The sequence below is a fragment of the Pinus tabuliformis genome, chromosome 3_1, assembly GCF_031772625.1.
Source record: "Pinus tabuliformis cultivar Carrire ecotype Pingquan chromosome 3_1, CPIR1, whole genome shotgun sequence".
NCBI classification, from domain to species: Eukaryota; Viridiplantae; Streptophyta; class Pinopsida; order Pinales; family Pinaceae; genus Pinus; species Pinus tabuliformis.
In genome coordinates this window covers 617006826-617151004 of record NC_142301.1, presented here as the reverse complement: position 1 = coordinate 617151004, position 144179 = coordinate 617006826, and the positions used below count along the sequence as shown (strand labels likewise).

Below are 144179 nucleotides of genomic sequence, written 5' to 3'. Positions count from 1 at the left end.
CCCATCTACTATCTAAAATAGGATAGATAAAGTCTGTAGCCAATAACTTTTGCAATTCATCTTTGACGATTTCTTTCAAGGTTGGGTTCTGTTGAAGCCCCGAAAATCGGGTCTACAACAAGGGGATACCCACCCAGTCCGGACCTTGGTTAGCAACTCCTTTTCCATTTGGTATGGTGGGTCCGACTGGGGATATGGAACCAGTTTCCCAATTTAGGTGTGTGTGTGTTGGGCTGATATTTCTGTTTCTAACAGTTTCTAAATGGAATACTTCTATTCTAATTCTAATCTAATAATAAAGAAATTGTATTCTAATAAGCAGAAATATCTAAATCTACACTAACCCGGGGTGTAATCTTTCTTTTCTGCGATCTAAAATGATTTCAAATAACAACTGGTAATAAAGATCACTCAATTGTTATGAGAAAAGAATTCAATAAAGATGAACCACTTCGTATAAAAAGTTATACGAAACAGTTGTGAAAAACATATCGCATAATAAGCTATTCATACACTAAGCATAAATAAATAGTTATCACCGTACAAAAGTGCCAAATGATAACTCAGGCATTCATACATCAATATATAAATAACTGAACATGAAAATCACTCTAACACAAGGGCAGAAATAACTAAAAGATAAAAATACCATTTATAAGTATTCCTACTCATGAGCTTCAAGCGATAACGATTTATCTCTTCTTGATCAAACATCTACTAAGAGTACAAAAGTGCAACATCAGTAGCAGATATCAAATGCAAACATCAATAAATCATGTTCCATTCATTCATCAAAACCTCCTTAGAGGGTACAGAAGTGCATGTTTTGGGGATAAGTTTTTGATAATTTTCAGGACCCTTCTCTAAATGCATGAGAAGGGTTTAAATACTACTAACTACATCTAAAAATAAATTATTACAAAAATGTAGGATGTGGTTTAAATGACCATCCTCATTTCAGGAAAATAAAACAAAATTAAAACTAAAATTGAATCTAAAATTAAAACTACTTCTGTATTTGGTCCTTGAAATCACACGCATGCAGCATCTGTTTGAGAAGATTCGGTTGGCCGACTTCCGATTTTAGCTGAGCTGAGAAAACAGAATCGACAAGAGTTGGTGCCATCTTTTCGGCCGAATTGATGATACACTTAAGAGTCATCCACTGGCTATGTGGCTTTACCAAGTATGCCCAGTAATAATCCCAGTTCAACTTGGTTAACCCTTGGATTGCTTCTGCCTTTTCTTGGGCTTTCTGCTTCCAATCTGTCTGTAGTTACTGTGCGTTAGGTAAATACCCTGGAGTGGTCTCTATGATCAAATTTTCCCTGTGCAAATTTTCATTTACACAATCAATAATACTGCTTGCTGTCGTGGCTGCTCCTTCTGCTGCTTGCTCTGCCTCCCTGATTTGCTCGTCCCATTTGTTAAAGAGCATTTATTTATGATTTTCATTGATCCTTGGTGCACCTGCTCTTTTTCCCTCGTCTGTTTCTTACCAAGTCAAATATTCAGTAACCCGTTTATCAACTAAATCATAGTCACTTCGTAAATCTACAACTTGATTAGTGGTTTTATCACTTATTTCACAATAATAGTTCCACTGCGATATTTTGTGGCCCAACGTTTCTTGCTGCTGTAGTAATTGTTCATTCAAGGAAATGGATTCCGTGATGAATTTTGTAAGTTTAGGATTGTCTTTGTGCATCTCCTGTAAATCCTGTAACTTCTTTCCTTTCTCATCCAAACTTTTCTGGTAGCCTATCTGCATTTGCTGGAAGTACTGTTGTAACCTTTCAAGTTGTTTCTGTGCTTCATTGTTAGCGTTGGCTTGTTGCAACTATTGTTGCAAAACTTGTATCTGGTCTTCCTTTTCTTTTAGCAATTGTCGTACCTCAGATGCTTTATCAATATTCGCAGAGGCATATGCTCCTGTGATCTGAGATAGTTTGGGGAGATTCTCAGTGGGATTGCTAGTGGGATCTTGCCATAGGATGTCTAATTGTTCTGCGTCTTGAGAGAGCACGTTTTCTAATTTCCTTTTCTTCATCTGTCTTCTCACTACTGCTTTGTGCTGTGGGCTATAAAATATATCAAGAGGAGGAATTTCTTCTATTTTGAGCATAAGCTCAGAGGATGGGGCAATAGGAATATGATCCATATCTGAGACATTGCTGACTGTTCTTGTGACTACTTCTTTTATTACATGTACATTTCTCACAGGCGTTTTTATGGTTTGTTCTTCAAGATTGATCAAGTCATTGAAGGTTTCTCATTCTTTATCTAGTTTGGTTGTGACTGATGGCTGCTGAACGACGAGAGGGGGTGGATCTCTTTGCGGGGAGGTAAAAACTTATTGTTGTAGAAGTTCCATTGACTGGGCAGTATCTTTTATTGACCCTTCGCTCTTATCCTGTTCACTTTCGAATATTTTAGAATGTTCAGATGTTTCTTTTCCAGACTTGGATTTAGATCCATTTGTGCCTGAAATTCCACTAAGACTAACACTTGGAGTTGGTTCCCTTGCGGGTTTTAGGCGTAGTTTCTCCAAAGGAATACTGGCTAACCTTCTTTCCCTATATATTTTGAACTGTTGGAATTCTTCTGGAGAAAATTGCATTTGGGCTGCATGCAAAATTTCTTCAAGTGTGCTTTTATGTTGGAATATGTCATCGAATAAATCATCTTCTCCAGAAAACACTTTTATCTTGACTACAATATTGAAATTCTTAACAACATCACGAGGGTTGAATGGTCTTCCTGAAAATTTGAATAACTGTAAACACGTTATATTTTTTACTTCTATGAATGCATGGACTACATCAAATAGCGGAAAGGCCCCACAGACTACAGGAAACTGCAGCCAGATAGCCTTCTTTTTTTCTTTCAAATATTTAGTCAGACCTCCTTCTCCACAGGTTTGATAAGCAATTTCTCAAGCTAAGAGTTTATCAAGGACATACAAAGTTAGGACATGAGGGGAAGTAGAACTTCCAAATACCCTGACATAAGTAAACAATTCCTCTCCGAACCATCTCGCGATGGGGAGGATGTCTACCTCTGCTTCAGAAGAGCATCTCGGAGCATCTTTATCATACAACATTCTATACAAGGGCAGCATAATTCCATGACAAATCTGGTAGAAGTGTGGAGTGAACTTAGAGTCCCACAATTCTTTATGATAGACATGAATGGGTAAGGGGTCTTGAGTTGTCCACTTCCAACCCATAACAGGAAACTTAGAAACATAACATATCGCATCCATTACATACGCAGATAGGTAAAAAGGGGGATAGATTCTTTGAGAGACAGTTCTTTTAGATCGGTAACTTACAATGGTCGTGACTAGGTTATCAGACAATATTTTAGCCCAATCTACAATAGTGGCATTCGTGGCGGCATCTAATAACGGTAGCCATTCTGATGAAAATTTGTTGATATCTGGCATTCCAAACAATCTACAGAGCATGGCAGTAGCAAAGCAATATGGGGAGGTGAGAGAACCAGTACTGTACATACTGTGTTTATCTTTCTTCAGCGGTTCATCCCTCCTAGACCAGTCTTTGGTGGTTTTTGCCAGGTCTTGATTTTCTTTTACAAATTTCTCCATAAACTACTTGTTATAAGTTGCCTGTGGCTTCGGTAAATGATACATGAGCTTTAAATCCTGTGCAGCGAATGAGCCGATAAGTCCTTGACCCTAAGTCTTAAACTGTCTATTTCCGATATCCACGCTGTCCAATATCCACTTAACCATGTCTGTGTATGGGAGAATTTTGGTCTTGCTGCTATCCAGTGTAAGAATGAGTAAGCTAGCTCTGTGATGGACACCTCAGAAGAACTATTTGAGCCCGCGGTAGTAGCAACTTCCATTACTCTGGGATTCTCCTCTTCAAGTAGATTATACGTGCCTTCCCACATAGAAATTCCTGCATCTCTGTTACAAGCCGTGTCTGTATACAAGGGCGCCATTTCTTTTTCTTCAGAGCTTGGAGCTTTGCTTTTCTTTCCCATTTTAACCTGTTTATTGCTTTGTATCGTTCTCTATTCTCCATTCCTGTAATTCACAAGTGAACTGAAAATAATGACAAGGAAGGGTGATGGGAAAGTTTTAAATGCAGAAGACACATCAAATATACCACCTTACGTGAGATGATTTTTCGATAAGCACGAAAATATATTCCATTAATAATTAGCAACTAACTCATTTATTAGCATTAAAGCACATAACCAGGTGTCAGCTTATGGAAAATACTTTTCTTGAATAACGAGCCCGAAAGATTTGCGATGAAGCGATTTTGTGATTTGCTTCGCAATATCGCAGAATCATAACGTTGCAGAATCGTAACATCGCAGAGTTGATTGCTCGTGATATCGCATTATTGCATTGTCGTTGTATCGCGAAATCGCAATATCGCAAATCGCGGAAACGTTATATATGACACTTTTTGTTAACCTGTTTTCTGTGAAATGCGATTTGTGATCGGCGTCATCGCATATCGGCAAATTAAAGTGTTTCCATGTAAATTGTGCTTGATGTATGTGATGCGATATTTGTTTATTATCGTGTATCGCGATCTCGCAATATTGGAATTCGGCTTGTAAGGTGGTCTTTTGTCATCTTTTTTGCGATGCGATATTCCTAAGGAAAGATTTTATCTTACCTTATCATAAAACTTAGATTTTTTTAGATTTTGCAAGGGGGTTTCCTAAGCTTATGATGGTAATTTTATTTGAAAAGGAAATTTAAGCGCTATTTTGATTTTTTAAATTTTTAACTAAGGGTCCCCACTTATTTAGTATTAGGAATAACACTAAATAAGAAGGGGGGTTGTTGCTGGCCACAACAGGTTCACATGTCTCTGTGGCCGCCGGATCGGTCTTATGTCCACATTGGTGTAGATTTGGTGGATGCATGTATCTGGGTGTATGCCTTTCATATCTAAATAGTCCCAGGCGAAATCTCCAAATTGTTCTTGAACCATTCTTAACAATTTCTGTTTTTGTTCTTCATTTAGTTCAATACCAATATACAAAAATTTTCCTTCACTAATTTCAACTGGTTCCATATTAAGTTCATTGTTGTCCTCTAGTGATTTGAATGAGGCGAATATAGCTAGATGACAAGCTTCTAAAACTCATTACTGAAAACATGTTAATAACCATTAAAAGAAATAGGGTAATCAATACAAGAACTATCAGATAAAAATTGCTGCAAAATATGATCTTTTAATTGTTCCTGGAGTCCTATATATTGATCTAATGATAATAAAGGAAAAATATAATCTTCATCTTCATAAGGACTCTCTAACCATAAGGGTACTTCATTAGCAGTTTGAGCAGGGGAGAAATTGACAAGGTTTGATTATATGAACCATTGGAAATGACCATTTCTCCATTTCGGCACCCTATCACAACATCAGCAGCAGCTAACGAAGGGTGTCCTAGGACTACACGGTGTCCTGGTTTTTTAGGAGAAATGACAATGAAATCAATGGGATAATGTCAGGAAGCAATGGTGACCACTATGTCTTCTAGAGTTCCCATGGGTTTAATAATGGATATATCTTCCAACTCTAAAATAATAGGTGTAGGTTTGATCCCTTGCAATTGTAAAGATTTCATGGTTTCAAAAGTCATAGCATTAATTGCCGCTCCTAAGTCTATAAGGGTGTTTGGCAAGAGTACTCCATTGATTTCGATGGTCACTATGGGATTCCCTGGGTCACTATATTTTAATGGCAAATATGAGATCATCTTGGACATTTCACTCATGATTTTCATGTTTTGGTTCTTATGTCCTTTTCTACCCGATTTCTTAATACAAATATCTTTAATGATTTTAGTATAGATAGGAATGTCCCTAATGGCTTGTAATAGTGGAATTTTAACACAAACATTCCTTAATTTTGATTCTTAATCATATTCGATTGGGATCTCCTCCTTCTTAACAAGTAATCTTTCTGGGTAAGGAGGTTCATTTGGTTCTTCTTTTTGTTTTTTTTCTTCTTGATGGTGATTTTCAGTTTGTTCTTGAGGGGCCTCTTCCTGGATAATGACAGTTGTTTTTTCCTTATTGACTGTTTTCCCATATTGTAGTTGAATCTCGTTTATTGGGACAGCAGTGATCATATAGGTGGGAAAAGGTTGTACTTCCACATTTTGTATAGGTTGAGGTTGTTTATTATGGTTGGGATTAGCTATGGTTTGTGCAGGCAAAAAAGTAGGACGAGACGGGTTAAATGGTGGTGGTGCCTGCGAGGATGATGGGTTGGACGGTGTAGGTAAAAACTAGTGTAAAGGAGGAAGAGGCAGCGAGGGTTGTTGATAATGATTTGGGTTGTACCCCTGCTAATAAGGTTTAATGTTTAGATTGTAGGACGTAGTAGGCATGTTTGAGTATGGGGGATAGGATTGGTTTTGGGGCCGAAAGGTGTTTCCATAGGGATTTCTCCTCCAATAATGATTCCAAGGAGTGTATTGTGATTGAGGATTAACCCAAGGAGGGTAAGATGGCTGGAAATTCCAAGGTCGATTTTGACAATAGCCTTGAAGACTAGGATCTTGAAACATGTTTTGATTTGGGCTTTTCCAAGAGGATTTCTCATTTGTTTGTGAAAAGTCATTTGTTTCAACATTTCCCTTATAGATATCCTGTAAACTGGGAAGAGATGGACACTTCTCAGTTGCATGTTATAAAGCAAAAATCCCACAAACCTCAATAACATTAATGGGACACTCCCTCTCAGCATGCCTACTTCTACATTTAGGACAAAAGATTGCCATGGCATCCATCTCATCTTCTTGTTTCTTTTTATTTTTATCGTGTCAAGCTGGTCACCAATGGTGTTTAGTGTTATCACTCCAAAATTTCTTGTAAGTTGTTCAGAAAAAGAAATGATAGAGGTAACCACAAACCAACTTTGGAGATCAGGATCTAGCATTCCTGATCTCAGAGAGGGCTCTCTCTTTATGATTTAACTTTGTTTTAGTTAATTGTTTTTAGGCTAGTTATGATTGTGTTGGGGTTTTTGATTTGAATTTGGGTGGTGGGATCACTTACTTAGATGAAAAAGGATTGTCTTTTACCATTGGGCTATGGGGTCGAATGTCAGACAAACTGGACTGTATCAAGCTTTAAAAATAGTGTCTACGGGGCAAGATAGGTGAGTTATTACAGATCTCAAAGGCTGGATGGTGAAATGGTTTCTAATCGGATCCAGGGAGCAATTAAGGGTTCCTTAGGCCAAATTATGAAGATAATGAAAGAGGTCAACCGGGATGGGAGAGAAATTAAGGGTTCTCGAACTCGGATATCAGAGGAAAACATATAAATGACTAACAATGCAAAACAGAGTGTACTTAAACAAATTTTGAGTTATATTTCCAGTTAATTCATTCAAATTTGAATAACATTTAAGTTTATGAAACACATAAGAAAGTAACAAAAGCATACAAAGAATATACTTCACAGCAAATATCTCATCTCATGAATCTTGTAGTGCAATCTTTTTATTACTTGCTCCAGACTATTGACTTGAAAATTGGTACAATCACCCTTAGGTTTAAGATAAAAATAAATTTACAAAATGTATAGCAATCCACCCTCAATACTTTGAATTATGAAGTATTTATACAAAAATAATTTACAATATATCTCAATCTGCATTGAGAACTAATCTAGGAAAAGGAAATATCTTCATGCAACAAGATAGAGAGAGCTATTGAACTATTGTTTGTTGTCCCTGTTATTTAGGTTCTGTTGTCTTTTAGTCTTTGATCTTTTTCCCTTTAAGTTGCTTGGTTGTTTGGTCTTCACACTGGATGTCATATTTACTTATGACCTTTCATGTGATACACTTTCATCTTATACTCTTTGACCTTGCTGACCTATCAATATCCTTTTACTGTGCTTTTTTACTTTTTAATGTACATTTATATTTTTATTGTGTTTTTCCTACAGTAAATCATTCAGCTTCTCCCATGTCTCAGCATCTGGTAATTAGATATTGAGCATTTTTTGGTATATCTCATCTGCCTCTGTGTATTTGGCAAAAGTAGGCTTATTGACAAAAAGGTGTTTTACCTCATGCCCGAGGTAAAACAAGTTTTCAAAAGTTTGGTATAATACTTTGCCTGTTGGTATGCCCTTCATGGAAGAAGTGTTTACCTGATCTTTGGCCACTTCCCAGATCTTCTTATTGTAATCTTCATGTGTCATTAGTTGATCATTTATAACTAAGGGATTTGGTAATCCCTTTTGCCTCAAAAGTTCGAACTTAACCATGAACATGTCGATGGCCAATTGCATGGTTTGACACTTATCCTCCAAGTTCAACATCAAATTTCTCTTAGTGAGGACTCTTTTGACTTCCAAAATTGTACCTGTCCTGTCAAGTATCTCTAGTTCTTGCAGCTCATACTTGTTCTTGGAGTTGAGGAAGTGGATGATTCTTGTAGCCTCCTCTGGCATATCTCCAAGTTATGCTTTAACTCTCTGAATGGCTTCTATAGCTTGCTTTATCAAATCAATCTAATCAAAAATAACCTGAATGGATGGCCAAATATCATTGACATAGTCAATGATATTGGCCCACAGTATTTCCTTAACCTGACCTAGAGTTTCATTCAGTGTCAGTTCTTTCTCCAAGCTTTTGATTTTTTCAATCATTCTTGTGGCCTTCTGTTGTTCTTCTTTATGCATGATTTGGGCCAATTTGTAATCTGTTTCCTGTTTAGTGACTTTTTCCTTAAGTCTGTTCATCTCCATGGTCTAAATGGACATTTCTTCCATTGCTTTGACCAGCCTATTTGCTTCATCACTTGTAGAGCCTGTTGTTGTCAATCCTGTTGTTGATGTAGTTGGTGTAGATGTCAGTAGTGTAGTGGCCATTGGAGCAGTGGGGGCTAAGGATGCTTCCAAATTAGAAGGTACAACAGTGCTAACTATTGGAATGATAGTTGCAAGAGCATCATCAAGACTAGCTTGTTTGAGTTGCATCAAGCTATCCAATTCTTTCTCCATCTCCTTCAGCTGATCATTCAATTGCAGCACTAGGTCCATCATCTCTTCATGATTGCTCTAACTTTCCAGGACTTGCTTTGTCTGTGGGTGTTGTGAATGAGGCAGCTTAAGCTGCTTTTTGAGAGCTGCTATGTCCTCATTCTTCTTCTTTATCAGTTGTTCAGTAACCTTAATGTCACTTGGATCATGGCCGAGTTCAATGACCAAGTCCTCCAATGATTTTATCCTGTTATCTTTGGCCTGTGAGGAGGCCTTTTCTAGTTTGTATTGGGCTGTCACATTATCCAATGAATCCTGCAGCTTGTGGGCAGCCATGGCCTTTCCTGTAAGGGTGGAGTAAATCATTTCTCCAGCCCACTTGTAGAACTCTATCTGATCAATGGGATGAACATCCCTGGCCAACACCTCAAAATTTGTCTTTTTATAGATAGCAAAGGTTTTTAGTTGCTGAACAGTGGGCTACAAAAATGACACTTGCATCTTGCATGCTTTGATGTCAATGGCTGACATCAATCTAGTCTGGTTTGGTGGTGTAAGCTTAAGGTATTGGGCATATGTCTCTGCCTTCAACTTTTCATTCATCATCATTATTTCTTTGAATATGTCTTTGATATCCTTTTCCTTGTCAGCTGGCCTGACAAAGGAAGAAACCTCCATACTCTATTGTCTCTTTGTCATCTGTGTGTTGGAGGTTGATGGTTGTTGGGTTTCACCTGATGCAACTGTTTCTTTACTTCTCTGCCCCATTGTCTTAGTGTCAGTTATTTCCTATGAAGCAATGTTTTCCTCCTATTCAAACATAAGATTCAACTTGGGCCTCTTTATTAGCTCAAAAATATCATCAGTAGTCTCCAAGGCAGAGTTGGATCCTTCTTCCCTGTTCCTCTTAGGATTCTTCTCCTCCTTGGCTGGGGTCTGTAACACAAGATGAACATTCATTAGTTTTCCTAGCTCTAGAACCTGCAGGAAAGAGTTCTAGTCAAATTTCTTTTGTAAATCAATCAGTGTGTTCTCAACATCCACAAATGTGATGTCCATATCAATCAATGTATTCTCCTCCCACTCAGATTAGTTAGCAAATTGTTCAATGTCATGTCTCGGGTGGTCGATGTATGGTCCCAACTTGACCTTAAGTCTCAACTTTTTTATGACCCCTTGAGAGTCATACTGCCATATTAAGCTACTTCTAAATTTCATCTGTTGTAGTAACCTGTCGACCTCTAGTCCAACCTCTCTATTGTTGCAAATGAATGAGCCCAATTGGTTTTTCACCTTGAAATAGGTTTTCTTCCTAGCAGGTAGGAGGTGGACCTCATCAAAATTTATGATTTGTCTAAAATATTCAAGCGCAAATATCCTCATAGGGAGGTATTTTGGCAATTTATAAGGGGCTAACTGGCAGCCATGAACTCTGATCTCAGTGTGGTTCTGGTAGAGGTACCAGTCTCCCACCTTGATATTCTTTTCTAATTGCAGCACTCTCTTGATGTCTTATCTGATTCCAGGCTGAGTATTAGAAGTCGGCATGTTCATGATTGGGTACACAAAGGAGTCTATGAAGTATTTGTAGGTGTTGTGTCTACCAGTTTCTGAGAAAATGGTGGCAGCATAGGGTCAGGTATCTGTATGATTATGGCGGTCTTCAATGATAAAATTCTGAAAATTTTTCTTGATTTTCACCTGGTCTAATGTGATGTACAAGTCCAATAGGTTCCCAATGGATAGAGGGGTCTAATTAGGGCTAGATTGGATTTGTAGCATTTGGTTGATTGACTCAGGTGTAATAGTGAATAACAATTGTTGATTTGGGGCAACAATAGCCATTTCGCTAGGGATATAAGAAGCATGAAAAAAATGTACAATATCTGTGAAAGGGTGAACTTCTGAGAATGTGTATTTGGGTAAGTTGGATTCCCAAAGGTTGATGTCCTCTGCATGGTTCAAAAATATGTCCTTACTGCAACTGTGGACCTTTAGAAGGTGGGCTGGAGTTGTAGTGTCTTTTATTTGGAAATCCCTGTCTACTAGGGCCAAATGGTCAATCTCCAGGTGGGGAATTGACACAGGTCTAACATCCAGAGAGGTCTGGGCAGCCATATTTAGGATAAAATGTTCGAATTAGGCTTATATAGCTTGTAGAAGTGAAGGTTTAATAACTCTCGTGGAGTGAAAGAGCAGTGTGTAGGTCGAAAAAGAGGGGATTGGGTATTCAATGAGGAAATACTCTCAATTTAGGGAAAATTAATTAAATTCAATCAATTTAACGTTTGAATTCACTGTATGTTTTTAAATTTGAGAGGGTCATTATGGTTTCTTGTCAAAAATACCTGGAAATGGTGGTATAGGCTACAAACTAGTTTCAATGGTAGTTGTTGATGGTACTCCAGCTTCAGCTGTGCACTGGATAGCTGAATTGAGCATCTGAAGCGTGTAGGGAGGTAATCAACGGTCAAATTTGGTTGCAGAGGCTCAGGGTGGTGCAGGAAGGCTTAGGAAGCTTTCACAATGCGAATGAGCAAAAAGGGTGAAAATGAGTGTCTTCGGCCTTTTAACCGGCAACGGTTAGAATTTGGCACGGAATTTCATAATGAATAGTGGGTGGTTTCGGCTTTTGGTGGGGAGGTGGTTTCGGGGGCCATCGCACCACTTTTGGCAGTCAGGCGGTATTTCCCCGAGAGCACGTGAGCTCACCTAGTGCTGCCACGTAACTGAAGAGGGCCCGAGCAAAACCGCGAATCTCGCGTGCTCTCGGGCGGGTAAAGTTAGGCAAGGGAATCAGTGTGATATGGATGCACGCCGTCAGATCTAGGGGTAGAAAATTGGACGGTTGTCGCATGGTGGAGCTGTACGAAGGGAACTCGAGTGGAGATTTGTGGGGCCTGGGGGGTTAATTACAAGTAATCGTAATTATTTAATGAATAAAGTGGGGATTAAACATATAATGAACGGATTAATGAAGTGGGACCAGGGTTAAATGTGGCGCGTTTTATTAACTACACTTGGGTGGTGGGTTAAAAGGTTTTATGTTGAGGAAAATGTGAATTTGTGGAGTTAACTAAATTAAGGGGGGGGAGGGGAGGAGACAAAACTTAGGATAAAGGGGTTTTATGGGTTTTTTAGGTGAAATATGGAAATTAATAAGGGGAAAATGATTTTTTCAAAGGGGAATGGGTTTCACACTAGGGAAATGGGTTTTGGGTTGGGCAATGACTTTGAGAAGGTAATTTGCTAGGGAAATGTGTGAAACCAAGGGGCAAGGGTGAAAATGAAGGGGAAAAGGGTATTTTAACTAGAAATGATGGGATAATTGGGGAAATTAGTAAGTATTTAGTGACAGATAAAATGAAATGAGGGGAAGTTAATTAAATCAGTTTGTGAACATCCTTTCACTTTCATAACTGCTCCTACACACTGAAACATTGGATTAAGCATGATAAATGTGCTTATGCTTCAATCAACTTTGTACTTCTGCAACCTTTCTTCTACTTACCCTTTACTTACCCTAACATTTTCTCTTCACTTTATTGGGTGCATTTAAGCTAGTAGACCCTTTCTTTCCCTTTTCTTTTGTGAAACAAACTATCTAATTCTAACCTTATATCTTCCAATGCCTCAGATTAAGCTTATGAGCACATTTTATTTCTCTACCTAACTACCGATCTGCCAAGATTAAACAGTTTGGCTAGATCTTTATTCTCTAACTATAAACATGAAATTTAAAGCATGAACTAGTCAAGATTAAACTATTTGACTATCATGGGTTGTGGAATTTATGAGAAGTTGTACACAACCATTATTTTGCACAGTAAAGTGAAAAGTAGTGGCACTTAGACTTGCACACTTCCATGATCTGTTTTTGTTTGGGGTTCATATATTTTCACTTTTTTGGTCTTTTCTTATTCTTTTTGTCCTTTGATATTTCTTTTAGGACATACCCTATTTACATTTTTTTATTTTTTAATATGGAAAACATTTTGCAGAAAGGAAAAGTATGTACAATATTAAAAGACTAACCATAGTCAATTCAAAATTATGAATCCTATTATTACAGGACCCCAATAGTGGCTCCACATGGGGATGGCATTTCCTATTGAAATGTCAAAAACTTTAGGATCAGTAGCCTTTGAACTGTGACTGAAGTTACCTTTTAAATTTTCCTTCTGTGATTCTGCTTTATTAATACTTATGATGGTGAACTGTTCAAAGCTCAGGGCCTTCTCTTCAGGCTTCAACTTCAAAATATTACCATCCAATCCAATCTACACTCTGCAATTTTATGTACAATGATGCAAAGTAAAGTGAATTATTTGTTAATCTGTGGAAAAATAATGCTTCAGCATTCTACTGTTGACAGGTCCTCCTGGTAGATCTGATCCATCTATCTCTCTCAAGAAAAATGCATTGTTACCCCTGTAATCATAAATGACATAAGGCCCTTGCAATAGGAAGTCAAATTTTCCATGTTTTTCTTTGTCTTCTCTTCTTTAATCCCACTTAAGAGCTTTATCGCCTATGTAAAAATCATCAACTTTGGTCTTTTTATCAAATATCCTTTTGATTTTTTCCTGGATTACCTGTGATTTTACATATACTTCTTCTCTGGTCTATTGCAAGTGTATGGACTAATTTATTCTTCTCTGGATATCATTTTGTTCTACCTGCAACTCCTGGATGATCTTCATCACTAGCACTCCCAACGAGGATGGAAAAACAACATCCATCCCATATACTAACTGATATGGAGATGTGCCAATGGACTTTTTTGTAGTTAGTCTATATTCCCATAAGGCATTGACCAACTTTTTTTTCCATGTCTTTTTGTTGTCTTCCAGTAATTTCTTAATGATATTGACCAGGCTTTTGTTAGAGGATTCTCCAAGTCCATTACCTTGAGGGTAATAAGCAGTGGAGTGGCCAAGGGTGAAGTGGTATTTGTTACAGAAGTCTATCATTCTCTTGGATTTAAAGGCAGCTGCATTATCAGTAATGAGCTTCTGGAGGCATCCAAATCTTGACAGGATATTATTTTCTAGGAATGAGATAATGATAGTGTCTATGGCTTGTCTAGAAGGGATCTCTTCTATCCATTTGGTAAAATAATCAGTGGCTGTCAAAATCCACTTATGTTGGGTTGAGGAAGTTGGGTGTATTTCTCCAATGAAGCCTAACCCCCATTGTTGAAATGGTATTTCTATGGAGATTGGTAAAAGTTTTCTCTTCCCCTCAAATATCTAGCACTTATGACAGGAGGTCACATGTTTTTTAACATCTGTGAAAAAGAGTGGGCCAGTAGAAACCAGCCCTCAGGATTTTGTCAGCAGTAGTTTTCCAATACAAGTGTCCTCCACAATGCCCTACATGAAATTCTTGCATAATTTTATCAGCTTCATATTTCAGTAAACAGTTCAAAAGAATACCACCAATGCCTTTCCAAAACAAAGCATTATATATGATACAATATTTTAATGACTTCATTTTCAAAAATATAGCTTTAGTTCTTGTCAAACCAGGAGGACCTTGTAAGTTTAGTAATACAAATATGATATCTGCATACCAAGGTGAATCTGTAAAAGGTTCACTGATCTGTGGAGTCACCATCTCTTCCTGATCATCAAGGGCACCAATGAAATTTATATCTAGGGCCAAACAATTCGATTCAGCCATGAGTTTGGCTAAACCTTGGCCTTTGATAACTTTAGTAGGCTTTATTTCTATGTCATATTCCAATATAGTGGAAATCCATTTGCCTCTCTTTCCTTCAGGCCCATTTTGTGTCAAAATTTCCTTAACTATTGAGTTTGGAACATAAGCAATGATGTGAGAATACAGTATATAGACTCTGAAATATTTGATGGTCTTTACTAAAGCTAATGCTTGTTTTTCCATAATATTGTATTTGAGTGTGGCATCTCTTAAGGATTTACTGAAAAATGCAATTGGTTGTTCATATATGTGGTCATTCTTTTGCAACAAGACTATTGCAATGGTGTGTTCTGAAGCAAAAGAAAAAATTATAAAATCTTTCTAAAAATCAGGACTTATAAGGATTAGAGTTTTGGTTAAGGCTTCCTTGATGGCTTCAAAGGATTGTTTGGCCTCCACTGTCCATTTAAGTGTTGAGTCCTTTCTTAACATGTTATTTAGTTCTCTAATAAATTCTGCTAAATTTGAAATGAATCTCCTAAGAAAATTTATCTTGCCTAAAAATGACTGTAACTCTTTAATGTTTCTAGGATGGACAATGGTCAAAATGACCTCTATTCTAGCAAGATCTATTATAATTCCATATTTGGATATTATATGTCACAATAGTTTACCCTCTTGTAAACCAAGGAATGCCTTTTTGGGATTTAAATAAATCCAAAATTTGCTACATTTGATGAAAACTCTTCTCAAGTGATCTAGGTGTTCATTATCAAATTTAGAAAACACAGTGATGTCATATTGGTATACCACTAGGAAGTCATGGATCTCTTTGGCAAAAGCTATATCCATAGCTCTTTGAAATGTTTCTCCTGCATTCATTAATCCAAAAGGCATCTTCAAATACATGAAGGTACCCCAAGAAGTAGTAAATACAGTTTTGGCTTGGTCTTTTGGTTGAACTAAGATCTGATTATATCCAGAAAATCCATCAAGAAATGAAATTCTAGATGAGACTACTACCCTCTGAAGGATATGATCCATTTTTGGTAGAGGATAGTTGTCTTTTAATGAGACCTTGTTTAAATTTCTAAAATCAACACAAATTCTGATTTCTCCAGTCTTTTTCCTAGTAGTGACTAAGTTTGAAATCCAATTTGAATATCTAATGGGAGCTATGATTTGGGAATTATACATTCTTTTAACTTCTTTCTCAATAGATGACATAACAATTGGATTAATTCTCCTAAGTTTCTATTTGAAAGGTTTATGATCTTCTTTGAGAGGTATTTTGTGTTGAATTATGTTGGTGTCATAAGACTTCAAGTCTTCATAACTCCAGGAAAAAACATCTTGGAATTCTTTAAATAGATTTATGTATTTAACCTTTTCCTCTGGAGGTAAGGCTTTTGATATTTTAATTAGTTTTTTTTTTCCTTAGTTCCTATGTTACATTCTTCTATATCTACTCTAAAAGGTTCCATTTTCAGTTTTCTAGCTACATCATTCGAGTCAAACAAATATTCTAATGGGACTAATCCCTTGAGAAAAAAAATATTTTTAAGGTTCAGAATTTTAGGATCATCATTCATTATCTCTTCTATCTCTACATTTTCTAAACTGTCTATATCTACTTTAGTGAATTTAGTGGGTTTCAAATATCTAAAATATTTACATCTATGCCACTATCTATGTCACTATCTATGTAATTTTCTACTGTACAATCTGTATCTATTTTACAATTCTGAAACTCACCTTCAACATTCATGAAGTTATAAATCTGAGAATCCTAGGAGAAAATTTGCCAATACTTCAAGTTTTCCAGTATAACAGTCCTATCTCTCACTTCTGCAGTGTATTGATGGTTGGGTTGAAAGGGGAATTTGCAAGTACTAGCAAAAGTGGTAAGACTATGGGTTTGCATATTTTGTTTTCTAGGAATGGTAGAAAAGTTTGTTTCCATGAGGTCTTTAATCAAATCTAGGACAGTCTCCCTGTATTGACTAAGTCTAGGATTTTTTACAAAGTATTCGCCGTTAATTTGTTTAATAATCAGTTTTGAGTCTCCCATTATAGAAACTCTCTTAGCTCCAAGTTTTCTAACCATTTGTAATCCTAAGATCAGAACTTCATACTCTGCCATGTTGTTTGTGCACTTGAAGTTTAATATGAATGAATGTCCCTCGAAATGATTATTCTCCATATTATGGATCCACGCTCCTGCACCAGCCCCTAACCTATTCACAGATCCATCAAAATCGAGATGCCATAGGGACTCATGAAAAATGTTCTCACCATCAGTTGTTTTGTATTTCAGTTCTTTAGCTATGATTCGATTATTGTCATGTTCTGAATTGTACAATATGAAAGATTCCATATCAGAATGCATGGAGTATATGGGAAAGTTTTGTGGCTTTTCAGCACTGCTCACCATGTACTTCATCAAGGTATCTCTATATAATTTCCTTTGTTGGCCAAAAATAGATATGGTGGCATAAGACATATCTAACTGCAAGGATCCTTGCAATTTTTCTCCCCATGAGTGAGATAACAACATTCCAGATTTGGGTGGGATGTCTGCAACTACTATGTCTATTACAATACTTTTTGTCGGGCATTGGACTAGAGTTACACATAAATCCTTGATCAAACCAAGGCATTTAACTTGGCTAGAGTCAAAGGAAAACAAGTCCTTATATGGTCTAGTGATGTCTAAGTTCAGTCTCTCCATGATTGATTTTGGCATCAAATTATGGGATGCCCCTGAGTCTAACATAGCATTATGTAATATTTTGTCATGAATGATTAGGCTAATGTAAAAAGGGGAGATTCTCCCTTGTTGATGAGTACCATTCACCTCAGGGCCAAATAATAATTCAGGTTGATCATCATTCAAATTGACAACATCTTCTCCCTCTCCTATATTTAAAGTTTCAGTTATATGTGATCTATAGGATTCATTTTTTACTAATTTGGTCAAAGGAATTGATATCTTTAGTTTTTCTATTTCAGTTTTGATGTTGAAAGGGAGTTGAGCTTTGTTTGTTTTGACGAGATCTTCCTTAACAAATGCAGTCTGTGTGTTTTTATCTTGTTTTTCAATACTAGGCATTTCAGTCTGTGTTTCAACTGTTTTGCCTTGATTTCTCTTGTTTGGATTGATTTCAGTAATTGTTTCAGTTTGAGTTTTAGTGGAGGTTATATCTACAATTTTTGGGGTAGAAGTCTCCGGTGTTCACCTAGGGAGGATTTGTAAGACTTTGGTAGCAGGAGCTTCTGTTATTTTCTTAGTCTAGGTCTGGATTGATCTCTTAATGGGAGCTTCATTGTTCTTTTTACTTCTTAAGCTATATTGTTTATGTACCTCATATATAGCTAACTCATATCCTTGTTTAAAGTCAAAGGATTCACCAGATTCTAATTGCAACTGTTGCAGCATGTACAACTCTTATTCTTCTTGAGTAAGAAAAACAGCATCTTCGTCTTTGATTTCTAGTAAGTTTATCTGGGTATCATCCTCTCCTTCTTGGTTCTGTGAACCCTCAGCATAGTTCTCTTGGAAGGGGAGCCTAATTTTTTGATCTGGTATAGCATTCTTTCCAATGTTAAGGTTCTTCCTAAAGTTGGGGTTTCTTATTTGGGGTGGTTGTTGATTCTCCCATTGAGTTTTCCTTTCTATGTTTTCTAATTGATCCATTATTCTCTCTAGAATCTTGGCTAAACTATCTATCTTTCAATCAAAAGTGGAAGTTTCCTCTTTAATTACAACTCTCTTTTCATTTCTCAATCTGGATTTCTTAGCTAATAGGTTGACCTCTACACTAACAGCATTGCTTTTCATTTGTTCCAATGTTTCAAAGTTTCTTTCCCTTAATTGGTATGACATGTCAGTGTCAAACCCATCAGAGAATTTAATTAATGCTAGGTCAGATAGAGGCTTAATACTCGCTGGGATTGCATTGTAGATATTATTGAACCTAGTACAATAATCTTGGACTGACTCATTAGGAGCTCTTCTAATGTTGCCATATTTAGAAAATATTTGCAGAGGATTTTTCTTTCTCTCCCATCTATCAATGAATAATCTATGAAAATTAGCTAAGTCTGCAATATGATGGGCAGGTAAAGCTTTGAACCATTTCTTGACATCCCAAGTTAATTTTTAGGAAAACAAACTCATTTGGACATCTGATTCATCTATCTCATGCAACTCAAAATAGTCAGTCATCTTGTTCACATGTTGGGCAGTGTACCGACCAGTAGCATCAAACAAAAATATTTTTTTCTGATAATCTTGGGGCATGGCATGGAGTTGTGCAGGTAAAACTAGAAGTGCCATGGCTGAGATTCTGATTTAACTAGGGGGTAAAGAAGTGGTGCTTGAGGAAGGGTTTGAACTTGATGGAGATGAACTAGATGATGATGAGGATGAGGATGGTTGATGAATTACAGTTTAGGGGAATGGGCTGTGGTGGATATTATTGGTGAGGTTGTGGTAAAAGAAGGTGTATTTACAGCGAGTGAAGATTGTGTAGAAATTTCAAAGGCAACAGCAGTGAGCGCAGCTAGTTCAACATATTGTTGAAGGTAAGCATTATCTATATTTCTTATCAATGTAGAGGTCAAAGCTTCTAACTTGTCAAAAGCGTCCAAGACAAATTTATCTAAATCTGGATGGATAATCACCCTTTTTTATTCAATGAGTTGAATAAACTCACGGTCTAACACTATTTCATGGATGACATTCTCAGATTTAGTTCTAAATAATGAGAGGTCAAATGACAAATCAAAAGGGATTTCCTCTAAAGTTGACAACTCCTCAAGGAGTGAATTTTCCTTAACTAACTAGCTACTACTTGCCTGAGTTTCTACCTTTTTAGGTTTTCTTAAAATTCTGTCTGGGTCATCAACTATAGTAGTAGGGTTTGGATCTAGATTTTCCCTGGTATAGTGAGTCTTCTTGGGAGCCAGAATTTTAACTTTTTTAACTATTTTTTATGAAACTTTTCAAGAACAACTTTCAAAAATGACCTTAAGGGGCTTAAGATTAAATTTAAGGTTTCCTTAAAGTTTTATAAGACTAAGGGTCGAAGTCCCCAGTATGGTCGCCAATGATGTTATCACTCCAAAATTTCTTGTAAGTTGTTCAGAAAAAGAAATGATAGAGGTAACCACAAACCAACTTTGGAGATCAGGATCTAGCCTTCCTAATCTCAAAGAGGGCTCTCTCTTTATGATTTAACTTTGTTTTAGTTAATTGTTTTTAGGCTAGTTATGATTGTGCTGGGGTTTTTTATTTGAATTTGGGTGGTGGGATCACTTACTTAGATGAAAAAGGATTGTCTTTTACCATTGGGCTATGGGGTCGAATGTCAAACAAACTGGACTAGATCAAGCTTTAAAAACAATGTCTACAGGGCAAGATAGGTGAGTTATTACAGATCTCAAAGGCTGGATGGTGAAATGGTTTCTAATTGGATCCAGGGAGAAATTAAGGGTTCCTTAGGCCGGATTATGAAGAGAATGAAAGAGGTCAACCGGGATGGGAGAGAAATTAAGGGTTCTCAAATCCGGATATCAGAGGAAAACATATAAATGACTAACTATGCAAAACAGAGTGTACTGCAAATATCTCATCTCATGAATCCTGTAGTGCAATCTTTTTATTACTTGCTCCAGTCTGTTGACTTGAAAATTGGTACAATCACCCTTAGGTTTAAGATCAAAATAACTTTACAAATGTATAGCAATCCACCCTCAATACTTTGAATTATGAAGTATTTATACAAAAAGAATTTACAAAATATCTCAAATTGCATTGAGAACTAATCTAGGAAAAGGAAATATCTTCATGCAAGAAGATAGAGACAGCTATTGAACTACTGTTTGTTGTCCCTGTTATTTAGGTTCTGTTGTCTTTTAGTCTTTGATCTTTTGCCCTTTAAGTTGCTTGGTTGTTTGGTCTTCACACTGGATGTCATATTTACTTATGACCTTTCATCTGATACACTTTCATCTGATACTCTTTGACCTTGCTGACCTGTCAATATCCTTTTACTATGCTCTTTTACTTTTTACTGTACATTTATAATTTTACTGTGTTTTTCCTATAGTAAATCATTCAGTTTTTCCCATGTCTCAGCATCTGGTAATTGGATATTGATCATTTTTTGGTATATCTCATCTGCCCCTGTGTATTTGGCAAAAGTAGGCTTATTGACAAAAAGGTGTTTTACCACATGCTCGAGGTAAAACAAGTTTTCAAAAGTTTGGTATAATACTTTTCCTATTGGTATGCCCTTCATGGATGAAGTGTTTACCTAATCTTTGGCCACTTCTCTAATCTTCTTATTGTAATATTCCTGTGTCATTAGATTATCATTTATAACTAAGGGATTTGGTAATCCCTTTTGCCTCAAAAGTTCAAACATAACCATGAACTTTTCGATGGCCAGTTGCATGGTTTGACACTTATCCTCCAAATTCAACATCAAATTTCTCTTAGTGAGGACACTTTTAAATTCCAAAATTGTACCTGTCCTGTCAGGTATCTCTAGTTCTTGCAATTCATACTTGTTCCTGGAGTTGAGGAAGTGGATGATTCTTGCAGCCTCCTCTAGCATATCTCCAAGTTCTGCTTTAACTCTCTAAATGGCTTCTATAGCTTGCTTTATCAAATCAATCTAATCAAAAATAACCTGAATGGATGGCAAAATATCATTGACATAGTCAATGATATTTGCCCACAGTTGTTCCTTAGCCTGACCTAGAGGTTCATTCAGTGTCAGTTCTTTCTCCAGGATTTTGATTCATTCAATCATTCTTGTGGCCTTCTGCTGGTCTTATTTGTGCATTATTTGGGCCAATTTGTAATCTGTTTCTAGGTTGGTGACTTTTTCCTTAAGTCTGTTCATCTTCGTGGTCTGAATGGACATTTCTTCCATTGCTTTGACCAAATTGTTTGCTTCATCACTTGTAGATCTTGTTACTGTCGATCTTGTTGCTGATTTAGTTGATGTAGATGTCGGTAGTGCAGTGGCCATTAGAGCAGTGGGAGTTACGGATGCTACCAAAGTAGAAGGTACATAAGTAGTAACTGTTCGAATGAAAGTTGCAGTAGCATCATAAAGACTAGCTTGTTTGAGTTGCATCAAGCTATCCAATTCTTTCTCCATCTCCTTCAATTGATCATTTAGTTGCAGCACTAGGTCCATCATCTCTTCATGATTGCTCTGACTTTCCAGGACCTGATTTGTCTATGGGTGTTGTGAATGAGGCAGCTTAAGACGTTTCTTAAGGGCTACTATGTCCTCATTCTTCTTCTTGATCAGTTGTTCAGTAGCCTTAATGTCACTTAGATCATGGACAAGTTCAATGACCAAGTCCTCCAATGATTTTATCCTGTTATCTTTGGCCTGTGAGGAGGCCTTTTCCAGTTTGTACTGGGTTGTCACATTATCCAATGAATCCTATAGCTTGTGGGCAGCCACGGCCTTTCTTGTAAGGGTGGAGTAAATCATTTCTCCAGCCTACTTGTGGAACTCTATCTGATCAATGGGATGAACATCCCTGGCCAAAACCTCAAAATTTTTCTTTTTATAGTCAGCAGAGGTTTTGGTTGTTGAACAGTGGGATGCAAAAATGACACCTGCATCTTGCCTACTTTGATATCAAAAGCTAACATCAATCTGGTCTGGGTTGGTGGTGTAAGCTTGAGGTATTGGGCATATGTCTATGCCTTCAACTTTTCATTCCTCATCTTTATTTCTTTGAATCTGTCTTTGATATCCTTTTACCTGTCAGCTAGCTTGACAAAGGAAGAAACCTCCATACTCTGTTGTCTCTCTATCATCTGTGTGTTGGAGGTTGATGGCTGCTGGGTTTCACCTAATGTAGTTGTTTCTTTACTTCTCTGCACCCTTGTCTCAGTGTCAGTTATTTCCTATGAAGCAAGGTTTCCCTCCTTTTCATACACAGGATTCAACTTAGGCCTCTTTCTTAGCTCAAAAATCTCATCAGTGGTCTCCAGGGCAGAGCTAGATCCTTCTTCCCTGTTCCTCTTAGGATTCTTCTCCTCATTGGCTTGGGTCTGTAACACAGGATGAACATGCATTGGTTCTCCTAATTTTGGAACCTGCAGGAAAGAGTTCTAGTCAAATTTCTTTTCTAAATCAATTAGTGTGTTCTCAACATCCACAACTGTGCTGTCCATATCAATCAATGTATTCTCCACCCACTCAGATTGGTTAGCAAACTATTCAATGTCAGGTCTCGGGTGGTCGATGTATGGTCCCAACTTGACCTTCAGTCTCAACTTTTTTATGACCCCCTGAGGGTCATACTGCCATAGGAAGTTGTTTTTGAATTTCATCTGTTGTAGTAACCTCTCGGCCTCTGGTCCAGCCTCTCTATTGTTGCAAATGAATGAGCCCAATTGGTTTTTCACCTTGAACTAGGTTTTCTTCTTAGCATATAGGAAGTGGACCTCATCAGAATTGATGATTTGTCTTAAATATTCAAGTGCAAATATCCTCATAGGGAGGTATTTTGGCAATTCATAAGGGGCTAACTTACAGCCATAAACTCTGATCTCAATGTGGTTCTCGTAGAGGTACCAGTCTCCCACCTTGCTATTCTTTGCCAATTGCAGCACTCTCTTGATGTCTTGGCTAATTCTAGGCTAAGTATTAGAATTCATCATGTTCATGACTGGGTACACAAAGGAGTCTATTACCAAGGGTGTCCAGTAGAGCACTGATCTCTCCTTTCCCTTGGTGTCCAACTTTTGGATGCTCACAGGGAACTTATCTGTCTGGTAATACAAAAACATATAAAACAACAATGAAGAGTATTTGAAAACTCTTTCAATGGGCGGTTTGGTGAATTGTTCATGCATTCTATCTGCAATGAACTGAGCATAATCATACATGATAGAAGGAGTCCTACCTAGAGTGAAAATGGACAGGAAGGCCAGGATGACCTCATCCACATGCTCATCTGATGTGTATCCTAGGATGCATGAGAGCATGGTGATTATGTGTCTGCCAGTTTCTGAGAAAATGGTGGCAGCATAGGGTGGGGTATCTGTAGGAGTATGGTGGTCTTCAATGATAAAATTTTGGAAAATTTGCTTGATTTTCACCTGGTCTAATGTGATGTACAAGTCCAATAGGTTTCCAATGGATAGAGGGGTCTTATTAGGGCTAGATTGGATTTGTAGCATTTGGTTGATTGACTCAGGTGTAATGTTCAATAACAACTACTGATTTTGGGCAACAATAGCCCTTTGGATAGGGATATAACAAGCATGACAAAAATGTACAATATTTGGGAAAGGGTGAACTTCTGAGAATGTGTATTTGGGTAAGTTGGATTCCCAAAGGTTGATGTCATCTGCATGGTTCAAAAATATGTCCTTACTCCAACAATGGAGCTTCAAAAGGTGGGCTGGAGTTGTAGTGTCTTTTATTTGGAAATCCCTATCTGCTAGGGCCAAATGGTCAATTTCTAGGTGGGGAGTTGACACAGGTCTGACATCTAGAGAGGTTGGGCAGCCATCTTTAGGATAAAATGTGGGAATCAGGCTTATACAGCTTGTAGAAGTGAAGCTTTGACAACTCTGGTGGAGTGAAAAGGTAGTTTGCAGGTAGGAAAAGAGGGGTTTGGGTATTCAGGGGGGAAATACTCTCAATTTAGGAAAAATTAATTAAATTCAATCAATTTAATGTTTGAATTCACTGTACATTTTTAAGTTTGAGAGGGTCGTTCTGGTTTCTTGTCAAAAATACCTGGAAATGGTGGTATATGCTACAAACTGGTTTCAATGGTAGCTGTAGAGGGTACTCCGGCTTCCCCTGTGCACTGGATAGCTGAATTGAGCGTCCAAAGCGTGTTCGGGAGGTAATCAACGGTCAAATTTGGTTGCAAAGGCTCAGGGTGGTGTAGGAAGGCTTAGGAAGCTTTCACAGAGCGAATGAGCAAAAAGGGTGAAAATGAGTGTCTTCAGCCTTTTAACCAGCAACAGTTAGAATTTGGTGCCAAATTTCATAATGAACAGTGGGTGGTTTCAGCTTTGGCAAGGAGGTGGTTTCGAGGGCCATCGCATCGCTTTTGGCAGTCAGGCGGTATTTCCCCGAGAGCGCGTGAGTTCACCTAGTGTTGCCATGTAACCGAAGAGGGCCTGAGAAAAACCATGAATCTTGTGTGCTCTCGAGCAAGTAAAGTTAGGCAAGGGAATCAACGCGATATGGATGCGCGCCGTCAGATCTAGGGGTAGAAGATCGGACGAATGTCATGCAGTGGATATGCACAAAGGGAACTCAGGTGGAGATTTGTGGGGCTCGAGGGATTAATTACAAGTAATTGTAATTAATTAATGAATAAAGCGGGGATTAAACATATAATGCGTGGATTAATGAAGTGGGATCAGGGTTAAATGCGAAGGGATTTGTTAATTGCACCAGGGTGGTGGGTTAAAAGGTTTTATGTCGAGGGAAATGTGAATTTGCGGAGTTAATTAAATGGGGGGGGGACAAAACTTAGGATAAAGGGGTTTTATGGTTTTTTTAGGTGAAATATGGAAATTAATAAGGGGAAATGATTTTTTCAAAGGGGAATGGGTTTCACACCAGGGAAAAGGGGTTTTGGGTTGGGAAATGACTTTTGGAAGGTAATTTGCTAGGGAAATGTGTGAAACCAAGGGGCAAGGGTGAAAATGAAGGGAAAAATGGTATTTTAACCAGAAATGATGGGATAATTAGGGAAATTAGAAAGTATGTAGTGGGGGATGAAATGAAATGAGGGGAAGTTAATTAAATCAGCTTCTGAACATCCTTTCACTTTCATAACTACTCCTGCACACTGAAACATTGGATTAAGCATGATAAATGTGCTTATGCTTCAAACAACTTTGTACTTCTACAACCTTTCTTCTACTTACCCTAGAATTTTCTCTTCACTTTACTGGGTTCATTTAAGCTAGCAGACACTTTCTTTCCCTTTTCTTTTGTGAAACAAACTATATAATTCTAGCCTTATATCTTCCAATGGCTCAGACTAAGCTTATGAGCACATTTTATTTCTCTACCTAACTACTGATCTGCCAAGATTAAACAGTTTGGCTAGATCCTTATTCTCTAACTATAAACATGAAATTTAAAGCATGAACTAGTCAAGATTAAACTATTTGACTATCATGGGTTGTAGCATTTATGAGAAGCTGTACACAACCATTATTTTGCACAGTAAAGTAAAAAGTAGTGGCACTTAGACTTGCACATTTTCATGATCTGTTTTTGTTTGGGGTTCATATATTTTCACTTTTTTTGTCTTTTCTTATTCTTTTTGTCCTTTGATATTTCTTTTAGGACATACCCTTTTTACATTTTTTTATTTTTTAATATGGAAAACATTATGTAGAAAGCAAAAGTATGTACATTATTACAAGATTAACCATAGTCAATTCAAAATTATGAATCCTATTGTTATAGGACCCTAACATTTAGGATATATGTTTTGATTTTTTTCCAATAAGTTTCTTAATTCAACTCTGCTGACAATGTTGGGTATAGATTTTCGATTTCTTAGCACATAATCTTGGGAATTGTCACGGAGCTTCTTGCCTACTTTAGCCTTACTTCGTGAGTAAGTTTGACATAGTTCGACTACATCAGCAAATGGAATTTTATAAACATCCCCACCACTTAGAAGATTTAAGGTTTCGATACATTCATCCCTCAGCCCATTTAAAAAGATAGTTCTGATAGTCTTCTCATCTGGATTTTCCCCTCGGGATTTATGGGAATTATAAAAGAAACATTCAAGATATTCTTCTAAGTTCTCATCTTCCAATTGTTGCATCCTACGAATATCATTCACATCACTACTTTTGCAGTTTTCTTGGTATTTCTTAATAAAGATGGACTTCATATCATCCCAAGAGTAAATGGTATGTTCACCTAGGCTCATAAACCATCTAACGGCTGCATATTTTAGGGTCGCTGGGAATAGCTTAAGCTTATGTTCATCCTCATAATAATTATAACTCCTACATAAAATGTCAAATTCAAACAAGAAGGCATCTGGGTCCTCTGAGGACTTACCATAGAAAAGCGAAAGAGATGCCATTGGTATATTTTTCATAGTGATATTCTTGGTTACATCAAGAATAAGAAATCTAAAGGGGGTTTCTTCTTCTTCTTCTTCTTCTTCTTCTTCTTCTTCTTCTTCTTCTTCTTCTTCGATCCTCCCCTCAGTCCATCATGGTTCCCTCCGAATAGGTTATAATGTGGGCCTTCTCCTTCCCCCTGACGTTCCTCATTGTTTCATCTGAATATTTTACGACGTGGGCCTTCTCCTTCCCCTTAACATTCCTCATTGTTTCATCTGAATATGTTACAATGTGGGCCTTCTCCTTCCCCTGTCATTCCTCATTGTTTCTGTTCTCTCCTCCCTGGTTGGCCATGTCTACTACAAGTTCTTGAATAGGCATGTTGATGATCACCTAGTCAACAAGAGGTACTGAAAGGTGGTCCTTGATGTTATTTGATTCTAGATCTGTGTGGTCTTGCAGATCAACCGGTTCTTCCAATGCAATTCCTTCCGTACTCCAAAAAATAATGTGTCCAACTATTTCCTCCTCTTGATTCAGAATCTCTCTCTCCGAACCCCTTTGTTGTCAACATTTCCTTCTTCTTGGTTTATTCCCGCATGTTGATTAATAGGATTAGTGATTGGTGTGGTTGTTGGACCAAAAGTTGCAGGAAATTTTGAGCTAGAAATAAATATGTCTGTACTATCTCTAGGCCTACTTCTACTTCTATGCATAAAGGAAAGGAAATAAAAGTTCAAAGATAAGCAAAAACTATCAGACTTTGGAGCAACCCCACTATAGTGGATGCGTGGCTCTTCACTCATGCCTTACTGTACTCTCCTCGCCCTCTGACTTCCCTACAATACCCTTGAAACTCTATAATAATAATCTTACCTGAACCAAAATACAACTCCCTGGAAACAACACCAAAAAATGTTGAGAGTTTTAATTAGCAATTAAACCTCCTATTATTTAATTGTTAGCCAGGACTCATAAACACGAGTTTTACTACGTTCTTGGCTCAAGGTTAAGTTCACAGTATGTAATTTTTCTTAATAATGATCGTTAAGTATAGAATGATAAAAACACTCTTCTATCAATTGAGTAAACTAGCACTCATCTCGCTCACATAAAAATAATTCTTCACTTTAACATAAGCAATCCAAAGGGAATCAATCTAACTCAATACATTATGTTTCCTATTCTAAATTTCTGCAATCAAAAAGACAAACCCATTGAAACAAAAGGCTCAATGAAATTAAATCTAAACACAACTCTTAAAGTAAAACCTCTTCACTTTAAAAGCAGGAAATTCAAACTCTAACTATTCAAAAGGCAGAGTCAAGAAATCGTCTATATTTAGCAAAACCTAATCTCTAAGAAATAGAAATGCAATGCTACAACTTGAAAAGAAAACTAAAATCAAATCCTAAATTGTCATCCTCATTCTATTTTAACTAGGCTATTCTTGCTCAGAAATAAAATGCATTCAAACCACACTTAAGATACTACAAAGACTGATTTTGAAATCAACTTAAATCGATCTATTAATGCTTAAAGGAAAACAAAATCTCAACGAAATTATCTGAGTTTAGAAACGAAATTGAATTTTTGTCACACTGCTATGAAATCAATCCCTATACTACTGTACTTGGAATGGAAATCAAACTTGTCCTGTCATGCTGAAATAAAACTAAATTATCATGTGATATCTAAATGACTCAAATCGATGCTACTCTATAACTTGAATAAAATCATACCAGAAATGCTCGAAATTAAATCGCATTGCTTGAATTAAATCATAATTCTTGAAACCAATCACACAACTTGAACTAAAAAATCACTGCTTGAAATCAATCACACAATTCAAATTGCGAAAACAAATAATACAACACCTATTGCTACCAAGAACGAATGTGTTTGCAACTACAGTGAATACCCTTCAAACCATAAATCATTCACTCGAACACACTCAGGAAATCCATATTCAAACCCATGCCATACATCTAAACTCAGAAATCATTTATGTTCCTATATCGTGAATGCTCCAATTACAAATGTGAATATGCTCCGCTCTAATAAAAGAAATAGAGTATGACTCTGTATTAAAACATGAGCATAGATTACGGGATGAATTGGAAATCTCCAAACTCAAGAAAACGATCCTTCAATCATTCGATTTATAATGCAATGATAGCTAAATGCTAGAAAATTGAACCATGCATATTACGAAATCACACAAGAAATGTTTGCAACTATAACTCAACGAAAGCTTATATTGTGAAATCACACACCTAATTATCCTACCTATTAATCAAGCTTATTTCCAGAGGTGGTGGGCCCTCCCACACCTGGAGTAAACTAACTTGCTGCAGTAAAAGAGATATTTAAAGCATTAAAAACATGACTCACAATCAGCCATGCTGGAAAACGCTTTGTTTCACAACTTGGAAATAGCCATATGTATATAACTTCATAATAGAGCCTTGAAAACCAAATTACATAGATCATTGTATCTTGTTAACGACTACAACTGTATTCTATTACATCAACCTTTAAAGGCAATTGATTAAATGTAAAACTAATAGTGTATCTAACCATGGTAATCTTTAGCAAACTAGAACTAATCTTAGCATGTTTGATTTTCTTCAAATCGGCTTTGCCTTGCTTGGAACGAACTGCTTCCCTTCGAGATAACTAATTGCTAACATTAGAGTAATCTTCTTATATTCCAATCCGGAAAGATCTTCAACTTTGAAAGCATTGAGCTCGACATAACAAAATCTCCTTGAGCTATGTACATCGATCTTCAAGAAGTCAAAAAGGAATGTGGGTGGAGTCCCCCTTATCACTATTGTCTTCAGTACAGATCAAGGAACGCTGTTGAGTACGAAAATGAGAATGATGTTGATGACAAGGCATCCTTTCCATCCTTGTGTTGACCTGCCAATCTTACCACTAATCTTCACAGCTAAACCCATAAATAGATAGTTAGCATATTAAGAATATGACTCAAAATCCACTTAAAATTAATCATAAATAGAAAAACAATGTCAGTTAGATGCATTTACCTCTAGTCATATATGAGCAAGGTTTAGGTAGTGATGTATATGGTAGGGTAGGTGGAAGGAGTACTTTTTCAGACAAAAGATACTGAAAATAGGGGTGAAAAGCAAAAAATTTGGGGAGAAAAATGGGTGCCAACATCCCCCCCATGCTAATTTGAATGCATGTCCTCATGCATATTGTCATAATATGCCAAAATAGTGATGATGTTGTAGCAAAAGGAATCGTGTTCAAATAACAACAACCATAACCAAGACCTCTAAGCCATGTTTGATTGGAATGGAACACTTTTTGAACTATAAAGAAAGTTCTTGAGCACTTAACTTCTTGGTGGGTATAAGTCTGGAGGCTTTCCAGTGCATCAACTACTTATTCATTCGCTTCAACACATAATTTTGAGAAAACAACCGAAGATTAGTATCCTTGATTTGATTATTGACTTCCCTGACATAATGAAATAAGACTTTATATTTATTTTCTTGTTCGCGGAGCTTAGCAATCCTTTTCTGGAACTTCACTAATCGAATCTTCCGATTTTCTTATTCAACATGAGCCAAGGTTTTCATGGGTGTCGTGGACTGCTAAGAGGCATTGCCTCTTGGTGCTTTGCTATTATCTTTCCCCCATGAGGAGGCTTCCTGGACCTCTCTACTGATATTTCTACTAGGATCCCTACTTGGCAAGGGCTGAACATGTGACAGTGTCTCTAAGTCTTGTGCAATATCAAAAGGAACCTCTACCATAGATGTTGGTACATGTGTTTCTTCCAGGGGTGAATGTAACTCTTTTTCATCTAAATCAGGACAAAAAAATGTCAATGTGCCTAGAATTCACAACTTTAGGTGCAGGATGCTTAAATTTGAGACATGTCAATAGGTACATTGATTAGTCCACCAGTTAATGCCAATTGTGGTTTTCTAAAATGTTGTCCAAGTTCCTGTATTTTCCAAAGTGGTTAATTGTAATGATATCAATCTTTCTTCCAATTCATAAAGTTCTTTCACTATGGAAATATTTATATTATGAAAAATTCGCTCTGGAACTGCAAATTTGATAACTTTGTCATTGTCTAATGCATTTCTACATTTTCTGCATACGCACTTAATTTTGGACACATTGTTGAATTGTTTTTCTATGACATCTCTTTTAAACCAAGTTTGATTGCATATTTCATAGTAATAAATAGGAACATATTGTATTTTCTTTGAATATTTTTGTTCAGCCAATGTTTCAGATGTATAATAAAAAAAATGTAATAATTCTATACATTCATTAGCAAATATGATATTATGTATTAACTTTTGTCGCTTTGATCGTCTTGTAAACTAACTTGCTTCGATAACATTTTTGTTTCTTATCGATATTTTGAGTTCATGCAACGAAGAACCTAGTCTCTTTCTTACATTGACAAGCTTTGTATTAAGTTCCATAGTATCTTCATCAATGTCCATGTCCTTAGAGCTACAAGTTAATGGCTTGCATAGTTTTCTAAGAAAACTTATTTTGAAGACGTCCTTGTTTCCTATATGTTTTTTGATTTGATGCAATGATAGTCGTGATCTCTTATTTTCATTAATAAAAGTGATGTTAATCTTTATGCCATTTTTTTATTGAATTCTTCTATATGTTGATTGCTTCAATAGGATCTGAAATTTTTTTCATTGTATTATCTCTTTGAGAGGTTCATAATGAAAATGACCTATACTCATACCAAATTGCATAACATGGAATATCGTTGTGTCTTTTTCCAACACACGAAACACAAAAGCTAAAATCTTAGTGGACCATATGCATATAGTTATGTTCAAGATATACCCAATCCAATCATTAAAAAAAAATCCACCATCTATCTTCCCTTTTCATATGGCATTGCCAATTGTATAATGTATCCTTGCTAATCTACTATTCCAAGAAATTACTTAATTTTATTTTCATTCATGTATTTTTCTATGCAGTTTAATGCAAATGAATCATTATGCATAATTGCATTGTGTTGTCCTCTGCAATGTCCCATGTTGAGCAAGAGATCGAAAGAGGTAACTTCAAAACCACTTGCAGTTCAGCATTAGCTCTACTAAAATAGAGAGGGATCTCTCTAAGGATTTCATAGCCAATGACTGGAAGAGAAATGGATTTTAGGCTAGTTATAATAGTTTTAATTGATTTTTTGAAAATTTAGGGTTTTTAGGTTGTTGGACCAGGGATGAGAAAGAGAAATTAGGTCAAGGTGTTAAAGGTTTGCAGTAGTAGGCATAAAGAGGAGCAAGATAACAATGTCTCATGGTGGATTTAAGATTTTTGTCAATGTAGTGTAGGGTTTGAAAGCTTAAAAAATCATAATGAGCATGTATTAACATGAATTCATTAATCTAGAAGAAGAGATAGATAAACATGATTTTCCACATAAACAGAGCTTTGAATCTAAAGAATTATGCCTATATAACTGTAAGGAAAATCACTGATAGAAGCAAAACATGTTAAGAGAGATGAATTCATTCATAATAAACTGATATAGAAGGAAAACAACACCACAAACTCACTGAACAAGTATTCCTAAAAAATAGCTGCAATTGCTCCTTGATTAACTGTATGAAAGCATAAGATACAAGTTCTCTCCTTTGAAGTCCAACCCTTCTCTCTGAATGATAAATGATACATATAGACTCAATCAAACAGCTTCCCCACCTTCAGGGGTCGAATCCCTAAGTGGTGGAACTGTTTCCAAGAATCTCTCAACCAACAAGTGAGAGTGAGAAGGTCAAAAACAAACTCTTCTCTTAGACTTTGATTTGAGTTTTGCTTCCTTTATGAGGCCTAATTAACCATAAAAAAAACCTATCATGCCTATTTATTTATGATTACATCATCTAAACTTCTAACTACTAAATTTACATCATGAGTTTAACTTTGACCAAGTCAAAGTAAGAACCTAAGAAATTACACAATTGGAATTTTTAAATAAAAACTTAGAAAATTACAGAAGCGCGGTGCCAACTTTGGGGCCACTTTTAGGTGCCTTTATGAAGTCAAATTTGATATCTGAGGGAATGGTCAACTCACCTTTCCTGTCTAGTTTCCATAAAATCTTGAATTTTTGAAAATGACCCATGGGAAGCGTTTCAAAAGTTGATTCTCCCAAGGTGTCTCCAAAAGCACAACGCATATCAAAAAGAGGGGCAGAATGTTGATTTTTGACCCCTTTTTCTCATTTTTCTCAAAATCTGAGCCTTGTCTAAGAAATCTGATGAAATGGATTTTGAGAGGAGGCCACCATATTTCCAAAAATTTAAGCCACTTGTCATTTGGAGCCTTGAGGAAAAAGCACAATGCTAAGGCACTGCGTTTTTGTGACTAGTCCAATTTCTGAGTTTTGCACCAAAATTCAAAAAAAACCAAAAATGCTCAGAAAACTCCCAAAATTGGTCATGAAGTGAAAAATGAGGTGTGTCATGCTCTCATTGATGTTTCAGCAATAATCTCCAAGTTATCTTTGTCATTTTTTTTCTTTTAGGGTTTCCTTTAGCTTGTTTTTCATTTCCTTGAGCTTGATGTTGCAAATCATGTTTCTGGTTTGATAGTGGTGGGTCATGTGCCTTAATAGTTGGTTGTCCCTGTTGGCCTTGTCAAGAAGCTACTCTAGGTGGCCATTGACCTTACCTAGCCAATATTCTCTGTCTTCACTGATTTCCAAGGAAATTTTGTCTTCAATGTCCAAGTCTTCATCCAGTAGGTTTTATTCTTTTTCTTTCTTCAATGCCCTTTTGAGACCCTTGGTCCTTGGTTTCTTCTTTCCAACTTTTTTTTCATGTTCATCATGTTCAATCATTGCTTTACCTTTGTCTGATTGATGCAACATCTTGGATTGCTCTTTCTCCATGATTAGTTGTTTGGCCTTGAGCTAACTATTTTCTTGTTCAAGGAAGGAAATGATGAATCTGGCCCTTGCCAAATTGTCCATGAGTTCTCTGATTTGGGAATCCTTCTCCTTGATAAATTGTTGCAAGTTTGAGGTTCAGTTGTTGCCTCCAAGTCAACTAGTTCAAAATCATGTTCAATTAGCTCCTAATCGTGTACATGTGATCCATGTTGTGCTGATGTAGAAGGCTTGGCCCTTTTCTCAACTTGAGAGGTAAACACAAGCCTTTTTCCTCTCTGATATATTTTAGTCACCTCAAGTCTAGGTGCCTTAGGAACCTCCTCCAATTTTCTTGATGACCCTACCTCCACATGTTGTGTTGATGTTTCTTGGTGATGACTTGATGAAGTAGTTTCATGCCACTGCAAAGTTGTTTCAGTGAAGGTATCCAATGCCATGTTCCTTTCCACCAACTGATGGAGGACTATAATCTTTATTAAATTGTGATGGAAAAGTCTAGGGTGATGCTCTTTGCCTTTCATTTGTACCTTCTCATACATTTTGATAAGACTTATACACAAGTAATGACACATGTTGAGAGGTTTTAGAGCTGTGAAATGCATTAGCAACCTAATGTGGTATCCATACAATCTGGAAAATCTTCCCTCACAGGTGAAAAACTTCATTACAACCTTCATCAATGGTGCATACTTTTCCAACAGGTACCTGAATGGAATGATGTGTGAATGAGCCTCTCTGTAGGGTGATTTTAAGAAAGGTCTGTATTGCTCAAGGTCTAGGCTCATGCCTTTGAACCAATACTCCCCATGATCAGGTATCCCTGTGGCAAGAGAGATGGTAGCTACTGAGAATTTAAATTCAATCCCTACTATGATGGCTTTTCCCCTTTCATATTTGTGACAATCCAGTCAGTGAGCTGCTCATGAAAACCTACTTCACCTGCCCTTTGACAAAACCCTAAGCAGCTAGCATCTTAAAAGCATTGTCTAATGAATGGTGAAGAGTTGATTTCATTGCAGTTTGTAGGCTCATGCCCAGGAACCTCCCTCCTTTATGATGTTTTCTCTTTTTTGATGGTGAAGAATCTCCATCCACTTTGATAAAACCCCTAGATAACAGGAAAATGGAAAAATAATGAGGAATGAGGGATTTAGGGAAGGGAGATGATGATAGGGGAGTTTTGGGAGATGGATAGGGGTTTTAGAAATCTTAGGAAGTTTGAATGGAGTGAAATGAGAGAAGGAGATGAGTAAAAGAATTTAAAAAATAGTCCTGCTAGGAAAATTGTTTAAATTGATAGGTATGAACTAAGGTTTGTAAAAAGGTGAGGTAAACTGAAAGTAAATGAGTTTCTTGGTGGATGATATGGTGATTTATATATACACAGAGGTATGAAATAGCAATTCTTAAAGTCTGAAATGTCCTATCTGACAAAACCCACCTTTTACACTAGCTTTGAAGCATGAAATTAATATAAACCCTAGATGAACAAAACTCACCATTTGAATTTTCTTTGCCAAAAGAAAAGAGAGAGAGAGATGATGGTACTTACTTGTTGAATATCTTAGAAGAGAAAAGAATCAAAATGCAAGCTTAGATTTCGAATTTGGGTGAGTTTTGGCAAGTTTCAGGCCACTCTATCCTAAGCACAGTGCCCTTGACAGAAGCGCAAATCCAAAGTGTAGCATAGTTCACAAAAGTGTAGTGCCACCTACAAAAGCATAGTGCAGTTCATAGAAGCGCAGCACAGATCAGAGAAGCGTAGCGCCGAGAGATTTTTTTCCAAATTTAGCTAGAAAACCCATGTTTTTTCACCAAAGGAGGAGAGATATCAATAAATAAAGGAGGTAAGGATGCATATGAAATATGTTTGGGACCTTTGGGATTTTATAGGCATAGTATGATATTCATTTGAGTGAAAATGGGCCCCACATAACTTTTCAAAACATGACTTTCACTCTTTTTGAACTTAACCACCTTGGAGATTTGAAATATGAGCTTCTTTACCTTTTTTAACAATAAAACTTCTTTCTTTTGGAACCTTGAGACTGTAGCCATGAATCACTTATGCAATCACTTAAAAATTTATTGAAAATAGTTTCTTATCACAACTCATCCTATGTCGGATTATATGCATGAAATGAAAATGGACCTTGAAACCCTAATGACCTAAATGAATACATTAGACTGAGTGAAGTCCTGATGGTGATAACTGACCTAATGATGACATTCTCTTTATGATGATACACTCATCTGAGTGATGTTATTGACCGACATGTGAGATTTTTGAGAAAATAGAAATAAACCTAGACAAACTAACCAGTGACCAAATTTTATTTTGAAAACCTAGTGAGATGATAAAATTTGATCTTGAGACCCCTAACAAACTTGGTAAAAGCATATTTGATCACTATTGACAGGCAAAAATGACTGACACTAACAGATTACGAAATTTCTATGTAATTATGTGTCATAAATAGGGAACATCATATTCATTCCCCATCAATTGGCATATTGTTTCAAAAAACTTTCTTCATTGCATGAACCATAATTTTTTTGAGTTTTGTTTGTTCGTACATTGTTCTATTTATTATAGATTCAATATCGGTTTCTATTAATCATGTTTTATTTCATAGAAGTGGTTCGAAATGTCCAACAATTGAGTTTTCATCATGGTACAATATGTCATAATTTTCTTTGAACGAATTTGAATTAAAATGAAAATATTTTTTCATTGTTGTCTTTAACCAAAGTTTTATGGGAATTTTTAGCTAGTTCAATAACCAATGTATACTAAATATGTCCCCCCCCCCAAAGTCCTCGTTCTTCCCTATTGATAGTATTTGAAGCTAATTTTTTCATCCTTTCCAAGTAAACATCTCGGCTATTTATACTACGCATTTGTATTAATGCATCTATTTTCAGTTCACGTTCATAAGATAATATGACTTTGGCCTTCCCTTCATGTAAATAATTCGTGAAGTGTTCTATTTTTCCTTCATGCAACTCTGTTGACGTGTATCTAAAATGCAATAGAGTTCACATAGTATCAAACAGGAAATCTCCCACAGCATATCCAAAATTATTTAAACAAAATAGATTATGATGCCTTAGTATTTCATCTGTATCGTTTCTTTCTATAGTAAACAAATGCTTCTCCATTGATGCTTTATCAATCATGCTTCAAACATGCTTTTCATTGATGCTTTAGTAATCACATTTCCAAAAACAACTAAATTCACTATGAGTTATTGCTCAATGATAAGCACAACATAAAAAAATGTACAGGAAAATGAGAAAAATATGATATAGTTAAAAAGATTCGCATAAAACTCTTGTCTATGAATGATATATAGAATCACAAAACAGATGAACCAAAACATACTCGATACAAATATCGTAATATTTGTATCTGTTTCCAAAAATAAATATTGTGCATAATTCTTACGCTAACGAGAAAAACACACAGTTCTCAAAATAGAGTATCGATTCTGAAAACTATGAGGAAAACCATTTGTAACGAGCACCCCCCCGGGAACTATGAACTATACCAATATGCATGCCAAAAGAGAATGCATGATCATAGCCAATGCAACTACTGACACAAGAGCAGCCTCTCAACCTTTTACGACTGATTTGAAGTGGAAGCGACTGGAAAAGGAACGGTGCCATGGAAATGAGACTCTCCTGCGACTGCAACACCTGCGGCGGTGATGCCCTGTGCCATTATTGCTCGGTGGATTTTAAGCTCATCGTGAAATACGATGGTGAACAAACCCTGGAAGTCACGAGCGTAGATCTCGTGAGAGAAAACCCCGTTTCTGCTGAAGACCGTGCCGCCAATACGAAGGTCTCTGATCCCTCTGAACAAAAATTGAGCAGATCTGCACTGACGGCAAGCAAAGGATCTGATCCCTTGCCCCTCACCCGCTGCTGTAAGATAATCTTGAGGTCCAAGGTTCGATTTATCATACGATGGGGCCAGATTCAAATGATCCATGGACTGGATCCTGCGCAGGGAGCGTTGGAAAAGAAGCTCTTTGGGCTTAGAACCCAACCCGGGGGCGGAAAATCGTTAGAGATTGGCCTGATTTTCACAGGATCCGCCAGTCTGATGAGCGTCAGGCGTATCCCTCCTCAGTCGCTTCCTGCATGCAAAGACAAGGGATTGCATGAGGCAGATCTGCCTCTTCACACAAATGCATGGCCCCAACCCTGCAGATCCAGGCCGGATCTATCTGATATGAGCAAGTTTAAAGACTCCCAAGAACCCAAGCGGCAAATCGGAGGATATTTGCATCGATTCAACAGAGGGTTCGCAGACCGCGACGTGCAAATGGGAGATCGTCCCAACAGGAGCCCAGATCTGGAAGACTGCTCACCAGATCGGGCCAAATATTGCAGATCCGGGGTGGATCTATCCGATCTGCCCAGATCCAGGCAGAAGATAGGTGGAAATCCGCCAGATCCAGAAATCAAATCCGTAAAACTGGACTTGGACAAGGTAGACTCAGCGGATCTGAAGCAAATTTTTATCAGATCAACAGAAGGCAGACACGTTTGTGTGCAGATCTGGAAATGGATGAGTGTATTGGAGTTAAAAAAAGAGATCCAGGACAAACTGGGAATTCCAGTTGCATTACAAAATCTATTATTTTCAGGGCTCTGCTTACAGGATCAACACACACTCCAGCACTATAGGGTTGCAAAGGACTCAACCATCATCCTCAATCTGCGATTGCGAGGTGGATCCAAGGGAGCTTCCTCAAAACCTACAGGTACCTATCGCGATGCAGCCAAAGGGAAAGAACCTCTAAAGGGGAAAGAATCTACAGCTGCTAATGAACCCCCAGGGCAGTATATCGTGGATCAATCGCCAGAGAGCCCCTCTATCTCCTTGGACTTACCAGAGGTAAATTACATATTCTCATATCTACAAAAAAATGCTGTTATTTGTAGATTTAACGGCTTTTGGCCTAGAACTGATGCATTATACCAATGGATCCACATGGTTTGGACAAAAAACTGCCAAATACACCTATGCTCTAAGGGTTTCTTCATTGTAATTTTCCACTTAGAAGAAGAAAAGGAAAAAATTCTCAATCAAGGGCCATGGTTCTGGGGCAATGCTGGACTTTTTGTTACTCCATGGTTCCCGGAGTTTGATGCCAACACTATGGTGGTATCAAGGATGCCAGTATGGGTTAGGCTGCATAACCTCCCGTTACATTTCTGGCATTCCAAGGCCTTAACAGTTATTGGGAATACCCTCGGGAAAATGTTAAAGATTGATGCAGCAAGACATATAAAGGGAATCTTTACTTTTGCTAGAATATGTGTCGAGGTAGATCTTAGCCAAGGATTACCTGAAAGTATAATTCTGAACTTCAACAATTCACAGTGGAAACAATCTTTGGACTATGAGAATACAGCTTTCAGATGCAGGGGATGTCAACAAACAGGTCATCTGTACAATGCATGTAAAAGTCTCAACAAGAGCAAGCCACAACAAAGGAAGCCCAAAGGATGGCAGAATATAGATGATGTCGTAAAGAAGAGAGATTCTGAAAAGAAAGCCCCTCCGATATCAGAAGACGAAGAATCAGAAGCTGAAGAGGAAGATACCATCATAGAGGAAGCTGAAACAGGGAATCAGAAGGAAACCACATCAGACAACAAGGCTCCACAGCTTCACCCAAATCAGGCAGAGAAGATAAACGATGACCAGAACATGGGAGGGATAAAGCGGCACCACCAATCAGACACATCAGATTCAGACAAGGAATCAGGCTCGCAGAAAGCTGAAACACAGTTAGTCATAGCCTCGATCGAGCCCACCCAAGGAGAGTGGCGCAAGGTCGAAAAGAAAAAAGGAAGAAAAACCTGAAGCGTGAGCCTTACTCACATATGTAATTCAATTTTTCTTGCCTTCACTACTTTCCCTCTCTCTCTCTCTATTCTTTTCTCATCATTTTTGCACGTTAGTCATGTAACGTTGCATTGGGTGCCATGGCACTTGAGCCCATTGGGCAGCTTATGGAAATGCATCATGCATCTGCAATTGTAACTTTTCATTTTTTAAATAAAAGGTTACAGATTTTTCCACTGGAAAAAAAACTACTGACACAAGAGCTTTATAAAACTTTGACCTTTTTATTTATGATTCTTATGCTAATGAGAAAAAAGCAAAGATCTAAGAACAGACTATCGATTTTGACAACTATGAGAAAAACCATTTATAATGACAACCTCGAGAACTATGAACTATTCCAATATGCATGCCAAAAAAAAACATGATCAACACTTGGCCAATGCAACAACCGACACATTACTTGTTAAAGTTACGACACAAAATCTCCATAAAACTTAGTCTCTTTGATTTATGATTTCTGTTAGAGAATGAGTACGCGCAATAATAATAAAAAAAAATCTATGGCAAAGTTTCACACCTCGGAATTCACCTCCCCTCGCTGAGTTCTCCGGTTCACTTTCCTTCCACATAACATTGATGTTTAAGCAACTAAAGCCACTTAATAACAATCAGTCCATATAATGTATCATACAGTTTCATATTTATTTAATTTGCTATGTTTTTGTGATTCAAAGGAGATATGTGTACATGATATGTCATGTCTAACATGTATCATACGTAAAATAGTTACACGTGGTCATTATACATAGAAACGAGAAATATAGAGTTAGACGACATTGAGAACATCGTTGACAGGGAAAATTTTAAGGATGCATTTTTTTCTTGAAGTTCAGAAACCTTGGCAAATCTCAATAGTCCATAATATGCATTGTCTAAAATGTTTGGTGATACTTTTGTAGAATTATTCAAACTTATAATAATTTAATATAGTCTATATATAAAATTTTGGTGATTTATAAAGTAAAATAATTTTATACTAAAAATTTGGGCGAATCAATTTTTTTAGAAAAAATGGAAATTAGCGAATCTTTTTTTTGGAAAAAGCATGGAAAATTAACCCACTTGTGAATATTAGCCCCTAAAAATTTTCCTGGTCATTTATTAAGCAAGAAATTTTAATTACATAACATAAATGGCTAGCAAATTGCTTTTTTCACATTGAATTTAGAAGATGCAAGTATTGTTTGAGATTCTTTTTCTTTACATGAGCTTTTATCTCCGAATTCAACTTTCCATAAAATCAAATCTTCGACTTTAAACTTGGGCTTTAATGACATCTCTAAATATTGCATGAAAACTAGGAAATCTTGAACATAAAGCAACGTAGTATGTTGTTTCTTGAGTTTTGAGATGTTGTTCAAGCCCAGCTGGAAATTGACAATGTGTTTTGCAACGCATCATAAATATGAAAGATATTCAATGCTTCAATAATTATGGTTATCCCTTTTTGTCAAGCTTCAACACAATAGAACCTGAATGGGTCTTTCACCATTCAAATCCCTCGATTTTTTCCCTGGGTTGAGCCATTCTTTCTCTATTTAGCAAAAGAGCAGCCTTGCGGCACCTCAGATTTCCACAACTCCAGTATATCACATGCATTGTTATGACACGTGTTGTTAATGAGTTATTTTGTCATTATCTCATTCTAAGATGTTTTCCATTTAGATTTTTTACAGTTTTAGCTATCCAGAAGAGAAATTGCATAGAACTCTAATTTTGCATGAGATGGAGGATTTGTGCAGGACGTCGATGCATAGATGAACACACCATCAGCTTTCAATTGGGTTTGAATGACATCTCTAAATATCATATGAAAAGCACAAAATGTTGAACATCAACCAATGAAATATAATATAAATTGGAGATGTCGCTAAAGCTCAATTGAAAATTATTTTGTAATAAATCATGAATCTAAAAAATAGCCAACGATTGAACGACCATGGTTTTTGGTCTCCACAAAGTGAACGTTGTATGCACAAGCATTTTTAATACTTGTACAGAGATGCAAGTCCTTTACATGCTAGGGAGAATGTTTCTTTAGTTAATTTTTGAACTCTTTTCCATTTAGAACTTTTACAGATACAACTATGTGGAACAAAAATTGTATAAAACTATTTAATTGATCAAAGGCTGTGCTCACAACTAATATGGAGCTCAAAAAAAAAAAAACAAAAAAAATATTATGCGCAATGAAAAATGAGCCAAAGACAGGGTATGTGTGGGAGAACGGAGATGTAGAAGGGAAACATATTGCTAATACTTTTATTTTTCATTTTCACAGTCTAGCATAAGCAGAAAGGGTAACCGAAGTATTGAGAGAGAAAAACAATGGGATGTTATAGTAATAGGAAAGGCAACACAATGATAGATTTACGACACATCCCTAGATAGTTCGTTATCAAGATAGATTGTTATATATATTTTTAATCTTCCCAATAGACAGAGTGATAGTAAGCAATCTAGCGGAAACCATGTCCGAACACAAAATTGCCATAATTGAGCTATAGTAATGACAATTGAATTGAAAGAAAACAACTGACAATATTCCTTAATCACATCCTGACAACAAATAAAAACAACACACAAACAACCATTTTGACTCATTGTGTATCAGGATGATATGACCAAAAAAACATTGTGCTAGTAGGAATTGGTATCAATTTCAGAGGTGGCACATGTATGCTATCCTTTTTGAACTAAATTGAAAAATATTTCACGCACTTTCCACACGTAAGTGTATCAATCTGGATTTGCAAGGACTAATAATAAAGCCAATGTAATAATCTTCTATCGAAAATTGCAAATGTTGCAAATCTACCAAAGTTATAAAACACCAACCAACGGAATGAACCCAACAAAATAACTGATAGATCAATAGAAGAGAATAGTTCACAAAGAAAAGTAATGCAACAATTGCACCAAGAAAAGATAAAGCCCTGCTATTAATACAAAGAAAAGTTAAAGGAATGACAATGATGAAAAGTGTACAATGAAGAAGACCCTATATTTTTTACCGATGTTTTATGATCCAATAGCTCAAGGTGGCGGGAGGCCCTATTTGATTATAATATTTTGTTTCAACAATATGGGAAAATGATGGGCTGTGAATGCACTAGAAATATTGTTGGACAACCAAATGAACACTTTGATCAAGTGTTGTTAATGGTGATACCATATGCCCATATTCTTAGCACATAACATTATAATCGATAAAATGAACAATTTGGTCAATGATCCATCGTATCGATTGAATGCAGTAAGTTTTATGAAATTGAAACTTATTAACGATTAATAGTTTCTATGTTATTTAAAATGAAATAATGATGTTTCTTATTTAATGTTTATTAAAATCCTTATTGCAATAAATTAAAGTTTCTTATTTAAAACAAAATAGTAATATTTCTTATTTAATGTTTATTATACTTTTTGTTGTTATTTAAATTAATTTCTTATTTGTATAATAACGTTTCCTATGTATCCTTGTCCCACACGATAAAATTTGCAAAATTTTTCAATGGAAAAGAGATCAAAATCAAACAATACAAGATAACCACACTAGAAACTATTGCCTTGCTCTCATTGTGACAACACTAACCAAATAAACCCCACATAAAATTTGTACATCTATTATGTTTCAATCAAATTTTTACAATATCAACACACTAATGGTTATTTTGAAAGAGAAAAGTGATAATACAGGAATTTTGTACAATGAAATCTCTCCAGTGTGGAAGTGTAAAGAAGTGCAGAGAATAGTGATTTTTCCACACTCCATCAAAATCATATTCTTATGTGCTAAATACTTTTCTAATCAATTGATTAAAGATTTTTCTCTCATAATGAAAGCTCTTTTCATAAATCTCTTCGCACAGTGAAAACCTTGTTTATGGTTATATTTGTATAAATAGGAATATGTGCAGGACTACAGAAGAAGTCCGTTATTTTCCCCGGGGAAAAATCGCAATTTTCTATTAATTGAGAAAATTACATGTTGTAGATGCCTAGAAGGCATATGCAGTAAGTTGGGTCATAGCCATAAAAAAAAACATGTACGTACAAAATTACCCACAGGGGGTATACTGTAATTGTTCATAAAAAGGATATATACAATATATATAAAAAGGGTATTAATAGAATCGCAAAGTAAACTACAGATTAGGGCCTATCAACCTGTTGATATAGCTGATCAATATAAGGCTAGTGGTAGTATTGAAAATATTCTATATCCTGCTGCTCTGGTATTAGCCATAACCCCCCGGGATGGATCATGGCCTCCTTGGTAAATGGTTGGCAACCTGATTGTGTTCCTTGTAAATGTGTTGACAAGAAATATAATCAAAATGAGATTTTAAAAGCATGACTTCATCCAATATATTCCTAAGAGAGTGCACATGACATGCAGATGTATTATTGAACCAGTTTATCATGATTTTAGAATCCCCAAATATTTGAAGTTTCCTGCAATCGTGTGCCAGTGAAAAATGGAGCAAATGTCTAAGGGTGATAAGTTCAGAAAAATTATTAGTTCCAACCCCCAAGCCCATCTGGATTCGGAAACAATGATTATCATATTTGTGCAATAAAATACCCCCCCCCCCCTCCCCCACACCCTTGCTCTTGTGAAGCACCATAAAAATATGCCCAAGGATGATTTCGGTTTATGAATACAGGTATCACATCGCAGGCAGGAGGAGTGGGCTCGTCTTCTGGAATTTCATGGTAGGCATGATAATCTGAGCAATTGAAAATGGCCAGCGAGCTACTTTGTCTTTAGAGATGATACCATTTGTATTCAACCAGATGGTCCAACATATAAGCAGAGGGAGACAGTGATATTTTTGGTTCATGGACCCCTCCCTCCAATGTTTCCAAGCCTCCAGTGTGTTTTTTCCATGCCATCTCAGAGTAATGGTCAGTGAAGAAAGTACTTGATCCCATATATTGATTACAATGGGGAAATGGAGAAAGAGATGATCATTTATTTCTTCATCATGGAGACATAGAACACACCAAGAGGGGCCATAAATTGATATTTTCATCATATTACCTTCGGTAGGTGTCTTTTTCATCAGTACATTCCACATAAACAATCTTGTGCGTTGGGGGGGGGGGGGGGGGCGCTTTGAGCTTCCAAAGAGCATGCCACCAATCCATCAGCACAGGTGGCTTGTGAGTAGCATGAATAATAGGATATCCCTCATTAGGTGAATATGATCCATGCTCTGTTGGAGCCCAAATGAGTTCATTCTCGCCCTCCATAATGCGAACATGTGATTCAGTCAGTGCGGATATATATCCTACCCAAGCCTCATGCCATTGGACTGAGATACCCAAATTATCAGTAGATTTCCATGCTTGTGAAAATATGGAGGTGTTCTCCGAATCAACAATATTGGAAATCATATGAATGCCTCTGTTTTTAAGGGAGTTAATAAGTTCAGGAGGAAGTCATAACATGTTGCCACAACCAGTCCATGGATCCATACCAATGCGCACAAATGTTCCAGCTCTTATGCGCCATGCAAGGCCATTTCTGATAGTAGGAAGGGTATATAGAACAAGCTTCCAGATCGTGGATATACCAATTCTTTGCCATGTTGGGAGGCGAATCCATTCCATATTTTGTAAGGGCCAAATGTATTTGTACTATACCACTTCAGTCCAAAGGCTATGAGAGTTAAGTATAAGCCATCCCATCTTGGCAGCACAAGCATGGGCGAAAGAAGGTAGGTTTTTGAAAACCCAGCCACCCCACTTTTTAGGTAGTGCAATGTGGCTCCATCCCACCCATGCAAATGGCTTCCCTTCCTTGTATCCATTCCAAATGAATCTGAAGCATATTTTTTGTATACGTGAAAGGATTCCTTTGGGTATCTAATCCAAAGACATCCAATACACCGGGGTTGCCTCTAGAACCAATTTAATAAGAACTAATTGTCTTGCTCTGGATAAAAATCTATGGTTCCAGTTGAGTAATCTCTTTTCAACCTTGGCCACAAGCCATATCCAATCCACAATTTAGTAACAGGGAAGTCCATTATGTAGAGGAAGCTTTCAAGTTTTCATTGTGAAAACCTCTGCACTTTGCACAATAGCAAGCCTTCCACACAATTCACACACGCTTACACTCATAAACAAGTTTTTTAATCACAAAATTTACGAAAATACTTCTTTTCATGTCGACAAACAATGTTGATCCCCACTACTATGTTATTAGTTGACTTTAGGAGAAAGTGTGGAAGTGTGGAGAATAGTGATTCGCATGCACTTCCACATAATCAACTTATTTTGAGCTAAATACTTTGCCAATTAGTTTATTAAAGGCTGTGCTCTCACAATGAAAGCTCTCCGCACAATGAAATATTTCCGCACAAAGCTCTCTGCAGAATGAAATCTCTCTGAACAAGAATTTGTTAAAAGGCTAGTATAGTGAGGTAAAAATGCTATTTATAGTGATATTAGTGTGCCACTATGTTTTGCACCATTGTATGCATTTTCTTTCTGCACGGTTCTTCGGGATTATTATTATTATATATTATTGGTAATATATTTAGTTCTGAAATTTGCTAAATAATTTACTAAATGTTGTGTCGATTGCGAACAAAACTCTGAAGAATGAAATCTATCCCAAAATAAAGAGCTCTCTATTTTTATTATGCGGAGTATGAAAGTGGAATCAAAACTTGAGCCTTACCTTAAGCAATCTGTATATTAAGAAAATTTGTATATATGTAATAGCAAAATGTGAAATATCACTACATTATGAATTGAAGTTATAAAGTTCCTCCCTGCACCACATTCTTGATTCTACATAGCTAAATTTTTAAAAGTTTTAAATGGAAAATAGTTTAAAATTAATTTTCCCTCTACGCCCTTATTCTTGCGCACATTTCCTTTCATTAGCACAATAAAAGCTTTACACAAGGAAAGCTTCAAAAAAGGAAACATAATAATATTGATTCAAAATTTGTTCATAGTTAAATTAATTACCTGTCGATGGTATAAATTTCCATCTACACCCTCATTTTATCACACATGCCCCATCCTCTACATATCCTTTGGAAAATAAAAATTTATATTGTGCAGAGTTTTCGTTATCACCTTGAATTTTCTTGATTGTTTGGTATCTGCGGATTGAACTACCGTTAATGGTAAAGACAAAGGCATAAAATCAAGGAAAGTTAGAACGATGGTATATTTACATTGCTGGAGTGACTTTGCAAGCATAGTGTCAGGGATTATAGCCATAATTTACCAAGTTTGTTAGTAGGTGCGACATAGGTTGAATTTTATGGAGCTTGATTCTCAATTTGTAGACTAAGAGCTCAATATTTCTTAGTTAAAATGGTCGGTGCTCTATAATTTCTCATCAATTTAGTATCAAAGCATGCTGAGATGATTCTATATCAAGCATGGGTCCATTTCGACCTTTTAAATCATAAAATCACAATATTGGAGTTGAAGCTGGAGCAACTGTAATTGGCAAGTGAAATGTTAAGTTTTTGTGTGGATAATTTGGCTTTGCATGTCAATGCTGGGGACGACGATATTGAAGCATATGAGGATACCATAGTGCAACATGGGATTTTAACGCAATACGAGGAGAATATCATTGAATCAACCATTGACTAGGATTCCCCCCCTTCTCAGCGTGAGCTAGAAGTTAATGAAGCCCAAGTCGTTTCTATTATCATGGATATGTAGTAATTTAGATAGTTGTTATTATTATTATTTTATGCAAAAATATTATGTTTGTAAGTGTGTTTTGGAAATTGTATGGAGAAAAACATTTTAGAATAACTTTTGTAGTCCAATTGTCAATTGTGTCAATCCTTCTTCGAGTTTATGGACATGAAGAAGAAATTTTAGCTAAATTTGAAAATAGAAAATTAATTTTCATGCATGACATTTATCTATATTTCTTTATTTAATTTTTTGGCTATAAACTAAGTCAAATTAAATCATTGCTGATTTTGTAACTTAATTTGTAGAGTTGTCTATTTCCTATTCTAGTTAACGTAAGCATTTATTCATAAAATCGACATTATATAATGATTATTTCTATTTCACAATTAAACATAATAATATTCATCTGCAAATCCTTCAGTCTGCAAATATTCATACCTTTATAAAATCATAGTTGTACACAACTTCTCTCGTTAGCGGTGGAGGCAACAACTATGTCGTCAATGCACAATCTAGTCCCTTATCTACACAATGAAATATGATAATAATAACATATTAACATTAATAGTTTAATATTGATTTCTATATGCACCTCTCATTCTCCCACAAATACCCCCTCCTAATTTTTCCCTTGCAAAATAAAGTTCCCAATGCACCCCTTGTTTTCCCACCCATACCCCGTCCTCTGCACAATAAAAGTTCAGTACAGTAAAAGATACACATAATGAAACACAATAATATTAATTATTATGTTCTCCCACAAATACCCCGTCCTCTACAAATATTCACATCTATATAAAATCATATCTCTACGCAACTTCTCTTTTGCACATACTCCATCCTTTGTACGGTAACATTAATTTCATCCTTGTCGTTTCTTTCGAATACCCGATATTTCGCACACTAAAAGCTCTGCACAATGAAACATAATAATATTAATACAATTTTGTTTCATATTTAAATTAATTAAAGTTCCATGTTCATCCATGTTCTCCTGCACATACCTCACCCTCCACAAAGATTCATAGCTCTATAAAATCACAGCTCTTGCAGATTTGTTCAACGCCCCCTCCCCCCACCTAAATCTTTGAAAAGGACCTGCAAATGCATCAATTCTAACACTATTGGGCAGAGTAATAACAGACTATTAGAGCAGAAAGTAGCAGTCATCTCCACACAAGGAAACAGTAATTGGAGATTTATTTATCGCTCCTGCCTCATACGTACACTAAAAGCTCTACACAATGAAACATAATAATATTACTTTGAAATAATCTCATAGTTAAATTAATTAAAGCTTCCTCTGCATCCGCGTTCTCACAAGAAAAGATCTGTACACCGCTTTACATGCAGAGCTCTGTTATACCCAACTTTCTAATTTCTAAAATTTTAAAGAAAGCGATGTTACCATGCCTATTCATGGCACTCAAAATAGAACCATGTTTAACTAGTAACATTATGATTAGTTTCATGAATTTAATAAAGTGTTAAAGCTACAGTTCAATAATGTCATTACCAATGCGATATACGATGTGGAAATTTGTAAAAGTAATAATCATGCAAGGAAATATTAATTGCAAATTTGTTTAACATGTCCCCTCTCAACCTACATAAAGGACCCACAACCGCATTAATTATGTCATCATTAGGTAGAGCAGTACCATAACAATGTCAGTGCCAGTGTCAGAGCACATACTTTTTTTAATTTTTAAATGAAATGTCAAGCATCGACAGATACCAAAATAAACGCTCTCCACCAGAGGAATTATGTTCGATCGAAAGTTGCTAAGCCAATCGAAAACTAGAAATAAGGTTTCCATAAAATTAGAAAATTATTTTTGAATTTATGGAAAATAGAAATATTTAGCAAATTCCCTAAACTTTGGTTAAAATTTCAAAAAAATAGAAACAAATAAAAATAAAATTATAAAAATTATACTCCGCACACCAAACCATTAAAATAAATAATATTTATATTGTAAATAATCACTAATTTTGAAGAATAATATTCAAAATTCTTTATAAAAAACTTCATTTAAGATATAATTTTGACATAATGTAACCTGCACCTTTTCATTTATATGAAAGTTCTATTTTTCTTAAAGGTCCCTTTGTTGAGTTGTATATTTATACACAATTTTTTTTTTAAAAACCTACCTCAATAATTGACGCATAGAATTTTAAATGGTTCCATAATTTATATTTTAATTTTAAATGTAACAAAATTTCTATATTTTATATGAGTATATTTCAATCTTTTTATAAATTTTTTATATTATTAATATATTTATAAATATGTGTAGGTAATATTTTTAATAATTATATTGATAAGTTTGTTTATTTTGCAATAAGGTTTTTATAATTTTAATTTAATTATTAATAAGTATTAAGTGAATGATGTTTATTTAATTTGCATGGAATATTTTAGAATATTCTTAAGAATAATAAGAGATATTGAGATTTTTTTAGGTGGTTATTTCCTTTTATCTTTTTAATCAAATTGATTAAAGAAAGAAAAACAAAAAACAGTCATATGAACAAGTATCATATAAAATAATTTATGGCTTTTTGGGCATGTGGTATTGATAAATCATAATATTGTGACATATTAAAAATATCCATGATTAAGTGGGAGTGAGTTTCCATGTTTAATAATGTCATTACATGATTTTTAAAACGTATAATTAATAATATTTCTTATAAATAAGTATAATTTTATTGATTTTTATGATTTTTAAAATTTTGGTAATGTGACATATATCACGAATCAAGTGTTTTCATAATTCATATAATTCATATATTTTATAAGGTTGTAGTAATACTATTCCTAAATCAAGAATAAACACTTTTATAATATATTATTATTAAAAAATAAAAGTAATAACAATATGTTCAATTATAAGAATGCATAAATAAACAAGTGTAGTATGCAATGTTGATGCTTAGTACCTATCAATTATGCAAAAAAAAATAAGAAATTATAATAAGATAAAATAAATATTACGTATTTCAAAAAAAAATTAGGCTATAAAAAAAGAAAAATTATTATTATTATTTTTTGAAAAATTAATATTATTATTTTTTAAACTTATTGGCATCATAAAAATATTGGATGCCTCTAGGAAACATTAAAATTGTTTGTATTATGTTGATTACTTATAGTTTAAGGGTTGTCCTAGTTGCCAATTATGTTAGTTCACAAATACAATAATGTTTAATAAGACTAAATTTGGTTTATGGGATTTTTAAAAGGTAAAAGAATTGTTTGATTTGCTTTAAAAGTTTATTTATATATTTGAATTTTTTTCTAATAAATCAAATCATAAATCATTCTAATTTTTTATTAGCTTAAAGATTTAGAAGTTGGTATCTTAAAAAAATAGTTTTAAATTATTATTTAATATGAGTGTATATGGGATATCTATAATAATAAATAAATAGACAAAGTTTAGTTGAATTATTAGATGTTTTGGCATTTTTAGAGATACATTTCTCCATAATTTTGTTCTATATCTAGTAGAGAATTGTAATCAAAATAACATAAAAGATATTTTCTTATTCCATTAAAAATATCAACCAGCGTAATATGTGATTGACTACTTAATAATGCAATTGATTTTTATTATATTAAAAATATTTTTTTTTTAAATATTATAAAAAGATCACGTTTATTTGTAATAACAACTTTAAATATGATTACTAATTATATAATTCATATTTGTAATAACAACTTTAAATATGATTACTAATTATATAATTCATATAATTCCATTTATTTTGATGATGAAAACATTTTAGAAATATTTTTTTTTTAAATTATATATATATATATATATATATATATATATATATATATATATAATTATGAAAATTTTAACTTTTATTATTATTTTAAATAATTATTTTTTATGAAATTATTTTTTTGATATTAATATAAAAAATAATTAATTATAAAATTAAAACATACTTGTATATAAATTTAAAATGAAAGTTAATTCTACAAATGTGTTAGTGAAACTAGTAGACTAGCCTTTTGTTTACAAATCAATGCATAATGGATCAAAGTTAAAATGGATTTATATTAGTTATTCTTATGTGAGTCTATAAATGAACAAGTACATGTGCACACATACTCCTTGTTGAAAATCATAAAAATTACATCTCACTCATATAGATATATATATATATATATATATATGATTAACACTGAAACAATTTTTTAAATGTCATGTTCTAATTCTATATTAATATAATTTATGATTAACATTCAAATAATTTTTTAAATGTCATGTTTTAATTCTATATTAAACATTCAAAAAATGATATATCTCTGTAGTATTAAGATATAAAAATAATTTTGAATTAAAGCTAAATAAAAAAAAGTTGTTTTCAATTAATTTCTTTACATTATTTAAATAAAGTTGATTTTAGAATATTTTATTTAACATAAATTTTAAAATAAGTTACTTTTAATAAATATTGAAATATTCTTTTATTATCAAATTATTTTAATATTATATGTAAATTCTGTGTCAACATAAGAGTTACACATTTCTTTTATATTGACTTGTAAAAGATACATTTTGACAAAAAAAACCTAATTCATTTTAACTATAAAATAGTTTAATGATAACATGTCAAATCAATAAAAGTTGTTAATAACATTTTAATTATAAAATGTTTTAATGATAACATGTCAAATCAAATATTCACAACTCATGAGATTTGATTGAAATTTAGTCATAAATATTGACATTGATATGTATACTATAATGACATTTAGTAGTATATCATTTTTATTTTATTTTTAGATTAAAAAAAATTGACAAATATTAATTATAACCTAATAAAATTAGTCACTTCATCTATATAAACCAATAGAAAATAAAAATTTATTTTTAATTTTCAAAATATTTAATTTTTTCAAACTTTTAATATATTTTCTAAAATCTATCTAAAAATTTCAAAACTAAAATTCAATTATTTTTTAATGGAAACAAAAACAATATAATCTTCCTTCCATCCACAAGTATAAAAATAATATAAACTAAAAATATTATTAAATATATAATTAATATTAGTTTTAATTTATAAACCTCAGTAAAAAAATTCCACAAGTATAAAAATAATATAAACTAAAAATATTATTAAATATATAATTAATATTAGTTTTAATTTATAAACCCTTAGTAAAAAAGATTATCAGATAATTAAAACTTTATATTTTTATTAATACTTTTCCTATGCTATGAAAGTATAATGTAATACACTTTGCGTTAATACCTTCATATGAGTACCTTGCATTTAAATACTTACACGTTACATTTAGTTTCATCATTAATATAACAAATAGTTTTGCGTTAATTTTAGTCGGTTTCATATTAATATCTTTGCATTACTCTAGCGTATTGCTTTATGATAATGTTAATCACTTTATTTTATATTAATATAAGACAATTTTATAATAATGTTAATCACTACAATATTAATAAATTTATATTAATGCTAACTAGTTTGTAATGCAAATAGTTTTGCATTTCTTATTAATAACTTACTTTTAATGAACTTGCAATAGAAAGAGGTTTGAAAATTTCAATGTATTCATTTGTGAACACTTTGGGTGATTCAATTTATATATTGATATCGAAAATAGTATTACTTAAATGCTAATCAGTATACAATATTAATAAATATTATTAGTTTTGGGATAATGTTAAATAATTTGTAATTTAAATATATTTGCATTTTATATTAATTTTTTATTATACTTTTAATAAATTTGCAATGAAAATACGTTTAAAAGTTTTATATAAATATATTTACATTTAATCAATTTACATTTCAATAAATACCATGTACATTATCAATACTTCTTCCTAGTCTAATTGCAAATTCCAAACCCTTAATTGAATAATTTTCAATATACTTGATAGGCCCCTTTTAAGCTCTTTTATGTGTCTAACGAACTCCGAACTGCATCTTTAAATAAAAGCGAGTAATTTATGCCAGCGGATCGAACATGCCCAAATGTGAACAACTCCACTATATATATAATGACCCCATACATGTATATTAAAATGAATATATATATATATATATATGACTCTATGATAGTCTAAGGGTTTTCCAATTCATGGTGATACATTTCTAAAAGTTGAAGAATTTATGATTAGTATATATGTATTACTATGAAATAACATGGGTGGAAAATATTAAATGTGGAAGACCCTGTGATTAGGTTAATAATCTCTCCAATTATAGGACCATCATGATAAATCTTTTGTTTGCAAAGCTATTTGGAAGCATGCTAGAAAACAAAATTAGCAAGTGGGCAGAAGAAAGAGATAAGTGTGCTAAAGGGCAAGCAGGTTTTAGACCTAAACATTCCACAGTTGATCATTGCATAACTTTAAGGCACATCATTGAAAAGGATTGGGAGAAAAAGGAAGAAGTCTTTTGTTTCTTTGTTGATTTCAAAAAAGCGTTTGACTCGGTTTGTAGGAATAAACTTTGGCAGAGAATGGAGGAAGTTGGGGTTCCTAAACATTTGAGAGCAGTTGTGCATAGGTTGTATGAAGAGGTGAAAGTCAAAATTAGAACTTCAGCAAGCATTTCTGAAAGTTTTAGAAGCGATATCGGGGTCAAGCAAGGTTGCCCACTGTCTTCTACCATTTTTGGTTTATATATCGACAAGCTTGAGGAGTGGTTAAATTCGCAAGGGGGTGATGGTATCTATTTGTGCAAATTTGTTATAAGGCTTCTTTTGTATGCAGATGACCTTTCTCTGATTGCTAAATCGGCTCTTGGTTTGCAAGAGAACTTACTATCCCTTGAGCATTTTTGTAGAAGTGTGGGGATGCAAGTCAATATCAGCGAAACGAAAGTAGTGGTCTTCTCTAAGAAAAGAAAACATAACCAGCATAAGTTCTACTTTCAAGGCAACATTCTGGAAGAAGTTGCGGATTACAAATACCTCATAATTGACTTCAACAAAAATCTAAGCTAGAATGGTTGTAGAAAGAAAAGAACTTTGGGGGGTTGGAAAGCATTTTATGCTTTTCAAAATAGGTGTAGAAAGGTAGAGTTATGGGATTGGAAGACCACTCAAACTCTTTTTAAGCTTCTAGTGATTCTGATTATTCTCTATGGTTGTGAATTATGGGCTAGCAGTACCTCCGACATGCAGTGGAGACAAATTGAGAAAATTCATAAGTGTTTGATTACAAACAAATTTAAGATTAAAAGTGCAGTTCAGTATGATATCTTGTTAAGTGACACAGGGACTACTCCTATTGAAGCAATTGCTATGGTGCGAGTCATAAGGTATTTAAAAAAAATTGAGCAAATGGAAGAGGGTAAATTGCCTAAGGTTGTCTTTAATGATAAATTGTGAAAAAGCAAAAAAACTTGGATGCAGCAAAATAACAAATGGCTTAGTAAATGGAGTATTTGGTTGAACACGTTTCCCATAAACACCAAAGAGATAAAAGCTTTTGTTATGGAAAAGTTCCACAAATGTACTTGGGATAAGGAGCTAGGAAGAAAGAAAAATTACTATATTGAAGTGTTTAATCCCACTCATAATCATCAACCGAAAGCATACATAGAGGCCAATATCTCTTGGAGAGCCAAAATTCTTATTGCTCAGTTAAGGACTAATTCTCATCAACTCTGTTGTGAAACAGGGCACTGGACAAAGGAAGTGTGGGAGGAAAGGGTATGCATTTTTTGTTCTTCTAGAAAAGTGGAAACCAAAAAACATTTCATTTTAGAATGTGAGGCCTTCAAAGACAACAGGGAAAGTTATGCAGATATGCTCGCAGCTAGCTCTTGGGATAATCTATTTAGCGAGGGGTTTGTTGAGAAGCTGGGAACATTTATTGTGAAGCTTCACAGAAAAAGGGCCAAATACATCAACTAGATGAAGAAGCAATATGTCTCATAGGGTATCTTTAACCTCGTGGGCGTTAAAATAATTTCTTTCTTTCTTTCTTTCTTTCTATTATAAAATAATCAATAATTTAATTCACAACGATACATATTTTTTTTAGTAAAATAATAATATTTATAAACATTTTAAATTTATATGAGTAGCTAGTTTTATTTTTTATAAATGTATTCATTTCTCAATGCCCACAAAAAAGTGTATAATGGTCATATATCTCATTTATAGTTGTTGTATGGCTAGTTTATAAGCCCGTTTTAAATTTATTTTTAAGGTAGCCTTTGCTAATAATAAGGCATCAATGGATTTCTCCAACCACATCAACTTAGCCAAGAAACAAACTCCAAGTTTCTTTATTACAACTTAAGCAAGTTACTTCATTAGGACTTAAACATTGTCAGTTTGCATGCTCGTTGCATCTAACACTTCAAACATTCCTAGTTTAAAGCAAGTTCCAGTTATATCTCCAGCAGCGTAAGCATCGCCAGTAAGTGCAGTGGGGAAAGGACCAACAGCCCTAGAGCAAAGTAACTATAACCAAGCAAATATAGTCATTTCAAGTGCAGTGGGACCAAAGAAGAATAGCTCTAGAGCAGACTATAGCCATGTTTCCTAATTTGATAGTAAGTAACCTCAAGCATAGGAAAAGTCAAAAGGGCGGCCAATAAATTTAATAATTCTTATAAGTCACTTGAATTTTTTCCCTAATTGAACTTATTTCCTGATCCTTTAACTTTGTTTCATCAATCCAATAAGTTGATAGCAAAAATATGCATAGCATGATATAAACTTTTATCTTATTCTTATTTCAATTTTTGTTTTTCTGTTTCAAAATGTAAAATAAATTTTTTCCTTTCCTATTTCAAAATTTAAGCCGTGCAAGTGGTGTTGCTACATTTACGGCTCCACTTATTACAACACTTTAAATTTTTTATAATAATTTAATTTATTATATATATATATATATACAAATTTACAAATAATATTTTAAATAATTTATAATATAATTAAAATGAAAAATATAAAATTTGAATATAACCTTTTTAAAATTTAATAAAATATTTTAAAAATACGGTTATTTATGAGACGTAGGCTTTTTATTACAAGTAAATAATAAAGGTTCCTTCTGATAAATGCTTTTGCTAATAAAAACTTGAATTATACTTTATCTCACGGGTTCGCTAAATTGAAAACAACAAAACTCGTAAGGTTAGTTAAATTGAAAATAACAAAAACTCATCGATTTGTAAGGAACTCGATCCTAATTAAATCTATCAAAAATATTATCGCATCAATTATACAAATATTATACTAGTGATATATCCTGGAAGCGATATACAGATTTGCCAGACTTGTTTCAAAATATTTGGGAAAAGTATTTGGCTACCATGCCAAAGGTGATCCGCTTTATTTCTTCCTTACTGTAAAAAAACATGAGTGACGTTACAGGTATAAATAATTAATCTACTCTATATTACTTTGCGGGGAGGGGAGCCCATCCCGTTAGCGAACCTCACCACTTATCGCAGTTCTCATTTTATTTATTTATTTATTAGCTAGACGGTAGACTCTGTGCTGACCATAACATTGACCACGAAGTAGTAGTCGATGTGGTGGCCTCTTGCTACAGTAGAGATTTGAGTTCAGAAATGCTTCTGGTTTTGGCAGTCGAGGTTGGATCCAGTGTCCACGCCCAGCAAGCTGCAGTATCTCTGGTAGAACCCGATTCGGTCCTGCTGAGGGTCGCTTATTGTGCCTGTGCCGCATTCCACCCCGCCGTTAATGATGTTCGTCAACATTCTATATCCCGGCACTCTGCCGGCGGCAGTATCGTCATTTGATGGACTCCAACTTCCCAATATCACGTCGTGGCACGAAGGCTTGGGAGCCTGCGCGGTCATCCAGAACCACACCCCCGTCTTAAACGAGACCGTGGCGTCAGTCACCAAGAGATCCGGATTGTTTATGAGATCGTACCCTAAGGCATCCCCCGCAGCCTTATAGCTGTAGTCCCTATCAAACAGCAGCGGTAAGTGTATTAGGCTTGAAATTCATTCGATTTTTTCCATATCTATTGCTACAATTAATTCGAAGTGGATTAACAAGACTTAGATATAGAAATATTACCCTGTCAGCTGAATAGGTCCTCGTCCGTGGTATTTGTCTCCGCTATTCTCCTCTTTGAAGCAGTAACCCCACGCATATGGGCCGTCTGGGGCCGTGGCCCACCCGCCTGTACAAACTCAATTAGCTTAATGCCATTAATAACAATAAGGAATAGCAGAGAGACAGAAGAGTTAGAGGAGGCTAAATTAATAATACCTGTGGTTTCCTGGGACGTTTGACCAAAGAAAGCCGCGAGCTCTCTTTTGCGGCTCTCTAGATCGCCGTTGTTGCCGAAGTCTGAGAAACTATTGGCGGCCGCAATGAAGGCGTTGTAGGTGTAGAAATCTTTCGCTACCAATTTTTGGGTTTTTTTTGTTGTTTCTTCTTCCTTTTTGGCTCTTTACTAGCCAATGGACAGGCATATTGTAGGTGCCCTGTCTGCAAGCAGCCGCGGCATCTGAATGTCGTGTTCTCATAGTCAAGTGGTTGTGTCCACAGTGAATTATTAAAATTCAATGTGATGTGATCTGGTAGTCCTTGACTTAGGTCCACCTCTACACATATTCTAGCATATGTGAAGATTCCCCGAATAGCTCTGTCTTCATCTGTTTTTAGGTACTTTCCTAAGGAGTTCTCAATGGCTGTTAAAGCTTTTTGGTGCCATAAATGCAGTGGGAGGTTATGCAGCCTTACCCAAACTGGCATTGTTGAAACTACCATGGTATTGGCATCAAAGTCCGGGAACCAGGGGGGATAAAGAGACCATCATTGCCCCAAAACCAAGGCCCCGGATTAATGATGTTGTCTCGTTCCAGTTTTGTGCTAAATCTAACTATGAAAAAACCCTTAGGGCATAGATATATTTCACAGTTAGGTGACCATGATGTGAAAATCCATTTATGCAGTGCATCCGCTTTTGGCCAATAACCATTAAATCTACATATAATAGCATTGTGGATTAGATCTGTGTATAGATCAGTTACCTCCAGCAGAGATACTGTAAGCATAAGTGATTCCGGCTTCTGTTTCACAATGTAGGGGCCTGGTAGCTCTGTTGTGGGTGCTAGTTTGTGTTGCAATGGTTCATTTCCTTTGACTGCATCGCGAAAAGAGCCTATAGTTTTTGAGCTGGCCCCCTTGCACCCACCTCGCAGTCTCAGGTTGAGAATGATGGTTGAATCTTTAACGACTCCATAGTGCTGGAGTGTGTGTTGGTCCTGCAAGCAGAGTCCTGAAAATATCAGATTTTGGTATGTTACTGGAGTTCCCAGTTTGATCTGGATCTCCTTTTTTAACTCTAGAACGCTCATCCCTTTCCTGATCTGTACACAACAATGTCTACCTTCTATCGATCTGATAAAGATTTGCTTCAGATCTGTTTTCATACATGACGGATCAACCTTATCCAGGCCCCGATTTACTGGATTGTAAGCCAGATCTGGAAGAAAAATGAGAAAATGACCTTTCTTACAGTTGTGATAGCAAATACACTAAAGGTCATAAGTGTGCTGAGAAGAAATTATTTTACATTGATTGTGAAGAGGAGGAAGAAAAGGATCAAGAAACGTCAAAAGAATAGGATATACACCATGAACCAACCCCAAAGAAAGAAGAAATGAATCCGACCATATATTGTAATGCATTGGCAAGAATTACCACTCCTAAAACTCTCAAGATAGAAGGACATATCAAGAAGAAAAAGGATACCCTCACTTTCGCGCAGAATAGAATGAAACAACACGCAGATCAACATTGCAGTGAAAGAAGTTTTGAATAGGTGACTGGGTATTTTTACGACTACAACCATACAAACAAATGTCCCTCAAGCAAGATAATAAGGATAATAAATTATCACCAAAGTATTATTGTCCGTACAAGGTGTTACAAAAGATTGGTACTATGTCATACAAATTGGAGCTTCCTGCATCTTCCTGAGTGCACCCAGTTTTCCATGTTTCACGCTTAAAGAAGGTTATAGGTGAGAAGATCCCAGTTCAAACAATATTGCTAGAACTTGACAAGGAAGGAAAAATCATATTGGAACCAGAAGCAGTCACAAAAACAAGAAATCGATAGCTATGAAATTGATCAATTTTAGAGTATCTCATCAGGGGGAAGAACTTACCCACTAAAGATTCCACATGGGATGATGATAATTTTATACAGAAGCATTCAGAACTACTCAAGCATTGAGTACAACACTTTTTGAAGGAGAGGGGCATGTTAGGTCCCTATACTAATAATGTAACCCATTATTGTCATTAGTGCAACCCCCTTATTGTATTATTGTGCCCATATAGTCCCCATGTTGTTATTATTATTCCCCATAGAAGCCCACTATTGTTATTTTTGTGCCCCTATAATATTATTGTTACGTAGGCTCTGATTGTATTGGGACCCCTTAGACTCTTATATATAGAGATGAGGTCTTGTCATTTGCATCATCCAAGAATTGTTCATTTGTGTAATGTAAAGGAGGTTGCCCCCTCAAAGAGACTGAATTCTAAGGCGTTGATCTTTCTTTTCTATCTTTTTGTGAGTTGGTTTCATAACACTATCTGTCTGGCCTTCCTTCTAGAAAGCATGGTAATGACTATGTATTTGTAGTCATGGACAAATTTTCTAAGATGGATATATTGGCGACCTCCAAGAAGAGTATCATAGCAAATGGCACTGCCAAAATCTTCTTTGAACGAGTGTGGGTACATTTTGGGATCCCGAAGAGAATTATATCAGATCGGGATAGTAGGTTCCTAAGCACATTCTAGTCAAGCCTCTGGACATTATTGGACACGAAGCTTACCAAATCAACTACATTCCATCCTCAGATTGATGGCCAAACAAATATCATCAATAGGATGATAGTGCACATACTCCACATGTACAACTCTAAGCATCCACGAACCTGGGAGGAGATCCTTCCCTATGTGCAACATATTTATAACATAGCTCTCAATAGCTCGACTAGTCACAGTTCCTTTTAAGTGGGTATGGTATTTCAACCATTGTGCCTAATTGATGTTGTCGTGCCTCATGCAACTACACAGGCAGAATATGCACATGTATAGTCTGAGGCTAATAATGAAACTAGGTTTATTAAAAGCATCCATCACATCCACTAGTAGGTTCACGACATCTTGGATAAGTCTAATGCCAAGTACAAGTAGTGGTATGATCAACATTGGGTGCCACATAAGTTCAAGGTGGGCGACAAAGTTCGGTTGTATTTGCATAAAGAACACCTTGTTGGAGCCCATTGGAAGCTCCAACACTCTGATACAGGCCTTACACCATCACCAAGGTTGTGAGATATAATGCTTCCGAGTTCAGCATTCCCCTATTCCGTAGCTTGCACCCAGTGTTCAATGTGGATCACCTTTGGCCATACTTTCTACCATTGTTGGACACCTTAGACATTGTCAAACAGCTAACACCAGCAGATTTTAACCTCGACTACATGGAACAAGGCACAATTGATCATACCATGGACACACAGATCATTACCACTCACCAACACAAGATCCAACTGTATTGGGTTGTTAAAGTTTTCCAACTCTTGCACCAAGGCATGTGGCTCACCAAGGACCAAGTTTAGCAAAAGTTTTCCTATCTCATGGAGGAACACAAAGCAATGGGGACCATTGTTTCCTCAGTGGGGAGGATTAATCCAAGTGGATATTGGTGGCAACCCACCTATTCCACTTGAACCCCCACCATTGTTTTTTTCAGTTTCCTTAATTGTAGAACAGTTTACTACATTGGCATTTTTCGGGACCTGAACTTTGAGAGCCATTTTGAGGCCTTAAGCGATGTTTTTTTTTAATGGGAAAATTTGTACCTTACAATAGGGGTATAAAGTTAAAAGTTGTATTCATTAGATAGATATTTCTAATGAGGTTTCATACGCATCAAACAAAGATCATATGCCAAAGTTACAACCCCGAAAAGTTGATGTACCAATTTACCCCAACGGGGCCCACAGGTTTTTGACACTTCATCTCCTAGGGTTAGGTTTTTGGATGTTTAGGGTTTTTTATTGTTTCACAATAATAAATAGGCCTCCAAGCCTCATTGTAACACAGTTCAGAAGGCATGTATCCACCACATCTCCTCAGAGATAAGCTACCATCGCCCAAACTAGTTTATTTCCATTCTGCATGTAATTTTTTTCAATACTTTTTTATAAATGAATTAAAGTTGTGTTTTCATTGTAGCTCTGTGTTTCTATTTATGATTGTATTTATTTTCGTTCCTGCATAAATCTGGATCACTTCAACCCTTTTATGCAGCTAAATGCAGCCCTGGCTGAAGTGTATGTTGGTTGGAAGATACTTTGAGGTTGTTCAACCTCTCTTTCTACCCTAGTGCACTGATCTGAAACCCCTAAGCACTAAACTGAACACCCTTCTTGTTGAGTTCAACACACAAGTTTTCTAGTGCATAATGAGCCAATTCTACACCCTTTTCCCTCCTTTGAAGTTGACATGGACCCACCATCTCCACAAATGGTCGATATTAAATCTCAATGGATGGTTGAGATCATTTCACTTTTTTATCAAATTTTTCCTAACTCAAAATAATGAGAAAAAGTAAAACTGCCACCAGTGGGTCCCCCCATCAAATTTAGTGCACCTCTAAATTTAGTTGAACCCTTCCTCCTCTAACTCCATTTAACACTCCCTCTTAGAGAGGAAGGTGTTTTGTACTACACCTAGTTTATCTCTGAAGTAGAAAAGCCTGCCCTTTGCCAATGTCTTAGTCAGAATATCAGTTGTCTACCCCTACGTAGGCACGTACTGGACTCTAACTTTACCCCTCTGAACACAATCTTTGATATAGTCGTACCAGATCTTGATGTGCTTAGAGCAGTCAAGGAACACTGGATTTTTAGAGAGATTGATGCAGCTCTGATTGCCACAGTGTATGATTGTGGGCTCCAACTCCTAACTAAAAAACCCAACAAGTAGCTTCCTGAACCATATGACCTCACAAGATGCCAGACTGTGTCATATCCCCAATTGAAATTTTGACACGGAAATTCCAAATTTTTCAATTTTGGTAATATATATATATATATATTGGGAGAGGGAATATGTGGGGGAGGGAGTATATGGGAAGGTGTATATGGAGGAGGGTCAACATATTGATTGAACGGTGGTATGCGAAGGGAGGTATTAAAAAATCGTGAGAGGATTTAATATAGTGGCAAGGCGGTATGAATGATGAGAGAGGGAGTATTAATGCATAGGGAAGCAGCGATATGGTGAAGCGAGTTGTATGGAGGTGGATACATGTATATGCAGAAAACGCATGTATAATATGGGCAACGTTTGCAACGGGAGTTGATACCAGCGTATGGGCGATGGGAGGTATGCGGTATTAACCGGAGCGGTGATATGCAACGTAGCCACAGTCAGGAAAACCGAGCCGATGGAGAGTCGACTGTGCAGGAGGGTCGAGCCAATGAAGAGCCAACTATGCAGGAGGGTTGAGCCAACAGAGAGCCGACTGTGTAGGAGGGTCGAGCTAACGGAGAGCCAACTGTCTTATGTGTGACTGTGGTGTTATATGAACTGAAGGGAGGTGATACCACCAACCGGGACCGATGTAATATGATACACAATGCAACATTTGACGTAATGCAACCGAGTAACACAATGTTACAGCGTTCAACACATTAATACCATAGAACTCAATGTCATAACCACAAGAGGAAATACTACAGCACAATAATACCGCAACAGTCAACGTAACATATGCCACCAAACTCGCTCAAAAAAAAATTGACATACCATAAAATCGATGCTCCAGCAACACGGGCTTTGATCCTCCTGGCAGCATAAAATTGATCCTCCAACAACATAGGTTTCGATGTAGATTAGCACTTAACTCAAAGAATGGAGCAATGGTAGAGGTTTCAGTTCTGCAAAATGGGTAAAACATAGGCAGGAGAGAATTACAAGGGCAGAGACGGAAGCCAAAAATGGCGTTGGCTCTGATACCATGTCAAGCCAGGAGGTAACTCCTCAAATCAATTGTGTTTATTCATTAATATTACTCATGCTTATATACATGAGGGAGTGACTCTTGGGCTTCACCTCTCGATGGCTCTTTATTTTCCATTATTTATTATTTACATTATTTACAAGTGTTCACCCAATCCCAATGATTAGGTGTCAACAAATATATATATATATATATATATATATATATAATTAGGATAAGTAAATTGTGGAGATATTTCATAAATTTTGGAGAAAAGGAAATGGTTGAGACTTAGGGAAAAGAAGAAAAATTAAAGTTAAGTTGTGGAGTAACCAAGCATGGAAATTGAACCATGGTAAGGATCAAACCATGGTATGGGAAATATCGAACCATGGTATGAGGAAGTGAAAGAAAAAATAAAAGGAAGGTTGGGGCCTCATTTTGATCATCTTGGTTTTGGCATTTCATTCCGAAATTGGAGGTTTGCTTAAGTTATTGAGCTAAGTCAACTAGTGTTGTTTAGCATAAGGATTTACAAGTGGAGAATCCTGACTCTCTTTTGGTGAACTTAGAGTATAATCCTAGGAGAGAAAACTTGGAGTTGATTGGATATTTCTTTGCTTGCATTTTGTGAGCTATTTCATCTCTACAACAAGTAGGTCATTTTTGTTGGAGCAGTTTCTACAATCTTGTGCCGATAAATAACTAGAATTTCACTCTATATTTTCAGCACTATCGTTCATTGATTTCTCATCTATTTTTGTGGAGGATTTTTGGTGGAATAGTTGTAGATTTTCTAGTGGGACGCAGAGATGGGCAGTGGGTAATTTCACTTGATTTTTGGGTAATTCCAGGAGGTTGTAATTAGCCCAAAAAATTTATGGGTTTTGTTGGTCCAAGGTCAGAGATCATTGTCCTAATTTTTCATAATTTTTGGCACAGATTTGAGGCTTCAAATATCAATTTACCTCCAACAGCAGCAGCAGTAAATTTCTGGGCAGATCGTGCAGCCAGTGAGAAATTTCAACGTGGAATTTTCTTCATTCTCACCTAGGTTTCATGTGCTTGCTTAAGCTAGCCCGGGTGCACACATTCCACTATATTTGTACTCGTCTTCTCATTGGATATTTAATAAATGGATCACCTTCATTATTTCTAGTCAAAAGTGTCCTAAACTTGTTTTTATGGAGTTTTTAGATTGCATGTTTATTTGTTTGTTGTAGCTAATTCATGTTTTGATATTTCATTGCGTGTCTCTAGTTAAAACATTACAATGATATCAAATCATGCTCTTGGCCAGTTGTGGGCTCTAGAGCATGTCATGACTAGACCATTTGGTGGAGTTGTTCATCATTCTAGAGGTAGATGCAGAGGGAGAGGAAGAGGTCGTGGTAGAGAGGACAAGCCTGAGCATATTTCTAATACATCATTTGAGAACACCAGAGACTACACTGGGGACAATGGGGAATATCAACCTAGACAAGGTGGGCCTGACCCACTATTGGAGGAGTTGACAAGATCAAACCAGCAAATGGTGGAGATGATGAGGTGGATGTTGGCTTAGCAATTGCAGAAGATGGAGGGAGGACCTCAAGGTGGTGGGGGAGGATACAATGAAGAATAAGGAGGTTTTGGAATAGGAGAATGGATCCATGTACATCCATGCACAACCCACACATATGGTCAGACTTCCATGCCTACTATGCCTCGCTTCACGAAGGAACCAGAGCGAGAGAGAGGCGTTGATACATTCACAGAGTTAATTAGATCATTCACTAATGGGATTGATGAGTATGAGGCCTTGGATCCTAGGATCGGAAGGACACTCTCCTTTGCAGATTACTACCATATGAAGGATAAATATAGGGGAGTTGGACCCTCATTCCAAGGAGGATAGCAAAATCAAAATTGGGATAATCAAAAGTTAGTAGAGAAGGTGACATTGTTAGGGTTTGATGGGTCATCCAAGAGTTTTGTGTAATTTTTAACCCCATACAGAAATTACCTGCATATGAATTCTAAAACACAGAAAAATAAACAATGCGAGAGCATAACACATAAAACACATATACACAGAGATTTTCCCACTGGATCCCAAAACCGAGACTACTAGCTTGATTTTTCATTATATTCCTTTCAATGTTATAATACATATTTATACATGCCAAAGCATCCACTACCATGGACTGAAAACCATCGCCTCCAATACCATGGACCGAAAACCATCGCGTCCAAATACCATAGACTGAAAAACCATCGCGTCCAAAAAACATGTACGAAAATCATGCACAAAACCATAGGTGGGTCTGCCCAACATAACATAGGGTCCAAAACCAAAATGTTTTAGGGTGCTGCCCCGAACCCCATAAAGTGGGGTTACAGGTGCCCTTCAAACCCCTTGTTAACTATGTGGAAAGAATATAACACAACCCAACATTCTCCCACTTGTTGTTTTCTTTCCACTAGGGGGCACAAGAAAGCTTAGTCATTTTTCCAGCCCTGAAACACCCATTGTTTCTCTACACCAAGAGAACATCTCAGAGCTCACAGATTTTGTCAATGCAGCTGTAGTATTCTTCAAAGTGTCCACCTTTGTCAGCAACACCTTTTTGTCTTCTATCATATCCCTCACAAAGTGATACTGAACATCAATGTGCTTTGTCTTTGAATGATATGAAGGGTTCTTTGCCAAGAAAATTGCACTTTGGTTGTCACAGTCTATCCTTATAGCTTCTTGTACTAACCCCATACTTGAACACAATCTCTGCAACCAAACTACTTCCTTGCTTGCATGAGTGGCTAGCATGTATTCTTCCTCTGTAGTTGATAGTGCCACTACAGATTGTTTCTTACTCATCCAACTGACTGAACCTCCAAATAGGTTAAACACATACCCACTTGTAGATCTTCTCTGATCCAGATCTCCAGCCCAGTCTGCATCAACAAAGCCACGAATATCCAACACTCTGTCCAATCCTGGTCTTCCTTGGTAGCACAAACCATAATCACTAGTGCCACGCAAATACCTGAAAACCCGCTTCACTGCTGTCCAAAGCTCCTTCCCTGGTTTTGACATAAACTTGCTCAATATTCCCACTGCATGTGCAATGTCTGGTCTAGTACAGACCATTGCATACATCAGGCTACCGAATGGACTTGCATATGGAACACGGGACATATCCTCTTACTCTTCTTGTGTCTTAGGACATTGTTCAGCAAATAACCTCACACCTACAGGAATAGGAACCTTCACCGGTTTACTATCCTGCATATTAAATCTTTGCAGTATTATCTTGACATACTTCCTCTGGTTTAATCAGAGCTTCCTCTTTTCCCGATCTCTTTTAACTTCCATGCCTAAAATATAGTTTGCAGCACCAAGATCTTTCACCTCAAATTTGGAGGACAATTGGGTCTTCGAATCCTGGATAATTTCTTTGTCATTTCCAACTAGCAACATATCATCCACATACAAGACCAGATAAATAACACGGTCACCAATTAATTCAAACTACACACAGTGATCTGCTTTGCTTCTGGTGAAGTCAAGTCCCCGTATAAATGTATCAAATTTATGATACCACATCCTTGGTGACTGTTTTAACCCATACAAAGACTTCTTTAACTTGCATACTAGTTCTTTCTTACCCTTCACCGCAAAGCCTTCAGGTTGCTTCATGTAGATCTCCTCTTCCAAATCCCCATGAAGAAATGTTGTCTTCACATCCATCTGTTCTACCTCAAAATCAAAAGCAGAAGCAACATATAAAAGTAATCTAATAGAAGTTACCTTGGCAACAGGAGAAAAAATATCACCAAAATCAATTCCCACCACCTAGGAATAACCTTTTGCTACCAACCGAGATTTGTATTTCTCCACTTTTCCTTCTGCATTTGTCTTCTTTTTTAACACCCATTTGCTACCAATGGGTTTCCTTCCAGCCGGCAACTCGACCAGATCCCAAGCCTCATTTTTGTGCAAAGATGTCATTTCATCAACCATGGCCTCTTTCCAGAGTTTTCCTTCCTTTGAATCCACTGCTTCCTTCACAGTTCTGGGATCATCATTAGTAACAGACAAAGAAAAAATTGAACAGAAATCAAATGGACTATACCTCTTTGGCTGCCTTCTTTCTCAAACTGATCTTCTCACAACCGGAGTTTGTGGCTCTTCATCTTCTGATTCCTCCTCTGTTATAGAGTCTGATTCTTCCTCCTTTAGCTCAAACTCTATCTTCTCAGGTTCCTTTGGTTGGACTTCATGTTTAATAACATGTTTCACCTTTTTGAACACCACATCCCGACTGTACACAACCTTCCTTGTTACTGGGTTCCAAAGTTTATAACCCTTTAAACCATCCTTATACCCAATAAAGATGCATTTTTCAGATTTGCTATCCAGCTTGGTTTGGAACATGTACATATGCATCACATCCAAATACCCTCAGATGTGAAAGAGAGGGTTTCTTACCAGTCCATACCTCTTTTGGAGTCTTATCCTCCAACGCTGATGAAGGTGACATGTTGACCAGGTAACATGCAGTATCCACCGCCTCTGCCAAGAATTCCTATCCTAGCCCAGCACCACTGAGCATGCTTCTTGCCTTTTCCATCAACGTCTTGTTCATTCTTTCTGCAACTCCATTTTGCTGAGGTGTATATGGAGTAGTCTTCTGCCATGCTATACCATGCTTCTTGCAGAATTCTTCAAATTACTTACTGCAAAACTCTCCACCGTTATCTGTCCTCAGCACCTTTATCTTCTTCTCTATCTGGTTTTCCACCAGAGCCTTAAATTCTTTAAACCTGTCAAAGACTTCAGATTTCTTCTTAAGGAAATATATCCATGTATTCCTTGAGAAGTTATCTATAAATGATACATAGTACACAGACTTACCCAGTGATGGAACCTTCACAGGTCCAAACACATCACTATGCACAAGTTCTAATATCTATTTCGCCCTCTTACTACCAGAGGGGAAACTCACCCGATTCTGCTTCCCATATACACAATTTTCACAGAAATCAAAATCCAGAGAGTTGTTACTCATACCTTCTACCATACCTTTACCATGAAGTATTTGAAGGCCTTTCTCTCCAATATGTCCAAGCCTTTGATGCCACAACATGGTCTTCTCTCCAGAGACCACTAGATTTTCTGCTCCACTTTCAAGAACCACAGAACTAATGCACCCATCAACAACCGTGCTACCTTGCAGCTTGTACAGAGTTCCAATCTAAACTCCCCGCATCAATACATGTGCTCCCCGAACCATCTTGCAGGTATCCTTCTCGAACACTGTTTTTACACTTGCATCAGCCAGCTTGCTTACAGAAATTAGATTTCTGGCCAATGCAGGAATATGTAGAACACCCGAAAGTGCTCTAACTCTTCCACCTTGCAAATTCAACTTTACCTTTCCGCGACCAATGATTTTAGCTTTCCTGTCATCCCCCAAGAAGACATCACCACCATCATATTTCTCATACTCGCAGAACCACTCTCTATGGGGAGTGAAGTGAAAGGATGCACCTGAGTCAATCAACCATGCCTCATGATCTACATGTGTACTTGAAGAAGCCAAGTACACATCCCCACCTTCATTTGAGATGGTTTTCACCTCTGCAGAAGGAGCCTCATCAGATCCCTTTCCTTTATCAGGAGCTTTAGATTTACAGTCCCTTTTGAAGTGGCCTTCCTTTCCGCATTTCTAGCACACCACCTTTACAGGTTTTCCTGGAGATATAGATCTCCCTCTAGATTTATATCTCCCACTCGATGACTTATTTTTGTTTCTGTTCTGGACCGTCCTCGTATATACAAGGCATCACCATTCTGGCTCTCCATATTTTTCTGTCTCATCTCCTCCATCAACAAGGCTGAGACTATTTCATCAAACTGCAAGGCAATTGCATTGCTACATATTTCAATAACCAGACTATCCCACGAATCTGGTAGGGAACACAACAAACTAATGCACTTATCTTCATCTGAAATTTTAATATCAACAGATGCTAACTGACTTACCACAGTATTAAATGCATTCAGATGCTCTGTCACCGAGTCTCCATATTTCATCCTCAGGTTATACAACTTTTTCCGCAGGAATAGTTTATTCACCAGAGACTTAGATTGGTACAAAGTCCCTAACTTGTCCCAAAAATCCTTCGCCATAGCTTCCCCTGATACATTCAACAATACTGAATCTAAGACACACAATCGTATTGTGCTCTTTGCCTTCCAATCCAACTTCTTCCATTCTTCATCGGACACTCTCGTTGGTTTAGTACCTGGATCTACCGTGATCCACTGATCTTTATCCACCAACAGATCCTCCATCTTGAGTTTCCACAACTCAAAACTCTAACCATTAAATTTCTCGATCTCTATCTTTCTACTGCTCGCCATCTTCTTTCACCACCAGAATCGATCTCGCAGATCTCCCACTGAACAGGGTCTACCACAGGCCCGAGCGAAACCCCTCAGCAACAAAGGCGTCCCCTTGAAGCCAAAACAACTCTGATACCAAATGTAGTTTTTAACCTCATACAGAAATTACTTGCATACGAATTCTAAAACACAGAAAAATAAAAAATGTGAGAGCATAACACATAAAACACATATACACAGATATTTTCCCATTGTATCCCAAAACCGGGACTACCAGCTTGATTTTTCATTATATTCCTTGCAATGTTATAATACATATTTATACATGCTGAAGCATCCAATACCATGGACCGAAAACCATCGCGTCCAAATACCATGGACTAAAAAACCATCGCGTCCAAAACACATGTGCGAAAATCATGCACAAAACCATAGGTGGGTCTGCCCAACCTAACATAGGGTTCAAAACCAAAATTTTCTGGGGCGGTGCCTCGGACCCCATAAAGTGGGGTTACTGGTGCCCTTCAAACCCCCTGTTAACTACATGGAAAGAATATAACACAACCCAACATTCATGGTTCAGAAACTAGACACTTACCTTGGTTTGAATCCCATGTGAGAGGAAAATGCCATCAGATTTGCTACATTTCACTTGGAGGGTGATGCGCAGGAGTGGTGGTATCACAGATTAATTACACTTGGGTATGTGTCCATCACATCCTATAGTGAGTTCACTCGTAGGCTAGTGGAGAGATTTGATAGGAAGGATCCATAGTTTCACTTCAGGGAGTTGGCTAACCTGAAACAGATAGGAAATGCAGAGGCTTACATATCAGAGTTTCAGAGGCTTGTGGTGATGGTTTCAAATATTTCCGAGGTGTGATTGATCATGTTTTTTATTGAGGGTTTGGTCCAGCCTCTGTGAGGTTAGGTGCGAGCTTATAGGCCAATATCATTGCAAGATGTCATTATCCAAGCACGAGACATGCTAGATGTTGTTCCAAAGATGATGGTTCCAACACCTACTAAACCCTCTTTCCCTTAGAAGTGAAAATACATCATACCTTCTCAGAAGGAGTGGATAGGGAAGGGACAACTAGAAGATGAGACTAGGAGGGACCTTTGGCAGAGGAAATTATGCTTTACTTTTCAAGATCCATCTGCACTAGGGAATCAATGTACCAAGGGAAAAGCCCACTACATAGAGGTATTTTCAAAAACTGAGCTAGAGGAGGAAGATGCAGACCAGGAGCTAGATGCAGGTGAGGGAGGACCTCTGAGATCAGGAGGAGGTGGCCCACCACCCCCACCTACTGGAGGATATTTATAAACCACTGGTGGAGTTATTGCTTTGCTTCGGGGAGTTCCAAAGTATTTTACATTGAGGATCAGAGGCACAGTACAAGGACTATGTGTATCCATGTTGGTGGATAATGGGGCAACCCACAATTTTATTAATGCATAGTTGGTGGAGCGTAGAGGAATTAAGACATAGGCTTTCAAGGGATTTTCAATATTAGTTCCAGGAGATAGGACTATGCAGTGTACCTGGTATGTTCCTAGCATGACAATGATCATGGGGAACTATTTAGTGACTGTTATAGACATTTTTGGGCACTGCAACCCCAATCATAAATGTCCATAAACCAAGGGCTCTTAAGTCCCTAAAAGTGTTTTTCCAACCTCTAAAAGAACAAGGTCAACTGATTACATCTTCTCCCAGAAGTTCTCCATGAAAAACTACTCAGAACTGGTCAAAACTGGACCATCTCACCTGCTCCATGGTCAAAGTGCACTGCATCCCACCTAAATACACACAGGAGGTGCAATGCATCTTGAAAATCCCTTCTATGGGGTGCGATGGGTGAGAGTGGACAAATGGCAGGGTCAATCTGCAAGGTGGAGGATCATGGAATCTTCTAGAAACTTCTCCTGTGACACTTGCCTCTCTGCATTCGCCTAGGGATGAGTAAGAGATCATCAATCTCCAAGTGGAATCAAGAACTATCAGAGAGAGGACACTATTCAAATCTCAAAAGCTGACTCACCCCCCTTGCAAACATCTGTATATGGATCCCTCATCCCAGAGATCTAGAGGCTGGAATTTTGTATCTTGTAAGGAAGTGTTGCTGGTTTCTTGGTGCAATATCATAGTGTTGGGTGATCTAAGCTTTTCATGAGGTGAAGAAGGGCTTTCTTGCTGAGAGGATGATGTTGGGTCAGAACAATTGGTTGTAATCCTCTTTGCTCTTTCTTGATTATCAATAAATCTATTCAAGTTTTCCTCCACATTCTTGTATGATTGATGTTATATGCATTTGTGTGGTCAATATATATCTGGTCCTATATTTTTTATGATAATAGATCTATGTTCTTGGATAGTGTTATGCTGCTTTGATTCTATAGGTGCTCTTTGATGCTGGGTAGACAAGGAAGTGAGTGGCAAAGATCTCTCAGAAGGGAGATGAATCAAGCAAGGAACCAAGCGCAAGACAGAGGTTGGTCTCCTTTATTCCCCTCTTATCTATTTCTCATAAAGGAAAACGGAAGTAGTTTTAGTTTGTTTGTTTCTAAGGTAGCTACCAGCCTTAGTGGGACTAGTAGCTCTGCATAGACACTAGATTTTCCGATAACAAAATGGCGACTCTGCTGAGGAGCGAATAGATTGTTTGTTTATCTACATTTGTTTACTTTATAAACTTACAGATGGAGCCTGAAGTTAAGCCAGCTAGCCTTCGAACTGCATTTGCTATGCAAGTGCAAAGTAGATCAATGTTGCTTCAGTCTATCTCCGGGTTTTGTTTATGAATTGAACAATTGATTTACAAGCTCTCTAATTGCCCTTATGGTGGCTCTAGTGACCTCTTTAGATCTACCCCTGTGATTGATTTACTGATTATCACTTGCTCGGCCTAAATCCCTGAACTGAGTTGTAAACTGTGACCCGGAACCCAGTTAAAGTCTCGTCCCTGGTCCAGCGCACTGTCTCTTCTGTGAATTATGGATGCATCACACTTCCCGAGTGTAGTAGGTGCGCTGCAACTCTTTTTCACTTGTTACAAGTGCGCTGATCAGACAAGGCCTTTCCTGCTCCTAGATTTTGGTTTCTGTGTTCACTCTTTTCAGCTCTATTCAAGAGTTTTGCTTCCTGTAGTCAGTACAGCTCTGTTGAAACCCCCTTCCTTGCCATTATTCCATCTCCATTGTGCAAAGAACTGTAAATGTTTTTATGTATTTTGAACCATTTTCAGTTCTCTTTTACAAAGAAGTAGCGTAATTGCACTATCGTTTCTTGATTTGAAAGTGTCGCAAGTGTCGTTTTCAGTCATAAAAGAGAATCCAATTGTTCTTGATAGTCGATTACACTGTTACTCTTGTATTTGATTTGAATTAGTATTTTTTCAAGTGTCGAAAGCAAGTTTTCAATTCCAAATCGCAAAGTGTCGTCATTGTCCTCATTTTGTCTTGAAAAGAAACTTGTTAGTAATGTCGCTTTGAAAAATAATTCAGATTTGCGTTTAGCTTTCTTTTCATCATTCACACATTAAGAAGGCGGAAAACAAATACATGCACGTGCATTTGCATTTAGACTATTTGTAGGACAGTGCATATAGTGTGTGCTCTCTGCTCTATGTTGAAATAATGTCATCTCTCTTTCCTTAGTAGCTAGGATTTTCATTGCAAAAAGAAGATTAAACGATTGTTTATCATCTTAGATTGCATTTTAGGAATTGTACATCTACATCACGCAGTGAACCTGAAAGGAAAATTTCTTAAGCAAGATCAACTGTAAAATAAATTTAATGAATCTAAAAACGCTTTGGAACCTAACGCACAACATTTAGAAGTCTAGGCTAGAGATGTATTCCGGCGTCGTAAAGCCTGGTAACTGTTGTTTTCATTATTGGTTGGGTGATTCCTCCACTTTGAGACGATACGTGCCAGTACGGACTTGTGCTCCCACGTACCGTCGAGTATATATTGGGAGATCACAATAGGCTTTATCCTTTATCCATAGGAAGTCGTGTCTGCCGCCCTATCGATCGCAACACACTGAACACAGCATTCGGGAAGATTGACTGCCGTACCGTAAAAAGTATTCTGCAGTTTTGCGATTGGTTTGGTAATCCCTCTGTCTAGATTTCCAGAGCATACTCTTTCATTCCTTTTCAGACTCCTTAAAGGAAAAGGTCCATCTGAGCACTTGTCATTTCAAGCTCATTAAAAATCGAAGGCGACTAGAGTCATCTTTTGTTTTTTCTCAACTCTTAAAAATTGAAAAAACAAGTTGTGTCAAAGCGTCTAAAATTCATTTAATTCGGAAACATATTTCCCCTTGATTTTTAGTTGATCGATTAATCCGCAATCGTGGAAGAAAGTCAATTGAAACCCCATCATTCACGGAGAATTACGAGTCAACCGTCTTTGTCTCCAGAATCAAAACTGTTACGGACAAAGAGAACTCGTTTAACCGGTTCCAAATCCCCTGGTAAAGTTAGAACAAGTGTTCCAACACCATCGGAGACTCCGGTTACTCCAACCATTTCTAGTATCCCTGCCTTTACAAAAGAAGTTCCGCAGCCACCAAAGGACAGTAAAACTGATCCTAGTGTGAAGGTAAACACTTGTATTACTGAACCGGCTCCATCTACAGCTGATTTGGAAGGTGTTATTCCCCAAACATCTGTTGCTGCAGATTCTATACCTTCTTTGGCACCAGAAATATTTTACGGACCTGACAGTCTACCTCTTCCACCTGGTCTGATTGTTATAAAAGAGATTGTGGAGGATCCTCCATCGCAATTTGGAGTTGGGATCACCCTATATTCTTCTTCATCAGAAATTAGTCTACCGTTATCGGAAGCTCCTGTAGAATCGCTAGTCAATCTTTTGGATAGACTAGAAATGTCTGAACAACCGTTGACATCTAGGACTGTGTCATCTGACACAGCAACGACAGAACTTCCTGCTGTAACTCCAACAATGTTCGTCGGCATACCATCTGTCCCAACTAGCTCTCAATCGCTAGATGGGGCCCACTCAGGGGCTTTTTCGACGGTATGGTTCGTTCCTATTTGTTCATCCGGAATAGTATCCGAGAACTCTTATGTTGAGTCTCAACAAATTTATCCTTCAGGGTGTCAATTTGGGCAGTCCGATCCTCAAGGACAAACAATTCCTTTGAGTACCGGATTACCGCCGTATGGGGGGCAATATACCCTTTCATTGTCTCCTCCGGGAGGACAACCATACGAGAGTTCACAACAAAATTCAGGTTATGCTGGAATTACATCTAGCGGTTGGGTGCCAATACTGCCTCAACAACAAAGAGTTGTATATTCGATGCAACAATGTTTACCTATGTCAAATATACCAACTACGATGGCTATTGTGACGGTATCGCAAGTACAAACATTGCCTGTTGTATGCCAACCTCAGGTTTCTCAGATTGTAATGCAACAGCCTCTTGTCCCTGCAACTCAACCACATCGCCAACTAGTGGAATGACACAGGCCCAAACAGGTACAATTACCCCTCATCTTGGTCAAACGGCCAGTATTGGACAACAGCACATGGCTTCACAGCCATGGCTGGTGCAATACCAACAACCGCATTCCAACAAGTATACCAAGGATCTGAGCAACAAATCTTTGCGAATAATGGGCAGTCATATATTCAAAACGGTCAAAATCAACCATTTTACAATGGTTATGCCCATCAACCTTACCAAAGTTACCAGCATCAAATGCATTATGCTGGTATGCAAAGACCAACTGCTCAGGCAATCCCATCTTATCCTGGGTATGCTTCGCTAAACCTGAATCAATAGTTACCCTTCGTGGCAACTTTAGAGTTACCGGATCTAAATCGGCTAACAAACAATCCAATTGCTTACGCTTCTTGGTGGCCAGTGATTCCGCATAAACTTCCGTCAGATATTCCTAAATTTAATGCAAATCCAGGTGAAGACCCGTCAAATCATGTGATGACCTTTCATCTATGGTGTTCATCAAACACCCTAAACGATGATTCGATTAGGCTTCGCCTTTTTCAAAGGACGTTAACTGGTCCGGCAGCAAAATGGTATATCGAATTACCTAGAGCTTCATTTGACAACTTCAGTGCCCTAGCCACAACCTTTTTAACCCATTTTCAGTTACCCATAAGGTATGAAACGGGAACAGAACTTCTTACCAATTTCAAGCAAACGACGGCCACTCACATATCCGATCATATTCATGAGTGGCGACGTCATCGTAGAATGGTAAAAACGTATGTTCCTGATCAGCTTTTAGCTGAATGGTTTATTAAGTCATTATTACCTTCCATTACAGAAGATGTGGCAAAAGGAGGAGTCGTCACCGAAGAGCAAGTTATTGCTCGTGCGCAATATTTAGACTTGATTTATACTCAGTCTGGCACGCTCTATGATAAAATCTCTGACGCTTCCAAACCGGAATTTTTCGTTCCTCCTTCTCCTAAATCAAACAATGACTCTCATGCCGGTGATGGCGTGATTGGTATGACAAGCACGAAATCGACAAAGGCTACATCTAAGAAAACCTGTAAGATTTCTGATCAAAATGCAAATGAAGAACTTCTCGCCTCGGAGGTAAATGCCGTGTCGACCGACAAGGGCAAACAACTGAAGCAACCAGGGGGCAAGAAGAAAAAGAAAGGGAGAAAAAAGAAGCAGGATGAGTCATCTCCTGAAAAACCTTCTGCAAACCCTTCTGGGCAAAGGAAACCCCCTGCGGGGTGTCAGATATGTGATGAGGATCATCGGACGAGAGATTGTCCACATAAAGCTGAAGTTAAGAAACTCTTTAAGAGTTCAAAAACCTCAGCAGTATTGACTAATCCGTTTCCAAACCCGGGAACCAAACTGGTTGCTAATCAAAATGCTTCCCGATCCCAAGTGCTTATGTTGTCTATCTCAGAGCAGCAAAATGATGCTTTGACAAGGAATAAAGATTACGGGAATCCACAACTGTCGAATAACAAGGCTAATGAACAACCTAGTAGTTCGACAACAACTTTGACCAAAGTTGTGCCACCCATCATTCCTGAGCCAATGATAAATCCGCCAAATTGAGTAGTACACAAATCGAAATTTAATCCTTGAGCCAAAGTAGCACAAAATTATAATATAGTAGAGGACCTGGCCCAATCGTCATCCGCTATGTTGATACTTGAGGTACCACAAAATTTCCCCTCCCAAAAGCAGGATCTATTATCAGTAATAGGTGGGATTGACCCAACGGATTCCAATCTTGTATCCTTTGATCACAAAGGATATGACCCTCAATTACCAGCTCAACTAGCTTTCCTTATTCAAGTGAAAGCCCTCAACAAAACTGTTCATCGAACAATTATTCATGAGGGGGCATCTACATGTATTATGTCGATGAGTTGCTGGAAAAATTTAGGCTCACCATCCTTGTCGCGATCGTCAACGATGTTAAAATAATTTGATGGACGATCATACACTCCATACGGGATTTTAAGTAACTTGCAAGTTGAACTGGGGGACAAAACAGTAGAAATTGATGTTGAAGTAATCGATGGAAACCTCAATTACAACATCCTACTGGGAAGGCCCTGGATATATGCCATGGCCGCAGTTGTGTCGACCTACTTCAGGAAGATTGCATTTCCCTTCCAAGGAGGAATTACAATCGTCGACCAACAAACATTTCTCCCCAACAGTTCACAAGTTACGGGAAGCATTCCAATGATCCATGGAAGCAATCATTCGCTTCAAAATATTGGAGTAGGCCTCCTAAAAGACCCTACCTTAATGGGTACTTTTGCCCTATCGCCTCCGAGTAAATTGGCGGAAGTGGCCACAGTGGAAACCTACAATATGAAATCTTCTATATCTAATGGATTCGGAAAATTCCTAAACATTTTGTCAGCATGGATCATCGCCATTTTAGAAATATTGTAGCAATCAATTTTCTTGGCCTGGGGGGCAAACCCAAATCAATGCTCATCGAGTGTTTGGATAGATAGGTCTAAGGAATATGGTACCTCTTCAAATCCTTGGTCACATGTACATTCTACAGACAAAGGAATCATTCAGTCAAGGATGATAGGAGAGGCACCATGGGCAAATCACCACCATCGTTCCCATCTTCTGGATTACCAGGAAGATTATTCCAGCAACCTTAATCATCCTTCAGTTTTTTATTTTCTATCAAATACTGTAAATACGGTGGATTCCGAGGACAGTTCTTATCTTGTGTCGACCTCGTTAAAAAATGAAACAAGGAGTCATAAGGATAGTTCTTTTACTGTGTCAACCTCATTAAAAAATGAAACAAATCCCTTTCCAAATCTCAAAGGTAAACCTTCATTCCAACCACCGAGTTGAATGCAATGAAGCTTGGGGGGCATGCACCTCGATTTTCGTTATTATGCTGGGGGCATGCAAACTTATCATGAGCAGTGTTACTGCAGGGTTCAAGCTCGTTAAAAAATAAACCTGCCTTGAGCAGTTTTAACGCGGAATTCAAGCTCGTTAAAGAATAAACATAAGCAATGAGAAAACGTTCCCCCAAAGTTTAAGCTCATTAAAAAATGAACCAATTTGCGGTAAATAACCATTGTGAATGCATTATCATCAGCCTTTGAAGCCTTGGTCGTGTTCTCATCATCACCTCCACTCTGTAATGGCCAATCATTCACCTCCATTTGATTGTTTACCCTTTTCGAGGAACAGCTGCGAAGAGTGATCCTGTTAGCCTTCCTTGTGACATTGCCATGATTGGAAAATTCCAAACCTTACCTGGAATTAGCTGCTACCCGAATTTATCACTCGTTCTTCAAAAGACGAGTCTCCTTTAAGCTCTTTTCAACTGACTCATAAAATATGAAAAGATTGCTGAGCGATTGGCCTCTCCAGCTCGTTAAAGTGACCGGAAGTGCTATCCCTCTTTTAGATTTTAATCTTTTTGGACCTGAGGGATTATTAGACAAAAAGATCGAGCGCTTGTTTTGTTCGGCTCGTTAAAATTACCGAAAATTCATCCCTTTTGTATTATTTTATACTTTTTTGGACTCAAGGGATTATATGACGAAAAAGGATTATTGGAGTCTTCTTTACGTCCCTTTCAGACTCTCTAAAATTGAAAAGGACCGAGTTATCCTTGTCGTTAAACTCGTTAAAACCGAATAGCAACAAACTTGTCCATACAGACAAGAACGAGTTTCACTATCACTAGGCTCATTAAAACATAGCGATGGGTTTGCCCGAAGGGCAAATTATAGAACAAGCATATGTTATCCTCCTCAAGCTTGACAAAAATAAAGAGGTACTGGTCAGCAATGACTGGGGAAAATTGGGAAGAAAACTTGAAGAAACTTTATCGATAGCAAGTCGCTCTTGAACATGACACTTTCACTCCACATCCGAGTCGGGTTGGGTTGTTCCATTCACTGGTCACATCACCATGGTTCCGTCACACCATCCATACTTGGGGTTAATTCTAACGATCCATCATGTCAGTGTCGCCGATATGTTCAAGAGAAGTCGCTCAAAGAATTCACCTGTGTCTCACCCACTGCAATACATTTATGCTCCATTCTTTCATGACCGCCACCCTGAACCTTATATCACCAGATCGTTTTCACCTCCATTAAAATCATTTGGTCTGTTCCGTGTCATTGATGTGGGATTCACTAAGGCCCTCCTATGACGGATCGCTTCTTGTCGACATCAGCTCATTATCCAAGAATTCGATCTAGGAACAACCCTTTCAGTACTTTGAAGCTTGCATGCCTCAATGGCAAGTTTCTCACTTCCGGCGATAGGTTTACATCAATGGCCTTCGACCAAAAGATTTTGCATGGTGTTCGACGCAAATTCCCTCATTCACACCATGTGAATTGTACTGTAGTACCTTGAGGGTCATCATCATTATCGGTGATTCCTCTCGCGCCTGTTAACAGCTTACATCATTGGCTGGTAATCAGGCGATGTCTTTCCATGTTCGACTCCAGAACATCTCTCACATGGATCGACTTGTACTTTGAGTGAAGATCGAACGAGATTGAAGACCCCGGATCTAGTTTCATCCATCCGGGCTGCGATATATATTCAGGAAAATAAAGACATCAAATGTACATCATTACTTCACAGATAATCATCCAACCTAAGGGATGATGGCTCTACCAAAATCATCAGTCTACACTCAGACGATTGTCTATCTTATGTACATGAAAATGAATTTATAAATCTGAGCATGGGAATGCCCGCCTCAGCTAGATCATGAAAATATTGTGAAGATAATGTATTGTATTGTATCTTATTACAGGTTGCCTTCCAGCTTGAAAGAACTTCAGATCCTCATGATAAAGCATTTCACCCGACATCAACAGATTAACGACCTCATGCTTTAGGGGGCAACTGTTATAGACATTTTTGGGCACTGCAACCCCAATCATAAATGTCCATAAACCAAGGGCTCTTAAGTCCCTAAAAGTGTTGTTCCAACCTCTAAAAGAACAAGGTCAACTGATTACATCTTCTCCTAGAAGTTCTCCATGAAAAATTGCTCAGAACTAGTCAAAACTGGACCATCTCACCTGCTCCATGGTCAAAGTGCGTTGCATCCCACCTAAATACACACAGGAGGTGTGATGCATCTTGAAAAGCCCTTCTATGGGGTGCGATGGGCGAGAGTGGACAAATGGCAGGGTCAATCTGCAAGGTGGAGGATCATGGAATCTTCTAGAAACTTCTCCTGTGACACTTGCCTCTCTGCATTCGCCTAGGGATGAGTAAGAGATCATCAATGTCCAAGTGGAATCATGAACTATTAGAGAGAGGACACTAATCAAATCTCAAAAGTTGACTCACCCCTCTTGCAAACATCTATATATGGATCCCTCATCCCAGAGATCCAGAGGCTGGAATTTTGTATCTTGTAAGGAAGTGCTGCTGGTTTCTTCGTGCAATATCATAGTGTTGGGTGATCTAAGCTTTTCATGAGGTGAAGAAGGGCTTTCTTGCTGAAAGGATGATGTTGGGTCAGAACAACTGGTTGTAATCCTCTTTGCTCTTTCTTGATTATCGATAAAGCTATTCAAGTTTTCCTCCACATTCTTGTATGATTGATGTTATATGCATTTGTGTGGTCAATATATATCTGGTCCTATATTGTTTATGATAATAGATCTATGTTCTTGGATAGTGTTATGCTGCTTTGATTCTACAGGTGCTCTTTGATGTTGGGTAGACAAGGAAGCGAGTGGCAAAGATCTATCAGAAGGGAGAGGAATCAAGCAGGGAACCAAGCGCAAGACAAAGGTTGGTCTCCTTTATTCCCCTCTTATCTATTTCTCATAAAGGAAAACGGAAGTAGTTTTAGTTTGTTTGTTTCTAAGGTAGCTACCAGCCTTAGTGGGACTAGCAGCTTTGCATAGACACTAGATTTCCCGATAACAGTGACAGACCATTTCTTCATGGTGGATGTTTCGAACACCAATGTGGTGATGCAAGTTTAGTGGTTGTATTCTCTTAGGCATGTCACCACTCATTAGAGGAAATTGGGTATGGAGTTCATATGGTGGGATGGAAAGCTAGTAGTGTTGAGGGGTATGCATTCATATCCACCCCAAATAGTGTATGCACACAGGATGGAGGCTAATTTGAGGTGCGGTGACATAGAGTGGATTGTAGAGTTGAGGATCTCAGAGACTAGGGGGATGAAGCAGCAAATACATTCGGACATATTAGCTCTCTTGGAGAGGCATCAGGTGGTATTTGGATATATTCCACTGGGAGGGCCACTTGACAAAGTGTTCAAGCACGCCATTGAGCTGAAGGAGGGGGTTCACGCAGTCATCACTTCTCCCTACATACATCCCAAGGAATATCAGGATGAGATTGAGAGGGCTATAGTTGTTGAGGTTGGGGCATATTAGGCCTAGCTCAAGGTCCTTTCACTTATTATTTAGTGTTGGTGAAGAAGAAGGATGGGACCCTTCGCATTTGCATAAACTACAGGGCCCTCAACAAGAAGACGCTGAATAATAGGTGCCCCATTTCGCGCATTAATGAGTTGATGGATGAGCTTAGAGGATCCAAGTACTTCTCTAAGATAGACTTGCACTCAGGGTACCACTAGATCTGAGTGGGGAGTGGGACATCCCCAAGACTGCTTTTCACTAACATTATGGACACTTTGAGTTCTTGGTGATTCCCTTTGGGATAACCAATGCACCATCCAAGTTTCAATATTACATTAACCATGTGTTCCTAAAGTAAATGTGATGTTGTGTATTCGTATTCTTTGATGATATCTTAATATATAACAAGACTTGGGAGGAGCATCTCCAACACTTGGAGTAGGTCCTGCACATACTAGAGGAGCAATAGCCATATGCGAAAATTTCCAAGTGTGAATTCAAATTGACAAAGATGTTATATCTTGGGCATGTGATTGGGGAGGATGGAGTATGGATGCATCAGGAGAAGATTAGGGCCATCCTGGATTAGCCTATGCCCAAGAATGTGAGAGAGTTAAGGGGATTCATGGGCATCTGTACATATTGCAGGAGGTTCGTGAAGGGGTTTTCCTAGTTAGGAGCACCCCCTACAAATTTGAAAAAGAAAGGGGCTTTTGAGTGGACTGATGTGGCACAGGAGGCTTTTGAGCACCTCAATAGGGTGATGAGTAGTTTTCCTATTTTGGCCCTTCCATATTTTTCATGCCCATTTGCCTTGGAGTGTGATGCATAAGGGGAGGGCATTGGATCAGTTTTGTCACGAGAAGGTCACCCCATAGCATTTGAGAGCTGAAATTTTCATCCATGTGAGAGATTGTATCCCATATATGATAAAGAGATGCTAGCATTCATGCATGCATTGGCTAATTTTCGGCAATACTTATTGAGGAACAGGTTCAAGGTTAAGACTGATTACAACAGACTTCGATTTTTCTTGGAGAAGTAAAACCTGCAGGAGAAACAACAAATATGGGTCAGTAAGATTCAAGCATGTGATTTTGAGATTAAGTATGTCAAGGGAAAGCAGAACATAGTAGTTGATGCATTATCATGGAGGCCCGCGACACTCTTTTTAATGGATATTATGGGATTGGAAGGCACAACATTTGGTGGAGTAGTCCAAGGATCGGTAGGCATGTGAGATCTTGGATGGTATTCATGGGGACCAATTGATGGATGATGTTATCTATTACAAAGATAGGATTTACATGGTTTCAAGATCACAGTTGAGGGAGAAGATACTACACACAGCACATGAATCACCTTTGGCAGTGTATCAGGGATTCTACAAGACTTGCAGGGCCATTAGGGAGTGTTTCACTTGGCGGGGTCTTAACAACGATGTTCTGAGGCATGTCAGGGAGTTTGATGCATGCCAAAGGAATAAGGTAGAGAAAACACATCAAGCTGGGTTACTACAACCTCTTACTATTCCTGAGAGGAAGTGGGAGAGTATATCGATGGACTTTGTTACATTATTGTTGGTAGTGCATGGGAGAGATTGCATCTATGTGGTTGTTGACAGACTAAAAATGTTTGCACACTTTTCACCATTCCAACTTGATATTCAGCATAATAGGTGGTCGAGTTATTTTTTCGGGAGGTGTTTAGGTTGCATGGGTTGCCTAAGACGATTTTCAGTGATAGGGATGCAAGATTTATGGGAGGATTTTGGCAGGAGTTATTTCACCTTTTTGGCATGGAGTTGACTCCCAGCACTAGCTACCACCCTCAGACAGATGGACATACGGAGATAGTAAATAAGTGGTTTGAGGGATATATGTGCAACTATGTGATTGGACAGTAGAGAGCATGGGTGAAGTGGTTGCACCTTGGGGAGTATTTCTAGAACACCACATATCATATGTCCATAGGTATAACACCCTTTCGTGCTTTATATGGTTATGATGCACTAACTTTTGTTGATATGGTTTATGGAGATAGCATAGCTCCAAGGGCCAAAGATTGGATACAGGAGAGCCAAGATATCCTTAGAGAACTGAAGGATAACTTGCAGATGGCACAAAACCAGCAGAAGTTATATGTAGATAGAAGCAGAGTAGAGTGACATTTTGAGGTGGGGGATTTGGTTTTCCTAAGATTGAAACCATACAAGAAATCCACACTGTTATAGACAATTTTGTGCCTTGCAGCATCAGGCATGAATTGTCAATAATCCAAGGGATCCAAAGTCCCTAAACATGATGTTCCTACCCCTATAGGAACAAGGTCAGCAAACCAACAGCTCTCAGATCAGTTCTCCACCTGAAAACACTCAAAAACAAGCAATCCTGAAATCAAAGCAGGTGCTCCACTAGGCTTCTGCGCTGAAACTCAACTCCTCCATGGTGTACCTGCGTTGCAAAGCAAGTGGAACAAAGGCCACCTGCGCTGAGCGAGATGGGACAAGTGGCACACTGAGTCATTGCTCTGGAATCTTCCAAAAATGACACTTGGATCAGGGATTTCGCCTTGTGATGAGTCAGAGGCTCTGTTTCTCCAAGTGGAAGCAAGGTTCTCCAAGTGGACTCAAGAACTGAAGATCAACTGAAGAGAGAGAGGACACAAGGCAGCTACACATCAGTTGCAAGCTGACTCATCCTTTCTCAATTCATCTATATATTGAGCTCTCTCCTATGAGCTCAAGAGGCTGGAATTTTGTGCAAAATAATGACATGCTGTTGGTTTCACTATAGAACTATTGGGTGATTGCTTGAAGGAGGTGAAGAGGAGAAATTCTTTCTGCTGGGAGGTGTTGCTGGATTGGGGCCTTCAATGGTTGTAACACTCTCAGAACTTTACTTCTTCTATTAATAAAAGCTATTGAGGTTCTTCTATATACATTTGTTTCAATGATGTGTTGTGATAATTGTATATTTGATTTATGCTAATCCTTGAATCAGTTATGATTGCATGCTTCTTGTAGTTTCCTTCTTTGTTATTTTACAGGATCTCATTGTAGCTGGGCCAGTAAAAAGAGCAAGGAGCTAGGAGCAAGCAAGCAAAGAGAAGAGTTTGGATTCGACATTAAGCGCAAGGCAACGGTTAGTGCATTTTTTCATTCTCTCTTGCTTTCATAAAGAAGTAAACCTTAAGTAGTTTTCTTTACAGTTGTTGCTGAGGTACTATCACCCTTAGAGTGGGATAGGGTCATCCGAATCAGATACTTTTCCCTACAACAAACTGGCGACTCCACTGGGGATCGTATCTGTTTGATTGTTTGTAGTATTTTGCTATTCATTTCCTGAACAAAAGAGTACCAAATCGAAAAGCTTTTGACTATATCAAAAGCGAAGTAGAGGGCAGCTACTCTGGCTCATTTCTGAGCATGTTCATGATTTGAAGAGCTGATCTACAAGGATCCTTGTAAGCTCTTAGTGATAGCTTTTCATCCTCCTAATCATCCCTTTGTGTGTGCTTGACTGATTGCTTCTGATTTGAGCAAAAACTGTACATTTTTGAGAAAATTGTGACCCGGAAACTGAGAAAACGCAACTTTTGTTTTCCAAAGCAGGTAGTACACAGGCTACCTGCTTTGCAACGCAGGTCCCGAAGGGGCTACCTGCGCTGAGAGCCAGACTGGCTGTGCAGCACCTGCGTTGACCCAATTTTTCCTAGTGCAGTTGGGGTTTCCTCCCTTTTTCTTGCCTGTTTTCACTATAGATTTGGCTGCCAGTTACCAGTCTTGTACCTGTTCTGAAACCAACCTTACTTGCCATCATTCCGCCTCTGTTATATAGCGAAATTGTACTTGTTCTTTTGTATTTCTTACCTCATTTACAATTTCCCATAACGAAAGTAAACTAGTCTTGCTTTGGCCTCCTAGATCTGAACCTGTGTTAGGCATTTTGCTGGTCTAAAGAGTTAGCTTGTTTGCTGTCCATAGCTGATTAGTCTTTTTACTTTCGTCATTATGGTTTGATTTCATGTATTTCCAGTGATTAAACAAGTAAATCTTAAGGTGTCTTTTGATTTTGGACAAGCTTGTTTGTTTTCGCTTTAAATCGAAATCAAAGTTATATAACAACTTTCTTTTTGTAATACATCAACATTAAGAAAGGGAAAAGAAAATACATGCATTGTGCATTTTGCATTTGACTGTTTACATGCTGATTTAGGAAATTTTGCATTAGTGTGTGCTCTATGATCTGTGTGAAAAGATTTGCCTTTCTTCTCCTCAGTAGTTAAGATTTTCAAAGTTGAAAGATTGAAAAGTTTGCTTCTCATCTTAGACTGCATTCAGGAATTTGTTACATACATCTCGTGGTGATCCTTAAAGGCAAACTGCTAAGCAAGATCAACGTTAAAATAAATTCAATTTACATAACAACGCTTTGTAACATAACGCAAACACATAGAGGTCTAGGTAGAGACGTGTTCCGGCGTCGTTAAACATAGTGACTGTCGATCTCTAAGAAGGTGGGTGATTCCTCCTGAGAGTCGGTGGCACTAATACGGACTTGTGCTCCCACGTACCGTCACGTATATATTGGGAGACCCCTATAGGAACAAAGCCTTTATCCATAGGAAGCCGTGTCGACCGCCCTACTGATCGCGATGCAGTGAACACAGCATTCACGAAGATCGACCACCCGTACCGTAAAACGTATTCTATGGTTTCGCGAAAAGTTTGGCACACCCTCTGCCTAGAACTCCAGAGCAGTTTCTTTTGGCCTTTTTCAAACTCTATAACTGAAAAAGTCCATCCGAGCATTTGTCACTTCGGGCTCGTTAAAACATCGAAGGGGACTAGAGTCATCTTTAGCTTTTTCTCGACTCTTAAAACATGAAAAAGCAAAGTTGTGTCTAAAGCGTCGTTAATAAAATTTATTTTAAACGGAACATAATCACCTCTTATTCCCACGTTGATCTTTTAGTTGAAAAGTATGGAGCCCACCAACCAAGGAAGTCACCTTGGTGGAAGTCCCAATCCCTTCTCCTCTTGGGGAGATGTTGGTGCGCCTCATATGGCCACATTGTCACTTCCAGGATTGACAATTGGCCTACCTGTATGGCTCTTTTCAACTAATGTAGTTCAAATCGCCACAAATCCTGAGTAGTCGAATCAACAGTCAGACCAGTCTAGAGCTGCCCACCAGCCTTCCACTTCTTACATTTTTTCCTCTGATCCTTCATCTTCACAAGGTAGAGCCGGCAAAAGTCAGCCTCCCATGGAGAAGAAGGAAAAGAAGAAGAAAGAAAAGAAGCAGAAGGGGCCTATGGCGAAGGCGACTGGGGGCAAGCAAAAGACATCTGACAAAAATCCACACACTGCACCGACCGGGCCTAAATCGCCATGTGCCATTTGCAAAGGGACCCACTTCCATCGTGATTGTCCTTGTATTCCCCGGATACTAAGGGACTGGTCCCCCAGGTTGCACAATCCGGTAGCATCAACCTCTGGTAGTCATGTTGATTGCAATCCGTCAACTAGCGAGAGTGAAGGACGAAAAGGGAGACCAAGATCACCCTGTATGTTGTGTGAAGGCGATCATGCCATCCACCGATGTCCATTCTTAGATGAGGCGAAGAGAGTTTTGGAAGATCGTCCGGTATCACCGTTACGACTTCCTCCTGGATACCAAAAACTCGTGCCTAATCCCTCGATAGTTGAAAATCCAGCTGGCCCGCTCAAGTGGTCAGCTGAAGTGTCAGTCATTGAGAATGAACCTGCTGAATCCAGACCAGACGAAAGTCTAAAGGTTGAAACGGCAGTTGACCCGGTTCTTCCTTCAGAGGTTTCATCCTCAAATGACATCGTTGTTGAAGATTCATCTTCAAATGACACCCTCACTGAAGAGAATAAGGATGACACCGTCCAGATTCTTTTCATCAACACAGACTCTGATGAGCATCAGGGCAATGCGCCCATTCCTTTATCGCAGGAAGGAACATCGTCAGGGTCATATCCGGCCGTGTATGCGGTCCCACCACCAAGCAACCTGGTTGTATCCTTTGATTGGAACCAACTAGGCAGACCCCGGTTACCAGCCAGTATACCATTCAGAATCATTGTCCAAATCTATAGAATGGTAATGGCTGGAACCATCATTGATGAAGGGGCATCTGTGAGTATCCTTTCCTCTATTGCTTGGAAAGCATTGGGTTCCCCGGCGCTTTTACCTGAGATGAGAAATCTATCGGGTTTTGATAAAGGAACCAGTCGCCCGTTAGGGATTCTCCCCAATGTTCCCATTACATTGAGGAAGAAGACAGTTCATATGAATGTCATGGTCGTCGAAGGACCCTTGGATTATAACCTACTCCTTGGACGGGACTATATTTATTGCATGGGAGCTATAGTCTCCTCACTCTTTAGAGTAATGTGTTTTCCACACGAAGGAAAGATGGTCAAGCTCATGGACCAACTTTCATTTCCGGGATCTCGCATCGCAAATAGTCAAATACCAACCCTAAATGGCTTATTCACTCAAGAAATGCCTCCACCCCCAGTTCTACTTCCTGATGAATGCGAGTGATTCGGAAAGATATAACTGGGACCCAGGGGGCATGCACCCTGGCCTGCCTTGGGCAGAGGAAACCTTGGGTATAAAGTTGATTTCCGCAGAAGAATATGACTAGTCCGTACCCCGTCCGAAAGAAGGAAGAGAGGGTTGTTCTAGAATAAGATTCTTTTGTCAAAGTTATGTGAGTGAGATAATCTGCTTCTCGCTCCCCTTGTCTAGATAATTAGGATACCGAGGAAGGAGATCCATTTGTGGCGGCAAGTAGCCACCATCTTTGAAGGCAAGCCTCACCCATTAAAACATATGTTTTGAAGGATAAGTAGGGGCAGCCTCCAAAGAAAGAGATGAAATTGCTGCAACAAGTGGTCACCGTCTTTAGTAACCTAGTGATAGACATCGCCGAAAAAAGGGGTTTAGTTTGCGGCAGCGAACAGAACTATTTTTCGGATAATAAGTAAGAGGCAGCGCCTCGAAATTATACTTTATACCTGGGGGCATGCAAACCTTTTGGAGTGCAAGCATGGGACGACTATTTATTTTTTAAATTTTTAGGTCCTCCCTTTAAACCTGTAGGTCTAACCCGTTAAACTCGTAGGATTAGCCGTTTCCAGCTTGCATAAAGAAAGGACGTGGGGCAAAAGTTAAAACTTGCCAAATTGGAGTAACTAGTGAGGTATAGCTCCTTAAATATGACTACCTCACCTGAGGCGTTCCTTGTATTAAGACTGGTATAATCGAGCAGTTTTAGCACACAGTTCATGCTCGTTAAAAAATAAACGCAAGATCCGAGCAGTTTTAGCACATAGTTCATGCTCGTTAAAAAATAAACATAAGTTGTGAGCAATCTTCCCCTAGAGTTCAAGCTCACCCAGAAAAAATGAACCGGTAAATAACCTTGGTAAATGTAACCTTTGACTGCCATATTAAAAGCCCTTGGTCGTGTTCTTGCAGTCTCACCTCCATCCGTTCATTTGGCCAATCGTTCATCTCCATATGTTTGTTTACCCATTTTGAGGAACAGCTGCGAAGAGTGATTTCACTTAGCCATCCTTGTGACACTGCCGTGATTGGAATATTCCAACCTGTACCTGGAATCTGCTGCTATCCCTGTTTATCACTCGTTCCTCAAAAGACGAGTCTTCTTTGAGCTCTTTTCACGGACTCGTAAAATATGAAAATTTTGCCGAGTTTTGGCCTTCCAGCTCGTTAAAGCGACCGGAAGAGCTATCCCTCCTCTAGATTTTAATCTTTTTGGACCTGAGGGATTATTGCACAAAAAGATCGAGCGCTTGTTTTGTTCGGCTCGTTAAAGCAATCGAAAATTCATCCCTTCTGTATTGTTTTATACTTTTTCAGACTTAAGGGATTAGATGACGAAAAAGGAATTTTGGAGTTGACTTTATGTACCTTTTCAGACTCTCTAAAAATGAAAAGGACCGAGTTATCCTTGTCGTTAGACTCGTTAAATTCATTAAATAGCGACAAACTTGTCTTTAGACGAGAACGAGTTTCCCTATCGCTAGGCTCGTTAAAACATAGTGATGGGCTTGCCCGAAGGGCAGGTTATAGAACAAGCATATGTTATCCTCCTCAAGCTTGACAAAAATAAAGAGGTACTGGTCAGCAATGACTGGGGAAAAATTGGGAGAACCTCACAGCTTTAATGGTAGCAAGTCGCTCTTGAACATGACACTTTGTCCTCCGTATCACATCGGGTTGGGTTGTTTCATTCACCGGTCTCATCACCATGGTCCTCGCCACACCATCCACATTTGGGGTAATGCTACCAATCCATCACATCAGTGTCGTTATATGTTCAAGAGAAGTTGTTCTGCAAAGAGTCAACCGTGTCCCATCCACTACCATACATTGTCCTTCATCCATTTCATGACCGCCACCCTGAATCATACATCACAGTTTGTTTTCACCTCATCACAATCATTAGCTCCGTTCCGTGTCACTGATGTGGGATTCATTAAGGCCCTCCTTTGACGGATCGCTCCTTGTCGACATCAACTCATTATCCAAGGAGTTGACCTAGGAACAACCCCTTCAGTACTTTGAAGCTTGCATGCCTCAATGGCAAGTTTCTCACTTCCGGCGATAGGTATACATCAATGACCTTCGACCAGAAGATTTTGCATGGTGGTCGACACCAAGTCCTTTATTCCCACCATGTGAATTGTACTGCTGTACCTTGAGGGTCATCATCCTTATCGGTGATTCCTCTCGCGCTTGTTAACGGTTTACATCATTGACCGGTAATCAAGCGATGTCTTTCCATGTTCGACTTCAAGAAATTCTCACATGGATCGACTTGTACATCGAGTGAAGATCGGAAGAGATTGAAGACCCCGGATCTAGTTTCATCCATCCGGGCTGCGATATATATTCAGGATATAAAGACATTTGATATGTACATCATTGCAGCAGATGATCATCCTTCTCAAAGGATGATAATTTCAGCAGAGAATTATCAGTCTACCATCAGACGATCGTCTGTTCTATGTACCAAAATGAATTTATAAAGCTGAGCATGGGAATGCCCGCCTCAGCTAGATCATGAAAAAGTATGAAAAATAATGTATTGTATTGTATCTTATTACAGGACACTTCTCAGCAAATTGAATGAACTTCGGATCCTCCTAATAAAGCATTTCACCCGATAAACGACCTCATACTTTAGGGGGCATCTGTTATAGACAATTTTGTGCCTTGCAGCATCAGGCATGAATTGTCAATAATCCAAGGGATCCAAAGTCCCTAAACATGATGTTCCTACCCCTAGAGGAACAAGGTCAGCAAACCAACAGCTCTCAGATCAGTTCTCCACCTGAAAACACTCAAAAACAAGCAATCCTGAAATCAAAGCAGGTGCTCCACTAGGCTTCTGCGCTGAAACTCAACTCCTCCATGGTGTACCTGCGTTGCAAAGCAAGTGGAACAAAGGCCACCTGCGCTGAGCGAGATGGGACAAGTGGCACACTGAGTCATTGCTCTGGAATCTTCCAAAAATGACACTTGGATCAGGGATTTCGCCTTGTGATGAGTCAGAGGCTCTGTTTCTCCAAGTGGAAGCAAGGTTCTCCAAGTGGACTCAAGAACTGAAGATCAACTGAAGAGAGAGAGGACACAAGGCAGCTACACATCAGTTGCAAGCTGACTCATCCTTTCTCAATTCATCTATATATTGAGCTCTCTCCTATGAGCTCAGGAGGCTGGAATTTTGTGCAAAATAATGACATGCTGTTGGTTTCACTATAGAACTATTGGGTGATTGCTTGAAGGAGGTGAAGAGGAGAAATTCTTTCTGCTGGGAGGTGTTGCTGGATTGGGGCCTTCAATGGTTGTAACACTCTCAGAACTTTACTTCTTCTATTAATAAAAGCTATTGAGGTTCTTCTATATACATTTGTTTCAATGATGTGTTGTGATAATTGTATATTTGATTTATGCTAATCCTTGAATCAGTTATGATTGCATGCTTCTTGTAGTTTCCTTCTTTGTTATTTTACAGGATCTCATTGTAGCTGGGCCAGTAAAAAGAGCAAGGAGCTGGGAGCAAGCAAGCAAAGAGAAGAGTTTGGATTCGACATTAAGCGCAAGGCAACGGTTAGTGCATTTTTTCATTCTCTCTTGCTTTCATAAAGAAGTAAACCTTAAGTAGTTTTCTTTACAGTTGTTGCTGAGGTACTATCACCCTTAGAGTGGGATAGGGTCATCCGAATCGGATACTTTTCCCTACAACACACACTGAAGCAAAATAGATTTGAAAAGCTTCAGCCTCATTTTTATGTGCCATACAGGGTGATCTAATGTGTGGGAGAGGTAGCTTATGAGTTGCATCTTCCACGAGGAAGCATGGTGCATAATGAATTGCATGGCTCTTGCCTGAAAAGGGCCTTGGGACAATGAGTGATGAATTCCACTGAGTTACCACCATTAGATGATGAGGGGCACTTGATTTTGGCACCAGAGGCCATGTTACAGGAGAGGGAAGAAAGTTTAGGAGCAGGACCATTAAATAATTCCTTGTCAAGTGGAAGGATTTGCCTGAAGAAGATGCCACTTGGGAAGGAGAGCAAATTTGCAGCATCCAGCGTTACAATTGCTTAAGGACAAGCAACATTTGGAAGGGGAGGATTGTCATATCCCCAATTAAAATTTTGACATGGAAATTACCAATTTTTCAATTTTGGCGATTATTATTATTATTATTATTATTATTATTATATATATATATATATATATATATATATATATATATATAAGTAGTGGAGATATTTAATATTTTTTGGAGAAAAGGTAATGGTTGAGACATAGGGAAAAGAAGAAAAAATAAAGTTAAGTTGTGGAGTTACCAAGCATGGAAAACAAACCATGGAAAAGATTAAACCATGGTATGGGAAAAATCGAACCGTGGTATGAGGAAGTGAAAGCAAAAAATAAAAGGAAGATTGGGGCCTCATTTTGATCATTTTGGTTTTGTCATTTCATTTCTAAATTGAAGGTTTGCTTAAGCTATTGAGATAAGTCAGCTAGTGTTGTTTAGCACAAGTATTTCCAGGCGGAGAATCTCAACTCTCTTTTAGTGAACTTAGAGTGTCATCCTAGGAGAGAAAAATTGGAGCTGATTGGATATTCCGTTTCTTACATTTTGTGAGCTATTTCATCTCTACAACAGGTAGGTCATTTTTGTTGGGGCAGTTGTTGCAATCTTATGCCAAGAAACAACTAGAATTTCACTCTATCTTTTCAGCACTCTCTTTCATTGATTTCTTAGTTATATTTATGGAGGATTTTTGGTGGAGCAGTTATATATTTTTTGGTGGGACGTAGAGCTGGGTTGCGTGGATAATTTCACTTGATTTTTGGGTAATTCCGGGAGGTTGGAATTAGCCCAAAATATTTCAAGGTTTTGTTGGTCCCGGGTTGTAGATCATTTTCCTTGTTTTTCAAAAAAATTGGAGCAGATTTGAGGCTTCAAATATCATTTTACCTCCAACAGCAGCGATAGTAAATTTTTGGGCAAATCATGCAGCGAGTGAGCCATTTCAGCGTGGAGTTTTCTTCATTCTCACATGGGTTTTGCATGCTTGATTAAGCAAGCCCAAGTGTACACATTCCACTATATTTGTATTCGGATTCTCATTGGATATTTAATAAATGGCTCAACTTCATTATTTCTGCTCAACATTGTCCTAAACTTGTTCTTTTGTGGAGTTTTCAGATTGCATGTTTATTTGTTTGTTGTAGCTAATTTATGTTTTGATATTTCACTGCATTTCTCTAGTTAGAACATTACATACTAGAAGCCATGTACTTAGCCTTAGCTAAGCTCGATGCCACTAATGTATACTTCCTATTGAACCAGGAAACAATTGTTGACCCAACACTAAAAGTACAACCTAAAGTGCTCTTCTTGTCTATCGAACCCCCTGCCCAATTTGCGTCTGTGAAGCCCTGAAGCGTCACACCATCAACTTGCATTTACAACAATCCATAATCTAATGTTCCCCTCAACACATTCTTAGCAGCAACCCAATGCACTATGGTCAACTCAACCATGAATTGGCTCAATTGGTTAACTGCAAAGCAAATGTTTTGTTGTGTGTTCACCAGATACATCAACGACCCAATGAGCTACTTGTAAAGTGTGGCATCAATTTGCTCAGCTCTTCTAGTGTCCACCTTCCTCCAATTTGTGATTAGAGGCATGGTCATGGGTTTACACTCTTACATGTGGAACCTCTTGAGGATCTCTCGTGTGTACCTGCCCTATCCCAAAAATATCTCCCCATCACCCTGATATACCTCTAGCCTAAGGAAATAATGAATAAGCCTCATATCCTTCATCTCAAACTCCTCTGCAATATCTCCCTTGAAAAAACTAATGAGCTTTGCATCCCCTCTCAGTATCAAAGCATCAACATATAACACAAGAATGAGAGGTTTCACCCCAACCACAATATAATACATGTTAGGGTCAAATTCACTTTTAGTGAAGCCCAATCCAAGAAGGTAGTTGTCTATCTAGGCATACCTTTCCCTTAGTGCCTACTTGAGCCCATAAAGAGCTCTCTTCAGCCTATGTGTGTCTATGTTGAAAGTCTCAAACCCCTCAAGTTTCTCAATAGATATCTCTTCCTCAACAACTCCATTGAGGAAGGCGGTCTTCACGTCCATTTGGTGGACCTTCCACCACATCTACATTACAATTGCAAAAATGGTCCTAATGGATAAATATCAGGCCACTAGTGTGAACATCTCATCCTATTCTATTCCTTTAACATGAGAGAAACCCTTAACCACAAATCTAGCCTTGCATTTCACCACACTCCCATCAGTTGCATGCTTAATCCTATACACCCAACGTGAACCAACCATTGACTTTCCAACCGGTCTTGGAACAATCTCCCAGACATCATTCTACACGATATAGGAATATTCCTCCACCATGGAATCTCGTCATACCTGCTGAGAGGTTGCCTCCTTGTAGCTAGAAGGCTCTAATTCTATCAACTCAGTGATCAATTCCATGTACCCTTATATCTTTGTGGTCGTTTACTCTGTCTGAATGTGGAGTTGGTGGCTCCAAGTTTCTCCTAAGCTTCCCTAATCAACAGATCTACCCATCTGGGTCATCCTCTCCCTACACTGGGAGTCATTGGCTGAGTGGGCTCATCTAACTCTACTCTCTCCTTCAGTTCATGTGATTTCTCCTCATCTGTGTGTTGCTCAGCCTATCTAATAACTGTTTGTGATTAATTCTGAGGCACTGGTTGAGCCTCATGCTTGGGAGCTTGTTTCTCATCCTCTTGTGCTACACCCTACTCATGCTTGAAGAACTTCTTAAGATCCATTTCCTCCTCAAATATCACATCACTCCTTATCATTGTCTTCCTGAGTGTTGGAATATACACCCTATGAGCCTTAGATGTCTCATTATAACACATGAAAATACCTGTCTCTATTGTAGGATCCAACTTCTTTCGGTTATCAAAGGACACTTGGAAGTAAATAAAGTTGTTGAAAATATGGAAGTGAGATACATTGGGCTTCTTGCATGTAAAAGCCTCCTTTGGTATAACTCTTCCTAGCACCCTGTGGGCTCTTTTTCTATAGAAAGACTACAATGTTGCATACCTCTACATAAAGAAACATGGGTAGTCCCTGGTCATGCAACATGACCTTAGCTACTCCAACAATGTGTTGATTCTTGTGCTCAACCACCCCATTTTGTTGGGGGTTATGAGGTGTGGTGAGCTCTCTCCTGATGCCTTCCTTGACATACAAGTCCCTGAAGGCATTAGAGATGAACTCTCCACCATTATCTGACCTTAGCGCCTTGGTCTTCCTACTAGTCTAGTTTTCCACCAAGGATTTGAACTCCACGAACTTCGTGAAGACTTCATCTTTCTTCTTCATGAAGAACGTCAAATTCTTTCTGTAGTGGTCATCAATGAAGGTGACAATATATGTATCGCATGAGCGATAGAGAGGAAAATGGTCCACAAAACATCTGAATGTACCAACTCCAAAATGCTCTTCGTCTTGTTGTGTCTACTAGGAAAGTATTTCTTGGTATACTTGTCAAGTGTCCAGCCCTTGCACACGTCATGTTGATCTACATTGCACTGTGGCATCCCTATGGAAATCCCCCACAAGAGCTTCAATGCTCCATGGTGTAAGTGACCAATATGTCTATGCCAAAGATCCCCTAGGTCACAGATCTTCTCACCAACTCCCCTGCTACTCAAGGTTGTGGCCTTCTCGAACTTAAGTCTGTAGAGGTTCTTCACTCTAACTCCAATCTACTTAGCTGCTCTGGAGTTGAACGGCTTGATAAAAGCATTTTCTCTACTGAAGATAACCTCATAACCTATGTTCTCCAAGGTTGAGACTGAAATAAGGTTTTTCTTCAGCCCTGGGACATATATGACATCTCAAAGGTAGAGAGGATTCTAAGACTTCCTCTTAAACTTGATATTACCCATGCCCTCTGTTAGGTTCCTCCCATCATCTCCCATCTCTATGTGAAATTGCATGTCCTTCTCTATCAATTGGCTAAAATATCCCTTGTTCCCGTTCATATGACATGATGCTCCACTTTCAATATACCATACACTATTGGCCACTAAGCTTTACATGCAAGCTATGAGCAATAACTCCCTCTCAAGCTAAGAAGTGAAATCCTCCACCTCTGTTGATGCTACCACATGGTCCTTTAAGGACCCCTTCTTTCGGTTTGGACACTTAGTGGAATAGTGCCCAAACTGATGAAAAGAAAAAGTTTTTATTTTTTTGAGATCTTTCTTCTTCTTTCCTCCTGAACTAGACTCATGTTTTTTTTTATGTAATCTCTTGATTTTGCCATAGTAGAATTAACCTTACACCAGAAGAAGAAAAAAAATTATAAAAACATAAGAAAATAGCTCTTATTACATTACAAAGTTTTACTTAGAAAAAAAATATACTTATATATTATATGTGTGTATGGTTTTGAATCTCTTTATATACCTGTAAGAATATTACCTTTTTTCTCTTTTATATATCATTTTTTCACATTAATTATATACTCATATCAAAGCCAGTACTAACTTATTAATACTTACTAAATAAGATATTATTGAATTAAAACTCAAACTACTAATCCAATATAACAATATTATATATAACTATAAATTACAAAATAACTAAAATCATAAATTTGATTAATAATTATAATTTCAATCCCCGATGGGGTGAGAATCGAGACAAACGAGGTCGTCGGGTCCCATGAGGCATGACAAATGGGCACATTAGCTCTCACGCATGTGAGTATTTACAACACCTTGGGAAAGGGAAGTGACAATGGGTTGAGAAGTGAGAGGAGGAAGGTGTCAGGACTTTGGTTCAGTGCTCAGGTTTGGTGGCAGAACTATACTTGGACTCCTGCTCAACGGCAAAAGAGGCGCAGGAAGCACAACAGAATTTGCCGTTTCTTGATTTTCTTCGGGGAATTGTGGTTTGCTACATATAAAGGAGGTCAATTCCTGGTTTTTCTTGGTCTGGACTGGGTTGGCAGGCGCGGTGTGAAGGAAAATGTTATTTTTTGTTTATTGGGGGTAAGGAGCGCCTTTATAAAAGCTGGCAGTTGCATTGTGAGGGCGACATTTGGGAGGCGTCTTGTTTCTCGAGAACGGTTGTCCTCCTAGCAGCTAGCTCTGTACAATGGAGTGACTGGTGTGGAGGGGAATGTGATGGCGAAGCTAATGGCATTGCCTTAAGTCTAGTTTGGTGGGCGGGAGGGCCGCAATTCACTGCAATAGACGAGGCAGCATATCCGGCGGAATTGGGTGTGATTGGATGATGACAGATGCGTCCTAATCCTCGAAGGGGGCTGTCTAAGCTCTCGGTGCAGTCAAGGACGGGGAGGGAGGAGGCCCTTGCTTTGGAAACCATGGTGGATGGAAGCGGGGGTAAACCGGCAAAGCTCGGGGTGAAGGTTCTGGAGCACGCAGAGGGCGAGGTGGCGGACTTCGGAGTGGCCGACGAGGTGGTCGGAGTAGGGGGCAACGGAATCAGCGTGGTGGCGGCGGCAACAGAAGACACCCCACAGCAGTAGAAATTCACGGACTCTTGGCTCTCGGAGAGGTGTTGGGCACAGGAGGGCTCAGGCATCTACAAGCGATGGCCGCAACGACAACCCAGACCCACAAGGATTGCAGCATTACGGCTTGGAAAATTGTCGAGACCTAATCCAATCCTTGATTAGGTAGATGCGGCAGAACGAATCAGTTGGGAAAAGCACATTGAGTTGATGGCTACACTGGAACGCATGCATTATTTCTAATGCTAGGTCAAGGAGCGAGTGGTGGTAGTCTGGCGAGGACAAAAGCATCTAGCAGAGAAAGTGGAACAACTGGAGACTTGGATGGTGCACTTCGAGGGGCATTCAGTGCTCCTTCCGTCCTCCGCCTCCTCCAAGAACTGCTCCAGACAACCCAACTTCAGTCACCTCATACGATTAGTATGTCTTTTGGTTTTCTTTATGTTTTGATTGTTTGTTTGAACCTATGGCCCTCTCATTTGTGGACACTGGAATTAACATCTTTTTTATATTTTTGTCATTCTATAGATCATGGTCAACAAAACCACTTAGGATGAGATCATATGATTTTTGAAGTCTCGAATGTATATCTTTTTTCCTGAATAAATAAAATATTAACTTACAAAAAAATTACAATTTTTAATTTATTTAATTAATTTTTTATTATAATAAATATTTTTTAAAAATAATAATTTTACTTAATTGAAAAAAATATAATAATTTATAAAAATATATTAAAAACGCATATTAAAAACATGATTAATTAACAAACAAACAATATATATATATATAATCATGATATATATATAAAATGCATATTTTATATCTATATATAATATAGATTAATTATATATATATATATTAATCATTTATCATGTTTTTAATCACGATTTTATATATATATATATATGATTGTTCGAGAAAACCAAGGTGTACTCCGTAGTATAATACAATATATCATGATTATATATATATATATATATATATATATTATATCATTGTTCAAGAAAACCAAGGTGTGCTCTGTAGCATAAAATAATAAATAAATCAATATTAATTCATTTTATTTAGAATTAAATAGTAAAATCGACCCATATCAATATATAAAATAATAAAATAAACCATATAAATTCATCATATTTTCGTAGTTTTTAAGCATAAAAATTATTTTTTTTTAATTTAAAAACTATATCATGCCAAACACAGAAAACATTGGCGTAATGTGTATACTACACTAAACACTCCAAAACCAACTATAACTATATATATATCCCAGAAAGATGAGTTCCAAAGGGATGTGAACATATTCAGAGTCATGCTTCTGAGTGACATACTTCTAGAATAAATTATAGAAGGATACACAGTTCATAGCACGTACTTTGAAATACATATCAGGGCTTTAAATATGTTGCCTTAGATGTAGAAATTTGAAGGTATGCAACTCAACTGGAATATAGCATGTCCTACCGTATAAACTCTCTCGAGATGTACACAGGTCAATCGAATTTCACCATGCATGCAGATAATTCCTCTGTAATTAAAACAAAAACTAGCATCTCCCTTCAGACTTCCTGAAATTGTTCAGCTTGACTTCAGAATCTGCCAAATTAATGCAGGGGGAACACTTCGGAACTCCTCCTTCCTGCCATTTATGTTGGTAAAGGCAACGAAGTCTTTAGCAGCAGCAAACTAGACAATCTCAGTTATCAACGTGGAATCAATGCTTCTAAAACTTGTGACCCTGGAGGTAGACGTCCCAAACCAGGTAAAATAACTTTCAAACTCCTTGGCATAGGGGTAGGGTCATAATTCAGCCCTACTAGGACCAACCCTGCATGAGTATTCAACCTGTGTTAAAATACAAATAGGTTTGGCCAATTGTAAAAGGAGAGAGAAGATAATGCACAAATACTATAATAATTACCATGGCTTCTGATACCAAGAACATCCCTTGGGCTTATATTTGCTGCAAAGAGAACTTTCTTCCCAACTGCATCTTCCACATCCATTACATATTTACATTCTGACACCACCGTTCTAACCTCGCATCCAATATCTACCTGCATTAACAACTTCATTCTTATACAGAACAATATTATTTCAACCTCCAACCCAGGGAAATTCATTGGTTGTAATCAGTTTTCCCTTTTAATAGTTTTCCCTTTGAACAGAAAGCAACAAGAGATTACATTGTCCACAGACACAAAGAATATTTAATAAGCAAATATTAAGCACTATCTATTAAGTTAATGATTGTTTTATTGTTTTTACATTTTGTTTATTGGATGAAAAATAAAGTGATATTCAATAAACCAGATGAAATAACAGCGAATCAATTATTGACTTAGTATATGATGCTTAATATTTACCTACTTACTACCGGGACAGATTTATTTCAATTTATGGTTCAATTTATGGTTCACTTGATTTATTATGTTGACATGGGGACAAACTTATTAGTCCCTGCCTATTATGTTGACATGGGGACAAACTTATTAGTCCCTGCCATCTGGCATCCGGCAGGGACTATAGTAACCGTTCGGAGGCCAGTTAGCATTAATTTGCAAGGTTTTCGTGTGTTATTTGCAGTTATATTGTAAAGTTCGGAGTTGACCTTGCGTTCGCCATCTTATTTGGCCTCTTCCCGAGGCGGAAGAGGCCCGACCATAGCCTAAATTGCTATTTACGCACACTGAACTGGGCCTGACCGTGAGCGGTTTCCTCTTAATGCTAACATTAATTGGTTAATGTTTAATGTTACTTCGTATTATATCTGAACAGGCATACATATGCTAAGGTTTGGTTGCTGTTGTGCAGGTGTCCGCCGTATGCTAAAGGGTTGCATGGCGGGAGGTGTCCGCCTACCGGCTCATATCTGCATGTTGACCACTTGGCATGCACCTCCATTCCTTCTTATATCACCACACCCATGCCTTCACACAGCATCGAACTAGTAGCTTGCCTTCACACAGCATCGAACTAGTAGCTTGTATTCGCTACGCGCAACTTCATTTCTGGCTGGTTTTGCTCTGAAATTAATCAGTTTTCCTCTTCTTGGATCATCTTAACAATGGCAGCTGTTTCGCAAGCTCTTCTGCCATTTTCATTTCATTTTTTGCCAACCTTTTTCTTGATGACAGTTATTTTTATTTTCCGTACTTCTGCAATTGTTTGTAGCAGTCGAGATTAATGTCGGTTTTGTTTGTAAATTGCAGCGACAGGGCTGAGTGCGGCTCGGCTAAATTCAATTTCAGTGCCGGCCACAGCGGTTTTTTAATAAAAAGAATACTTTGGATTGCTTTATTGAAATACTCAGTATCTTGCAACAGCGGTTTTCCACACGTATGAAAACGATGCCCATTTGCCAGAACCATACGCCAATTTCCTGTCTCCTTATCAGTTTCTAGAACTGTGAAACACACATTTGCATAATATTAGCGAACAAATTCAATGTCAGAGGAAATGAGATTTCTATTTCATATTAGGCAATTATCTATTTATTTAAATAAGCAGTGGGTTTCTCTCTTATCCTTTTTATGCATTTTCTCTTTTTGGCCTTTAATGTTAAAATATATACTGTAATTTTGACATATTTTCTCTTAATGTCTTTTTGAACATATAAATAACTGCAGGTCTGGGCTGGGGCAATGTGCAATAACAGAGTTGTTCTAATCCTGTGGAATAGAGGCGGTTCACAAGCAGCTATAACTGCCAGTTGGGGAGACATTGGCCTTCCATCAAATGCCATGGTTCAAGCTAGATATTTGTGGGTTGTATGGCTATTTTTTCTTCCTCTTTATTATATTTCTCATTACATTATTTTCATCAAAACCATTACCGGTAGCAGATTTCACTTTCACATTTAGGAAAATTATGGAATGATTATGACACCTTATCTCTTTTTAGCATTGCGGCATTCATACCTTCCATGAAATTTACAAGGCAATCTCACATCAGCTCTTGATTCACATTTTTCAGGTAACCAAACAGCCATCAAATTTTTCTCGTGGAAACAACACACGAAAGCGGACAATTCTACAGATGAGGACTAGCTAATAGATAATGGACAGAAAACAGGGCACAGAAAGAATTCATACCGCTTAGACCAATTCATATCGCTCATACCGCACAGAAAGAATTCATACCGCTTGAGTTTTGGTCAATTCAGGTTCTCAGGAAAGCTAGCCAGTGATGACCGCCACGTTCTCAGGAAAGCTAACCAGTGGTGACCTCCACCTTCGATTAGCTTTAACAGGAGGAAAAATGGCAGGTTATCGTCTACGAGCTTTAACAGGAAAAATAACAACAGACATACATCTCGATTCGTTATGGACAAGTGGTCCGAGCATAAATCCATGTGGCATACTTGTGAAAGTATGCAGGCATGGATACCATCTGTCGAAAATATCTAATATCATTGTGTTAAATGTGCCACTTTGATTTATATTTATTAATAACAATTTTTTATTTTTATTTTTAAATTAAATACTTTACTGAGTTTACGATGGCTAGCTTTCAAATGTTGTTTGGTAGCTTCAATGTGATAGAGGGTAGCATGATGGTCCTTGTCTGCTTGTTTCAAGGCGATCAAGCATTGTTCCAGAGCGGAGGTGTTTGGAAAAAGCTCGACTCCTAGATGCAAGGAAACCCGTGATCTGTGTTTAGCCAGGTACATTGGACTATAGTGTCTTTCTTGGGGGTGAAAGGTTGGACTACGGGAACTACGGTATTCACTACGGTATATTTTTATTGGCTGAAATTGGGATATGCGATTAATCTACAAAAATGTCGCTGAATCTCTGGGTTATACTGGCTAATACGGACTATTGTATGGGCTGGGTTAATCATAATGGTTAAACCATGCTTGACAATCCAAATCCTGAAGGGCGCATTCGCTTCATTCAGGGAAGATTTTGACCTTCCGCTAAAGGAATATTACAACCTTAATTTGTCTCAAGTCAGACAGAACAACTACCGTACATTTTATTCATTACACACATTAAGTTACATCTATTTGCAATCTAATCTTGTCCGAGCCTCTGTCTTTCACATGTTTTACGTGCATAAGTCCTTCAAGACAACAATCCAAGATGAATGTGCAAACAGTAACGTCAATAAAAATTTGAAAATCACATGTTCATTCAAATGCAACATATGATTATAACATGAAAAAAATTAATCAAAAAATTATTCATCGGCTACAGGTTACTTGAATACTAATCATTTTACCACTGGGATAGAAACATGTAACCAGAACTTTGGACTATCATCCTCCTCCAATGGTTTGCACAGCTTTCTAATTCTAATCCGAACCTGAGATTTCAGACTTTGGACTATCATCCTCCTCCAATGGTTTGCACAGCTTTCTAATTCTAATCCGAACCTGAGATTTCAGTTCATAACTGTGTGCTGTGTGCAGGGACTAGCTGCTTCGCAGCCTTCCTTGTTTCAATTTATGGTTCACTTGATTTAATATCTTGACATGGTTTAAGGTAAAACTTCTATCAATCTTCAAGCCTGACAAGCTGTACTCCAAGTTCCAATCCCAAGGGCAGGATCCAGACAGTAAAATTTGATTTTTTAAGCAATGTAACAGAACACCCTGTTCTGAAAATGAGTACTTTAACCACTGGGGTCCATAATGTCAGTGTAGCTATTGTCTTAAAAGCCATTCTACTGATTATAGGCATTGTATCTAAATATTTTGCCATTCAAACAAAAGCAACAAAAGTAAAAACATTTCACTTATCAAAATAAAGACAAATTTTTCAATTTTTCAATTTAGTGTTTAAATATTATACCATTCTTGCTGCCATCACAACAGAGCATCTACTTCCCAAAACGTAAGTCTAATTCGCCTCCAGCCATTGGCATTGTGTTTTCTGGGTCTCTGTGCACCATCGTTGGATCAAAACAGATACTATAACCATACGTTGCAAGCAGATAACTGCTTAAATTGAATTTCAGGGGAAACCGCGGGAATTTCATTATTAGTTTCAACGTTTGGGATCAAGCTGGTGTGTCATAACACCGAGATTAGTTAGGGAGAAATCTCATCATTTTATTAAATAAATATCTAATAACTATCAGATTGCAACTAAGACCTGGATTGTTGGAAAAAAAATTGTATGATCTGCTTTCTGCCACATGCATTCGGTCTCAGCAATGTGTGCACTAATTGTTGGATTGAAATCGAAATTGTCATCGTCTGTAACAAACCAGATAAAGGTTAGATTGTACCTCAGATCTGGAATATGTGCAAACATCAATACAATCTGCCTTTTGCTATAAGCATTGGGTCTCTGGTATCTACATAGTATCTGCCCTAACTGTTGGACTGGAACTGAAACTGTAATCTACTATCGCAAAGCAGATAACTATGAGATAACACATAACGACCTGGATTGTCCTTGCAGGCAATGACTCCCTGGTAACTAAATAATTTGGTTACAATGAGTGCAAGACTGGGACTTATATTATGTATGTGCATATAATGGCTCTAGAAGTTCTGATTTCAGTCTCCAATACCTGATAAATATCTGCAGTGACCGTCTGGCATGCAAGTAGTGCTAACAAATGGGCGTGATTCTGCTACTGTCTCCACAATTGTTGTTACAGCGAACACCTATTTGAACTAGTTTAAACTCCAGACCAGCGTGACCATTAGACTGGAAGATTAACCTGAACTCGGAGCATCTAAATCTCAAGCCCACATGATTATTTGATTAAACCATCACAGTGAACTCAAAGCCTATGTGTCTGAAATCAGAGCCTATGTTTGTAGGTGGACTAGAGACTTATTAACTAAGTAGCCAGGGTTTGTGGGTGAGGGAGTGGAGATAGGTGTGGTTACAGGTACACCATTTTTGAAATAAGGGTGTGCGGGTGCGCAGGAGAGGTGCGTGACATATTTGTAATCATATATGTATAGGTTATAACTGTGAGGTATAGATTAATTAGTTTGTGTGGGGTTTAGATTAATTAGTTTGTGTGGGGTTTAGTCTTCATTAAGTTATGTTTCTGATCTCATAAAAAAGGTCGAAGATAAGATTATTTTTTGGGAAATTAAACTCTTAAAAAAATCCAAATTAGAGAAAGTGCACATTTATCAAAAAAAAAAAAAGAAGAAGAAGAAAAAGAATGTCCAAATTCAATATAATATCATCACATTGTTTTTCATTCCACATTGGAGATTCCCCTGCCTTAAAAAAGAGTATGTATAAAATATATTTATGTAAAACAGTGTCCTAGAAATTAAACTCTAAACCAGTAAACATAATGCCCTGCAATTTATATAGCTCTGCCAGAACTTGAGGGAAAGGTACATATGTGGTAAAAGAAAGTTGGTGTAATATATTTTGGCACTAGACACACAGGTTGCCAGGCAATAGCAAACACAAATCCAACCTTTGTACAGCTACTGAACATAAAATACACAGCTTAAGTCTCTATATCAGCTAGCCGGGCATGAAATATTATCGCAGGTCAGACTATTACGATAGATTACTGGATAAATACGTGTAGCAGATCACCAGGAATGGAAATGTAAATCAGAGTGTCAAGCATGGAGGATGCAGCTCAAACCATCAAAATGAGACTACTGGTAACGGGATTAGACCTTACAAATCCAAATTTCTGATTGCTTCAAGGGGATGTCCCTCAAGTCTTCCCAGGGACGCCATCCTGCACCTGGGACATGGGACGCCATTCGAAGAAACCCGAGGAACAAATCAGAATTGAGCAGAACCCACCAACCATGAGAGCAGTTTCAGAGCCTCTCTGTTTGTGACTTCACTCCCTACGAGTTGAACTGGTGACAGTGGGTTTGGCAATGCCTCAAAAACTATAGACCAGCCTAAGCATACCCAACCACTAGACCAGACCGATGGCCACTAATGGGTGCATATGACATAGATTGAACTCGAAACCGACACTTGCCAGTCTGATATCCTCAGGGCCAGTTGTAAGAACTAAACGCAGACTGAGCAAGGGGGTTGAGCTAGTGACCATTAAACTATCCTGAGACAGATGCGCCCAATGAACCATTTATTAGATCAGGGTTTATGAGTATAAGCTAATATCTATATTTAATGCACTGTCTAGATTCACTGCATCATTACAGGGGCACATACAAAGAACAAGAAGTGAAGAATTTGATGTGGCACTCTGGATTGTAGAAGAGTTTACAGAGCACTCCTTCCGACTCTGCAACTCACTTTACAATCAAACATTAAACAATGTGTACACCGGATACTCACACTTAGCTGGAGATGTGTTCGACTCGTAGTACTCTTCCCTCTCTTTGCAGTCATCTCAGGATCCACCACTGACTTCGCCTCTGTCTGTAAAAAGAGAGAAAATTACAATAAAAGCCTACAAACATCAAAGAACAAGAATTCATGGGGAAAGAGCGAAAAACCCACAACCAATCCAACACGGAGGTCCACGGCCTGGAATGCAGTGATATCTATGTCCACCCTCACAGGCGGACAAACCGCCCGGTTCACAGTTTCTGCTACCTCTGAGCCCGCGTGAGAACGCACACTCGTAATCCGCCTCCGGTTTGAGAGGATTGAAACATTGTGGAATTTTCTGAGAGATGATTTGGTCGGTGTGGATGATTGAAGAGTTGGATGAGAGTTGAGTGGAATGCGAGATGCAATGCTGCAAACCATATCCACAGACATTGTCATGGGTGTCTCGAAAACAGTGATTTCACCAAGGGAGTTCCCAGGGCTGTGGATTGTTTATTTGAAATGATCCCAAGGAACCTCTGCATAATTTTTTTCATTTATTTATATATTTTCTTTGCTCTTACAGTATCAGGAGTGTGGATTGTTTATTTTAAATAATTCCAGAGAAGCTCTGCATATCATTTATTTCTGTATTTTCTTTGCTCTTACAAGTAAGGTTGATTTTAATTATTACTAAATTTCCTACCATAGAGATAGATCAATGGGAGGATTTTATTATTAAATTAGGACCAAATAAACTATCATTATTTTAATAAATGATAGATCAATGGGACGATTTTATTATTAAATTAGGACCAAATAAACTATCATTATTTTATTTTATTATTAACTAGGCTGATTTCATATTAATATAATATAAATGGATTCTGATTATTACTAAGTATATTATTTTCATGAACATATATTAATTTGAAATTTAAATTTGGAATTTTATAATCTACTTAACATATATCACAATTATTATTTATAATTTAAATAACTTATGTCACAATTATTATTAATTAAATTACCTTAAAAATTAATATATTTCTTTAATATATATCACAATTATTATTTATAATTTAAATAGCATATATCACAATTATTATTAATTAAATTACCCTAAGAACTAATATATTTCTTTCCTATATCATAGCTATCATGAATTAAATTATTAAAAAAAAATACATATTTTTTCACCTCAATTTGCCCTAAAATTCTAATTTAACTTAGCATTCTCTTTCAGGGCTGATAGATGTGGAGGAGATGCACAATGAGTGGATGATGTCAAAGATGGTTAAAATATGATGGACAAAATGCTCGTCACAAAGCATTTTCTTGCCCTATAGGGTTATATTTTATATTTTTGTCTAACCATTTTGTTATATAGTAAAACTCTTTCCTAAACCATATTTTTTACAGTAAAGTTTTTACCTAAAATATGTTTTTGATGTTTAATTTATTTTTCATATCGCTATTAATTTTGTCAATAGTTTATAGATGTCACGACTCCATGGGCTTCGCACGGTTAGAAGACACTTTTTAGGTGCACTATGACTCCTCAAGCGTGCGGCACCGACGTGTTTGCAATTGCCTAATGTAACATAGTGTTAATCCACTCGGACTATGCCTCACAACAAGTTCACTTGTTTAACCTCTATATTAGTTACGTAGTGGAATCTCATAACTCTTCAATATAGGGCAAGTAAACTTATTGTCACATCACTTCAATAGTTCTTCAATAAGTAGCAAGCATAAAGATTTCACGTCAACAGTATATTCACCATTAACACTGAGTACACAACTTTTTTTATGGAACAACCCTCTGGCCTCTTCTCTATTATGTTAATGTAAAAATTCTCTATTATGTTAATGTAAAAATATTTACAATAGGACACCCGAGACAAAGGCTCCATCCTTGGTTACAACAAGCAAAACCAACAAAAAATTGCATGCCGAAAGAAACCTATCCACCGATCCATTCACCCATCTCGAGTCGCCTCTACCTATCATTGGTACCCTCAACTGGTCATTCCTCGGCTTCACTTAGTTGTTTTCCCAACCGCAAACCTACCCGACCTCATCCCCTTTCCCTCAAATCAATTTGATCTCCAAATGACTTCACTCTTTCCTTGTTTCTTTGCTCTCCTTTTCATTACTTCTTATTCATTGGTTCTTTATTGCTCCCCCTTCTATTCAATTTTCCATCCCTTGCAATATATGGGTGACCTTTGTGGCGATTCACACCTCGCATTTGTTCAATTACTCAGTTGGGTCGGGTTACCACATCGTGTGGTCATCCTCACTTGTTCGACTTACCACACATCCCACCTATGTGCTTAACTCTTTGCCTATTGGGTTGACATGTGACTCTGGTCCACTCAGTTCATTCCTTCCACCTACTTGATTCCTCCATCATTTCGGCCGACATGTTACTTCAATCCACTTGGTTCATTCCTTCCACTCACTTGGTTCCTCCATTGTTCAAGCTAACTCTACTTGGTCGTGCATTTGGTCATGTTTCCCAACGTGTTGCACACTCGTGGTGCACATGCCACCAAGCCAACATGTCGTGCACTCTCATGTCCCCAAGTGGAAACCCCAATTTGGTTTTTTGCCACTCAGTTGGGCACTTCCTCATCCATGGTTCTCATTTTTCTTCCAATACACTCGGTTTCATTGATGCCTCATGATCCAAGTGGCTCTAGAAACACTTAGAATTCAGAAGTGGCTCAGAATAGCTCAAAAACAAAACTCATCATATTAAAGTGAAACTAGAACCAAATCATAGTGCTCGTTGTCCTGATTCTAATGGCACAAACGACACTCAAATCCGAGTTCGTATGTTCATTATATTCGCAGACAAAGTTCTGGTCAAACTAGGCCTAGTGGCAGCCACTAACAAGGAATCAATTTGGAATTTTCCAGCAGATGGATTCTGGACGCCGGAACGTGAAAATTTGTCACCTTGTTAATTTTTCCAATGACCCTTAAAAATCGATGGATGAATTTTGAATAGTGGGTTATATAAAAACAAAAATATATATATTATAAAAGGGTCGGTTGACCAGTGGTCAAATCAAGCCAACCAATCTCCAACCGTGGTATATTATAAAACAAACAAAATTAAATGTGGGTTAGCAGGACACCACCCCCGCCAACCATAAAAACTCCTTATATATATATATATAGAGAGAGAGAGAGTTTTTATGGTTGGCAGGGGTGTATATATATATCTTTGGCATAGACTGCCGATAAACCGGGGCCAGCACGACTTGAACCTACATTGGTCGGGTGGTTAGCCCATCCCACGCGGCGACACCACATCCCCGCCATAGCTAATTATACGTCAACCATTATAACACTCTAACGGTATCCACTGCCAATCAAATTGTAACAAAAACATGCCACACTTACAATAATGACGTTGTCAAATCAATCATAATGTGTTATATCGAGGAGGCCCGTGAGCTTGACCCCAGGACCTCTGCCCACCAAAGACAACCAATTTCCAATAGCCCACAATCGTGGCTTTGACAAATAAGCCCACATCTTATATAAAACCAAAACTTATCATTTGACAGAGGGAAAGCGAAGGTCGAGCATAAGAACCGAGGAGCAATGTGGAACCGTGACATAATGGTGGAGGCAGAACCATGCCTGGAAAATTTTTCAAGATAGAATCTTGCAATAATATTCTTTGATGCTTGAGGAATCTTTAGATTCCCTTGGACGTTGATTTTTGAGAAAGGCAGAATGATGCCAACTTTATAGTCATTTTTATTAGAATTTCGCAAGGAACGCAGTGGTGTGATCAGAATTTTCATCTGAGCAACGGATTTTTCGCCCATCTCTAGGAAGGAATCTTGGGGGAATATTCAAGATTCCCAGGGTTCCATATTTTGACGATGTTTGAAAGGGGCAAAGTTTGTAGTCGTATAACACGATTTTGCGCCAAGAATCCAATGGTGATGTGTGTTTCTACATCTGAGATTTGTATTTTCAATCCATGTTGGAAAATGGAGGTATAAGGGTATTTTATGTAATTTTATTGTAATTTTATTTCTGCTGCCATTTAATGAAAAAGGCCTCCCCACATTGAGCAGGGCCCAAAGACATAGCCCACACTAGATGAACTCCATAATCAAATCGTCTTGTGCCTTCAATCTCATGTTGCTTTTGATTTCCGCTTCTTTTCATTTGTTTATGTTGTAACTTGGTTACATGCTCTTTTATATGCAATTATGTATGCATCCATGAAGTGAAAGATTCATATCACTCATCCTCGTGCTCAATCATCAACTGAAGCCCATATTGTCGCATTATTTGTAATATAAACATTGCAAATGGTGTTATGGAGATGTCTCCCTTGGCACATGACTGATTAAAGGCACAGTCAACTCTAGGACCTAACATCCTCCCCTACTCAAAGTTCTTTTCGTCCCGGAAATAGTCTAACCACAACCTCTCCCTCATCTCTCTCTTGATATTAGCATCATGATGTGTTTCTCCTTTGTATGGTGTATCTAACTATATCTCTGGAAATCACGCTTACATACATGCCATGTGTTGGATCCCTTCATGTCACTCAGCTAATCAAGTAGTTAATTTGGTCATCACACCAAGTTCCATAGGAACTCATTCCTCACATAGTCAATGTCCTCGACCTCAAATCATCTAAGTTCCCACATCAATCTTCCCTGCTATAGAGATACCACCCTAGGCACACCATGGTTCGGTCTTCCATCCAACTGCAACATCAAGCCATCTTCTCATGGCTCAATGTGATGAAAAGGTGTGATAGCCACCTACATCCCTCCTATCCATCTACTCTCTCGGAAGCATTCCTCCATACTTCCACATCATATAAGTCAACAAAGGTGGATATGAACTGATCCCACCCTCTACTTCCTCAAGAAGTATTTCTAACTCAAGATCTTGTGTCCAACCTCTTGGGCTCACTATAGATGTACTAGTCTCTTCCTTTGTCTTAAGATACCAAGGCACACTCTCTTGGTCACACCTATGAACCATTGATGCTAGAATGATATCCTCCTTGGACGAGTCATCTCTTGGTGCATGCTCCAACCTACTCAAACTTCTTTCCAACTCTTCTATCCTATCTGTCAGAGCTATCATGATCTTCACATGCTAAGATAAAACAAACTCAATATTTGTGTCATTCATTTCCCCACATGGAACACCACAATATTATTACTCATCCTGGAAGATGGTAGCCATCTTCACTATCGTACTCGGGTCTCCTCTTAGAGTCTTTACAACAATTGGTTCTGGTCCTAATAGGATGAACATATGCCCCATATGAGGCACAAGGACAACTCTTTCGTCAATTAAGAATTATTTCCCCAACATTAAGTCATAATCATCTAATTGCACAACCGTATGGTCCACCTTCCCTTGCCAATCTCCCATACGGATGGGAACATTCTCAACCAACCCAATCACCCACATACCTTTAAATTTAATAGCTTTGAAATAGGTCTTTTCAAGCTTTACTTTAAGTCCAAGCTTCTTTACCACTTTTTATCTCACAAAATTGTAGGTAGCTCCATTGTCAACCATCGTTGTTACACAAATGACTCTCAGGTCTGCACCAACAAACTCTAGTTGAGTTATTTCCTTACCCTTCTCTTTTTCTTTCTTCTTTTGTGAAGATACTGCCCCCAACACCTGCAAAATTCCTACCTTCACAACCTCATGTTGTTCTAAGGTGACTACCTTCTGCTTTATAGGGAAATTTCTTGCCAAATGATCTTCTCCACAAATCCAACGTGTAATGGATTTTTTCTCCCTGGAAATACTTGTTTGTGTTTCTTTTCCTTCCTTAGAATACTTTCTCTTCTCTTGGTCCTTTTTCTTCTTTCTCTGATCACCCTGCACTTCCTCTTTATCCTTCCCATCTATCTAGTATTCCAAGATTTTTTCTACTATAGTAAGAGTTTTTACAAGAGTTTAGACACCTTGCTTCATGACCTCTCTCTTAGCCCATGGTTTTATATTTTTTATGAAGTGAATACATCCAATCCTAATCATGCATATCCTTAATATCCAACATAACTCCAAAACATTCTTTGATGTAGGTTTGTATCTTCCCAGTATGCTTCAAAACCTTAAGGCAATCCCTTGCTACCCATGCCTGACTTTCTAGACCAAATTGTGTGTGTAAAGCTTCCTTTAGCTCTACCCAAGTTAAAATCTTCTTTATGATATGACCAACTATCGAACCCTATACTCAGGTTCTCCACCATAATTTGTGGTGTTGTTGAGACACATTATAAATACATTGACCTTCATCTCTTTGGAACATCCTTTCATATGTTCCAGCATCTGCTCTACATCCCAACAAAAGTTCCCAAATACTTGGAACTTCTTATCCCATCATACATCTCTAGTTCCTTCAAATTCACCCTCATAGATAAACTAGATGAACCCTATCCAATGGCCTTGTGTAATATTGCTATCATGTTAGTCTAATATTTCATTAATGCCACAAATGTTCTCACTTGCTCCTCCAAATACTTTATATGATCCTTCTAATCTTGGGATTGTTTTGTTGTATCCCCAATGGTGTAGGATCCTCATTAATAGCTTCTTTTATTTCTCCAATATCCTTCTAGATTTCATCGAACTCATTATCGTGGCCTTACATAGTTTCCACCATCCTTGCCAAGCTTCCTTCAATAACTTGGACCTTATCTGTGAATGCGGCCTCATCTTGGTCCATTGAGTTGGCCCATATATTCACCATTTCAACTTGCTACCTGTAGGCTATGGATGTGACCTTGCTAAGGCTCATTTAATTTTTTCCCAATATAACCTGTACTAGAAACCAATAGCCAAATCCCCTTACCCTCCTAGCAATCGATTACAAAAGTCCCTTCCCCAAAAAATATGCAAGACAAAAAGGTAACTCAGCCTGCAATCTCTTCCATTGACTTCGACTTCTATTTGTGGAAAATTGAAAACCACCTTCACATTGCTTAGATCCTTGCTTGGACCTCTTTCTTTGATATGCTCTCTGATTCCACTTGTGTGTGGTGAATAGTACCAAATTATGTTGCACTAGAATGTGATTCAATCCCACTCGTGTGTGGTGTGAGTAACAACTCTAATACCACCTACTATGACCCCAGGGGATCTACACAATTACAAGGTGTTTTTTGGGTGCTCTGTGACCCCTCAAGCATGTGGCATTGACATGTTTTTCAATTGCATAGTGTAGCATAGTGTTAATCCACCTAGACTACACCTCACAACAAGTTCACTTATTTATGCTCTATATTAGTTACTTAGTGAAATTTCATAACTCTTTAATATAATGCAAGTAAACTTAATGTCACATCACTTCAACTATTATTCAATAAGAAATGAGCATAAATATTTCACATTAACATTATATTCACCATTAACACAAGTACACAAATTTCTTAATGGGACGACGCTCTGACCTCTTCTCTATTACGTTAATGTAAAAATATTTAGAATAAGGCACTCAAGACAAAGGCTCAATCCTTAGTTATAATAAGCAAATCCAACATAAATTTGCATGCCAAAAGAAACTTGGTCGTTCCTTTGCTTCACTCTATTGCTTGCCCAACTGCAAACCTACCTGATCTCTTGCCTTTCCCTTGGTTTGGTTTTGTTTCCAAACAACTTCGGCTTTGCCTTGTTTCGATACTCCTTCTTCACTCTCCATTTTGTTATTTCTTATTTGTTGGTTCTTTATTGCTTCCCCTTTCTATTAGTTTTCGATCCCTTGCAATATATGTGTGGCTTTGCGGAATATCATACCCCATGGCCCTTCACTTGCTCTGTTGGTTCAGCTCATCACATTGTGCAGTCGTCCACACTCGCATCGGTTTACCACTCATCCTACCTATGAACTTAACTCTTTCCCCCTTAGGTCGACAAGTGAATTTGGTCCACTCAACTCATTCCTTCTACCTAATCAATTCCTCCATTGTTCGACCCAACATGTGACTTTGATCTACTCGGTTTGTTCCTTCTACCCACTAGGTTCCTCCATTGTGTGGGCCAACTCCACTTGGTCATGCATTTGGGCATGTTGCCCAATCATGTTGTGCCCTTGTGGTGCCCCTGCCACAAGGCCAACATGTTGTGCACTCTTGTGCGAGGCCAACATGTTGTGCACTCTTGTGCGCCCAAGTGGAAACATCAAGTCGGTTTTTCCACTCGGTTGGGTGCTCCCTCGTCTACACCTCTCGATTTTCTACCACTACACTCGATTTCACTGATGCCTCAGCCCCACATTCGGTCATGAATTGAAGCTCATATCATGACAGTATTTGTGATATAAACATCGTAAATGGTGTGATGGCGATTTCACCCTTGATGGATGCCCAACTCTAGGGCCTCACAATAAGAATTATGATCTTTGATGTATGGCCAAGTTCAACAAAGTGCAATGTTGAACTTCGCCATATATGTATATATAATTTGTGTGATTGAAATGTTATATATATTTAGTTATTATTATGCATTTGCAATAAAGCATTTAATGAGGATATATATACCAGTGTAGATCCATCTTAAGCACGAATATAACATACACTGAGAGGGATCAAATCTCTTAAGGTGAAAACCTCCTTTAGAGAGCAAAATTTGAAAAAAAAATTGCATCTCTATCTATCTATCTATCTATCTATCTATATATATAGTTTAAATTGTATTTTTGAATACTATATAGAATACATAACTGAAACTTGTAAGTCCAAAATATTTTTGTTGCATTTTATGTAAAATTCGCAAAAAAAATATCTAAAAAGGGACCAAAATGTAAAATGATGGGACTACTTCAAACATTTTAACAATAAAAACTTATTTTTTTCCATTGTTTTATAAGATAGATCCATAATATTTTTTTAATAACATATAATATATACATAGTTGACATTGAAATATTTTACATAACATGTGCATTGAGACATTTTATCTATGGACTACATTGTTGACATTAAAATGATTTTTTGTTATTAATATATTTTTAAGTATACATCAATATTACTTAATCCTACATATTAAAATATTTTATTGATGCCCACAATGAAATTTTTTATTATTATGAATATTTTTAAATGTCATATATTAATTTTATATTAAGAATTAAATGAATTACACATCTTCCTCTTATTATTTTTATTAGGAAGTACTTGATATTTTTTATTTTATTTTTTAACTTTCAATTACTTTTTTTTATTGAACATTAAAATATATTTTTTATTATATATAGATATATATGAAGTTGATATCGACATAAATTAGTTAACATAGATCTTCAAATAATTTAGTTAAATTCCATCTTGAAATGTTTTTTAAAATTATAAAATTTAAACATCTTACTTGCACCTTTTTTTTAACTTATAATTACTTTATCTCTTAAAATTGATATGAACTTATATTACTTATTTATGATTGAGAGTAAGTGAAATATTTTGACCATAGTGAGGTTGGGATTATTGATGTTTTATAATGTTTTTAATTAAAACTAACTAAATATACATATTCATTTTTGTTTTTTATTATAGCCGACATTGGTGTTCTATTTAGAGATATTTTAATTTTATTTTAAAAGAGACATGTGTCAAATCCACTTTGAGCATAGACAAAATCATACATCGCCCTCATACTTGGTTGTAGAATGCACCCTCGGTACAACAATATTAAGTACTTTATGATATGTTGTATATGGCTTAACTATATCCCTTATCGTCCATACACAAATCTTGTTGCAATCACTTCCAATTAATTCTTTGATTTGAATTTTGCGTTGAGATCAATGTATAAGGGGATGTGTAAGCATCGTGGAGAGTATATTGGCACATATTCGAGTAATGTGGCCACTTGTGCATGATTTATGAGGCCAAGTTTCATCTTCCTTATGACAAGGGGTCATTAAAAACAAGATTACTAGTCACGACATAGCATAGTCCCTGCCTCTACTATTAATTAATTTTTTAAGGTTGTGTGTCCCTGCCTCTACTGCTAATTAATTGATTAAGGTTGTGTGAAGTGTAGATGAAGCATAATCAAAGTTTACTCTACACTTTTGCACCCCACACAATGCCCAAAATAACACCTAAAAACTAATTACATTCCAAAACAAATGCAGAAAAGTAAATGTTTCTTCTACACTCAACAAAAACAAATGAAGAAAGGGAAATGTGCAGAATCTTTCTCATTGTGCAGAATGTGGAAGTGTAGAGAAAACTCTACACAATGAAAGCTTTCATTGTTCTCATAAATATATATACTCGATGATGCAGAGGCAGGGGATATGATCATCGATCAAAGCATTGTCACGCAAGAATCCACACATGTATTATGATGCATTTTCATTTTTATTGTTATTGTTATAAATTACTCATATGCATGCTCTTGCTCTCACTTTCTCTCATTTTCATGTTGCTTTTCTGTGTCGCTCTCACAATACTTGTGAATTATCGGTTTCTACCTCCACCCAACCCAACCTCACCCACAACCATATAACATTCACTACTCTCTACATATTCATCTTCCACCTGATCCTTAACCATTTCATCTTCTCCATCCTTTTATTTGTTCATGGACTTCGCAAGCATTCTGTTAGCCACTTATTTACAAGTGGCACTAACTCTGCAAGATATTTTAGTTTCCTTGTGATTTGTGATATTGTTGTATTTTCTTTTGCTAAGTGTTGTTTCATTTCCTTTTGCAGTAAATGTCATGGCAGAGACTAGTATTAAGAGAATGGAGGAAGTCATGGTGAAGGAAAATTACAATTCTGTGGATGGAAATGGTGTCCATGAAATGAGCAGTAGCAATGGAACAGTAATGTCGGTACCCCTAGTGAATGAAGGACAGTGCAATGTTGTTGGTACGAAGAAGAAGTTGACAATGATATTTATTTGTGCTTCACTTTGAATAGGTGAGATTACATGCCTTGATTTGGCTAACAATCAAGAAATGTTGCATTAGACCATATGTTTTCTATTGAGTTTTGTGAAAAAACTCACATTTTAACCATTGTCATATTGGGACTACAGTTAATGCAATTAATTTGGTCCTATGGAGGCATAAGATTGTAAGAGTGAGGAACTAAGATTTTCTTTATTTTTGTAGCCTACTAGTCAACTGTGAGACACTTACCAAATATGTGGTTGGAATCCTTGTGCACAAGTTTCCTTTTTTGTGGAGTAATGTCCCCAAGACTTGAGCGTTGGCCCAGGCAACTAAAGAATTTGAACTGAATTTCTTTACTCACCTTTTGATAAGTTGATTTATCTTGGAAGTGAATCCAAATTACCCCTATTGAACATAAACCATCCATAACATAGTTACCGACCAAACCAGAAAGTGAACTGATACCCGTTTTTTGAGGTAGCAAAAAATCACCCGATTTTGAAAGGGGTGATGTCAAAATATACTTTTTTTAGCATATTTTTGGCACTTTAAATTTTCTTATGTATCAAGTATGAACATTTTTTTTCCAATGTTAGTGATTTTCATGTTGATTTTGAAAAGTGTTGATGCAGCATCAACACATTTTTTTAAATGTTAGTGATTTTCATGCTAATTTTGAAAAGTGTTGATGTAGCATCAACGCATTTTTTTAGAGGGCTTATTTTTGACACAATTTTTTTATGTATCAAGTGTGAACTTTTTTTTTTGTTAGTGATTTTCATCTTGATTTTGAAAAGTGTTGATAAGCATCTACCCTTTTTGTTTAGAGGGCTTAGTTTTTACACTTTAAATTTTCTAATGAATTAAGTGTGGACGATTTTTTTTAAACATTGGTGATTTTCATGTTAGTAATAAAACATAAAAAATAATAATAATAATAAAACATGACAAAAAAAATCAAATACAAAAAACAAAAAACCTATAAAAATGTAAAAACAAACATAAAACACAAAGCATGACAAAAATAAAAATAATAAAAAACATGTTAGTTAGTATTGGAATTTACATCGATAAGCTTGAAGGCTATTTAGAGGAAGCAGGATGTGATGACACGATCTTAGCTGGGATAGTTGTCATCCTTCTTCTCTATGCTGAAGATATTGTTCTTTTGGCAAGGTTCCCATCTGATCTTGATAAGCAACTCAGGCTTCTTAAGGATTTCTGCTCTACCATGGGTATGACTGTTAACACTGACAAAACAAAAGTTATGATTATCAAATCCAAGAAAGATACTTACGCTAATTTTATGTATGACAATAATAACTTGGAGGAAGTGTATTCTTACAAGTACCTAGGAATTGATATTCATCACAAGCTCAACAGGAACCATAGCATTGAGAAAAGGATTAATGGGGGTTGGAAAGCTTATTTTGGTCTTGAAAATAATTGTAAAACAGCAAACCTCATAATGTGGGATAAAAAGAAGTTCCTCATTGAAACTTTAGTCACTCATGTTATCTTATATGGCTGTGAGGTTTGGGGTTGCAGCAACTCCAGAGAATCATGGAGAAAGATTGAGCAAATCCAGAAGTGTTTTATAACTTATAACCTGAAAATTAAAAGTAATACACCCTATCCTATTCTCCTTATAGAAGCAGGTATTTCCCCTATTGAAAGCCTAGCTATGATTAGGTTTCTGTTGTACAAGAACAAACTCAATAACATAGATGATCATAGACTTCCTAAGCTAGCTTTAAATTCCAGCCAAACCACCTAAGGCTCAATCGAGGGTGGCATAAAGACACAAGGGCTTGGTTAAACTATTGGGAGATCAATGAGAATGATGCATTGCAAAACATAAATAACATTAAAGATATTGTTACTTCTAAGTTCAAAGAAAAAATGTGGAGTGAGAAAGATTTAGCGGCTAAAAGAAAATTAAGTTATTATAAGAAGGTCATCAACCCCACCCTAGAAGATCAAAAGTATCTCTCTATTTAACTAGCTCAAAGAAGAAAATTAATATAGCAAAGATTAGAACGAATTCTCATGAGCTCCATGGTGAAACAGGTCATTGGGCAGTTCCTAAAACGCCATGGATGGAAAGGATCTGCCATATATGTGAGAATAGGAACATCGAGGATGAAAACCACTTCCTCTTAGAGTGCCCTGCGTACAACCACATTAGATCTCAATTTCACAATCTTTGTTACAATACTGACCTTCCTAGCCTTTTACAATGTCAAAATTATAGTGAGCTCGGGAGGCTTCTCTCCAAGCTTTTTGAGCGTAGGAATAAAATCTTAAATCAAAATAAATAATTTGTTTCTTTAGGTCTGATAGACCAATGTTTGGTCTCAATGGACGTTAACCATCATCATCATCAATAAAACATAAAAATATATAAAACAAAAAATAAAATAAAAAACATAAAAATAAAAATACATGACAAAAAAATAAAATAAAAACATAAAACATAAAACATGTTAGTAATAAAACATAAAAATAAAAATAAAAAAACATGACAAAAAAAAAAATCAAATACAAAATATATAGTAAAAGAAAAAAATAAAAAAGAAAAAAATAAAATAACTCGTAAAAAAAAATGAATAAAAAATTGATTTTAAAAAACAAAAAAGTAAAATAAAAATAAAAATAAATGATTTTTTTTCAAAAAAATATTTAAGTTAAAGAAAAACAAATTGATCCACCAAAAATATCTAAAAACATTTTTTAAGTTAAAAATAATAATAATAATAAAAACCTCGTTACAAAAAAATAAAAAATAATTAATCAATTAATTAAAATAAAAAATAAAAAATATTTAAATTAAATAATTTAAATAAACAAAATTAAAAATATAAAATAAAATAAAATAAAAAATTAAGAATTATTTTTTTAAATTAAAATTATAAAAATAAAGAAATAGCATCTAAAATAAAAAAATTATATATATATATATAGAGAGAGAGAGAGAGAGAAAACATTAAAAAAAATTCAAAACAATTAAAAAATAAAAACGATTTAAAAAAATAATAAATAAATAAATAAAATAAAAACAATTTAAAAAATAAAAACAATTTAAAAATAAACAATTAAAAATAAACCATTAAATAAAAACCAATTTAAGCAAAACAGTAAAAAATAAAAAAACACATGCAAAAAAAAAATTGCCCCCCGCCCTTCCTCACCCCCCTCCCAACAGCTCCCCTCTCCCCTCCCTCACCCCCATCCCCTCTGCCCCCTTCTCGCACCCCCCTCGCCTCCCCACTCTTGGCCCTCCCCTCTCCCCTCACCTCTCCCCTCCCTCACCCACTCTCAGCCCCTTCCCACCCTCAGTCCTCCCCCTCCCTTCCCTCCCCTCCCCCACCCAACCCTAGCAAAGGACTGCTTGGACACACTCCATTCCCACTCCATGACAGGCATTCACAGTTGACCCACTCCCTACTCTAGAGAATGAGCTATTCAGACAGTTAAGGTGGAAGTGACAAGAACCGGTCAAGCAGCAGGAGAAGCACATCACAACTGAGACATGGCTTGACTAGAGGCCATTCACAGGAACAATAGAGGGGACACTTCCTCCATTATCTTTCCGTTTCCCTCTTTCTTTTCATTATTTTGCAAATTTCTGCTTATTTCCAAGAAGGGATCGAATCTCAATTGTAATAATTTTGGGCAACAGAGCCTTACATGCCAAGACAGCTAGTCTAGCAGATAGTTGGAACTCTGGTGAAGATATTTTGTAACTGTAATCCAAGCTCCCCCTCTTCTTATAAATAGGGGGAAGAAACACTGATAAAAGGTTCCAGAATTTCTCACCCGCAGGGTCTGAATTCTGAGATGCCACTTTGGTTCTATTTGCTCATTCATGGGGGACTTGACTAATGTTGTGCTGAATGTTATGGACTGGTATGTTGGACTCATATTGGATTAATGAAACTCCCTGGTGATTCCAAGCATGATCAATGTGAAGCATGTTTCCTCTTGGTAAATCTCATTTCATTTGTGTTTTCCCTTCTCTGAAATAGTGTAATGAAGTTGTGGTTTCTCCTTGATTGATGGATTTATCTAGGCTGCTAAATAGAGAACAATACATGCACTATATGACAGATTTACTTGTGTCATTCAATAGCATACAATACATGTAGTAATGCAGATTTATTTGTGTTATTGGATTAACCTACAGTACCTGTGTGAGCCCAAATTTACTCATGGTTTTTGGTGCTAATGATACCCATGTTATATCCGGCATGAAACCTTAATTAGCATACCACTGTTTCTACCATTTAACCTCCTTCCTCTTCCATATTTCTGCTGGAACAGTGTTGTTGAGGATTTTGTTTGTCTACAGCCCTACAGATCTATTTCCCTCCTTCCTCTCATTCTCTCCACCATCTCTACAACTTCAATATTAAGTTGTCTCATTGTTGTGTGTCGGCCACCAAAAGAAGACATTTCTCTTTAAGATTACCCCAATATACCCCTCGCATTTGGATCCATGTGTTGGCTTGAGTCTACCTTAATGAAGGCCTATCGAACCAAGCCCCCTTTATAACCTTTTTAATTATGTGACAATTGGAGTGCAACAGAAACCCTACTCATAATCTTCCATGCACTCATCTATTTAAGATGTCCTAGGCACTAGTCTACAATCAACCCAAAGGTTGTCTCTAGGAGGCTTTCTATGCCGCCCGAAGCACTCGTGCTACAGGTGGTGCTAGAAAAAGCCACAACAATCCCATTCTAATCCAAAGATGTTATGTGTCCTCTTGGATGATGCTAATGTATTCCACTTATTTGAAGTTGGAGGTAGATGTTATAAGTGGTTTTGAATTATCTAAAATCTCATCCCTTGACCTAAAAAATAATTTTAAAATGAGATCCATGACTCTTTTAAAATGCATATGAAATCCTCCTTCTCCATTTACCCAAAGCATAATCAATTCCATATCATTTTAAGATGGTGACGCATCACCTAATATACAAATTAAACTTTCAAACTATTAATTAAACTACAATTTTATATTTTCATTATCTTAAAAAACAACTTACAGATATATACAATATTAATATTATAATATTGAATGTTAAGTTAAATAAAAAGTGAATCAAATTTTGTTAGTTAGTTGATAAAGTGTGATGGCTTTATTTTTTTCATTTAAGTTTAAATCTTAATAATATTGGTGTTATTTATTTTTCTCTAAAGAAAATAACTAATTAATACATTACTTAAATATAACTCGTGGTTTCTAATAAAACAAGAGCCACGTAGTGGCATATAATAAAGTTTAATTTCTTTAGAGAGAGATTTGTATCGGGAAGAAATTATTTTTGATAAGTTAAAATGGATGTATATTATTGATAATAATATTTATATTTATAATTTCAATTTAAGAAAGAAAAACTTAATGAATTAGACTTATTTGTAGGATAAAGTACCTACTTTTGAATCTATTATTAATTTAAAAAAAAAATACATGTTCTTAACCATTCAAACATCATTTAAGAGGAAGATCTGTAATTCTTTTTATAATCAATATAAATTTTTTTGAATTTAGACTTATGTGATCCATAATAATTATAAGAGCTTCTTTTGGTAAAAATCACATAGAGATATTCTCGTTGACATGTTTCAATGTGGTTCATCTTCAAGGCAAGATGAGGAACTAGATCTAGGCATTGTAATATTTTCTATATTCTCTCTAAAATTATTTTTATATTAGTTAATATTTGGGGATTTGAATAGGATTAAACCTATTAATATTAATATTTTTGGAATATTATATATAATAATTAATAGGGTTATAAGGGGTTAAAAATAGTTTTAATAAAAATTAACTATTTTATTAAGTCAACATATTATAACTACTTCTTTTATAATATTAATTTATCAAAATACTTTTTTAAATTCTTTAATTAGATTCCCTTACCCGTTTGGTCAAAACCTATTACTAATTTTTGCCCTTAGTCAAATTAGTTGTTACTCACTAACTACTAGTTAGCAGCGCCCTACATCTATTTATTACAATGCCTGAATTTGGTTCCTCATGGCTGGTTCGAAACGCGTCGATGAGAATATCTCTTATATGATTTTTACCCAAAAATGTTGTTATAATCAATATAAAGTTATCTCTCTCTAAATTTGGCCAAGTAAGAATTTTTTAAACTAAACAACTCTCAAACAAAAAATAAACAAATCTCAAAAAGAAAATACATCTGGAAAGATTTGAATTTTTTAATATATAATAAATTTGAAATTAGGTTAAATTTAAATTAATTTAATTTTATAACTTTTACTAAATAACTCCATTTATTAACTTAAATATTTAAAAGATATTTAATATTATAGGTTTATATATAATATTAAATAAAGGGAAAAAATATAATTAATTAATATCAATTATTTTTTATTTGTTATATCATTAATAAAATTATGCCTAAAATAATTTAGCCTTGTAAAGTTATTCACTTTAAATCACTAAAAGGCATATATTTCACATTAGACAAAGTATATAGTTCATTCTTAAGGTCAGGTTTTGTCTCTATAGTTGAGCTAACAAGATGATACAAATATTCTATGAACATAATATTGACCAAAACCACATAAACAAAGAAATAAATAAATAAATAATTCTTGTGTAAATTAAAAATTATTTATATATAATTAATTTTATATTTGATAAATATAAGCAATACCTATATTATAATGAATAACTTCCAAAATTCAACAAGAATTTAATAATGGAAAATTGCGCGCACAAACCAAATAAAGCAAAAAAATCTACCTATAAATAAAAAATCTACTAAGAATCCCATACTTCTTGTATAAAAAATGCCAAAGATAAAGCGCTTAGTTAAAATGTTATATTAAGTTTAAATTTTAATGTTTTTAATTAAAAACAATACTTAAAATTTAAATAATAAATCATTTATCATTATTTTAATTATTAAATAATTTTTTAATAATAATTAAAACTTATTAATAAAAATAGTTATAATGAGTGGGTTTAGTCCCATGAGTTTCCATATTCTCTTTTCTAACACTTAATTAACTCCATCCAATGTAAAACTCTATTCATCCAAAGCTTCACACCTATAGGCCAAAGCCTTCATATTTTATTATGATCCATTCTCACCTTAGCAAAAGGATTTTGATTTTTTCTTGACTTTTGTTTGTCATCTTCTTTCATCTTTCGTATACTTTCAAATGAACCCAATGTTCAAAATGAAGCTTCACCTCTTTCCCTTCTTGGGAGAGGTCGGAGGCAAGGTGCCTTGGTGGTTATCCCTTATCATGTGGCATTATTTTGTTTTCTATAGATAGTTGCAAAAACATTTGGTTTGTGGAGCTCCATATTAATCTTAATGATGTGTACATGTTTTTTTTACAATATAAATTTGACATCAAATACAAATCAGGAGATAAAGGTGAGGAGATAAAGGTGACTTAATGAATAAAATGATTTGTAGCTTAAATGTTTTAAATTCAATAGTTTTGCTTGTAAAATAGCAATTGTGTGACTGCAAATCATTTATTGTTTCTTAATCAACATCTTCATCAACTTGGGTATAGAAAGTAGAAGGGAGGAGCTTTCAACTATCCATTCTTCCCTAAACAGATACGTTAAAGCCTAACTTGTCTATTATTAGACTTCACAATTAGTTATTTGTTTCTAGGTTAAGGAACGATATCTTTATTATAAATCATAGAGACCTTTATGTATCTTTATAATCCTCAAAATGTTACTGTAAATATTTAGTAAAAAAATTGCAGAATCTTTTAAATTTTATAGAAGTATTTGACTATTTTAACCTATATACAATAATTCCACATTACGGAAGCATAAATGTAGAAATTTAGCCCTGATGGTTTTTCAAGGTACAATCAGATCTTGGTGCATCCTGATGACTAAGAAAAGAAAACCTTTGGTGCACCCTGATGACCAAGAAAAGACAACTTTCATCACTCCTAGGGGTACCTTCATGTATGTCAAAATTCCCTTAGCTCAACCATTGTCAGAAATGTTGGCGTGCATTTGGCTAGTTCCATGCCAGTAGGTGCCCAATTAAAATCTCTCTGAGTAAGTCGCACTAGTGTACAAAGATAGGTTTACTAAATATGCCATTCACAAATGTGAGGAAGCATCCCATAAGTTTCCCAGAAAGATTTTCCTAAATATAGAAAATTGATACTTCTTATATTCTCTAAAATGCTACCAATAAAAAATCGGTATTAAAATGGCAGAATTTTCTAAATCTTTAGGTATTCTAATATTTTATATTTTCAAGTTTTATGTATATTTTACAGAAATACTTAATTGTTTTAAGTAACAAAATTAATCTAATAATTTTTTGTAATTCTTGTAAATATTTTTCACAAAGAAAAAATTCGTAACTATTCTATTAAAAGATCAGTTACATGTTACAAAAACTGGTGGTATCAACTACTGTTCAGTCCATAAAACTATTACAAGCTGCCACAAGTCAAAATTGCAGGCGATCACAGTCCCATAAAACCATGAAAAACATTAGTGATGAAACTAGTGTCCACATAGTAAGTTCGGTGCATAACTTACTAACTCCTGTAAAACCAAAATAAATATGAAGTACATATACATGCTGAATATAAATAATGGGAGGTAGAACAAAATCTCCCAGAAGAACTGTAAAACTAAACCTCAGGATCAGCAGGAGCCTCCTCGATAAAAGGCCGATGATAATATCTGTAGATCTGTCCGTCAGTGTGTTCTGTGATGTGCCAGGTACCCCAGGTCAGCTCTGAAGCTTCTTTGGACAGTTGATCGGCCACTTTGTTCCGAGACCTGTAAATATGAGTCACTGTGATGGAGTCAAAAAGTGCTCTGAGATGGTGTACCTCGCGCAGCAGTGCAGACAGTGTGTGCGAGTGACAATGAGATAGGTTGTTGAACCACTTGGTCACAAGTTGAGAATCGCCAAAGATCTGGATGGAGTCACAGTGAATGTCCCGAGCAAAGATTAGAAGGAGTCTGAGGCTTTGCAGTTCGGCATAGTTGTTAGTACCTGGTCCTAAACCCATCCTGATGTAGTAGTAGTGTTGGTCGTTCAGATAAAGAGATGCGCCCCCACCACACCCATGGGCGTTGGACGCACCATCAAAGTATGCCCACGCCTTGCTGTGATCAATAGATTCAGGGGTCTCATGAGAGGGCTTGCTGCGAGTACATTCCTCGGGAATGAGCCGAAAAGTGGCAAGAGATGCAGCACAAATCCAATCACAGTCGATAGGAATATCATTGAAAATCTGTTTGTTTCGTCCGATCCATATTTCCCAAGCCACGATTAGAGGGAGGTTGCGTAGTTTTGGTCTGTGGGCAGAGTGTTGCCACCAATATGTCCAGGCCTCTATTAATGTAGCGCCCTGCCAATTAATTCTGCAACCCACTTCTGTGATGACCCGAGACCAAATGTTATGAATGGTGTTGCAGTGCAGGAATAAATGGGGAGTGTCCTCGCAGTCTTCCAGACAGTAACAGCATCTTGATGCCCCGTGATACGCCCTTCTGTGTAGAAATTCCATGGTAGGAATACAGTGTCTAAGAATACACCAGAACAGAATTCTGTGTTTGTGCGGGGTATTCAGTTTCCAGATAGTACTCCACCACCAGTCCTTTATAGGGGGTTCCCTGTGCTTGATGAGTTCGAGGTATCCCAACTTTGGAGCATAATGACCATTTTTTGAGACAACCCAAATCAAATTGTCCTCTTGGTCTGTGATGCGGATGTTGGATGCCTTCAGAGCCCAGATATATTGTTGCCAGACCCGAGTGCCCTCCTGAGGGAGCCCAAGGTCACCCGCCTGTAGCCAGGCTTGATCCCGCCATGAGGAGTGTACCCTATCCACAATCTGTGCCAGATAAAAGATGTTTCTGTGGGCAAGGTGCTCAATGATAAACGCCGGAAGTTTATGAAATTCCCCACTCCCCGACCAGGAATCAGTGCCAATGCGCACCTTAGCTCCCGAACCAATTTTCCAAGAAAGACCATTCTGTAGGATGTGTGCTGCCCTAGTGATAGCCCTCCATATGATAGATGCCCCTGATTTCAGTGTGATGTTGCCACGGATCCACTCAAGGGGATTTTGGGGTGAGATATATTTGGCAACCATGACCTCTTTCCATAGGCTCTGTCCTGTGATTAAGTGCCAGCCCATCTTAGCCGCAAGGGCCCGAGAAAACAGGTGAAGATCCTTTAACCCCCAGCCACCCCATTGTTTGGGTAGGTTTATGCAATCCCATGCAATCCAGGCAAACGTGGATGCCTTACCTAGGTTGCGCCATAGGAATTGTCTGCAGATGCATTTTATCTGATTAGTAATACCAATCGGTATCCAGGCCAGGGTCATCCAATAGACTGGAATGGCCTCCAGCACAGACTTTATGAGGATAAGTCTACCTGCCCTGGATAACCATCGATTATACCAGACATTTATTCTGCGCTCAATCTTAGCTATGATCCAGTTCCAGTCCTTGATCTTATAATCGTTTGGTTTGATGTGATACCCCAAATATTTGAGACCGCCATTGATGTCTATGCAGACATAGTCAAAAAGATTCCTAGAGGTGTCCTGTTCCTGTCTCGTGCAACCCGTCATGATGATAGAGGATTTAGTGCTATTCGGTGCCATACCGGTAGCCCTGCAAAACCAATTCAGGAGCAGATCAAATTGAATAGAGTCTTGTCTAGTGCCATTAAGGAAGATAAGTACATCGTCCACAAATAAAAGGTGAGTGAGATATAAATTATCATTGATCCGGAGCCCCTGTAGTAATCCCCTTTCTTTAGCATTATTGATAAGCACAGAGAGGCCCTCCATGACGAGGACAAATAGTAATGGTGAAAGGGGACAGCCCTGACGGAGACCCCGCCCCACGTGGAAGAAGTCAGATGCAGTACCATTGATCAATATACTGAAGGTAGCGTGACAGATGCAGCCCATAATCCAGTTTATAAATGTATGAGGGAAACCTGAGTGGATGAGGATGAGGTGAAGGTAACTCCAGTCAACTTGATCAAATGCTTTAGTGAGATCAATCTTGAGAATAGTCGATTTCAGTCGCAGAGTTTTGATAGAGTGAAGGGCCTCCTGGGCTGTACCAATGGCCTCATGAATTTGCCTATGATTCAGAAAAGCAAATTGTTCCTTTTCAATATGAGTGGACAGGAAAGGCTTGATGCGGTTTGCAATGATTTTGGATATGATCTTGTAGATACAGTTACACAACGAAATGGGCCTGAACTCATTGAAGCTGGTTGGTTTGTCTGATTTAGGAATAAGTGCAATAAAAGTGGTGTTGAATCCATCATAAATCCTGCCCCGCACCCTGCTATCCTCAATCATAGCCAAAAGGTCTACTGAAATGAGGTAGAAGAAGTGGATGAAAAACTCAATGGGCCATCCATTAGGCCCAGGGCTTTTGTCCCGCTTGAACCATTTTAAAACACCCTCAAGTTCGCCCAGGGTGACCGGGGCATTGAGATCATCCTTCTGCTCCTGTTCAACGAAAAGTTTAAAGTTCTGAGTAATGCGCAGGATGTCTGGGAGATTTATAATTGTAGATGCCCTATACAGATTGGAGAAGTGTCTGGTACCCAGCTCAGTTAGTTGTGCATGCGTTTTCGCAGTAAAGCCATTCCGATCGGACAGTTCCCAAATGGTGTTAGCAGCCTTGCGGCCATTTGCGTGCTGCTGAAAAAATTTAGTGTTTTCGTCACCGGCCTGTAACCAAATAGCCCGACTTTTAAGCCTCCAATCTTCCTCTTTCTGTCTCAGCAGTTTGGCCTTTTCGGTCTCAAGTGCAAAAAGTTGTGCCCTGGCATCCTCATTACTATAGCCCAACAGATCACCCCTATTGAGAGAGCCAATTTTTTCCTCAATGCTGTGCAGAGCCTCCCTTTCTAGTTTTTTCTTATTCCGAACCCACTGAATGGTAAGGTTCTTTATGCGAATAAGATTTTCATTGATAGCCCTGCCAGGGTCACAGTCCATCGCAGGTCTAAAGTGCTGCCAAGCCCGAGTGACCAGCTGGTTATAATCAGGATCTCGCAACCATCTGGAATTGAATTTGAATGGGGGTCGAGCTCTATTTGGTCCACATTCGAACTCCAGGTAGATGGGCGAGTGATCAGATTTACCTCCTGATCCCACCCATTGACGTGCACGAGACAAAACAGGAAGGAGGGCCTGTTTAATGAGGAATCTGTCAAGTCTGCGAGCCAAAGCAGCGCTTCCAGTCCTCCTGTTCCTCCAGGTAGGTTGTATCTTGGTAGTGTGAATGTCAACGAGATGAGAGGCACCGAGATTTGAGTTAAAAAACTCAGCCAATGGATCTGGGGTGGCCTGGGGACCCCAAGATTCAGCAATGCCCAAAGAAAAATTCAGATCACCACCCAAAATGAGATGGGGGACCCTCAGGAGTGAACAGGACAATAGGGAGTGCCAGAAACTCTCTCGGTCAGAGCAGGGACCATAAACATTAACCAGGGTAAACTCAATCTCAGAGCAACCAAAAAGAACATTCATCGCAAGAACACCTGACCGGCCCCAACAGTTGATCATCCGGGTAGTTTTATTGTTGATGCCAAGAGCACATCCACCAGATCTACCACGAGCATCAAGTGTAATGAAAGTCCAATCAGGGAGAAAGGAAGTTAGAGTAGCAGTCACCTCCAACCCCACCCCAAGCGTTTCTTGCAGGAATAGAATGTCAAAAGGCTTTTGTGCTAATAGGTCTCTGAGGGCCAATCTCTTATCGGGGTTGGCCAGTCCCCTGCAATTGAAGGAGAGACATATCATGATGAACCAGTCATCAAGGGTCATCTTGCTCTAAGGACCCGCATGAGAGAAGATTGCGTACCAGCTTCCACTTCAAAGTTAGCTCTTTTGATGGCTTTCGCTAAGGCAGAAGGTCTGCCTCGAGACTTGGAGGGTAAATTGCCCTGACCCGGCCCAATACCGAAAACCTCCCCAGATAGAGGGTTGGTTAGGGATCTAAGAAAGTAATTGTGCCTCGATGAGTGAGTTTCCGAAGAGGAGACAGAATGGTCAGGGGTGGGCTCTGCAGATGAATGATGGATGATAGGGGAGAAGGAAGGAGAGGCCAAAGCGATGGTGCAGCATACCGAGGGGAGGTTTAAGGATTTATGAGACTCACTCGATGATGTGCAAGGTAAGGTGATGGCAGATGACAGATAGTGATCAATAACAGATACATTAAACGGCAAAGTAATGGATGAAGATATATCTGTAAAATCAGAAGACAAAGGGCCAGAGAGAGCAGTACCCGAAATGATGAGATCATGCTGGGAAGGCATCGACGAGGTCTGTGGCCGGGACCTGGGATGCGTGGTAGTCCAGGTAGGCAGAGCTGTTGTCCGCGACCCAACATCACCAGGGAGATCAGGGGCCCTCGCCTGTACACCCGCCTCGTCCGGCAAGTTGCTGGGATCCGGCTCAGTTTGTGTGCCGATGGAGCAGGCTTTCTTTGCAACCAGCCTGCCAGCCCCCTTCCTTGGACATTCTTTATACAAATGACCCACCTCATGACATTTCCTGCAACGAAAGGGCACGCCCTCATAGTCTAGAGGTTGCTGCCACCTCATCCCATCAAAACTCATAATAAAATTCTCATATAGACCATCCCTGGTGTCGAGAAAAATCAGGATACGGGCCACTGCTCTGCTACCAGTGGACAGGTAGGAACGATCATGATCCAGGTAAAGACCGAAGTGGCCCCCTATGTTCCGAAGAGCGGTGTCGTTCCAAAATTGCAGTGGTAGTCCAGGCAACCGCATCCAGATGGGACCGGCACCGACATTCTCTTTTTTGGGGTCGAAAAGGGGCACCCATCGCTTGAGATAGACAGGGTGCAGTTCGAGGTGCCAGAACTGCTTGAGAGCCCAATCGGAATGTTCAGGGCAGGAAAAGGTGAGAGAGAACCAGCCTTTGGTCATGACCCCAACCACCGGGAGAGAGTCAAGGGACTCGCTCCAGATCTCCCTTGTCCACCTCTGAAGTCGCGTTGCAGAGTATTTCCGGCCACGGATCTTCCCAACCAGGGTCTTGGCAGCAATGTTGCTCCAGTCTTCCATGCCACACTCGCTTCCAAAATTTGTGTGGTAATCTAACTTATTTTTCGTGACCTTGTGCGACTTCCTGACCTTGCTAACTCCCAGTTCCGGCTCAACTATGGCTTCAGATTCGGACGAGGTGCTAATCTTCTCCCGGCTGGTTAAGTGCTCTGGAATGTTGGTGAAGACCCCAGAGGCCTCCAAAGGTACAAAGGGTTCCGAACAGTTATGAGCTGCACCATCATTATCAGAAGGGCTGTGTGAGTTAACGCCAAGTGGGTGAATGCTTTCAATATGCCGATGAGACAAATGGCGGGATGTGTCTCTGATTTCGTTAAAGACTGCCTCCGAGAATAGTGCAGAATTTCCGATAGCCGCACTTGCCACGGTGTCCTGTTCTGCCGGTGTGAATGCCCAAAGACCTATATCCGCTTCCGAGGGCGAGCCAAAAGCTAAGTGCGATAGGTCCCCCATGGGCGAGATGCTCCCATCCATGGTGGAATGTGTGGGCTGAGTGGGCAAAGCCACCCCCGGTAATGGGTCCAAGTCAGACATCGCATCCACCTCATCATGAGATTCCAGCCCCCAAATGTCGACCCCTTCCAGAGGATCCTCCGAATAGTCGACCTCGTCCTCGTAGTTACTCATTGTTGAAAGGTCAGCCCGTCCAAAGCCGTGTAGCAACTGTTGGAGGAGACAGCAGCCTTCAGAGAACAGAGGTGAAATGATTAATACTGATCCAGCTGACAAGCAGAGGCCTCGGAGCCAGTGATCAGTGCAGATTCCAAATAAAAGCCGGGCCCCGATGATGGGTCCGGAGGGGAAGCAGTCAAGGTTCCCTGATCAGTTGCGGCCCCACCAAGTGCATAGGGATGCCAGACCAAAGAAAGAAGCCCCCAGTCTGCTGCCAAAACGTGATGTAACCCCAGACAACAAACAGCAGCGCGTCCCGAGCAAGTAGAAACAAGTGGAAGCTCGCAAGGTGTTAAGTCATCCACCGAAATGGGTCAGTGGAGTCCCAGGATTCCCGGGGCGAGCAGTAAATCAGCAAGAAACCAATAAACTGAAGAGGGTATTACCCGGAGAGTCGCAGAAACCTATGGGTCGACGAGGTCCAATCATCGCCGAGCTAATGTTCCAAAACGCAATGAAACAGGCGGTGCCGTTATGTCAAAGCTCCAAAGGTTCCGCCAAGGGTTTCAGCCGCCTCCATGATCACAGTCCAGCTAGGGTTTTCTGCCTCTCCATTCCTTAGACAACTTCAGCTTCTGAACTCGTGTGTAATTCTTGTAAATATTAAGAAAAAGGATTCAATAAAAAAAGATTGAAAGCATTTCACTATTTAAACATTTAAATAAACTAATTCCATATTGTAAAGTATAAATATAGAATTTTGATGGTGTTTTTTAATTTCGAGAAATACTGAACATTGAGGATATGGTCAAATTTCCATAATTTTCTCCATAATTATAGAAAGCATATAGAATAGTTTCAAGTTTGGGTAACTATCATGATTTGGAAAATATTTTATGGAAATATTGTAGATTTTAAAGTATACGATATATTCCCTAAAGAATTTTCACTATTTTAATATTTAAACAAGTGCTACATAGTAGCTAGTCCTTGTTGCTTAGTTTAAATATAGCTAAATTAAAGTAGAAAACAAAAAAAATATAAAGATTTAAAATTTTAAAATGTTATAATTAGATTAATTTTAAATTATAATTGAATACATTATTAAATTTTGTAAATTAACATTATTTGTATTGCAACATAGAAATAATTATTAATAGTTTACATTCGCTTTTTATAGTTTGTGAATATGGTCTTATAAAAATCTTATTATTAGACTTGAGTATAGAGGCCTTATCATAAATTTCTATTATACCTTGGTTTGTGAATATGGGAAATTTTATATTTATTTGTATCACAAACATCTTATTATTTTGAATATCATTCCTTCATTAATAGTGTAAAATCCCAAGTGACCTTTACCAACATAGTTACCGATCAAATGGGAACTATTACCTCAAATCGGGTACTCGAGCACAAAAATCCCCAAAAAATGAAAAACAACCTAAAAATAAAAAGAGATGATTCTGCATCACTATTTTTTCTTTCAGAGTAAATTTTCTATATTTTTTAAAAATAATAGTAAAAAACATTAAAAGCCATTTTGTTGGTGCAAAAAACACCTTGAAATCGAAAAGTGTTGATGCCAGAATGACAATTTTTTTATTTTTATTTTTATTTTTATTTTTTTCCAGGGTACATTTTCAACATTTTTTAATCATGACTTGAAAAATAAAATATCATGACTCTTAAAAACTTTAAATTTCCAATTATTTTCAAGCATGACATTAACGATAAAATATCACATCTTTGAAAAGCCTTAAAATTCCAACGATTTTTAAACATGACATTAAATTTAAAATATTACTTCTTTGAAAAACGTTAAAATTCCAACAATTTTCAAGCATGGTGCTAAGAAAAAATATTTATAACTGTTTTCAACCATAACAATAAAGATAAAGTATCACGACTTAGAAAAACATTAAAATCTTGACAATTTTTCAATCATGAATTAAAACCAAAGATTATGACTACAAAACAATCTTAAGTTTTCAAAATATTTCAAACATGACATCATGGAAAAAATTTATGACTAAAAAAACTTTAAAAACGAAGACTTGAATGAAAGAGTTATTATACCAAGAGTAATTTTTTGTAAATGCTAAATGTATAGTTATTTTAAAATCTTAGTCTAACAAATCAAAATAGAAAGGGCCTTCAATGGAGTAATCCAAAGTTTCTGCAGAGTCTCCGGAGCTATGGTCAACAAGAGGAAAAGTGTAGTGTACAGCTGGGCGGTAGACCAACAAACTATACTCAGGATTGCCCAAGCCCTAGGCTTCACCGGCTATGTCTCTTGGGAAAAATTCAAGTATCTTGGCCTGCCTTTAACCTTGGGTACTAGTAAGGCCCCTCATTGGATGGAAATTATCAGCAAAATCAAGGCAAAAATGACTGCTTGGGGCGGACAATGGCTTACCACAGCCGGGAAGCTCACTCTGGTCAAGTCAGTTCTCTCATCCCTTCCTATCTACCAAGCTTCGTTCCTTTTAGCTCCAAAAATGATCATCGAACAACTAGCAAAGCTGATTCAAAATTTTCTATGGCAAGGAGGAAAGGGGAACCAAAAAAAAATTCATATAGTAAGCTGGGACATAGTGAAAAGGCCAATATCTGAAGGTGGACTACAGGTAAGAGATCCTGGGTTGGCCAATTTGGCAATGGGAGGTAAGATCCTCTGGAAAATCTTCTCAAATCAAAGACACCCTGTAAGTCAAGTTCTAATTAAAAAATATCTGCACAGACTCTCAATAAAGAATATGGAAGAAGGAGCTTCCCACAAAGGAACCACGTTGTGGAAGTTGTGCAGCCAAGGCTGGAAGTTCTTTAAAGACCAGCTCTACAGAATACTAGGAAACGGGAAAAGAATTAGACTGTGGGAAGACAAGATCATGGGCCTCCAACCCCTAAATCTTGCACCGGAAATAGCAGACTTGCGTAACTGGCTCATCCAAAAAGGTATCCACAAACTTGCTGACATATGCACTTGGGATTCAGCAGGGAACTGGAGTAATTGGGCCCTCCATCGCCCCCCTGACTGGATGCTCCCTCAACTCCATCAATTACTAGCTAAACTCTATGGTCTGGCTCTTGTGCATCTCCATTCGAGGGACAAGTGGGGTTGGGGGAATACTGGAGCTTACTCAGCACGGTTGGGATTTGCAGCTCTACAAGAACAACAACATCAGATCCACGCTACAAAGCTCTGGCAGCATGTTTGGGACCCATTTGGACTCCCAAAAATCAACTTCTTTTGTTGGATTCTCATGCACAAAAGGACCCTCACTAGAGATAACTTAGAAAAAAGAGGAATCATTGGTCCCAACAGATGCCCTCTCTATTGCAAGGCTCAGGAAACGATCAAACACATGTTCATAGACTGCCCCTTTTCTCAAGAAGTCTAGTTGGAAGTAATGATGGGGCTCAACGCCCAAGTCCCTGAGCAAACATCAGTTGTTAGTCTCTTCGCCACATGGAAAGAACGATATCCTTGCATTCAAAAAGAAAATCAACATGGACTAAAATCTGGAATGCAATCCCAAAATATATATGTTGGGGAATCTGGTTGGCAAGGAATGAAGCCATCTTCAACAACAGACTTCAATCCACCAACACAGTGACTACCAAGGCCAAAGCTCTGCTGCTGGAAACTTTTGAAAATAGACCTCATAAGCCTGACAATTCCCTTCTCCCTGAAGAGCTCAGCTGGCTAGGTGAATCCCTGAGACGGGCCAGCATCAAAAAGAATCTCTCCCTGCCTAGCCACAATCCAGAGTGGCAACTTCGAATCTCTGAGGAGGACTTTAAAAAGTGGTGGAAAAATCAGGGCAAAGTCACGATATTCTTCGACGGAGCCTCCAAAGGAAACCCGGGGATATCAGGGGCAAGAGGAACAATTTACTCCACAGATGGGCACAAAAAGGACAGCTTCAGTTGGGGCCTAGGACAGAGCACTAACAACTAGGCTGAGATTCTCGGACTGCTCAAAGCGTGTCAGCTGGCTCAGAGGAACAGAGGGGAAAACCTTCAAATCTTCGGGGACTCTGAAATCCTGATTAAAATCCTTAACACGGGCAACCAACTCAATAGCTCTGCTCTAAACAAGACCCTTGAAAGAATAAGAAAGATGACTCAAAATTTCACTTCCTGCTCATTCTACCATGTCCTACGAACTCTGAACAAGGAAGCTGATATAATGGCTAACAAAGGATGTCTTCTAGCTCAAGGTATGCTGGCAAAGAATGATGAAGAAGCTGAAAGGCACCCAATTCCTTAACAGAAAAGGAGAGTTGAGCAAGGACAGGTTAGACAAGGCAGTGGGCCTGAATCCCTATGCATAAGTCTTGTCTCCATGAAATTGCAAATCTTAGAGATCATGCATCCACCAAATCCACAATTGAATGTAAAAGAAATATGCAGAACCAAGGCTCTAGCACAGGCTGACAATCACTGATGGGAAAGGTAAGTATCACAGCCCTACAGGTCAGTCTCAACATTGCTCCATCAGTCCAAAAATAACTTCGCAAATGCGACAGTCACAGGTTAAAGGCATGAATCGCTAACATTAAACAGTGTATTATTGCTCAACTCACATGATCATCACTGTTGGAAAGTCAGCGCTGCTCCAATAGCCCAAAACGCTGCTCAATGCAGTCACCGTTGACCCAACAGCACAATGCGATCTTGCATCGGGCCTTGCTACAGCTAACACAATCGAATAGAAAGTTAGAGGACACGGATTCGAGCTGTTGGAAATGAGTTGGGTAAGTCAGGCAAGTTTCAAATCATCAAAGAAAAGCGGAAATGTAAGACATGATATTCAGAAACCAAGAGCAAAGCAAGGAACACTCAGCCATTCCAAAATAATCAAAAGCAACAGCTAATCTCTAATATAAAAGCCAGAAATCTCTCAATTGATTGTAATAGAGGTTGTTTGGCCCATGCCCAACCTCTTCTTATAAATAAAACTCAACCGTTTCTGTTAAAAAACAAAAAATTCTTAGTCTAACACAACTTGATACATTGCAAAAAAAATTAAAAATCAACTATCAAATTGACATGCAGCGTAGGTGAGCTCAATCCATTGTAATGAAAACTTAAAGACCAACCATGATATTAACATATTATGGGACAGACAAGATTCACTATAGCGAAAACTTTAAAATCAACTATCAAATTGCACATAATGGGATCAGGTTGCTAGATAAGCATCGACATGGACCCTATATATATATATATATATATATATATATATATATATATATGAAAGATACATAAGAAAACAAAAATTCAAATATTGAAAAAAAAATAATAATAATAATAACAACTAATAAAACATGACAAAAAAATCAAATATAAAAAATATATAGTAATGCAAAAATTCAAATATTGAAAAAAAATACCAAAAAAAAAAATCAAATATTGAAAAAAATAAAAATAAAGAATAATAACAAGTAATAAAACATGACAAAAAAAATCAAATATAAAAAAATATATAGTAATGACATATAAAAATAAAATAAAATATAAAATTACAAAAATAAAATACAACATGAAAAAAAAACTTAAAAAAAAAATAATAATAATTCCCCAGCCACCTCGAGGCCCAACTTGCCAGAGGTGGCAAGGGCGTCATGATTTATGACAAAAAAAAAACCCAAAAAAATGTATATATATATATATATATATATATATTATAATTAACCTGTAATAATGAAAATTTTAAATAATAAAGAAATATAAACAAAAAACTGTAAAATAAATAAAGATTTAAAAAAAAAAAAAAAAAAACAATTTTTTTAAGTTAAAAATAAAAAATTAAAACGTCATTTAAAAAAATGTTAAATAATTACCAAAGAATAAAATAAAATAAAAATAGAATTAAAAAATAATAATTAATAAATAAATAAATAAATTTAAAATTAAAATTAAAATTATTAAAATTATAAAAAATTATATTATAAATTCAAAAAAAAAAAAATCAAAAAAATTAAAATAAAAAATTCAAAGCAATTAAAAAAAAAAAATTGAAAAAACAAAAAAAAAAAATTAATATGCAACACCCCTACTGCCTCCCTCCGCCCCACCCCACTGCCTCCCTCCGCCCCACCCCACTACCTCCTTCTCCCTCCGCCCCACCCCGCCGCCTCCTTCTCCCTCCGCACCACCCCATCTCCTCCTTCTCCCTCCCAACCCCCTTTGTAACGCCCACGAGCTGCGGTTGGCGGACGAGCGAGGGTGCGAGCGAGTGAGACGAGCTGCAGGTCGCACGAAGTAAAACAAAACATATGCGAAGTGTTTCAATGGAAACATGGTTATACCATGTGGGTGGTCCCGGGCAACCTGACGAGCGAGCGAGCCGACGGGAGAACCACCACACAGGTGGGTGGTCCCGGACAAGCCAACGAGCGAGCCAACATGCGAAACATCAAACAAGCCGACGAGTTTGTATGTGCGTTGGTGGGTCGGCTGGGCGCCCCCACATAACAATGGACACATATACATAGGCGTGGCGAGTTGGTGGAGAAGCATCATTCGATCAACAAGCAATTCGACGAAGTGGAAGTGCGAGCTAAGGCACACGAAGAGTTCTGCGGTTGGTGCAGAACTGCAGTGCGGATGTGCCCACACGACAGGCGGACCGAAGTCTGAACGAAGCAGAAAACCGGGCAAACTGAATAGGGCATGTGAGGGCGTCGTTCAGGGGTCGTTCGGAAGGTTCGTGCAGGGCGACCCAATGAGGGCGTCCGTCGAACGAAGGTGTCGTGGGTTGTGAACGGAGGTGACCATCGTGCAGAGTGCGCCCAAGTTAGGCGACATGGAAACAGAGGGCGGGCGCTCGAGTTGGGCAAACGACACGGAGGTTGGACAAAATGAAGTGTTGGGTTTGGTGAACGGGAGGTGCATCCAACGTGCGGAGGGCACCCAAGTTGGGCAACACGGACACGAGGAGTACGCCCAAGTTGGGCAAATGACATGGCTCGTTCAACGAGCTGAACGAACGCGTTTAGGGGTAAACAGAGAGTTGGGCAAAACGTGCAGCGACCATTCAGGCGTGCCGACGAGCTGGGAAATCGAGTTTGCCGAAGTTGTAAAATTGGCTAAGTGTAAATTTGGGGTTTCCTCAAGATTTAACTTATATATATTGATACGAGCAGACTCACATCGCAGAGTTGCCCCTCCCTTTATATTGTTGTGCATTTATACATGTTAATGCTATTTATGGTGAATGTTTTTGGTTTTCATCATGTATAAAGGAAAACTTAATACTTGGTAAACGAAGAAATAAACTAAGTACGAATGTTAGGCGTAGTCCATGACTGTGAGTATTGGTGAAAAGAAAAGGGTCGGTGGTGCCGCACCTCACTATAGTGCAGTTGGAAGAGTACCGCCAATGTAGGGGCGTGACAGGTGGTATCAGAGCTGATTCAGGTTTTGCAGGAGACCTGGTGAATGGTGAAAGTGGATAGCAGAGATGGTGGAAGGACCTATGGCAGGTGAATCTAGCCATAATGCAGGTGAAGCTTTCTGGTACAAGGGTACGATGGAAGTTGATGAGCTCAAGGAACTTGATGAGGAGATCCAATGGAATGGTCTTAGGCTTCAAGAACTCCTAGATGAGAGAGTTCGACTAAGGGAGAAAAGTGCCATGGCAGAGATCAAAGTCAAGCAGCTTGAGGATGCGATGAAGAAGGACTTTCTTGGTAAGAAGGTCATTGTAATTGAGCAGGATGAGCTCGACTACATTGACAGACTAGGGGACTACTACCGAAACAATCAGGCAGATGTTCGGAAGCTTAGTTCGATGGAAGCAGTCAATGGACACTTGGTTGGTGCACTTGAGTAGAATGCGATGGAGGACAAGCTTGAAGGAAGTCAAGCCGAACCAGGATCGAATTGCTTAGAAGAGCCAAGCAAGGAAGTGAAGTACCTTAAGAGAGATGTCGGGTTGGAACATAAGCCAATGGACACTTCTGAGGCCGAATTTCTGAAGAAGGTTGTTGAAATAAGACACAAGATAAAGCTGACAGAAGGAGGTAATGCCTTGAAGCTGAGTTTTGTGCAAGTGACCGTGAAGGGCAAGAGATTTTCAGCTTTGGTGGATATGGGAGCTACTCATAGTTTCCTAAGTAGGAAAGCAGCAAAGTCTTTTGGAAAGAAAGCTAAGATGAAGAGAGAGTGGAGTGATTTCAAAGCAGTCAACTCTACCATGAAGGTTGTTACTGGTGTGATGGAGAACACTCAGGTGAGAGTGGGCTCTTGGTTTGGAAAGTTGGACTTGAGGATCATGGACATGGATGATCATTCTATGGTGTTGGGGCAAGATTTTATGAGGCTTCCACAAGCCATATCGATGATGGACTAGGACATTCTCTTGATCACAGCTGAAGGGAGAACCATGTTGGTTCCGATGAATAGAAGGAGTTGCTTGGGGTATAGACCAAGGATGGCTTCTATGACTTTGTATCCCAAAGATCCGAATGTGAAGCATGAGGATGTGGAGCAGAGAGGACTTGGGAGTATGACTCAAACAACGAAGGAAGAGAAGTTGATTGACTTCGTTGCAAGAGCGAGGAAGAAGGAAGGAAGTGGGAGATCAATCTCATGGATCCTGAAGCACTTGGCAGAGACATCTTCTACCGAAGATCTTCACAATGGAGTTGCAGATGAAGGAAGTCCAAGTACTTCTTCAGTGGCAGTGGTTGGGGAGGATTATGCAGGTAGAGATCCGGCTGGCATAGTGGAATTTTGCAGGTATGCCATGGGCATATATGACTTTCAGTTGATGAAAGACAAGCTTGAGAAGCTTGGGTGTACATGTGAGGAGGTTGAGGCTGTGCATAGATACTTGAGGACACAGTACCAATCTGATACATGGGTGGATGAGAGTCAGGGAGGAAACTTCCTGGCCCTCCTCTCTCGATAGACAACCTTGAAGATGGGTTGGTGCAGGGACCTTGATTGGAAGGGGTTGCACCACCTCAACAAGGAGCCTTGGAGGAGGCTTCTTTATGATGACAGATTTGCAGACTTGGATGAGGATGACCAATTGTTGTGATGGGTCTACCTAGTTGGACAGCATGGGCAACTTGAGTCATGGGCATCAGGTTGGAGACATGGAGCATGGTAGTCTTATGCAGGGACAATATGTAGGAGCACTTGTAGAGGTGTCACTTATGGGCATCCAATGAGGAGTGCCAAGGCAGGGATGTTGTGTAGGTGGATTTGCTGGTGTGACATGGGGATGTTTTACTTATGAGCCAATGGAGATGTTGTGCACTCTTGTACAACAAGACCATGGACTGGTTAGACTTGTGAGCAGGCTATGGAGCATTCCTACTACATGGAGAGCTGAGGCATCTTGCAAAGACCTTTGGGCCGAGACATGTATGCTTGTTGGGATGTTGGTTGGAGATGATTTCATGGAGCTCATGATGATATGAGATTGTGGCTTTTATCATGGACAGCATGTTGCAGATGAGATGAGGGCTACTTCATGGACCTGGGCATGGCTTAGATGGAGATGGATTCTTGATCGAGTTGATGTTGTGACAGGAGTCTGAGAAACGACTGATGATGGCATGAGGATGTGCATTCTCATGGTTTGAGCGTGATAGTTGGATTAGCTACCCAACTAGTTCGAGTCATGGGGGTTGTTAGTGTACAGAGATGTGTTAGCATTATGTTGGAGTATCATGGCAGCAGTTCACACGATGACGATACATGATGAGGTCGACACGATATGTTGCAATGGGCATGTAGCTTGAGATGGAGGGGCCAGCCTTCCATGATGGGAGCAGCATGTGGAGATTGCGATGGATGTGGTTGATGATCATGGATTGAGGAGACTATCCGATGTATGACATACCGGTGGATTATATGCCTTGGTATGGATATCTTGGTGACAGATGGTTGCCGAGATGAGAGATTGTCGAGGATGACAATGACTTCAAGTGGGAGAGAATGTAACACCCACGAGCTGCGGTTGGCGGACAAGCGAGGGCACACTGGGCGAGGGTGTGAACGAGCGAGACGAGCTGCAGTTCGCAAAAAGTAAAACGAAACATATGCGAAGTGTTTCGGTGGAAACATGGTTATACCATGTGGGTGGTCCCAGGTGACCTAACGGGCGAACCACCACAGAGGTGGGCGGTCCCGGGCAGGCCGACAGGAAAAACATCAAACAAGCCGACGAGTTTGTATGTGCGTTGGTGGGTCAACTGGGCATGCCCACGTAACGATGGACACATATACATAGGCATGGCAAGTTGGTGGAGAAGCATCATTCGATCAACAAGCAATTCGGCGAAGTGGAAGTGCGAGCTAAGTCACACGAAGAGTTCTGCGGTTGGTGCATAACTGCGGTGCAGATGTGCCCGCATGACAGGCGGACCGAAGTCTAAACAAAGCAGAAAACTGAGCGAACCAAACAAGGTGTACGAGGCTGTCGTTCAGGGGTCGTTCGGAAGGTTCGTGCAGGGCGACCAAGTGAGGGTGTCCACCGAACGAAGGTGTCGCAGATTGTGAACAGAGGTGATCGTCGTGCAGAGCACGCCCAAGTTGGGCGGCGCAGAAACGGAGGGCGGGCACCCAAGTTGGGAAAACGACATGGAGGTTGGATGAAACGAAGTGTTGGGTTTGGTGAACGGGAGGTGCGACTGGCGTGTGGAGGGCGCCCAAGTTGGGCGACACGGACACGAGGAGCGCGCCCAAGTTGGGCAAACGACACGGTTTGTTCGACGAGCTGAACGAACACGTTCAGGGGTAAATGGAGAGTTGAGCAAAACGTGCGGTGACCGTTTAAGCATGCTGACGAGCTGGGCAACCGAGGTTGTGCGAAGTTGTAAAATTGGCTAAGTGTAAATTTGGGGTTTCCTCAAGATTTAACTTATATATATATATATATATATATATATATATATATATTGATACAGGCAGACTCACATCGGGGAGTTGCCCCTCCCTTTATACTGTTGTGCATTTATACATGTTAATGCTATTTATGGTGAATGTTTATGGTTTTCATCATGTATAAAGGAAAACTTAATACTTGGTAAACGAAGAAATAAACTAAGTATGAATGTTAGGCATAGTCCATGACCGTGAGTGTTGGTGAAAAGAAAAGGGTCGGTGGTGCCGCACCTCGCTATAGTGCGGTTGGAAGAGTACCTCTAGTGTAGGGGCGTGACACCCTTGCTCCCCCTACCCCCCCACTGCAAGCCCTCTCCCCTGCCGCTTCTACCATCCCCATTCCACCCCCTCCCTCCCTCTGCCCCTAACCCTCTCCTCTCCCCTCTCCCTCCCCCCCCAACCCTCCCCTCTCCCTGCCCCCTCCTTCCCCCTCCCTCCCCCCCATGCCACCCCCTCTCCACCCAACCCTCCTCGCCCGTCTAGGCCCATAGCCAACGGCCAAGAGGTCGCAAGCCGATCTCCAGAATTGGCCGCGGCCTCTTGGCCGTTGGCTGGGGGCCCGGGCGGGCGAGGAGGGCCGGGTGGGGAGCGAAAGGGGCTGATGGAGGGAGGGGGGCGAGGATCGAGGGGCTGGGGAGGGAGGGGGAGGGGAGAGGGGAGGAGGGGCGCTGGGGTGGCGGGGAGGGGGAGTGAGGAGGTGGGGAGGGAGAGGGAAGTAGAGGGTTGGGTTGGGGTGGGGCAGGGCGAGGGGGGAGGCGGGGTTAATATTTTTTTAATTGTGTTTTTTAAATATTTTTTTTATTTTTCTAATTGTTCTTTCAAACCGTTTTTTAAATTTGTTTTTTATTTGTTTTTTTTAATATTTTTTAATATATTTTTTAAATATTTGTTAATATATTTTTTAAATGTTTTTTATTAATTTTTTTTAATTGATTTTTTGTAATATTTTTTTAATTGTTTTTTTAATATTTTTTGAATTGCTTTATATATATATATATATATATAGATATATATAGATATAATTTTTGAATTTTGATTTTATTTTTTAATTTGCTTTTTTAATAAATGTTTCGAAAAAAAAAAAAAATTATAAATTTTTTTAATGGTTTTGAATTTATTTTTTTTTTTGAATTTTTTTTTTATTTTCTTTTATGTTATTTCTTTATTTTTATAATTTTAATTTAAAAAATAAAAAATAAAATTAAAATTAAAAATTAAAAATTAAAAATAAAAGTAAAAAGTAAAAATAAAAAATACAATCTTAAATTTTTATTTTATTTTTTTTTATTTTTTATTTTTTATTTTTTATTTTTTATTTTTTATTTTTTATTTTTTATTTTGTTTATTTAAATTATTTAATTTAAATATTTTTTAATATTTTATTTTAATTGATTTTTTTTAATTTTAATTATTTTAAATTATTTTTCTTATTTTTTATTTGTTTTTTTAACTTAAAAAAAAAATGTTTTTAGATTTTTTTTGGTTTAATTTGTTTTTCTATAAATTATATATATTTTTGAAAAATTTTCCTTTTTTATTTATTTTTTGTGT

At 37.8% G+C, this 144179-nt stretch overlaps 2 protein-coding genes across 3 annotated transcripts; both read right to left on the bottom strand.

The window, feature by feature from the left end:
* Positions 1-56560: 56560 nt before the first annotated feature.
* LOC149188522 (endochitinase-like) lies at positions 56561-94769 on the bottom strand. The gene is made up of 5 exons (XM_089409980.1): positions 94704-94769; positions 94291-94436; positions 57588-57769; positions 57393-57498; positions 56561-57278 (listed from the first exon to the last, which is right to left on the bottom strand). Exons 1-5 carry the CDS (start codon positions 94767-94769, stop codon positions 56909-56911), a joined length of 870 nt encoding a protein of 289 aa, XP_089266106.1. The 3' UTR covers positions 56561-56908.
* Positions 94770-99057: 4288 nt separating this feature from the next.
* Positions 99058-106613, bottom strand: LOC149188521 (uncharacterized). 2 transcript variants are annotated; one of them, XM_089413032.1, is made up of 4 exons: positions 106245-106613; positions 106080-106163; positions 99746-99893; positions 99058-99652 (listed from the first exon to the last, which is right to left on the bottom strand). In XM_089413032.1, exons 1-4 carry the CDS (start codon positions 106512-106514, stop codon positions 99528-99530), a joined length of 627 nt encoding a protein of 208 aa, XP_089269158.1. In that variant the 5' UTR covers positions 106515-106613; the 3' UTR covers positions 99058-99527. The 2 variants fall into 2 exon arrangements, with proteins under 2 accessions (XP_089269158.1, XP_089269159.1); XM_089413033.1 differs by having other exon boundaries at positions 99746-99881; positions 106245-106607.
* Between the last annotated feature and the right edge of the window lie 37566 nt (positions 106614-144179).

What these genes read in the sequence shown, in the direction of transcription:
- LOC149188522 (XM_089409980.1), bottom strand. Translation starts at nt 94,769, where the DNA reads ATGGAATTGATCACTGAGTTGATAGAATTAGAGCCTTCTAGCTACAAG. An exon ending in AGGAGGCAACCTCTCAGCAG is followed by an intron (nt 94,437 to 94,703) that starts GTATGACGAGAT and finishes ATTGTAATGTAG; the next exon opens with ATGTGGTGGAAGGTCCACCA. An exon ending in AGAGCTCTTTATGGGCTCAA is followed by an intron (nt 57,770 to 94,290) that starts GTAGGCACTAAG and finishes TGGCTAGTAAAG; the next exon opens with AGCCAAAAAGGAAGAAGAAA.
- LOC149188521 (XM_089413032.1), bottom strand. Translation starts at nt 106,514, where the DNA reads ATGACAATGTCTGTGGATATGGTTTGCAGCATTGCATCTCGCATTCCA. An exon ending in ACCTCCGTGTTGGATTGGTT is followed by an intron (nt 106,164 to 106,244) that starts GTGGGTTTTTCG and finishes CTCTTTTTACAG; the next exon opens with ACAGAGGCGAAGTCAGTGGT. An exon ending in GAACACATCTCCAGCTAAGT is followed by an intron (nt 99,894 to 106,079) that starts GTGAGTATCCGG and finishes ATAAGAATGAAG; the next exon opens with TTGTTAATGCAGGTAGATAT.